The sequence below is a fragment of the Cherax quadricarinatus genome, chromosome 38 (assembly GCF_038502225.1).
Source record: "Cherax quadricarinatus isolate ZL_2023a chromosome 38, ASM3850222v1, whole genome shotgun sequence".
Lineage (NCBI taxonomy): Eukaryota > Metazoa > Arthropoda > Malacostraca > Decapoda > Parastacidae > Cherax > Cherax quadricarinatus.
This window is the reverse complement of record NC_091329.1, coordinates 6,123,476-6,252,501: the sequence shown is the minus strand read 5'-3', so window position 1 is coordinate 6,252,501 and position 129,026 is coordinate 6,123,476. Positions and strand designations below refer to the sequence as shown.

At 38.9% G+C, this 129,026-nt stretch overlaps 2 protein-coding genes and 1 long non-coding RNA gene across 7 annotated transcripts; 2 read left to right on the top strand and 1 right to left on the bottom strand.

Annotated features, from left to right (window-relative positions):
• Positions 1-9,529: 9,529 nt before the first annotated feature.
• On the top strand, positions 9,530-77,696 carry Aldh-III (Aldehyde dehydrogenase type III). Of its 5 annotated transcripts, none has more exons than XM_053782321.2 (15): positions 9,530-9,642; positions 11,662-11,701; positions 16,225-16,368; positions 17,192-17,287; positions 17,440-17,560; positions 23,907-24,007; positions 27,576-27,739; positions 28,209-28,439; positions 28,774-28,885; positions 29,628-29,713; positions 45,689-45,804; positions 61,190-61,325; positions 64,606-64,756; positions 73,710-73,830; positions 75,354-77,696. In XM_053782321.2, the coding sequence occupies exons 2-14, from the start codon at positions 11,672-11,674 to the stop codon at positions 73,779-73,781; spliced, it is 1,560 nt and encodes a 519-aa protein (XP_053638296.1). In that variant the 5' UTR covers positions 9,530-9,642; positions 11,662-11,671; the 3' UTR covers positions 73,782-73,830; positions 75,354-77,696. The 5 variants fall into 5 exon arrangements, with proteins under 5 accessions (XP_053638296.1, XP_053638298.1, XP_053638297.1 ...); XM_053782323.2 differs by lacking the exon at positions 45,689-45,804 and adding an exon at positions 35,460-35,575; XM_053782322.2 differs by lacking the exon at positions 45,689-45,804 and adding an exon at positions 32,530-32,645.
• A 5,909-nt stretch (positions 77,697-83,605) lies between these two features.
• Positions 83,606-120,188, top strand: Sec10 (Exocyst complex component Sec10). Its single transcript, XM_053782319.2, has 16 exons — positions 83,606-83,757; positions 91,216-91,346; positions 92,435-92,552; positions 93,805-94,002; positions 95,707-95,771; positions 98,074-98,257; positions 100,074-100,214; positions 100,440-100,627; positions 102,357-102,452; positions 103,524-103,686; positions 105,187-105,280; positions 105,754-105,892; positions 106,756-106,951; positions 109,736-109,892; positions 110,683-110,843; positions 113,382-120,188. The coding sequence occupies exons 1-16, from the start codon at positions 83,725-83,727 to the stop codon at positions 113,466-113,468; spliced, it is 2,151 nt and encodes a 716-aa protein (XP_053638294.1). The 5' UTR covers positions 83,606-83,724; the 3' UTR covers positions 113,469-120,188.
• On the bottom strand, positions 113,337-123,526 carry LOC128692946 (uncharacterized). Its single transcript, XR_008407643.2, has 4 exons — positions 123,270-123,526; positions 122,401-122,581; positions 122,082-122,178; positions 113,337-113,472 (listed from the first exon to the last, which is right to left on the bottom strand). It is a non-coding gene; the product is annotated as an uncharacterized lncRNA (long non-coding RNA).
• Positions 123,527-129,026: the final 5,500 nt, after the last annotated feature.

Genomic DNA, 129,026 nt, shown 5'->3' with positions numbered 1-129,026 from the left:
GTAGCAGAAAGTGAGCAGGAATGTTTGGGTGACGTAATATATTTTAGGATGCTCACTGTTTTGATTTTTTTTATGAAATACTTAGGATGTGTGTGGCGTACAAAGGATAGAAAGTGTAGACCAAATCCTATAAATCTGAGTTTTTGGTAAACGGTACTAAGGAAGGTATCATTAATATTTTTAACATTAACATCAAGATATGATAGTCTAGGAAGGGAAGACGAGGGAAAAAAGGGTGGAATAAACTACTGATATCAGAGAAAGAATAGGGTCGGGGAGTCAGCATTATAACAAATATAACACGAGAGGTGCACATGAACCAGGTAACATTAACAAGTGCTCTCTGCATGCTAGATCCAGCATGGAAACCCCCAGCTCATCAGATCCACAAGCTAAAACAGATCCAAAGTTTTGCAGAAAAACAAACTTGCCTTGAATCTGAAATGAGTATTATGTAAAGGATACTTAAGAAGCAGAGTAATTATTTGTGGTAGAGGAGACAAAAAGGCACTGACAAGGCAGACAAAAACATGTTCGAGAGTGGACCAGGACCAGGAACCCGCACATGATACTGAACATACAGATAGGTCCTAGTTCTGTTAGTTTTTAGACCTCCAGGTGGTAAAAAAAAATTGGAATGACTTCGATGAGGAGGTGATTGAAGAACGTATGACAGAGCCTGAGAGGCAAGAATTCAGTAAGTATCGGGCTCAGGAGCAGTGCCTCAACCCCCTAACTAACAAAACTTTCCCTCACCGTGTCCACGATAAAAACAAGAGATAATATAACTTTTACAATGGAATTAATATAATAAATTATGTAGAAATGAATCTAGTAAAACCAAATAAAGCAAACAATGTGACGTGTTTCTTTTGAGGTTGACCAGTTTTGTGGGAACATTACGTAGATGAGTGAAAGTCGTCGACACAGTGATAATGACAAATATTTTTTTATTATACATGGTTAGTAAGTCAGACAGTATCCTCCTGCGATGTGACCTTTAAAGCAGACAGAGGCAAAAAGGAGACAAATTGAGTGCAAAAAAGTAACGTTCAGTAGCCAACATAAAAAAAAAATGTTTTTACTATCATTAAGAATGGAACCTGTATTTCCAAGGAAGGGGAGGAGGAGGACGGAAGGAGGACTGGGGAAGGAGAGGGAGGAGAAGGACTGGGAAAGGAGGGGAAGTAAAAGGACTGAGAAAAGAGAAGAAGGAAGACTGTGAGGTGGTTGGGGTTAGTGAAGGGAAACAGGTTACCAGCAGTAAGGAGCAGAATGACAGCCATTACAAGTGGGTGGATGTTTCCAGTAAAGGAAGAAGCATCAAAGTGAGGAAAGTTAAAAGAGCTGATTTAAAGGTAGAAAATAACTTCTCTGTTCTCCAATGGTCAGTGAGGATAAATGTACCACTAACGTCTCTACTAATAAAGGTATGAATATTCTTGTGATAGGTGACTCGCAAGTAAAATATATTTACTGTGGAAAATTACATTTATCTGAATGTATCATTATGTACATAACAGTAAATGAACAAAGATAATTATTATTTATCAGTTAGACAAGTAGGAATTTGGGACACCTAGGTCGCAAAAATGTCCCCCTTCGATACCTACCACTGTCATATCCACAAGTTGCTCTGGACCTATTAATTACAAATGAAATATACATCACCAGGAATGGTGGTAAATATATAAATTTGTGGACTGTATATTAAAATTAAAAAAGGATTATATATATATACACATACACATAACAGGAGAATATCTTAATATCACTCACCAATTTGACTGGAGATTAAGGTGTATCATACTCAGAAAACCTCATTGTCTAAATTTATGAGAATACTGGCCAGAATTAAACATAAACAGACTTATCTGAGGTTCCTGGAGCTGTCTTGTCCAGTTGCCTGATATCTCAAGTTATGCAGGAATGCACATCCAACAATTTCGCCTCCTATTTGAGAGGTGTCAGCCTAAATTTAACCTCTAGAGCACGAAAAATTTTTCCCATTACTAATGTCTGTTACTCAATTCAAAAACCAAAATGGCAAGTGTCTTCTGTGCAGACACAGGCTCAGTTTCCCATTTTCTATGACATAAATATTATTAAATACAGCATGGCCATCTATTTACATATAACTACTGTATTTCTGGAAAATATATACAGTATTTTTCACATTTACTGTGCTTTCTGTAACAGAGATAGAAAGGTGACACAGAGGATGTGTTTCCCAGGAGCTGGTTGGTGATATAGTCAACAGGTTGGATAATATCATAAACCACAGTATGAGTGGGGTTTGAACCCATGGTGAGTAAATCATAAAACTCCAGGCCAGTGCGTAAGCCACTCGGCTAGCTAGCCGTGTGGCTTATGCACTGGCCTGGAGTTTTACAATTCACTCGCCATGAGTTCGATCCCCACCCGTGCTGTGGTTTCTCTGCAATCGTGTGATTGCAGTAGTGGATAATATAATGTCAGGTAATGGGAACGAGTCCATTATCTGCTTCAATGCTTGTGTGGAAAATTGCATTTACTTGGATGTATCATTATTTACATAACAGTAAATGAACAAAGATAATTATTATTTATCAGTTAGACAAGTAAGAATTTGGGACACCTAGGTCGCAAAAATGTCCCCCTTCGATACCTACCACTGTCATATCCACAAGTTGCTCTCGACCTATTAATTAAACGAATTATACATCTCCAGGAATACTGGTAAATATATAAATTTGTGGACTGTATATTAAATTAATAAAGAATTATATATATACACATATACATAACAGAAAGAGAATATCTTAAAATCACTCACCAATTTGACTGGAAATCAAGGTGTATCATACTCAGAAACCTCTGTCTATACATGAAAATAACAACTGGCCAGAGTTATAGCATAACAGACTTATCTGAGGTTCCTGGAGCTGTCTTGTCCAGTCACCTGATATATCAAGTTATGCAGGGATGCACATCCAACAATTTCGCCTCCTATTTGAGAGGTGTCAACCCAATTTTAACCTCTAGTGCACGAAAATTCTTCACAATATTAATTAAAGTCTTACTCAATTCAAACAACAATGGCAACTGTCCCTTCTCCCCAGGCTCAGTTTCCCATTTTCTATGACAAATGTTATTAAATACAGTATGGCCATCTATATACATATAAATACTGAATTTCTGGAAAATGTATACAGTATTTTCCACACTGCGGCCGGGTGGAGTTTGTTGCTAAACGACTCAAATTGCTCCTTCCTTTAGGAGACGATTCCAGCCGATTTTGGCTTGAGTGGCTATTCTCCTAGTAGGTCTTACTATGATTTCATCTTCCGGCATCACTTGGTCTGCGTTATCTTCCATATCACTTGTGTCACTTTCCCTCAGATTCTCATTTACGTTTGATTGAATACCTAATTCCAAGGGAATCAATTTATTAATTGTGCGTAAACTTTCCTGGCCACGACACAACACTTTGACATTCCTGACAACACCTTGTGCATCTGGGTACAATGTCAATACTTTGCCCAGAGGCCACAATGTTCGATGTTGTTCAGTGTCAATTAACACAATGTCACCTGGTTGAATGGTCTGTCGATTTACTGCCTCTGTTGCACCATAAAAGTGTTCACGTAGTGTAAGAAGATATTCCTTATGCCACACATTAGACCAATGATCAATTACTTTATTTAACATTTTAAATTTATTACACAACGCTGCCGCATCATTGTAATCTTCATCACTTTCTTCCGGATTATCTCTATAGACGGGCAGCTTATAATTTCCTTCCACATATTAGGTGAGAAGGTGTTAATACATCTGCATCAGGTGTATCACTCATGTACGAGAGAGGCCTATTATTTATACGATTCTCCGCCTCCACTAACACTGCACGGAATTCTTCCAAATTAATTCTCTTCCGGTGTAGTACTTTACGGAGACACCTCTTCACTGTGCCTATCAGTCTTTCGTACAGCCCTCCCTGCCGAGGGGCTCTAGGAGTAATAAATTTCCAGGTACACCCTCATTGGGTTAACAGAGATTGAACATCGTTACTATTATTTAATTCTATCAAATGTTGAGCACCTGCTACAAAATTTGTGGCATTATCCGAAATCATCAATCTCAGACAGGATCTCCTAGCTGCAAATTTTCGAAACAGCTGTATAAACTGTTCTGCAGACAAGTCCTGTGCCACTTCTAAATGAACTGCCCTAGTAGCAGTACAGGTGAGCAAACAAACATACACTTTCAGTGGAACACCATCTGAAGTACCTGTTAAAATTATTGGACCACTATAGTCTACACCTGTTACATCAAATCGTTTCACTAATTGTACACGCTCGCATATAGGATCTGGCATCCACACTGCGACATATTACACAAGATTTAATCACCCTTTTTACACTTTGCCGTCCTTGTGGAATCCAGAAAGTTTCCCTAATACAATTTAAGGTATCTTGTACCCCACCATGCATTACATTTTTATGGGCATTTAGAACAATTAAATTTGTTAGATGATGAGTTTTGGGCAGCAAGATAGGGTGTTTAGTATAATCACCCAATTCAGCATTTTGTAACCTACCTCTGCACCTAATTACATTGTTCTCTAAATACAGCCTAAATTTCTCTATTATGGAACTTTTCACAATTTTTCTTTCCATCATCAGTTTAATCTCATTTCCATAGATTTCTTCCTGTACCCTCTTTATACAATATTCAAGAGGATGTGAAAACTTATATGAAATATTCATCTTGTTTAGAAATTTAAACACCAACTTAGTTACATTGATTAGTTTGGGTAAAGAAGAATACCTATTTATATCAATGGCTAAGGAAGGACAAACTATTGGAGTGGTGGTCACTGTAATTTCAACAGGAGCAATATACGCCTTTTGTATAGGCCAATTAGCTTTATTTACCAACCAGCTTGGTCCTTTAAACCATGATACAGCATTTACAAATTTAGCATAAGGTAAACCTCAAGACAAGAAATCAGCTGGATTCTCCTCACCAGGTATATGATTAAATGTTAACACATGCTGACCCAAACTATTATACTTCTCTTGCATCTGATTAATTTCAGCGACTCTGTTTTGTACGTACACAATTTTACTGTTTCCATTACGAATCCATTGTAAGGATACCTCATTATCAGACCGAATTACAGTGTCGCTAATATTTATCTCCTGCAACTTATTTCTTATATAATTAGCTAATTTGACACCTACATGAATGGCTGTTAATTCCAATTGAGGCAAAGTACGTGATTTAATTGGAGACACTTTAGCCTTAGACATAACAAGAGAAATAACACTATTACATTGAAGGTAAGCAACTGTTCCATATGCCAATTTTGAAGCATCAAAAAAAATGTGGAGTACATTTTTCCCATTTGGATTGGCCACCTGGCATGGGAACTCCAACATTGGAATTTTTTCATAATCACCAATTAATTGATCCCACTCGTTAATGAATTCCTCAGGTAGAATTTCATCCCAAGCACATTTAAGTTTCCATGCTTCCTGAATTAATAATTTCCCTCTTATAGTAAGGGGTGACACTAAACCTAGTGGATCAAAACATTCGGAAACTTCAGCAAGCAAAACTCTCTTAGTTAATTTATTGGGCATACTGTAATTATTAGGTTTTAACATTAACAAATCTCTCTCAGTATCCCAAGTTAAACCCAATACATTACTACATTTTGGCATTTCATCTCCAGGGAAATCTTTACTTATTTTGTCCTTTAATTTGGACGAATTACTATTCCATTCCCTCAGAGGCATATTTGCACTTTGCATTATTTTATTAGCCTCTCCATAAGTCATTAACAGTTCCTCTTCAGTTGACGTCACACCCAGGAAATTGTCCACATAAAATTGTTTGCTCATTACTTTACTCAATGGACTTCCCATACGTTTAAGGTGTGCATTTATCGTTGCTTGAAGTAGGAACGGACTGGATGTAGCACCAAATAATACGCTCCGCTCCTAAAGCGAAAGGTTTTCAGAGTGCTAAGTGGGTCACTAGGATTCTCAGGCCATAAGAAGCGGGTACAATCCCGGTCAGCCTCTTGTAAACCCACTCTTAGGAAAGCTTTACTTATATCACACGTAAAGGCATAATTCTTCATCCTGAAATTTAATATCTCCTAATTTTTCCGTCATCAAACAGTCATTTAAACTAGGTACATTTTTGTTACTCCTGGCACTACAATTAAACACAATTCTCAGAGGAGTGGTCTTAGAATCCTTCTTCACTCCATGATGTGGCAAATAGTGACCATAAATTTTGGCTTGCTCAGGAGGTATCTCTTCTATAAATTTATTAATTAACTGCTCAGCATTTATATCATTATAGGCAGTTAACAATTCTGGTGTCTTACTCAGTTCGCGGAGCTGAGCCTTTAATTGTCCATATGCCATTCTGTAATTAGTGGGCAATTCTGGATGGTTCAGTCTCCACGGAAGTTGCACCCAGTATTGTCCAGATTCAAATTTTACATCTCTCAGGTATTGTTCCTGAGTAAAAGAATCGTCTGGACTTTCTTCATTTACATTTATTCCAATGCTGTCTAATTCCCACAATTTATGCACTGGCTCAACACCATCCTCTATGGAAGAATTATACTGGGGCACGATTTCATGAGTAAGACACACAGTTATGGTATTTGTAGTTTCCTCTAGTCATGAATTATTATTACGAGGAATCCTACCATACATTACATGGCCTCCTGCAGTCTTCAAAAGGGTGACACCACATTTCTTTACCATACCCTTTACAAAGGAGGCATAATAGTCACTACCTATCAAAATATTTATTGGGCCTACAGAATCATCACTTATCCCAGATGGTGCTAAATTTACATTATGTGAAAGTCATTCTGTAGCTTTACTACGCCCTACTGTTTACCTGGAGTTTACCTGGAGAGAGTTCCGGAGGTCAACGCCCCCGCGGCCCGGTCTGTGACCAGGCCTCCTGGTGGATCAGAGCCTGATCAACCAGACTGTTACTGTTGGCTGCACGCAAACCAACGTACGAGCCACAGCCCGGCTGGTCAGGAACCGACTTTAGGTGCTTGTCCAGTGCCAGCTTGAAGACTGCCAGGGGTCTGTTGGCAATCCCCCTTATGTATGCTGGGAGGCAGTTGAACAGTCTCGGGCCCCTGACACTTATTGTATGGTCTCTTAACGTGCTAGTGACACCCCTGCTTTTCGTTGGGGGGATGTTGCATCGTCTGCCAAGTCTTTTGCTTTCGTAGTGAGTGATTTTCGTGTGCAAGTTCGGTACTAGTCCCTCTAGGATTTTCCAGGTGTGTATAATCATGTATCTCTCCCTCCTGTGTTCCAGGGAATACAGGTTTAGGAACCTCAAGCGCTCCCAGTAATTGAGGTGTTTTATCTCCGTTATGCGCGCCGTGAAGGTCGATTTTGTTTCCAGGATGCGACCCACACCAGTCGACTGACACCCAGGTACCTATTTTACTGACTGACAGGTGAACAGAAACAGCAGGTGTCTTAAAGGAAACGCCTTCTCATGTTTTCACCCTTGCCGGGGATCGAACCACGGACACTCAGTGTGTGAAGGGAGAGTGTTGCCTGCCAGGCCACGGGCCCTTAGTTGTTCACAATATACATAAACGACATAGATAAGGGAATTAAAAGCGACATAATGAAGTTTGCCGATGACACCAAAAGAGGGCGTCGGATTCATTCTGACAGGAAGATCTGAATAGACTGATGGAGTGATCAGAGAAGTGGCAGATGCAGTTTGATACAGACAAATGCTCTAAGCTTGGAAAGGAAAATAACCATGGCTCTTATAAACTTAATAATATATTTCTTAATACCACTGATTGCGAAAAAGAGTTAGGAGCTCTGGTTAGCATTAATCTAAAATCAAGACAGCAGTGCATAATGTTTGCAATAAAACTAAAAGAATTCTTGGCTTCATATCAAGAAGTATAAATAACAGGAGTCCTCAGATTATTCAACTATATATCGTTGGTAAGGCCTCACTCAGATTGTGCTGCACAGTTCTGGACATAAATGCTTTTGAAAACGTACATAGAAGGATGACAAAGTTGATCCCATATATCAGAAATCGTTCCTACGAGGATATAGACTGAGGGCCCTGAATCTGCACTCTCTAGAAAGGAGGATATACCTGGAGGGTGTTACAGGGGTTACCGCCCTCACGGATATGATTGAGGTGTATAAATGGAATGAATAAAGGGGATGTAAATAACGTGCTAAAAATATGTAACCACGACAGGACTCTCAGCAATGGATTCAAGCTGGAAAAAGAATACATTTAGAAAGGATTTTGGAAAACATTGGGTTGGTAACAAGAGTTGTGGATTAGTAGGACAAACTCCCGAATAGTGTCATTGAAGCTAAATAAAGCCTTGTGTAGCTTGCAAACTAGGTTAGAAAATTACATGAGTGGGTGTGAGTTGGACCTGGTACCTGCTTAGTTTGGGCAGGTAGATCTGCACAGTACTCACCTATTTTTTGGCTGAAGGGGTCGAGTTATAGGTTCTGGCCCCGCCTTTTCACTGGTTGTAACTAGGTCCACTCTCTCCCTGCTCCACGAGCTTTATCATACCTCTTCTTAAAACTATGTATGGGTCCTGCCCTCATCTACATAACTCTCCAGATTGTTTCACTTCCTGACAACTCTATGACTGAAGAAGTACTTCCTAACATCCTTGTGACTCATTGAGTCTTTGACTTCCAGTTGTGGCCCCTTGTTACTGTGATGCTGGTGAGGGGCTCTTGATCTAGGGAATTGGATCTGTGCTCCAGTTCCCTGAATCGAGTCTGAATACCTTCCATTCCCCCCCACACATGCGCTGTATAATCTTACGGGTTTAGCGCTCCCTATGATTATAATAACGTGTTACTGTGTGCCATCTCTGAAACATCCTGTTCTTATCCATACTGTCAATTCCTCTCAGTATTTTATGTCGTTTTCATGTGCCCCCCTATCCCTTCTGTCCTCCAGTATTGTCAGGTTGATTTCCTTTAACATCTCTTGTCTGCAACTAGACTGGGCCCTTAGTCCCGGGACTAGTCTTGTTGCAAACCTTTTATCTCTAATCTCTTGACGTGCTTGACTAGGTGTTGATTCCACAAGGATACTCTTTCACAAGTGTGAATGTGACTTGAACCTGTCTAGCAAGGGCCAGTAGGCCTGCCGGAGACAGGTCCAAGTCACATTCTAGGTGGCCTGGTGGCTAAAGCTCCCGCTTCACACACGGAGGGCCCGGGTTCGATTCCCGGCGGGTGGAAACATGCCGACACGTTTCCTAACGCCTGCTCACCTAACAGCTAATAGGTACCTGGGTGTTAGTCGTCTGGTGTGGGTGGCATCCTGGGGGACAAGATTGAGGACCACAATGGAAATAAGTTAGACAGTCCTCGATGACGCACTGACATTCTTGGGTTATCCTGGGTGGCTAACCCTCCGGGGTTAAAAATCCGAACGAAATCTTATGTTTTGATGGAGTTCTGGGGAGGAAGAGGTCTGGGGGTGGAGGATGATAGTGGAGGGAGCCTGGTAGAGCCTGGAAGAGCCTGGTAGAGCCCGGGGTGCCTGGGGAAGGTCCGGAGTGAAGAAGCAGTGATACAGCAGCTGTTGAAGGTGAGGGTCATGCTGTTTTACTCTGCATTATTGTGGCTTTTGAAAGTTAATTTTGAGGTAATGAACTTATTTATTGTTATGTGGATTACTGAAACTTTGATGACATGTGTGTGTGTGTATCAAACAATTAATGACACAAAAAAAGCGACTTTCCATCAACAAAAAAATAAGCAACTTTCTAGTTGCTATGAGGCTGGCATCATGTTGTATGTAATACTAATGATGGGAAATATATCTGGACTTTTGGGATTATATTGTCTTGTCATCTTCACCTCGTCCCTTATAACTATATTTTATGCTCCGAAAAAATGAAAACAGATTTTTGGAGAATATGTTTTCCCTGTGATAGACTGGGAATAGCTTGTTAATATACTCCTGAAGGGGGAGGTGTCATGATACCCCTACGGGTCTAGTGCTAGTCCCTCAAAAGGGGGGATCTTGTCTTCCAGGGACCAGTCCTCCACTTCCCTGGATCAAAAATGATTGCCTCTCGTTCCCCGGGTGATGTATATCCCATATAGGTCTAACACTTCCCCCTGACTAGTAAATCTAATATTAATATGTTATCAATAAGTGGCTTTGGCATGCTGCTCTTATCTGTATTTTTTTTGTACCTCTGTATGTGTGCTCAAATTATAAATAAATAAATAAATAAATAAATAAATAAATAAATAAGTGTTGAATGACTGTATAATTGTATTTTTTTTTAATTTCATGTCGCTGTCTATATGACCCATACGGGTAAGTAAGTTTATTCAGGTATACACAAATACAGTTACATAGATTATCATACATAGTAATATATGTGTGAAGAACCTGGGATAAACCAAAAAAGTCAAAGTGACTTATTTCCATTGCAGTCCTTATAGCACTTATTTTTAAAATACATTATTTTTAAAATATATGTGGTGGCCCGGTGGCCTGGTGGCTAAAGCTCCCGCTTCACACACGGAGGGCCCGGGTTCGATTCCCGGCGGGTGGAAACATTTCGACACGTTTCCTTACACCTGTTGTCCTGTTCACCTAGCAGCAAATAGGTACCTGGGTGTTAGTCGACTGGTGTGGGTCGCATCCTGGGGGACAAGATTAAGGACCCCAATGGAAATAAGTTAGACAGTCCTCGATGACACACTGACTTTCTTGGGTTATCCTGGGTGGCTAACCCTCCGGGGTTAAAAATCCGAACGAAATCTTATCTTATCTTATCTTGTGGATGGTAAGTAGTAAGTGTAGGCACAGGTACACAATTACATTTATCATACTTATTGTAAATTATCTAGGATAACCCATAAAAGTCAAAGTGACTTATTTCCATTGGGGTCCATGAGAGAGGAGGGATCGTTTCTTAACATGGATGAAATGTTTGGCATATTTCCTTACATTTGTTGCTCCTGTTCACCTAGCAGCAAGTAGCCACCTGAGATATTGGTTTACTGTTGTGGATTGCATCCTGGGGAAAAGGATTAAAGGCCCCTAATGGATATAAGACTCAAAGTCAGCAGGGATGTTTGGGTTGATCAGGCTCTGATCCACCAGGAGGCCTGGTCACAGACCGGGCAGCGGGGGCGTTGACCCCCGGAACTCTCTCCAGGTAAACTCCAGGTAAACTAATTTTTTTTTAGTAATGTTCTGGAGGTATGTTGAATTTTAGTTTGCTGTCTAGATGTATTCCCAAGAATTTACCCTTGCCCTACCTGTGGATCATCCAAATGAACATTTTTAAGCTTTGTTTAGAAACATTATGTAGGTTTTGTTAGTTGTAGTTCAAGTAGTATTTTTGCAAGTTTGGCATTTACCTTTATATACTGTTAATAGAAAGGACCCCAATAGAAATAAGTTACCGACTTTTTTGGGTTATCTTAGGTAATTTAACCTGTGTATGATAATTGTACTTGTATGTACCTGTACCTAAATAAACTTACTAAGATGGAACGAATAAGAAATATAAAAGAGAATACGTAAATTTGTTTAAAACATTTTATTAAAAAAACTGGCTTAACTCTTTTTCCTCTTTTTCAGTTTCAGCATAATGGCAGAGAAGATGACACATTATGAGCAGGTGACTATTTTCCATATTGTTGAGAAATGTAGCTTTTCAAATTAGTAGAAATATTTAGTATGCTATTCAGGGTCATAGTGGAACTTCGTAACCTACCGGTGTTCTCAAACCCACGTTCAGTATTCTGTTGCAAGAACTCTCTTGTTAGATGAAAGTAGGTGTTTTCCATATATCAACTTAATAACAATAAAATAGTATACTGTAGAGTACAGTACTAGTGTTGAGATGTCACCTGCTTGTACCTCTTCTCCTAGGAGTATACCTGGAGGGTGTTCGGGGGATCAACTCCCCCATGGCCCAGTCCATGACCTGTATGTAATGTATACAGTAAACCCTCTAGTTAATGGATCAAAAGGAGGAATGGGGTGGCAGATATTGCAGTTGTGGTGGATAAATAAAAGAGATTATTTTGATGAGTGAGACATGTGCAGCAGCTTGGCATCTTTATTATTGAAATGTTTCGCCTACATGGTAGGCTTCTTAAATCAAATACAAAGGTAGCAGATGTAGTAGCGAAGTGAAGATGATGCAATCAGTCCATTGTAAGGTGAGTCAGAGACGGATGTCAAAGAGTTTTGTGTTGTGTTATGTTCAGGGATTGGTCTATGTTGGAGTTTAAAGTTCTCTATACTTAATGGGCACAGTAATATAGCTTAAGTTATATGAAGACATTTATATAATCTTCCTTTTCAGTAAACTATTTTAACCTATGTTTATGGCCTTTACCATATACGATAAGCCTGTATGTGTACAAATATCATCCGACTTACGACCGAGCTTGGTTCCGACCAATCGGTCGTAAGTCAAAATGGACGCAAGTCAAACCTTATGCTTTTAGTACTGTATTTTATACTGTAAGGTTTAGGAGAAACCCTGGGTACAACACAAACAATTATTCGTATGCATGAAAACATGCGGAAACATTCGTATGCATGAACAGAAAGTACAAAATAACCTAAGCTAAGCAATAAACAGTACAGTCATAAGTACGAGTGGTCGTATGTCGAGCAAGTCATACGTCAGATGGTAGGTGTATAATGTAATACAATGTATTGGAAAGTAAAATTTAACAGCAATCTTAGAGCCTTCCAGAGTATACCATATATAAATAAATAAATAATATAATATTAACAGCAAATAAAATTCCATTTGTTTATACATCATCCCACTGAAAAAGTAGATTACACTATTAGTTTTATGGTATACATTTTTCTCTATAGATTGAACAGTTTTAAAACAAGTGTTCTTTTAGATTAAAAGTGTGTTCTTGGAAACAGTATGTAATTAAGTTACCGTTCTGTACACTCTTCCTCAAGTGAATTTATCTACAGTAGGCATCATAAGTATGCACGCTTATAAGCATCACAGAAAAATCAGGCCTCTCACCATAACCTATTGTTTTGAAAATAAAATACTGAAATATGTTTGAGTTCCTGACCTAAACTGTATACAATCGGGTCCCACTTTACAGTGCTTTGCTAATGCAGTGGTTTTCAATTTTACCCATTCTTCATTTATTCAGATTTCTACAATAAATATATTGACCATTCACTATGAGCCAGGGATGAAAACATTTTAAGGTAAGTAATGTGTTTATCGTATATGCATTTTTTTAGGCCTAGCTCTGTTGCTCACTTAATATATGATAATGGAAACATATTATCAGGATTTTATATGCATTTGAAAGTGAAAAAAGGCTGTTTCACTTTCAAGCAATTTTCGTTTCACATCAGTAGCCCAAAACCCAAGATGGTGCATAAGCGGGGCCTGCCTGTACATTGCAGGATTTCTCTCCCTCTTGATGCACTCCTTTAGTCACCTAGGCACTAATAATGCTAACTTATGGAGGGTAGAGGAGTCGATACCCTCCCACACCTTACTAGCATTTGGAATTTTGGGGTTAGAGGACACGTCCATGCTTGTATTTAGTATCATATGTTTTCAATCAGATTAAAGTCACTTGAAATTCCAGGCTAGTCATTAAAATATGGTAAATCACAATCATTTAGCCATTTCTTTATGTCTGGCAGTATGGCAAGGCATAAACATAAAATTCAAAAGCTGCCCTGGCACTTCTCAAAATTGTCAGGCAAATAATTCGGTAAAAGCTTACTTATGCACAAGTATATTTATGACACCTACTGTATAAGATCAGCAGCGTGAGAACAAAAGGTTTAAAGCTATATGTCTTGTGATAACAATAAGAGTTTTTAAACATTCAGGTATTGTAATATTGGGTTAAGATCTTTACCTAGATTTTATTTACCTAACAATACAATCAAGAGTTTTTAAATACTGTATCAGTAATAGTGTTATAAATGTAGCATTCCTTGTTTCTAGCCAAGAAATCATCCTTATCAGTTCAGGTGTTATCATATCTTATGGCTCAAGGTCACAAAACATGGAATTTCTATCTAGGTGAAGAGACTTATCACTTAGTTGTACGGTAATTCTTTTTAACCCTTTGAGGGTTGGGGGTCCTTGCTCTCAAACTTGCTGTCAGGGTCGGAAATTTTAAAAAACAAAAAGTAGAGAATCTTTTTACTGAAGGTAATAATACATATAAAACAAAAAGTAGCAAATTTGACAGAAAATTTATGAAACTATGCTTTTGTGAATTTTGCTGTGTCAGCAATATTTATTGATTAGCAATTTTGCCCAATTGGAGTCCAATTTTAGGCCGATTACATTATTCCAGTTGACCAAATTCTTAGCTATTTCTCTAGTATTCCTTTTATTCTGTCAAGTGAGTACAAGAAACTGCCCATTTAAGCTATTTCAACTACCCAATAAAGTCATCAGAAAATGGTAATTTGGCCAATTTCACACAAAATTCAAGAAATGCCAATTTCAAAGCAGGGTCCAGAATAAATAATACACACATTCCTGGCACTAAAATAATACTTGCTCTGTTCATTAGTTACTTTCCAAGGCCTCTCCAAAATTGCACATGAATTCCATTTAGAATTTTTATTCACACACAAAATAGAAAATTTACTGTTATGCAGACTAATGCATTATTGTAATAATTGTATAAATAATGTGAAAAAATTAGGTAATGGAAGATTGGATATCAGATTGGAGGGAGAGAGTATGGAGGAGGTGAATATGTTCAGATATTTGGGAGCGGACGTGTCAGCAGATGAGTCTATGAAGGATGAGGTGGATCATAGAATTGACAAGGGGAAAAAGGTGAATGGTGCACTGAGGAGTCTGTGGAGACAAAGAACTTTATCCATGAAATCAAAGAGGGGAATGTATGAGAGTATAGTTATACCATCGCTCTTGTATGGGTGTGAGGCATGGGTTGTGAATGTTGCAACAAGAAGGCTGGAGGCAGTGGAGATGTCATGTCTGAGGGCAATGTGTGGTGTGAATATAATGCAGAGAAACAGTAGTTTGGAGATTAGGAGGAGGTGCGGGATTACCAAAACTATCATCCCGAGGGTTGAGGAGGGGTTATTGAGATGGCTTGGATATGTAGAGAGGATGAACGAAATAGAATGATGTAGAGAGTGTAAATCTTTAGTGGAGGGAAGGCAGGGTAGGGGTTGGCCTAGGAAAGGTTGGAGGGAAGGGGTAAAGGAAGTTTTGTGTGCGAGGGGCTTGGACTTCCAGCAAGCATGCGTGAGCGTGTTAAATTGGAGCGAATGGAGAAAAATGTTTTTTAGGACTTGATGTGCTGTTGAAATATAAGCAAGGTAACATTTGTGAAGGGATTCAGGAGAACCAGGAGGCCGGACTTGATTCCTGGAGACGGGAAGTACAGTGCCAGCACTCTGAAGGAGGGGTGTTAATGTTGCAGTTTTATAACTGGAGTGTAAGCATGCCTCTGGCAAGACAGTGATGGCATGAATGATGAAAGTTTTTCTTTTTCAGGCCACCCTGCCTTGGTGGGAATTATTCAATTTGTTAATAAAAAAAATAAAATAAAAATGACATTGCAAGTGTATTAGACTGGACAGACTGACACGCATTGGATGAGTGCTGTCTTTCATGCTGTGGAATATCGGCAAAAATCGAACATTTCCACTATTTTGAGCTTAATTTCAAGCGTCTTTCAGTCCTGAAATCTCAGAATCATCTCTATTTCTTTAATGTATCTTCCATTCTTATCAAATGAGACCAAGACATCAATAAGACAACCATAGAAACAATATGAAAATACACTGCAAAGTCACCAATTTAAGCCAAAAACACAGTTGCAGTGTTTTTCTCCCATTATGCACTGCTTGTTGCAGAATTTTTTTATATGGTACACACTTACTGCATAGACCCATTCTCTCATATCTAGGCTCAAATTTATCACTCATAGCTTACCTGAGTGAGCTGAGCTCATGGCGTAACACTAAGGGACCAACCTGGGCTTCAAAGCCATAGAACAACAGGATCCACCCTCAAATGTTTAACTGTCATGACCTCTAATACAGTGGTAAGCATGCATATTTTTTTAAATTATTATATGCCATTCATTTTGCTTTTTTTTATCATTCTCACTCGACCATTTTTTTTTTTAACGACAGGTTGTTCATAAGGCTCGTGAGGCCTTTATGTCTGGTAAGACAAAAGATGTTTCATTTCGGAAACAGCAGTTAAAGGCCCTCAAACTCATGTATGAGGAGAATGAGGCTGCATTTTGCAAAGCATTGGCTAAAGACCTCAATAAGGTAAGAATATTTTTCTATCATTTATTGAATATATGTACACAATATTTAGAAACTTGGGCTTGACTATATTTCCCTTGTAGTTTATATACTACATAAAAGATACACTATATTATCACAAGTAAGGCTGCTAAAATGATAAGCCATTTGATTATAATACCTTTAAATTGAATTCCTAATTAATGTGCAGTACCGGATTAAATGTGGCAACTAAAGGACAAACCCTAGAGGCCCCAACAAAAGAGGGACCCCAGCAAAATAAGTTCTGAATCTTGGCACAAATGTATAATGCTTTTCTAATACTGTACTGTAATTAAGTTTCAAATACTTTGTCAAAAATTCATATCTGTAGAAAAAAAAATAGAGCAAAACTAGTTGACACAATGTATGATAAAACGAAATGGCAGGGCTCTCTACAAGTTCCTTGTCTTGAGTCTGTCACAACTCTTAATCCACTCCTCTCATTGTGCATATCAGTAACACGTATTTGCAATTTTGGTTGGTGAATGGAAAGGAGGATAAATTATATGAACATAAAGGAAACTGGCAATTTAATGAACTCCAAGCTGTTTTGATGTGCAGTCTTTCTTGTAGAGCAACAGCTCTTAGCTTGCCAATAAAGTTAGGAATCCTTAACCTGTAAATAGCTTGTCAATAAAGCTAGGGATCCTTAACCTTGTCAAACCCTGTGTAAAAAAAAAAAATGGTTTATTTGATTGTAGTTACATGATACACTTGAAAGAATGTGTATCAGGTTCTCGACATTATTAACAAAATAATCATAAGAAGAATGGTTGTACTGTACTTATATTTTTTCTCTTAACAGCCAAAACAAGAGTCCATTTTGCTTGAATTGAATCTTCTGATAGATGATCTAAGGCATAGTCTTGCCCGTATTGATGAGTGGGTGAAACCAGAGACAGTAAGTGAAATTAAAATGGCATTGATATATTTTGACTAAGTTACTTAAAGCTTTTTATGTAGAAAGTTATGATATATTGCATGAAGATATGTAGAAAAATATACAAATTATTTGATAAATACCTTAATGTAACAAACCATTTTCTTCAACAGACACCAACCAACATTGTAACCATATTTGACAAGACTTTGATTTTTCATGACCCATATGGTGTTGTACTTATTATGGGAGCATGGAACTACCCAGTTCAGCTTTGTCTCCTGCCATTATCAGGTAAACGAACATTTTTCTATTGGAATGTCTTCATGTAACTGGTGTTTAGTAATGCCACTATACGTATAGTGTTTTTTTCTCCTAGACGATTTTATTACAGGCATACTACTTGTGAGAGGGGTTGACTTGATGGTAGTGAAGGGCTCACCATGATTATTTTTATTTCAACACACTGGCCGTATCCCGCCGAGGCAGGGTGACCTAAAAAGAAGAGAAAAATGAAAGTTTTTGTATTTAAATTTAGTTATGTATATAGAAGAATGGGTTACTAGCCCCTTTATCCAAGCATTTTAGTCACCTCTTATGACACACATGGCTTACAGAGGAAGAATTCTGTTTCACTTTTCCATGAAGATAAGAGGAAATAAAGAAGAGCAAGAACTGTTAAGAAAATAGAAGAAAATCCAGGTAAGTGTGTATATACGTACATGTACATCCATTGTAGTTTGACCTAAATGTAATTAGAGGTAGCAAGATATACCTGTTATCCTGTGTGTTTATGAGACAGAAAAGAAAAGACACCAACAATCCTGCCATCATGTACAACAATTACAGGTTTCCATTTTACATTCGGCAGGACGGTAGTACCTCCCTGGGCGGTTGCTGTCTACCAGCCTACTACCTAGGTTCACCATGATTATATATTTTTTTTTTTTATTATCACACTGGCCGATTCCCACCAAGGCAGGGTGGCCCGAAAAAGAAAAACTTTCACCATCATTCACTCCATCACTGTCTTGCCAGAAGGGTGCTTTACACTACAGTTTTTAAACTGCAACATTAACACCCCTCCTTCAGAGTGCAGGCACTGTACTTTCCCATCTCCAGGACTCAAGTCCAGCCTGCCGGTTTCCCTGAACCCCTTCATAAATGTTACTTTGCTCACACTCCAACAGCACGTCAAGTATTAAAAACCATTTGTCTCCATTCACTCTATCAAACACGCTCACGCATGCCTGCTGGAAGTCCAAGCCCCTCGCACACAAAACCTCCTTTACCCCCTCCCTCCAACCTTTCCTAGGCCGACCCCTACCCCGCCTTCCTTCCACTACAGACTGATACACTCTTGAAGTCACTCTGTTTCGCTCCATTCTCTCTACATGTCCGAACCACCTCAACAACTCTTCCTCAGCCCTCTGGACAACAGTTTTGGTAATCCCGCACCTCCTCCTAACTTCCAAACTACGAATTCTCTGCATTATATTCACACCACACATTGCCCTCAGACATGACATCTCCACTGCCTCCAGCCTTCTCCTCGCTGCAACATTCATCACCCATGCTTCACACCCATATAAGAGCGTTGGTAAAACTATACTCTCATACATTTCCCTCTTTGCCTCCAAGGACAAAGTTCTTTGTCTCCACAGACTCCTAAGTGCACCACTCACCCTTTTCCCCTCATCAATTCTATGATTCACCTCATCTTTCATAGACCCATCCGCTGACACGTCCACTCCCAAATATCTGAATATATTCACCTCCTCCATACTCTCTCCCTCCAATCTGATATCCAATCTTTCATCACCTAATCTTTTTGTTATCCTCATAACCTTACTCTTTCCTGTATTCACTTTTAATTTTCTTTTGCACACCCTACCAAATTCATCCACCAATCTCTGCAACTTCTCTTCAGAATCTCCCAAGAGCACAGTGTCATCAGCAAAGAGCAACTGTGACAACTCCCACTTTATGTGTGATTCTTTATCTTTTAACTCCATGCCTTTTGCCAAGACCCTCGCATTTACTTCTCTTACAACCCCATCTATAAATATATTAAACAACCATGGTGACATCACACATCCTTGTCTAAGGCCTACTTTTACTGGGAAATAATTTCCCTCTTTCCTACATACTCTAACTTGAGCCTCACTATCCTCGTAAAAACTCTTCACTGCTTTCAGTAACCTACCTCCTACACCATACACCTGCAACATCTGCCACATTGCCCCCCTATCCACCCTGTCATACGCCTTTTCCAAATCCATAAATGCCACAAAGACCTCTTTAGCCTTATCTAAATACTGTTCACTTATATGTTTCACTGTAAACACCTGGTCCACACACCCCCTACCTTTCCTAAAGCCTCCTTGTTCATTTGCTGTCCTATTCTCCGTCTTACTCTTAATTCTTTCAATAATAACTCTACCATACACTTTACCAGGTATACTCGACAGACTTATCCCCCTATAATTTTTGCGCACTCTTTTGTCCCCTTTGCCTTTATACAAAGGAACTATGCATGCTCTCTACCAATCCCTAGGTACCTTACCCTCTTCCATACATATATTAAATAATTGCACCAACCACTCCAAAACTATATCCCCACCTGCTTTTAACATTTCTATCTTTATCCCATCAATCCCGGCTGCCTTACCCCCTTTCATTTTACCTACTGCCTCACGAAATTCCCCCACACTCACAACTGGCTCTTCCTCATTCCTACAAGATGTTATTCCTCCTTGCCCTATACACGAAATCACAGCTTCCCTATCTTCATCAACATTTAACAATTCCTCAAAATATTCCCTCCATCTTCCCAATACCTCTAACTCTCCATTTAATAACTCTCCTCTTCTATTTTTAACTGACAAATCCATTTGTTCTCTAGGCTTCGTTAACTTGTTAATCTCACTCCAAAACTTTTTCTTATTTTCAACAAAATTTGTTGATAACATCTCACCCACTCTCTCATTTGCTCTCTTTTTACATTGCTTCACCACTCTCTTAACCTCTCTCTTTTTCTCCATATACTCTTCCCTCCTTGCATCACTTCTACTTTGTAAAAGCTTCTCATATGCTAACTTTTTCTCCCTTACTGCTCTCTTTACATCATCATTCCACCAATCGCTCCTCTTCCCTCCCGCACCCACTTTCCTGTAACCACAAACTTCTGCTGAACACTAACACTACATTTTTAAACCTACCCCATACCTCTTCGACCCCATTGCCTATGCTCTCATTAGCCCATCTATCCTCCAATAGCTGTTTATATCTTACCCTAACTGCCTCCTCTTTTAGTTTATAAACCTTCACCTCTCTCTTCCCTGATGCTTCTATTCTCCTTGTACCCCATCTACCTTTTACTCTCAGTGTAGCTACAACTAGAAAGTGATCTGATATATCTGTGGCCCCTCTATAAACATGTACATCCTGAAGTCTACTCAACAGTCTTTTATCTACCAATACATAATCCAACAAACTACTGTCATTTCGCCCTACATCATATCTTGTATACTTATTTATCCTCTTTTTCTTAAAATATGTATTACCTATAACTAAACCCCTTTCTATACAAAGTTCAATCAAAGGGCTCCCATTATCATTTACACCTGGCACCCCAAACTTACATACCACACCCTCTCTAAAAGTTTCTCCTACTTTAGCATTCAGATCCCCTACCACAATTACTCTCTCACTTGGTTCAAAGGCTCCTATACATTCACTTAACATCTCCCAAAATCTCTCTCTCTCTCCTCTACATTCCTCTCTTCTCCAGGTGCATACACACTTATTATGACCCACTTTTCACATCCAACCTTTACTTTAATCCACATAATTCTTGAATTTACACATTCATATTCTCTTTTCTCCTTCCATAACTGATCCTTCAACATTACTGCTACCCCTTCCTTTGCTCTAACTCTCTCAGATACTCCAGATTTAATCCCATTTATTTCCCCCCACCGAAACTCCCCTACCCCCTTCTGCTTTGTTTCGCTTAGGGCCAGGACATCCAACTTCTTTTCATTCATAACATCAGCAATCATCTGTTTCTTGTCATCCGCACTACATCCACGCACATTCAAGCATCCCAGTTTTATAAAGTTTTTCTTCTTCTCTTTTGTAGTAAATGTTGTACTACAGGAGAAGGGGTTACTAGCCCATTGCTCCTGGCATTTTAGTCGCCTCATACGACACTCATGGCTTACGGAGGAAAGATTCTTTTCCACTTCCCCATGGACAATAGAAGAAATAAAGAAGAACAAGAGCTATTTAGAAAAAGGGGAAAAACCTAGATGTATGTATATATATATATGCATGTGCGTGTCTGTGAAGTGTGACCAAAGTGTAAGTAGGAGTAGCAAGATATCCCTGTTATCTAGCGTGTTTATGAGACAGAAAAAGAAACCAGCAATCCTACCATCATGCAAAACAGTTACAGGTTTCTGTTTCACAGTCATCTGGCAGGACGGTAGTACTTCCCTGGGTGGTTGCTGTCTATCAACTTACTACCTACCATGATTATACAGTAATAATAATTACCTTGCTGTTAATGTTCAATAAATTACTGAAGATTGTGTATAGTCATTGGTAAAGATTTTTTTTTTTTTTTTTTCAACAAGTCGGCCGTCTCCCACCGAGGCAGGGTAAAGATATTTGGGATAAAATGGTGTTTTGCAAGTTATTAAACTTATTTATATGAAAAACAGATTTTTTTTTTTTTCAGAGGAATGATTATTGTGGGAATTCAATCAGTCTGCTTTTTGTGATGTCTTTAACCCTCAAAGGGTTAAAGCACTAAGTTACTGAAATGTTACCTTCCCATGATGATCTAAACTACCCATTGTAACTCGTCATATTTTGTACAGAAAATACTTGTGCTGCATTATCACTTAAAACTTAGATTGCATACTATGGTTCTTATCTGAACACCTGTGGTATATATATCCTATATTAACCCTTTCAGGGTCCAGAGGCCAAATTTCAAAGGATGCACCAGTGTCCAAGAATTTAAAAAAAAAAAAAATTATTTTTTCTTATGAAATGGTAGAGAATCTTTTTCTGAAGGTAATAAAACAAAAAGTACGAAATTTGATGGAAAATTTATGAAATTATGCTCTCGTGAATTTTGACGTGTCGGCGATATTTACGAATCGGCAATTTTGCTGACTTTGACTCCCATTTTAGGCCAATTACATTATTCCAGTCGACCAAATTCTTAGCTATTTCACTAGCATTACCTCTATTCTATCAATTGAGCACAAGAAATCGCCCAGTCAACTGTTTCAACTACAAAATAAAGTGATCGGAAATTGGTAATTTGGCCAATTTAAGACAAAGTTCAAAATATTCCAATTTCAAAATAGGGTCCAGAATAAACAATGCAGGCATTCCTGGCACTAAACTAACATTTCCTCTGCTCATTAGTTTATGTTTTCAGGCTTTACAAATGAATTCCATTTTGATTTTTTATTCACATAATGAATTTTTATTCAAACCAAAAAATAGAAGATTTACTGTTATGCAATATTGTAGTAATTGTATAAATATCATCAACACATTTGTGAATGTAAATTAGACCCACCAGCTGGCATGTATTAGACATGCGAGGTCGTTTGTTTACTCTTGAACATCGACAAAAATTTAACATTTCCGTTACTTAGAGCTCAGTTTCAAACCATTTCCAGTACCAAAACCAATCAAAATCATCTCCATTTCTGTAATATGTCTTCCATTCTATCAAATGAGACCAAGAAATCGCAAATACGTACAGCTATAAAAAACATATGAAAAAACACTGCAAAGTCGCTGTTTTAATCGAAAATCATGGTCTCAGTTTTTTTTTCTCTCATTATACACTGTGCTGCAGGATTTATTTTATGTGGTGCACACATACCACATAGATGTATTTTCTCGTATCTAGGCCCAGATTTACCACTCACAGCTTATCAGAGTGAGCTGAGCTCATGGCGTAGATCTACGGTTTGGACCCTGAACGTAAAGCCGTAGATCTATGGGACGGACCCTGAAAGGGTTAATACCTGCGCTAGTATTAGATAATTTATAAGTACACTACTTGTTTCAGTCTGCCTGAGCATGCAAAATTGTAATTCTAGAGCTGTTCCAAATCTGTACACAAGCAAACTATTAACCCAGTTACTGTAATATCCATGCATGTTTTAAAAAATAAAATTTTATCATTGTTATTATTATTATTTTTTAACATGCTGGTCGTCTTCCACTATTGTCTTGCCAGAGGTGTGCAGATACAACAGTTTAGATATCCCTCCAAACAGCAAATATCCCAAACCCCTCCTTGAGTGCAGGACTCAAGTCTGACTAACTGGTTTCCCTGAAATCTCTTCACAAAGTATTACCTTGCTCACACTCCAACAGTTCGTCAGGTCCCACAAACCACTTGTCTCCACTCCTGTCTAACATGCTCACACATGCCAGCTGCATGTCCAAGCCCCTTGCACACAAAACCTCCTTTACCCCCTCCTTCCATCCTTTCCTAGGATGACCCCCAGTTGTTATTTATTATTATTGAAAAAGTTATATGGGGAGTGTTTACTGTTAAGTGTTACTTTAATATCAAATATCCATTTTCATTTGATCTCAGGTGCTATAGCTGCTGGTAACTGTGCCATCATCAAGCCGTCAGAAGTTTCATCTGCAACAGCAGAAACAATTGCTGAGCTCATCCCCAAGTATCTGGATAACGTATGTTAAAATTTGTGTTGCCTCCAAATTGCATGTTTTTTTTTTAATCACGTCGGCCATTTCCCATCAAAGCAGGGTGACCCAAAAAGAAAGAAACACTCTCACCATCATTCAACGCTTTTAACCCTTTGAGGGTCGACAGGCCCTCTCCGAAACTTGTTCTCAGGGTCGGCCAAATTTAAAAAAAAAAAAAAAATATTTTTTCTTATGAAAAAAGTTTTTTTTTCTAAACATTATAGGCTAAACAAAAAATTTTTACCTTCAATACTTACCAAGATATGGAGGCGTCAACATGACTTAAGTCATGTTGAGGGCAGTGAAGGGACTTGAGCTAGAGTTCGTCACGGCCACGCTAGCTGGAGATTCGTCTGTAAAAACTTGCATTTGTGGTCACAGAGGTGCCTGTGCTAACCTTCCTATGGTGTAGAAATATACCTAGTTGGATGAATCTTATTGTGGCTAGCTGGTCTAGTGGCTAACGCGACGGGCTGGAGTTTTGAGACTCTGTGACCGCGGGTTCAATCCCGGCCGGGGGTATGGTTTGTTTGCAATCGTGTCATTACGATTTCTTAAGTCATGTTGACGGCAGTGAAGGCATGTCACATTTGTCCACTGAACGCATGTTGAAGGTGTAATCAATCACAGCTGCAGGTTTTAGAATGGGTTCATTGCTCTCTCTATGCTGCCTGCCACTGTCTGCCATTTCATTAGGGTGAACTGATGACAACAGTGTGACATCTCGTTTGTCATGCCACCGAAATGCCATGATGTCACTGGCAGCAAATGCCTGCACCTCACCTCTACGAGTGCCAGTGTCAAACCTGGGCATATGTTTCTGATTTGCACGCACTGTGCCACACACATCTGTCATGTTCACTCGCAAAAAATCACTGAGTGAGGGGCTTGTGTACCAGTTATCTGTATATAATATATGCCCCATACCAAGGTATGGTTCTATCATTGTTCTAACCACATCACCTGAGATGCCCAATAACTTCCTGGTATTTTGCAATGTATAACTTCCAGTGTACACAACAATATCCAATACCAGACCACTGTAACAATCACAAAGCACAAACAACTTTATACCAAAGCATTTCCTCTTGCTTGGTATGTACTGCTTGAAAGAGTCTTCCTTTGAACAGAATCAAAGACTCGTCAATTACAAGCTTCCTGAAGGGATAAAAATGCATACTGAATTTCTCTTTCAGATACACAAACACATTCCTAATCTTATATAACCTGTCAGTTCTGTCAGGCCTGGTTTTGTCTGAGAAGTGAAGCATACGTAACATTAGCACAAATTGATTCACTGGCATTATATCACTGAAACCTGGGGTTGCAATCAGGCTGTCTGTTGACCAGTATGATTTCACTTTGTGCTTATACACATGTGGCATAAGCATTATTGTGGCAAAGAAAAGATACATCTCAGCCACAGTTGCCTCCTTCCACTGGTGTAGACGTGATTTTGGTGAAAGTAATGTGTTTGCCAAGGTGTACTCGTAGTATGTGTTGCTTTCCATGACAATACTTTCCATCAGTGGTTCGTCAAAGAATAACTCGAAACATTCCAGTTCAGTGGCATTGTTCCCAAGTGTACAAGATGGCCGTATTCCACTTTGGCTGTCATCAAACTGGTGGGCATTTGGAACAAAATTGACAGCTTCCTGCCAATCCCAGGTGCGGTCTGCTGGTGGGTACTGGACAATGACAGGTGGTTGTGGTTGTGGAGGCTGGTGTGGTGGGTGGGTGGGGGATGGTGGCCTTTGTTGTAGATCAGCTGAGGCAGCGGCGTGGGTGGCAGCATGGCCCACTGCTGGTGCCTCACCGCCGGCACCACTACCACCACGCACATTTTCCATCCCAATTGCAACAGTATCATCGTCATTTTCACTCTCTGTTCCTGTTGTACAGCCACGGGATGTACTCCAAGATGCACTCCTTCCCCTTGGAATAGCATATGGCACACTACCAGAGTGCATATATCGTCGTATATACTGACGCTTCACTGGGGAATATTGTACTTCACTATCACTACTGGAACTAGTTTGAAGAGCTTGTAGTTCATATTCACTATCACTATCATCACCCATGCTCTCATCTGAGTCTGGGATTTGGGAAAATAGAAGTTTCCTCTTGGATTCTGGTACAACTGAACGTGAACAAGACGGCCCAGCACCAGAGGTGGAAGGCTGAGGGTCGTCTGGGTTTTCCTCACCATTACCGATATTATGGTTATTAGTTTCGGTCAAAACCTCACCGAAACCTTGAAACTCGTCTTCACTGGTACTTCCATCTGTATTAGAACTGTCAATGGGGAACAAAAGTGTCCCAATTCGCTGAGGAGTGAGGAGCTTCATCCCGCGAGCCATGGTGGATATTGTTTACTAAGATGGCGTTCCCACAATGCACCACTGGGTCCCAGATTTTTTTTCTACCACGCACACCGACCACACAGACCCATTCTCTCACATGTAGGCCTACCAGCCTTTTCCCGCGAGATTTGACGGCGCTAGAATTTGTGCGTACTAGTACGTCAAAAACCCCTTCGCGTAAGACGTACTAGTACGTCCGAAACCTTCAAAGGGTTAAGTACGTACTTGTAGATTATTTATTGCAGAAGTTGGTGAATTAAATATGCACAGGGCTGCAGATAATATTCTGAACATGGATCAATTAGGTGAACTGATAGCATTTGAATGCATATTGTACAAGAAACTTACTTATTGCAGCAATATTTGGAAAAAATCTTCACTCTTCTTTTAAGAGAAATAAAAAGAAAGATTTACTAAGTAATTTAAATACTGCATGAGCTGAAAAACATACTGCACATGGCTTAAGACTGCTGTGAGGAATTTGTTTGGGACGAGTCCATAGAAAATTGTAATTAAAACAGATTGATATATGAATTGTAATTTTTTTTTTTTACAATGCTTTGCTTTAGGAGTTGTACAGGTATGTATGTAAATACAGCCTCTCCTCACTTAGCGATGTGCTCATTTATCGACGATTCGGACTTATGACAGGCTCTCTGACCAGTATGCAGCATCAAAGATGGTTGACACAAACCCACTGCCATTATATTATGCTCTTCACATAGCGACGAATTTGTTTACCGATGTAGTCTTAGGAACGGAACTCCGTCGTTAAGTGAGGAGAGGCTGTATTGAAAGGAATAATAATACTGTACTTTGTATAAATGTTAAGAGATGTGAAGTACTGAATCAGGTTGAATTGTGTGTAATCTATAATGTGTAAAGTTTAAAGTACTGTTTTAAGAGGAATCAAATTCAGGTTGTTCTAACCAATACGTCTTTAGGAGATGGGATATTTAACATGACTTGCCAAGGGAGAATATGTGGCTTCATGTGTGTGTGTGCGCACGTGCACGTGTGTTTGCATGTGCATGTGTGCGCATGTGTGTGTGTGCCTGTGCACATGCATGTGTGTGTGTGTGTGTGTGTGTGCATGAGTGACATGTGCAGTGAACAAGGTATGTACAAGTCTAAATTTTTCTCTTATTCTTGGCAGTATTTAGCATTACTAAATGTACTGTGTATTACAGGAATGCTTTCAAGTTGTGTGTGGAGGAGTTTCAGAGACCACAGAGTTGCTGAAGCAACGTTTTGACTACATTTTTTACACGGGATCACCTCAGGTTGGCAAAATTGTGAGAGATGCTGCCAATAAGTATCTTACTCCTACTACTCTTGAGTTAGGTGGTAAAAGGTAAGTAATTACGTTTATATTTACTACTTTATAATCTTTTATAAAATGTGTGACCTCTTGCCAGCTTTGGATTATCTTCGTGATCTTACTTAAATTAAAATGTCAGTAAAGGTTCTCCTCGACTTATGATGGTTCGCCTTACAATATTTTGACTTTACGATGGTACAAAAGCAATTACTTTGGAAATGAAACTTAAGATAATTACCCAGCATTAAGGGCGGCAAGTCCGTAACTTTTATTTACTTTTCAGCACTGGTATTTAGTTATAGTAATTATTTGTTTATTTACTTATTCAGTGACAGAAGTTATTTATTTACTTATTTATTTAGCATGTCATATTCATATTTGACTTGCAATATTTTCAACGTACAACAGGTTCATTGGAATGTAACCTCATTGTAAGTCAAGGAGCACCTGTACTTTCATTAAATTACTTTTTTAATCCTACAAATGACTGTTTTTCTTTCAGTCCACTCTACATTGATGAGAGCGTTGACATGGATATTGCAGTTCGACGCATTTTGTGGGGAAAGTGTATTAATGCTGGCCAAACTTGTATTGCACCTGATTACGTTCTGTGTTCTAAGCAAGTACAAAACAAGTTTGTGGACAAGGCACGGGAGGTTCTCCAAGAGTGGTATGGGGATGATCCTAAGAGTTCTCCTGATCTTTGCAGGATTGTGTCTGAAAAGCATGTGGAGTGAGTAAATTTTAAAATTTTAGACACTAAATAAACTTTCAGACATTATGAAAGTATTCATGTTATGACATGAATAGAGAAACTTGTGTTCAGGGTAGTTCTAAAATTCATAGATGGTCAATGTACAAATGACATCAGTAATTAGTGATGGAACAAGGATGCAACGTTATACAGACAGCTTAAGTAAATTATTGATTAGTGTATAATAAATTAAGATGTCAGCCTTGTTCCTTTTATTAATGTGGTTAATACAAAATATTTTTTTTTAACACAACAGTCATCCCACCAAGAGACGACAAAATATACTGAAATTAATTTCCAAATGTATTTACAGGCGACTAGCAGAGTATCTTAAGGATGGCAAAGTTGTAATTGGTGGGGATGTGAATAAAGAAGAAAAATGGGTATCTCCTACCATTTTAGTGGATGTCTCTCCCAAAAGCAAGGTAATGAACTATAGAACAGTATATGTTCGATTAGATTATATTAATATTTTGACACAAATTTCCTGTAACTTTTAAAAGATTAGAAGGTTTTTAAGTACTGGCTAAGGAGCCAGTGATCTATTCAGTCTGTCAGTGTTGCAAAACCATAAAACTGGAAGGTGAAAATAAAATAAGTAGTAATTGATGTAACACACCTGTGTTGAGAAGAGAGAAGTAATTAATGAAAATGCACTTCTACACTTGGATTATACCTGGAGAGGGTTTCGGGGCTCAATGCCCCCGCGGCCTGGTCTGTAACTAATATTTTTTAAGTGATGTGAGTAACCTGTACTCACATAATTTTTTTTTTTAAAGACACTGGTTGTCTCCTACCTAGGTAGGATGACCCAAAAAGAATCACTTTCACCATCATTCACTCCTTCATTGTCTTACCAGAGGCATGCCAGTACTACAGTTCAGATGCTACTCTAAACTGCAGATATCCCCACCCTTCCTTCAGAGTGTTGGCACTGCACTTCCCGCCTCCAGGACTCAAGTCCAGCTAACCAGTTTCCCTGAATCCCCTCGCTTTTCTTTTTCAGGGTCACCCTATCTCAGGTCTGTCCTGAACCAGTATAAAATCCCAGCTGTGACTTGATAGTGGTACATGACAGACTTAAACATTGTTGAAAGTTTACTAAGTGTGGCTAATTTCTCAGTATGAAGAACCCTTATCATACTACACAGCACTGTCAATTTCCAGGTGATGACTGAAGAAATATTTGGACCCATTCTGCCCATTATGAATGTTGATTCTCCATATGATGCTATCAAGTTTATCAATGACAGGTGAGGTACCATTACATGTGATGATGATGATTATAATAATAATTCATTTTTAGTTACAATGATACTGTTTATAGATATATGATGAGTAAATTATGTTTCTGTACTTTTTTTTTTTTTTCAACAGGTTGGCCGTCTCCCACATGTATAACTTTTGTAATAGTTATCTTAATTCCTTACATATTACCTAGAATAAAGAAAGTTATAAAAAAAGTTCAGGTTCTGACCTGAAACTCTAAAATACACCTGTTAATTCCCTGACTCTTGCCCATTTCATATGGGCTTTATTGATTTTACATTATTTTATTTTACCAGATTTTTGATAAATGCTTATTTTTTCCTTTAGTTTTGCGTCTTCAGTTTCATGCTCCCTGTTTTGTTAGGGCATTAATGTATTTGCTTTCTTTTTGGGTTTTTCTTTCGTTTTGGGTCACCCTGCCTTAGTGGGAAATGGCCGATGTGTTAAAAAAAAAAATTTGCTTTAGGAATTCCCTTTGTTTAAAAAAATTGTGAATATGCTTTTAGTTCTGTTGTCATGACTTATGAAAATTTTAAGTGTTAGTCTGCTCAGTCAGTGCCTTAACAGCCATTATTTCTAAACTAAAAAATTCTAGTACGCTATTTCAAATGCTCTTTTGCAAAGCTAGGTTATTTACTGCTGCTCATACGGTAATTAATTTATTACTATCTCGCAAATTAACAATGATGTGAGAGTATTTTGATTCATTCTCGACCACTAATTATCCTGTCTTGATGATGCCCCAGGACTGATTGAAACATCCTCTGGTTTCATTTCTATTTTGAATTTGTGAGTTGTGAATTATTCCCATTATGACTGATAATTTTCACCTCCCCCCTTTTTTTTTTTTGATAATGAAGTGTGTGCATTTTTCAAACTCATTAACTGACAGTGTTCATTGAATTAAAGTCTTTGAGCTTCGGTATTGATATTGTGTGATTATAGGTTAAGTACTGTATTTTGTGGCATATAAGACGCACCGGCACATAGGATGCACTCTAATTTAGCACGAAAAATGTTGGAAAACTAAAATTGAGGGAAATTTTTCTATAGCCAGTGAACAGCTGAAGGCTATGCTGGTTCCAGTGTTTTGATTGTGACATTTGTTGTCTGCTGGTATTGACAATACCACTTTAATGTTTGTTAATGCTTTTTTGTGTTTTTACATTTTATTTTACTGCATATTTCACATTACCAGTAATATTGTACTTCCTGTGTATTTTATCAGTATAACAGTGTTGGCTGTGCTTCCACTGCAAGTGTCTGCAGTGAATGCTAGCTAATGCTTGTGTCTCAACTCTGTGCTATGACCGTGGCCTCAGCTACGAGATTCATTATTACCTTTTTTTTTCTACTGATATTTATTGTATTTCCTAGGTAGTAGGTTGGTAGACAGCAACCGCCCAGAGAGGTGCTACTGTCTTGTGAAGTGAATGTAAAATGAAAGCCTGTAATTGTTTTACATGATGGTAGGATTACTGGTGTACATTTTTCTGCCTCTTAAACATGCACGGTTTCAGGTACGTCTTGCTACTTCTACTTACACTTAGGTCACACTACACATACGTGTACAAGCATATGTATACACACACCCCTTTGGGTTTTCTTCTATTTTCTTACTAGTTCTTGTTCTTGTTTCCTCTTATCTCCATGGGGAAGTGGAACAGAATTCTTCCTCCATAAGCCATGCGTGTTGTAAGAGGCGACTAAAATGCCAGGAGCAATGGGCTAGTAACCCCTTCTCCTGTATAAATTACTAAATTTAAAAAGAGAAACTTTCGTTTTTCTTTTTGGGCCACCCTGCCTCGGTGGGATACGGCTGGTTTGTTGAAAGAAGAAACTTGCAAGATTTCAGGTATGTCTTGCTACTTCTACTTACACTTAGGTCACACTTCACATGCATGTACAAGCATATATATACACAGCCCTCTGGGTTTACTTCTATTTTCTTGCTAGTTCTTGTTCTTGTTTATTTCTTATTTCCTTGGGGAAGTGGAACAGAATTCTTCCTCTTCAAACCATGCGTGTCGTAAGAAGTGACTAAGATGCCAGGAGCAAGGGGCTAGTAACCCCTTCTCCTGTATACATTACTAAAGTTAAAAAGAGAAACTTCTGTTTTTCTTTTTGGGCCACCCTGCTTTGGTGGGATACAGCCGGTTTGTTGAAAGAAAAGATACAGTAGAACCCCAGTATCCGCAGGGCATATGTTCCGAGGACCTGCCGTGGATACCAAAACTGCAGATAGTAACAAACCTTGTATATAAGTCCTGTACATCCCTATCATAAAGTTTAACTGATAAATTATGCACAATAAGTGGAGAATTATTGCTTTTTCACTGATGGGAAGCACTTCATGGCTTCTCTTCAGCTTTGAAAAACTACCAGCTTTACTTTTGTGCTTTGGGGCCATTATTATTCAAAATTAAGAGTTACTTTTGGGCTACAGTTAAACATGGATAGCTGAAACCATGGATACTGAACAAGTGGATACAGGGGTTCACTGTATATTTTTTCAACATGCTGGCCATCTCCCACTGAAACAAGATGACCCGTAAAAGAAACATTTTCAATGTCATTTACACTCACTATCTTGCAGGAGGTGTGTGGATACAGTGTACTTCCGTCTGCACTGTACTTCCCACCTCTAGGACTCAAGTTTCGTGATTGACTTTCACTGTGTAGGAAGCAGGGTGATTTTGAGGGTCAGATTTTGAAGAATAAAAATGCGTTTTATATGCCGCAAAATATGGTAATTGTGGCCCAGTATTACAAAATATATGACAATTATCTGACCTTACAGAGACCACCCCCTGTGTTTATACCTATGCACTTCCAACTCAGAGATCCAGCAAGCCTTTATTGAAAATATTTCCACTGGCAGTATATGTATTAATGATTGTATTGTTCATTTTTCAAGTGAGTTTTGTCATAAGATTTTGTTTACAGGTGGTGGTAAGCATGTTACTTGCCGGTAGATCTAACCTTAGCATGATGGCATGAACATATTGGTTAAGTTTTTTGAGCATTACGGTATTGGGTTTAATGCTTCTATTATAATAGCAAGATGAATACTGTATATATAGATGATAATTTTTATTTTATGTTTATACAGTAATATCCTTTTTTTAAAGGACTCTGAATCAGTTGGTTACATTTTCTTAATAAATGTCTAATTTACTTTTTTTTATTTATGCATTATCTTGGTTATTTAGGCTTTTACTACATTATTTTATACTATAATTTTCATACTGCTATGTTTATCCATATTCATTATAATCCAAGCTATTCACTTTATCCATACTATTCATTATAATTCATATTATTCATTTTATCCACACTATTCATTATACCTCATACTATTCACTTCATAGTACCATTCATTTTATCCACACTATTCCTTTTAATTGCGAAGGGTGACCCACACGACTTTTTTTTCTTTGTCTATGGATTAAATTTATTTCCGTAAATGCATTCCGTAAATGCAATTGATGCGGTGAAACTGTTAGTCGTACATTACAGTAATAAACTTTAATACTGTACATGAATTTTCAAAATGTAATCCAGCAACTGTCTGATAGATGTACTTGGTAATGTTTATTTATGAAGAAGAAAAAGGCACATTACCGTGACTGGAACAATACACAACCCACGCGTAGGAGAAAGAAACTCATGATGCCATATCGGCTGTGTCGGGTTATTTGTGTTTTTTTGTGAAATTGCATTAAAACACAGTACATGCAGCATAAAATGGACTTGTGTTTGGGAAGGGAGGAAACTTGCAATATTTCAATGTATCATATTATTATTACAGATCTGGGATCACTGGAGTGAACCGTCATGTGGCCTTGGCAACATTTTCTCCTGTATTTCATTTTTTTTTTTTTTTAAGTTTTTACAGTAAATGTTTTCTATTATTGTATAGAAAAAATGAGAAGAGGAGCAGGTAGTGAACGTTTGTCTGGAACCATCTTAATTTTTCCCTTAAGAATTAGAGAAGTAAAGTAAAAGGACACAAGTGCAACTAATGTGACATTTTATTGTGGCAACGTTTCTCTCTCCAGGAGCTTTATAAAGCTGTTACAAACAGTACATGGACACAGAGGGTACTGTTTGTAACGGCTTGACAAAGCTCTTAGAGAGCGAAACGTTGCCACAATAAAATGTCACATTAGTTGCACTTGTGTCCTTTTACTTTACATATTGTCGGTAATTCTACCAACTTTATTACAATTAGAGAAGTGGTCAGTAAGATAAATATCACTACAGTTTGGTGACTGGGCATGGGTACAGATTCGTTGGTCATGGGTAGTTCCTCGTGTTCCATTATTCACAGTATTTGCTGATTGCATTATTGCAGCTTGATATTCATTGAAAATTTAAAAAACTTCAGTAAAGGCTTTGAAAGTATTTTCTACAAAAAAAAAAGGCTAACTTCCCTTAAGGTTCAAGGTAAAAATAGTTTTTTTTGTATTAGCTTATGACAGAGGCTTAGCATTGTTAAGAATATTTTTTGTTTAACCCTTAATCGGTCCAAACAGATCGACGTTCAAATTCGTAGTGCTACAAAAGTAGATCTACTTTTTTTTACATATTTTCAAATATAACAAAAAAAAAATGTAGATAAAAGTTTTTTTACACGTTTTCAAATATAAAACAAAAAAGAAGATCTACATTTTTTTTACATACTTTCAGATGTTGAAAAAACGTATATATACGTTTGGACCATTTAAGGGTTAAACTGTCCAAACGTAGATCTACGTTTTTTCAACATTTGAAAGTATGTAAAAAAAGTAGATTTTTTTTTTTTCACTTGAAAACGTGTAAAAAAACTTTGATCTACGTTTTTTTTTTTTGTTATATTTGAAAATATGTAAATAAAAAATTGATTTACTTTTGGAGCACTACGCATGTGAACATAGATCTGCTTGGACAGTTTAAGGGTTAATATACTGGTCATCTCCTATTGAGGTAGGGTGACAAAAAAGAAACTTTCACCATCATTCACTCCATCACTGTCTTACCAGAAACATGCTGATACAACAGTTTAGATGCACCTCCAAACTGCAAAATATCCCCACCCCTCCTTCACAGTGCAGGCACTGTACTTCTCACCTCCAGAACTCAGGTTTGGCTAACTGGTTTCCCTGAATCCCTTCACAAAATGTTACCTTGCTCGTACTCCAATAGCTCGTTATGTCTCAAAAGCCACTTGCCTCCACTTACTCCTATCTAATACTCTCACACATGCTAAGAATATATGTGCATTTATTATATTACTCTTAAAGTAAAGCATTGTATGATAAATATCTGTCAAATTTTGCTTACACAATGCTGCTGCAAAATTATCAAGTGAAAGTATATCGGATAATAAGACAAAATGTTTTAGTTTAATTTTAGCCAAACAATATTTTGTACTCTTGATTACTCTTAATTTATCACCACATTTATATTTTATTATTTGTGCACCATTGATACAAAATATCAAGCTCTGAATAGTAAGTTTTTCATGTTTTTTTTTTTTAGCTGTCTTTAAATGTGCTAGTTACAAGATAAAATATGGTGTGTATGCAGTGGTACTATTTGGAAATATTGAAATTTATAGCTGAGGACTATTTATCTCTTAGGACACAAAAGTAAATGGGATTGCTAGGCATTTATGATTTTTTTTGTGTGAATATTGTCTGAAAGTTTTACTAATGCTAATTTTATTTGTAACTCACTCTTGCTCAGGGAGAAGCCATTAACATTGTATATCTTCAGTACACAAAAAAGTATTCATGAACTTCTGCTCAAAAAAACCAGCAGTGGTGGCTGCTGTGTAAATGACACTATGGTTCAATTATCAGGTAGTAAACGCCTTTTTTTCACACACACATTTGTTCTTGTGCTGTATTTTGTACATAGTTTGTGTATTAATTATTAATAACCTTGTATTAGAGGCTAGCATGTGCCTTAATGTATTTTGCTTGTCTCATATACATAAATAAATTTTATGTAGGTGTTGAGCAATTCCATGAAAATACTTGGCCTGTTGAACTGGGTTTTACTCTGTTGTCTAAAATTATTTCTGCAGCTTAGCTCTCAGATATTATCTATACGTTTAAGTCTTTAATTTCAATAATACAGTCAACATCATTTAATGACCTAGGTAGGGACCAGTCAAAACATTTGTTGAATGAAAAATACGTTAAGTGTATTTCGTTTTTCTATAGACACCCATGTTATAGCTTGAGATGTTGATGTGGGCAGTAATATTCCATATTTAATTCCTTCTTTATCTAATTAGTAATTAAATGTAAAAGAAGGGGTACTAACCCACTATTCCCACTATTTTTCTCATAGCTCTGAAAGTTGTTTTGTTGCTTGTCGTAGGGCTGTTGTTTTGCTAACATGTTTTCTCAGATGTGGACACCATTCCACTTGCATAATAGAGCCTTGCATTTATTTTTATGCTTGAATATGAATGCACTTTGCACTGAATTATAACAATTAACAAAGAAGGTACATTAAATAAGTATGCTAGATATGATGCAGTGTGCAGTTACAGTAGTTTTCTAAACTTTGTATCAGTAAATAAAAGGTTGAAGGGATGTGCATGTTAGAGGAGTAGGTGGTAAGTTAGATCATTATTTAATGTGCAGCAGCAAACCTGTGAAGGTTCAATCCTCTTGTCTGCTTAGTAGGAGATAGATGTGTTTTTGGTATCTACTGAGAAATGAAGGACATAGAGAATGGTGTCAGTGGGTAAGATTTAATACATTGGGCTGGGAGAAAAAATCTCGTAGAAGTAAAAAAGAGCCGGCAGTAAATGTGGGAGAAGTGTGTGAGGCAGTGGGTAATAGACAAAATTGGGTAAAGCAGCTAGGACAGGTGGGATTAAGATGGACCTTAACCCTTTCAGGGTTTCCGACGTACTAGTACGGCTTACGCACCAGGGTTTTTGACGTACTAGTACGCCTAAATTCTAGCGCCCTCAGATCTAGTGAGAGAAAGCTGGTAGGCCTACATATGAAAGAATGGGTCTATGTGGTCAGTGTGCGCAGTATAAAAAAAATCCTGCAGCACACAGTGCGTAATGAGAAAAAAAAACTTTGACAGTGTTTTTGGTTTAAAACAGCGACTTTGCACTGTATTTTCGTATGGTATTTATGATGGTATTCTAGTTTTCCTGGTCTCATTTTATAGAATGGAAGACATATTACAGAAATTGAGACAATTTTGATTGGTTTTACAATGAAAAGCACCTTGAAATTGAGCTCAAAGTAGCAGAAATCTTTGATTTTTGCCAAAGTTCAAAAGTAAACAAATCATGCTATGCGTCCAATACACATCAACTGGTGAGTCTAATATTCTTTCACAAGTGCGCTGATATTATTTATACCATTTCTACACTAATGCAGTAGTCTGCATAACAGTAAATCTTCTATTTTTTGTGAGAAAAATTCAAAGTGGAAAGCAAAAGAATGTAAGAGGGGCGTGGAGACGTGACTAATGAACAGAGGAAATGTTATTTTAGTGCCAGGAATGTTTTTCTTGTTTATTCTGGACCCTATTTGGAAATTGGGATCTTTTGAAATTTGTGTGAAATTGGCAAAATTGCTAAATTCTGGCCACATTATTGGATAGTTGAAATCGGTAAATGGGTGGTTTCTTGTACTCATTCGATAGAAAAAATGGAGTTCTAGCAATAGTTATGATATTTGTCGACTAGTAAACTGGAATTGGCCGAAAATAGGGCTCAAAGTGGGCAAAATCGCCAATGTGTAAGCATTGTCGAGACCGCTAACTTCGCGAGAGGATAATTCCGTAAGTTTTCCATCAAATTTCATACTTTGGGTGTCATTATGATCGGGAAAAGATTCTCTGTCTTTTCATAAGGAAAAATTTTTTTTTTTTTAAATTTGTCGACCCTGAGAACAAGTCTGGGAGAGGGCCTGTCGACCCTGAAAGGGTTAAAAACTGGGGGGAATATAATGGAATGATTGGTGTATTTGTTCATTATGTGCATGAATAGTTATCTATGGGCTGGTAGAGAACCTGAATAGTTCCTTTGTATAAAGAAAAAGGGAATATCCAACAGATTTGCATGATTGCATTAAATCAGAGTGGAGATTTTTTCTTTGTGCTTTTGGAGGGTGAGCAAGTTAACATTTATGAAGGTATTAACCCTTAAGCTGTCCAAACGTAGATCTACGTTCGCTTGCGTAGCACTCTGAATGTAGATCTACATTTTTCTTAAATGCTTTCGAATGGAGAAAATCAAGGTCAGAGCGCTATGCACGTAAACGTAGATCTAGTTTGGACAGTTTAAGGGTTAAGGGAAACCAGTTAGCCAAAATTGAGTTCTGAGGTTGGAAGAACATTGCCTGCACTGAAGGAGGGGCAGTTCAGAAAGTCATTTGCTTTGTGATGTTTGAATTCCTCTAACAAGACAGCCATTAAATGAATGATGGTGAACATATTTCCTTTTTTGGGTAACCCTACTTGGGTGGAGATGACAGTATAATAAACTGTTTAATGGTAACTTAACAGCCTGGGACATAGTCAGATTTTGTTTGCATTCAGAAAGTAAAGGGGAGTCAGCAGCAAGTTTAAGAATATTGCTTTTATCTTTTAGTATCTTAGTTTTTAATGTTTTGTACTATACAGTGGACCCCCGCCCAACGGCGGCATCAAGTAACGGAAAATTTGTCTAACGGCTCTCTTTGGCATAAAAAATATGGCTCTACCAATAGCGAAAAACTCGTCTAATGGCGTTCGGCCCGAGCAGGCCCAGCCACTCCAAGACTCGGTGTGCCATTGTTTACAAGCCGTTGTGGTCGATTCCATGTGTACCTGTGATATATTTTGTGTTATTCCAGTGTTTTTAGTGCTCTTAATTGCTAAATAAGCCACCATGGACTCCAAGAAAGCTTCTAGTGCCAAGCCTGTGGTAGAAAGGGTGAGAATTATGATGGAAATGAAGAAAGAGATCATTGAAAAATGCGAAAATGGAGTGCGTATATCCGAGTTAGAAAGACTATACAACAAATCCCATTCAACCATCAGTACTATCTTGGACCTGCAAGAGCCTCAGGTGCAACAGCAACGGATCACATCTCAGGAATGTTTTTCAGAGCAGGAGGAAGAGAGACGGTGGAAGATGACTTCATCGAGGATTAGGGAAATGTGTACAATGTTTACAATGGGACACTCTTGTGTCCCATTTTAGGGAAATCCTAAGGGCATGTGAGAAATAGAGCTCTCTGGACAGATTTTTGGTGCGACAGGGGTCCAGTGACTCTCAAGCTGGTCCTAGTGGCATTAAAAAACCAACAAGGGAGGTAGCCCCACCAAAGGACATAGTACCTGAAGTTTTTATGGAAGGGGATTCCCCTTCCAAACAATAGAACACCTGCATCATCTGCCCTCCTACCATCTCATCACTCATCAACAACTCCACAATAAAGGTAAGTGGCATTTAAGTATTGTTTATTTTGCATGCCCCATTCATTTTTGTGTAGGGAAATGTATATTTCATGTAAAAAATATTTATTTATTTTTTTTTATTATCACACCGGCCGATTCCCACCAAGGCAGGGTGGCCCGAAAAAGAAAAACTTTCACCATCATTCACTCCATCACTGTCTTGTCAGAAGGGTGCTTTACACTACAGTTTTTAAACTGCAACATTAACACCCCTCCTTCAGAGTGCAGGCACTGTACTTCCCATCTCCAGGACTCAAGTCCGGCCTGCCGGTTTCCCTGAATCCCTTCATAAATGTTACTTTGCTCACACTCCAACAGCACGTCAAGTATTAAAAAACCATTTGTCTCCATTCACTCCTATCAAACACGCTCACGCATGCCTGCTGGAAGTCCAAGCCCCTCGCACACAAAACCTCCTTTACCCCCTCCCTCCAACCCTTCCTAGGCCGACCCCTACCCCGCCTTCCTTCCACTACAGACTGATACACTCTTGAAGTCATTCTGTTTCGCTCCATTCTCTCTACATGTCCGAACCACCTCAACAACCCTTCCTCAGCCCTCTGGACAACAGTTTTGGTAATCCCGCACCTCCTCCTAACTTCCAAACTACGAATTCTCTGCATTATATTCACACCACACATTGCCCTCAGACATGACATCTCCACTGCCTCCAGCCTTCTCCTCGCTGCAACATTCATCACCCACGCTTCACACCCATATAAGAGCGTTGGTAAAACTATACTCTCATACATTCCCCTCTTTGCCTCCAAGGAGGGTTTAGGTGTCTGGAACGGATTCATTCTATTTCCATTATTTCTTATGGGGAAAATTAATTCGACTAACGGCAAATTCGACTAACGGCTAGCTCTCTGGAACAGATTAATGCCTTTGGTCGAGGGTCCACTGTATATGGAAAGCCTAATTTCACATTTAGTTTAATTTAGTCTTACACTGTTGATTGTAAATGGTGTAGCAAGTTCCAGATAGCTTTCTAAATCTCATCAGCCTGTGATACACTATCTGCAGACTTGTGTGATTGTATTAATTAGAAGTAAGTGGAGGTACATGGCTTTTATGACAATGTGTTATTGAAGTGTGAGGAAGCTAACATTTATGAAGGGATTCAGGGAAACAGATTAAGGGGATTTGAGTCCTGGAGGTGGGGAGTAGTGTCTGCACTCTATAGGATTGCAGTTCAGAGAATCATCTGAAGTTTGATGCCAGAATGCTTCTGGTAAAACAATGGTTGAATGAGTGATGGTGTAAGTATTTAGTATACTTTTATGGGCCACCCTACGTCAGTGGGAGATGGCTGGTATTAAAATAAAAAGAATCACATTCCAGTTTATCATGGTGATGCCTACTCGAGATCATAATTTATGTATGTTCTGCATGTTAGTGGCAGTAATACTTTAAGGGTAAGAATGAACAGGAAGGGAAAGAGAAGACATAGCAGTGAAGGAGTTTTTAGAGTAACAGTGTGTTACCTCCTGGAAGATGACAAAGCCACTGCTGTATCTTTACTCTCATTCACTTACAATGAAAAATGAGGTTGTAGAAAGCACCAGGGTGAGTGTGAGCAAGAGAAACCTAGTAACATTTTGATGGAGCAGTACACTATGGACTGGACCAAGATGTACAGATGACACATTGGCTGAAACAGCAGATGGTTGCAACATCTGCTTACCTTTTTTATAAGTTGTTTCATAATTTCTATTTGTTTGTAGATGCTGAATGACTGTTGTGAATATTGTATGCAGTTTACGTATGCAGAAAGTAGACTAGTCAATTTTGGGGTATAATGGCACATAATGCAGAGCAAGTTTTAATTCTAGACCATAGCTACTCAACTACCATGAGCAAAGGTCCACTTGGACAAGTACCAATGCATGCAGAGGTCTGGATACATTTTTTACACGCAATTATGAAAAGCAACAAATCCTAGTATAGGGCAGTGTATACATAATTTTCTATGAACTTCATTTTCAGTCTTCATCTTACAAAAATTTACAAAATATGAAGATAAATAGTGGGGAAAAATAATTTTTACATTATATCGAACAAATTTTGGATTTTTTTTACTCAAACATTGATGTGAAGAATTTGATCACAACACGATTCAGTACTAACATAACAGAGGTTGGCACAGCAAATTAAAATCAAACTTGCTAAAAAGAAAATGAGAAAACCCGAAATCATGCTTTGCACAAACACAAATGCACAACTTTTCCCGAAATTAAAAGCTGCACCAGGGTCACCAGACTTCCCAGACCATATGCCGCTAAACTCTCTTTCCAAAATGCCAAAAAGTCAACATACCAATATGAATTACCATTGAATGGAAGAAAATATCACTGTTTAGTTGTTCAATTATGCTAGAATACCACTGTATTCCATTCAATATATGCATTCCATTCAGATAGAATAATGTATTAATCCTCATCTTGTGTACCACCTGATCGTGAATGTAGCAACAGCTGTTATTTAATGAAGCTTTCTCCTAAAGTCCACGGTCCATCTAGAATATTTAGAAGGTCCAGATTCAGACCGCAGACCACCAATTGAATAGCCCTATTCTAGACAATACTTTGCTTGGGATAGAGATATATCAAGGAGCTGGATAATCAAAAGCTCAATACTTAGCGAAATGTCAGAAATAAATTATTGCTCGGCCTTGTGTGTCTTATACCTACTTGTCAGGTTGTTACTCCAGTCACCACCAATTGACTTTGTCATTCTCTTTAATTTTTCCCACAAATACACACTGCAACACTAGTTGGTTATCTGTTTCATTCTCTCTGCCTCCAGACTTTGTATGAAAACAAGATTGTTTTCCATTTGGTTTTTTCCTTGTGTGTGCCTTTGTCATTCCTTTGCTTCATTCCTTTGCCATGCCTTTGTCATTCCTTTGTTTCATTCCTTCTAGTTTTTCTACTTATAGCTGCTTCTTGAGGTCATCTTCATTCTTTACAGAAATTTCTCAAGTGTAAAAAATTTGTGACTATAATTTAATAATACTTGAGTACATGTTTTTGTGGTGTTACAAATCTTGAACACAGTGAGAAAGCTTTCAGGCAACTCTTTCTAAACATGTTATATTAAGATTTTTCTCTTCAAGGGTTTTGCTGTGATGCTGGTGAAGGGCACTCTATCCAAGGGTAAAGGATCTGATTACTTCTCATTCCATAGGTGTTGTTTGACTAAACAGTTTACATGAATATAACAATAATATCCTTTGGGAGTGAGGAACAGCCATTTGTGAGTGTGTTGGAGGTGCATGAGGCAGTGGGTTAAGTAGGTGGGGATATAGTTTTGGATTGGTTGGTATTTTTGTTCAGTAAATGTATGAAAGAAGGGAAGGTACCTTGGGATTGGCAGTGTGTGTGCATAGTTCCTTTGGATAAAGGAAAGGGGGACTAAACAGAGTGTAAAAATTATAGGGGAATAAGCCTTTTGAGTTCTCCATGGAGAAGTGGAACAGAATTCTTCCTCCGTAATCCATGCATGTGGTAAGAGGCAATTAAAATGCTGGGAGCAAGGGGCTAGTAACCCCTTCTGTATATACAATGGAACCCCGAATATCAGCCATAATCCATTCCAGAAGGTTGGCCTAAATTTGAAGCAGCCTGAATTCGAAGCAGTATTTCCCATAAGAATTAATGTAAATACAATTGATCCATTCCAGGAGAAGGAGAGTGTGTTTGGAGGCAGGAGAAGATACTCCTTCAATATGACGCTAATATCAACTCTTCGGCTTATTTATCTATCACAATTGATCTAATATGACATAATAAATAATATAAATAACATAGAAACCTGATATACACTCTAGAATGAATAAAATATGCCATTATGTATGTGAGGAATGGTGGTGGTGGGGTGGTATTGGGTTATCAGAGCCATTGGCAGCATAAGCCGCACATATAGTGGTGATGGTGACGACGGCAGTGTTGTCAGTGACCCCTATATACCTCCAATAACATTGGAGGAGTTACTTTCATGTCCATTTTTTATCGCTTAACTTACTTGCTACACTGTTAACCCTTAAATGGCCCAAACGTATGTATACGTTTTTTCAACATCTGAAAGTATGTAAAAAAATGTAGATCTTCTTTTTTGTTTTACATTTGAAAGCGTGTAAAAAACTTTTATCTACATTTTTTTTTTTTTGGTTATATTTGAAAATATGTAAAAAAAGTAGATCTACTTTTGTAGCAATACGAATTTGAACGTCGATCTGTTTGGACGGTTTAAGGGCTAATGCTATACTTTATCAATGGCTGGCGCTATAGCCTTTATCGACTCCTGCTGCTTTAGTATCAGTACGTAGAATCACTGAAGAAGGCACGTTCTTCCCTCTCTCTTCCTCCTCCACTTTCGTAATTTGCTACAATTTCTTTCTTCAATTCTATCGTGTTTCTCACTTTCTTTCCCAAAGGGCTGGCACTAAGAAGTTTCTTTGGGCCCATGGTGGCTTATTTCACAGTCGCACTTTATAAACAAGCACAAAAATGGCTGATTTGTGAGGCACCGGCCGAAATACAGAGCAAAAGTTCCGCCCAAAAACTGGCCTAAATACAAATCAGCCAATATCCGGGGTTCCACTGTATTACTAAATTTAAAAAGAGAAGCTTTTGTTTTTCTTTTTAGGTCACCCTACCATGGTGGGATATGGCCAGTTCGTTGAAAGAAGAAAGAAAGAAGCCTTTTGAGTATACCTGGTAAAGTGTATGGTATTCTTATTATTGAAAGAATTAAGGGTAAAACAGAGAGCAGGATCACAGATAAACAAGGAGGCTTTAAGAAGGGTAGGGATGTGTAGACCAAGTGTTTTCATTGAAGCATATAATGAATAATATTTAAAGGTAAGGAAGCTTTCATTGCTTTCATGGATTTAGAAAAGGCATATGATAGGGTGGATAGGGGAGCAATATGACAGATGTTGCAAATGTATGGAAGAGGTGGTAGGTTACTGAATGCAAATTAAGTTTTTATGAAGATAGACTCAGGTTAGGGTATGCAGGAGAGGGAGATTATTTTCCAGTAAAAGTAGGCCTTAGTGATGTGTGCCACCATGGCTATTTAGCATATATTTATAGATGGGGTTGTAAATGATGTGAATGCTAGGGTGTTGGTGAGAAGTGTGAGATTAATGTATGCAGAAATTAACACAAAATAGGAGTTGTCACAGTTGCTTTTTGCTGATGATGCTGCTTTTGGGAGACTGGAGAGAAGTCGCAAAAGTTGGTAAATGAGTTTGGGAGGTTATGTAAAGAAAGGAAATTAAAAGTGGACATAGGGAAGAGCAAAGTGATGATGGTAACAAACAAATTAGGTAATGAAACATTGGATAGCAGATTGGAAGGATGAAGTATGGAAGAAGTGAATGTGCTCAGATATATGGGAGTGGACGTGTTGGCAGATGGCTATATGAAGGACAAGGTGACCCATAGAATTGATGAAGGGAAGGTGGGTGATGCATCAAGGTATCTGTGGGGATAAATAATGTTATCCATGGAGGCAAAGATGGGAATGTATGAGTATAGTAATACCAACACTTTTATGGGTGTGAGGCATGGGTTGTGAATATTGCAGTGAGGAGGAGGCTGGAGGCAGTGGAGATGTGTCTGAGGGCAATGTATGGTGTAAATGTTATGCAGAGAATTAGTAGTTTGGAGATTAGGAGGAAGTGTGGAGTTATAAAAAGTATTATCCAGAGAGCTGAAGAGGGGTCAGTGACTTGGTTTCAACATTAGAGAGGATGCAGCAAAATAGGATGAGTTGGAGGATGTATAAATCTGTGGTGGAGGGAAGGCAGGGTAGGAGTCACCCTAGGGAAGTTTGAAGGGAGGGGATAAAGGAGGTTTTTTTGTGCAAGGGGATTGGAAATTCAGCAGGCATATGTGAGCATGTTAGACAGTGCCTGCACTCTAAAGGAGCATGGATATTTGCAGCTGGTGGAGAGGGGGGTGGTGAATTATAGTATTGGCACACTTATGGCAAGACAGTGATAGTGTGAATGATGGTGAAATTATTTCTTTTTTGGGTCACCCTACCTCACTGGGAGACAGCAAGTGTTAAAAAAATAATTAGTATAATAATACTGATGATGACATAATAAAGAGGGGTTGTTAAGTTGTTTTGGGCATAGAGGATGGAAAGGGATATAATGATGAAGAGGACTATAAATCTGGGAATGGTTGGAGGGAGGGGGTACAAGAAGTTTTGAGCTTTAGGTGGGTTGTGCATCCAATAGTCTTGACGTGACTCATCCTAGAACGTATCTATAGATTTCCTTCCTTGGACATATTCACTGATATTTTTCATGTGAAATATATTGTGTGTATTCTAAATGAATAAGTATATTAAACACCATTACCAATTTTGGCAGCTAACTTTATTTCTCAGTATTTAATTAAGTGAATTATTTACCATCAGTGATATTCTGTATGTTACTGATTTTTTGCCTCTATACTTCTCTTTTCTTATAGAGAGAGACCCCTGGCTCTGTACATATTTACGAACCATTATGACCTAGTTGATATTTTTATGGAGCAAGTTCCCTATGGTGGTTGTACAGTTAATGATGTGATTTTCCATGCAGCAGGTATTGTTCAGACAAATTTTGGGTTATTAATGTTGTGCATTTCTCTGATGTTGTTTTGGATGTCTTCATGCTATGCTGTGTATTCAGTGTTTCATCCAGAGCTATTTGAAACTAGGAAATTTTATGTAGCACAAAGATCCTAGCACAGTATAATTGGAATAGTGTTCAGTGTTACTTGGGTAATAAAAAAACTGGGTCCTTATTTTAATTCCTCTTTCCCTATTTTGTCATTGCAGTTATAAAAAAAACCATGATAATATCATTTTTTATAGAATCTTCCATGTGTTGAAGATTTTGACTTTTAGAAATGTCAAAAATAACCTCAATTAGATATGCATTGTACTTTCTAACTTTCAATAAAGAATCTTTCTGCAAAGCCTCTAGTTCCAGTATTCTGCTTCATTCACTTGATCTAGTTGCTCGTGTATATGCTGCTGGATCGTCACCTAGAATGATAAGAATGTAGATGCTGAATGATTTTAAATATTGCTAAAATTTTAGTAATGATTCTTGAATGATCAGGCAAAACAGATAATTTAGTTTTAACTTAAAAACTAAAATAGGCTTTTAAAAAATGACATTATGATTTCAGTGAAAAAATACACTAACAAAAGAATGAAGGAATTAGCATAAGTAATAGTAATAGCAATGATGATAACTTTAACTGAGGTGCATTAATATCCAATTAAGATTTTTATTGAAATACATTCCATTTGGCTTTTTTAACAGATAGCAAGTGATCTGCATCTCTCACCATTTTAGCATGTAGATACTATTAGCATCCAGTGTATGCTGGCAAACACATAAGCTCATGATGGATATTCCTGTCATAGTTACTCTTGAAGTCCTGTGTCACTTGTTTAAATCATTCTGTCATTCTGGTAGAGCCAAAATGGAGCAGTGTTTCAAATTAGCTGTTGTATTTAACTTCATTCAACAGGTGGGTAGGGCAGGTTATAGATAAAAAGATCACAGTTGATAAACAGATGGATGAATTATTGTGTACAGAGCTCTGAAATATTGCTTAATGTGCCCAGTGTGTTCTATGTTGTCCAGATTATTTTGTGCATTAAGCATGCTGTCTGCAATACATATTCTACCCAAGTAACTTTATTGCTTGCTTATAATTGTATATGAAATGTTTATTGTGTCATGATCCCACTGTAATGCTGTTCATTGTTAAATGCTTTTTTTTTCCTTTTTTGCTCCAAACCACTGTTTATCAGATTATTGATGCTATGCTGTATTATTTTCTTGTCATAGTGTGTTTAATGTCTTGATTAAGCTTAGATTTGTGTAGTACTTCTGAACATTGACTGACATTTATGAGAATTAATGCATATTGAATAGGATAAAAAAAATCGGGTTTCATCTTCTAAACCCATTGTTAGTGGCATGCAGAAAACTAGACATGTATTCATTGTATAATGTATATTGATATGTGAATGAATTTATGTACAACATGTAAATAACTTTCACATAATTGATATGTAAAGTTAAGAGTTGAATACCCAGAGCACTGTAATGGGTTACTCAAATTATTTTATTCTTCTGCAACAAACTTTCCTATATTTTCTTGCATGATATTTAGCCTAAAGCACACACTGCATTTTGTGTATTTTGCTTTCTGTGCTGTGGTAGTTGTCTTAACGTTGAACTTAAATCTTTAGAAATTATTCATTGTGTATTTCAATATTTATTGTTTTACATTATAAATGCATCCTTTTATTTTAATGTACAGCATATGTATAATGAATATACACTAATATAAAATTTAAGAACTGAGTATATTGAAATATGAAAAGGCAGTGGAAAATACACTGCTTGCACTTCAAAAGTGGGATGGGGATTTTGCAGTATAGATGACCAATGTAGCTCTATTTGCACCTTTGTGGAAAGGCATCTAGAGAGCAAGTGATGAATGTTTTCTTCTTTAGGTCACCCTGTTTTGAAGACAAAGGAATTTGTATTGCAGTGTTTAATATTCTAAATGAGTACCAGGGTAAGAAAAATTAGTCTGATTAGGGAGGTACTACCGTCCAGCCATGTGAGTGTAAAACGGAAGCCTGTAATTTGTTTTACATGATGGTAGGATTGCTAGTGTCTTTTTTTTTCTGTCTCATAAACATGCAAGATTCCAGGTACGTCTTGCTACTTCTACTTACACTTAGGTCAAACTGCACATACATGTACAAGCACATATATATACACACCCCTCTGGGTTTTCTTCTATTTTCTTTCTAGTTCTTGTTCTTGTTTATTTCCTCTTATCTCCATGGGAAAGTGGAACAGGATTCTTCCTCCGTCAGCCATGCGTGTCGTAAGAGGCGACTAAAATGCCGGGAGCAAGGGGTTAGTAACCCCTTCTCCTGTATATATTACTAAATGTAAAAGGAGAAACTTTCTTTTTTCCTTTTGGGCCACCCCGCCTCGGTGGGATACGGCCAGTGTGTTGAAAGAAGAAGAATATATTTTTATTATTATTATTATTATTATCACACTGGCCGATTCCCACCAGGGCAGAGCGGCCCGAAAAAGAAAAACTTTCACCATCATTCACTCCATCACTGTCTTGCCAGAAGGGTGCTTTACACTACAGTTTTTAAACTGCAACATTAACACCCCTCCTTCAGAGTGCAGGCACTGTACTTCCCATCTCCAGGACTCAAGTCCGGCTTGCCGGTTTCCCTGAATCCCTTCATAAATGTTACTTTGCTCACATTCCAACAGCACGTCAAGTATTAAAAACCATTTGTCTCCATTCACTCCTATCAAACACGCTCACGCATGCCTGCTGGAGGTCCAAGCCCCTTGCACACAAAACCTCCTTTACCCCCTCCCTCCAACCTTTCCTAGGCCGACCCCTACCCCGCCTTCCTTCCACTACAGACTGATACACTCTTGAAGTCACTCTGTTTCGCTCCATTCTCTCTACATGTCCGAACCACCTCAACAACCCTTCCTCAGCCCTCTGGACAACAGTTTTGGTAATCCCGCACCTCCTCCTAACTTCCAAACTACGAATTCTCTGCATTATATTCACACCACACATTGCCCTCAGACATGACATCTCCACTGCCTCCAGCCTTCTCCTCGCTGCAACATTCATCACCCATGCTTCGCACCCATATAAGAGCATTGGTAAAACTATACTCTCATACATTCCCCTCTTTGCCTCCAAGGACAAAGTTCTTTGTCTCCACAGACTCCTAAGTGCACCACTCACCCTTTTCCCCTCATCAATTCTATGATTCACCTCATCTTTCATAGACCCATCCGCTGACACGTCCACTAACAAATATCTGAATACATTCACCTCCTCCATACTCTCTCCCTCCAATCTGATATCCAATCTTTCATCACCTAATCTTTTTGTTATCCTCATTACCTTACTCTTTCCTGTATTCACTTTTAATTTTCTTCTTTTGCACACCCTACCAAATTCATCCACCGATCTCTGCAGCTTCTCTTCAGAATCTCCCAAGAGCACAGTGTCATCAGCAAAGAGCAACTGTGACAACTCCCACTTTGTGTGATTGTTTATCTTTTAACTCCACGCCTCTTGCCAAGACCCTCGCATTTACTTCTCTTACAACCCCATCTATAAATATATTAAACAACCACGGTGACATCACACATCCTTGTCTAAGGCCTACTTTTACTGGGAAAAAATTTCCCTCTTTCCTACATACTCTAACTTGAGCCTCACTATCCTCGTAAAAACTCTTCACTGCTTTCAGTAACCTACCTCCCACACCATACACATGCAACATCTGCCACATTGCCCCCCTATCCACCCTGTCATATGCCTTTTCCAAATCCATAAATGCCACAAAGACCTCTTTATCCTTATCTAAATACTGTTCACTTATATGTTTCACTGTAAACACCTGGTCCACACACCCCCTACCTTTCCTAAAGCCTCCTTGTTCATCTGCTATCCTATTCTCCGTCTTACTCTTAATTCTTTCAATAATAACTCTACCATACACTTTACCAGGTATACTCAACAGACTTATCCCCCTATAATTTTTGCACTCTCTTTTGTCCCCTTTGCCTTTATACAAAGGAACTATGCATGCTCTCTGCCAATCCCTAGGTACCTTACCCTCTTCCATACATTTATTAAATAATTGCACCAACCACTCCAAAACTATATCCCCACCTGCTTTTAACATTTCTATCTTTATCCCATCAATCCCGGCTGCCTTACCCCCTTTCATTTTACCTACTGCCTCACGAACTTCCCCCACACTCACAACTGGCTCTTCCTCACTCCTACAAGATGTTATTCCTCCTTGCCCTATACACAAAATCACAGCTTCCCTATCTTCATCAACATTTAACAATTCCTCAAAATATTCCCTCCATCTTCCCAATACCTCTAACTCTCCATTTAATAACTCTCCTCTCCTATTTTTAACTGACAAATCCATTTGTTCTTTAGGCTTCGTTAACTTGTTTATCTCACTCCAAAACTTTTTCTTATTTTCAACAAAATTTGTTGATAACATCTCAACCACTCTCTCATTTGCTCTCTTTTTACATTGCTTCACCACTCTCTTAATCTCTCTCTTTTTCTCCATATACAGTGGACCCCCGCATAACGATGGCATCACATAGCGATTTTTCCGCATACCGCTTACTTTTATCGCAAAATTTTTGCCGCGCATACCGATTAAAAACCCGCTCACCGATTTTCGTCCGAGACGCGTCCAATGTGCCCTCACATGTGCCGCCCGTCCCATTGTTTACCAGCCAGCCTCCGCGGTAACATCCAAGCATACACTCGGAATATTTCGTATTATTACAGTGTTTTCGGTGCTGTTTCTGGAAAATAAGTGACCATGGGCCCCAAGAAAGCTTCTAGTGCCAACCCTGTGGTAAAAAGGGTGAGAATTAGTATGGAAATTAAGAAAGATTTTGAAGGGTTTGGGGCTAACCCTGAGAAGCCTATGCCAGTTGTGGAATCCATTGTGCCTACTTCAAAGATTAAGGAAATGTGTGCACAGTGGGTTGAACTGCAAACCTTTATAGATGAAAATCACCCTGACACAGCTGTTGCAAGCCGTGCTGGTGACTATTTCAATGACAATGTTGTGGCCCATTTTAGACAAATCGTAAAGGAACGGGAGGTACAGAGCTCTATGGACAGATTTGTTGTGCGACAGAGGTCCAGTGACTCTCAAGCTGGTCCTAGTGGCATTAAAAGAAGAAGGGAAGTAACCCCGGAAAAGGACTTGCTACCTCAAGTCGTAATGGAAGGGGATTCCCCTTCTAAACAGTAAGAAGATAATGCTCTCCCCTCCTCCCATCCCATCAATCATCACCAGATCTTCAATAAAAGTAAGTGTCATGTAATTGTGCATGCCTTTTTCAGTTTGTGTGTATTAAAATTAACATTTCATGTGGTAAAAAAAAATTTTTTTCATACTTTTGGGCGTCTTGCACGGATTAATTTTATTTCCATTATTTCTTATGGGGAAAATTCATTCGCATAACGATTATTTCGCATAACAATTATCCCTCTTGCACGGATTAAAATCGTTAACCGGGGGTCCACTGTACTCTTCCCTCCTTGCATCACTTCTACTTTGTAAAAACTTCTCATATGCTAACTTTTTCTCCCTTACTGCTCTCTTTACATCATCATTCCACCAATCGCTCCTCTTCCCTCCCACACCCACTTTCCTGTAACCACAAACTTCTGCTGAACACTCTAACACTACATTTTTAAACCTACCCCATACCTCTTCGACCCCATTGCCTATGCTCTCATTAGCCCATCTATCCTCCAATAGCTGTTTATATCTTATCCTAACTGCCTCTTCTTTTAGTTTATAAACCTTCACCTCTCTCTTCCCTGATGCTTCTATTCTCCTTGTATCCCATCTACCTTTTACTCTCAGTGTAGCTACAACTAGAAAGTGATCTGATATATCTGTGGCCCCTCTATAAACATGTACATCCTGAAGTCTACTCAACAGTCTTTTATCTACCAATACATAATCCAACAAACTACTATCATTTCGCCCTACATCATATCTTGTATACCTATTTATCCTCTTTTTCTTAAAATATGTATTACCTATAACTAAACCCCTTTCTATACAAAGTTCAATCAAAGGGCTCCCATTTTCATTTACACCTGGCACCCGAAACTTAACTACCACACCCTCTCTAAAAGTTTTTCCTACTTTAGCATTCAGGTCCCCTACCACAATTACTCTCTCACTTGGTTCAAAGGCTCCTATACATTCACTTAACATCTCCCAAAATCTCTCTCTCTCCTCTACATTCCTCTCTTCTCCAGGTGCATACACACTTATTATGACCCACTTTTCGCATCCAACCTTTACTTTAATCCACATAATTCTTGAATTTACACATTCATATTCTCTTTTTTCCTTCCATAACTGATCCTTCAATATTACTGCTACCCCTTCCTTTGCTCTAACTCTCTCAGATACTCCAGATTTAATCCCATTTATTTCCCCCCACCGAAACTCCCCTACCCCTTTCTGCTTTGTTTCGCTTAGGGCCAGGACATCCAACTTCTTTTCATTCATAACATCAGCAATCATCTGTTTCTTGTCATCCGCACTACATCCACGCACATTCAAGCATCCCAGTTTTATAAAGTTATTCTTCTTCTCTTTTTTAGTAAATGTCTACAGGAGAAGGGGTTACTAGCCCATTGCTCCCGGCATTTTGGTCTCCTCATACGACACGCATGGCTTATGGAGGAAAGATTCTTTTCCACTTCCCCATGGACAATAGAAGAAATAAAGAAGAACAAGAGCTATTTAGAAAAAGGAGAAAAACCTAGATGTATGTATATATATATGCATGTGCGTGTCTGTGAAGTGTGACCAAAGTGTAAGTAGGAGTAGCAAGATATCCCTGTTATCTAGCGTGTTTATGAGACAGAAAAAGAAACCAGCAATCCTACCATCATGCAAAACAGTTACAGGTTTCTGTTTCACAGTCATCTGGCAGGACGGTAGTACTTCCCTGGGTGGTTGCTGTCTAATATATATATATATAATAATATATATATATATATATATAATAATATATATATATATATATAATAATATATATATATATATATATAATAATAATATATATATATATATAATAATATATATATATATATATATATATATTCTTCTTCTTTCAACGTACCAGCCGTATCCCACTGAGGTGGGGTGGCCCAAAAGAAAAAACTGAAGTTTCTCCTTTTAAATTTAGTAATATATACAGGAGAAGGGGTTACTAGCCCCTTGCTCCCGGCATTTTAGTCGCCTCTTACAACACGCATGGCTTACAGAGGAAGAATTCTGTTCCACTTCCCCATGGAGATAAGAGGAAATAAACAAGAACAAGAATTAGAAAGAAAATAGAAGAAAACCCAGAGGGGTGTGTATATATATGCTTGTACATGTATGTTTAGTGTGACCTAAGTGTAAGTAGAAGTAGCAAGACTTACCTGTAATCTTGCATATTTATGAGACAGACAAAAGACACCAGCAATCCTACCATCATGTAAAACAATTACAGGCTTTCGTTTTACACTCACTTGGCAGGACGGTAGTACCTCCCTGGGCGGTTGCTGTCTACCAACCTACTACCTAGGATATATATATATATATTTATATATATATATATATATTATATATTATATATATATATATATATATATATATATATATATATATATATATATATATTTTTTTTTTTTTTTTTTTTTTTTTTTTTTTTTTCAACAAGTCGGCCGTCTCCCACCGAGGCAGGGTGACCCAAAAAAGAAAGAAAATCCCCAAAAAGAAAATACTTTCATCATCATTCAACACTTTCACCACACTCGCACATTATCACTGTTTTTGCAGAGGTGCTCAGAATACAACAGTCTAGAAGCATAAACATATAAAGATACACAACATATCCCTCCAAACTGCCAATATCCCAAACCCCTCCTTTAAAGTGCAGGCATTGTACTTCCCATTTCCAGGACTCAAGTCCGACTATATGAAAATAACCGGTTTCCCTGAATCCCTTCACTAAATATTACCCTGCTCACACTCCAACAGATCGTCAGGTCCCAAGTACCATTCGTCTCCATTCACTCCTATCTAACACGCTCACGCACGCTTGCTGGAAGTCCAAGCCCCTTACCCACAAAACCTCCTTTACCCCCTCTCTCCAACCCTTTCGAGGACGACCCCTACCCCGCCTTCCTTCCCCTATAGATTTATATGCTTTCCATGTCATTCTACTGTGATCCATTCTCTCTAAATGACCAAACCACCTCAACAACCCCTCTTCTGCCCTCTGACTAATACTTTTATTAACTCCACACCTTCTCCTAATTTCCACACTCCGAATTTTCTGCATAATATTTACACCACACATTGCCCTTAAACAGGACATCTCCGCTGCCTCCAACCGTCTCCTCGCTGCTGCATTTACCACCCAAGCTTCACACCCATATAAGAGTGTTGGTACTACTATACTTTCATACATTCCCTTCTTTGCCTCCATAGATAACGTTTTTTGACTCCACATATACCTCAACGCACCACTCACCTTTTTTCCCTCATCAATTCTATGATTAACCTCATCCTTCATAAATCCATCCGCCGACACGTCAACTCCCAAGTATCTGAAAACATTCACTTCTTCCATACTCCTCCTCCCCAATTTGATATCCAATTTTTCTTTATCTAAATCATTTGACACCCTCATCACCTTACTCTTTTCTATGTTCACTTTCAACTTTCTACCTTTACACACATTCCCAAACTCATCCACTAACCTTTGCAATTTTTCTTTAGAATCTCCCATAAGCACAGTATCATCAGCAAAAAGTAACTGTGTCAATTCCCATTTTGAATTTGATTCCCCATAATTTAATCCCACCCCTCTCCCAAACACCCTAGCATTTACTTCCTTTACAACCCCATCTATAAATATATTAAACAACCATGGTGACATTACACATCCCTGTCTAAGACCTACTTTTACCGGGAAGTAGTCTCCCTCTCTTCTACACACCCTAACCTGAGCCTCACTATCCTCATAAAAACTCTTTACAGCATTTAATAACTTACCACCTATTCCATATACTTGCAACATCTGCCACATTGCTCCTCTATCCACTCTATCATATGCCTTTTCTAAATCCATAAATGCAATAAAAACTTCCCTATCTTTATCTAAATACTGTTCACATATATGCTTCAATGTAAACACCTGATCTACACATCCCCTACCCACTCTAAAACCTCCTTGCTCATCCGCAATCCTACATTCTGTCTTACCTCTAATTCTTTCAATTATAACCCTACCGTACACTTTTCCTGGTATACTCAGTAAGCTTATTCCTCTATAATTTTTACAGTCTCTTTTGTCCCCTTTCCCTTTATATAAAGGGACTATACATGCTCTCTGCCAATCCCTAGGTACCTTCCCCTCTTTCATACATTTATTAAACAAAAGTACCAACCACTCCAACACTATATCCCCCCCTGCTTTTAACATTTCTGTCATGATCCCATCAGTTCCAGCTGCTTTACCCCCTTTCATTTTACGTAATGCCTCACGTACCTCCCCCACACTTACATTCTGCTCTTCTTCACTCCTAAAAGATGGTATACCTCCCTGACCAGTGCATGAAATTACTGCCTCTGTTTCTTCCTTAACATTTAAAAGTTCCTCAAAATATTCTCGCCATCTACCCAATACCTCCATCTCCCCATCTACTAACTCCCCTACTCTGTTTTTAACTGACAAATCCATATTTTCCCTAGGCTTTCTTAACTTGTTTAACTCACTCCAAAATTTTTTCTTATTTTCATTAAAATTTCTTGACAGTGCCTCTCCCACTCTATCATCTGCTCTCCTTTTGCACTCTCTCACCACTCTCTTTACCTTTCTTTTACTCTCCATATACTCTGCTCTTCTTATAACACTTCTGCTTTGTAAAAACCTCTCATAAGCTACCTTTTTCTCTTTTATCACACCCTTTACTTCATCATTCCACCAATCACTCCTCTTTCCTCCTGCCCCCACCCTCCTATAACCACAAACTTCTGCCCCACATTCTAATACTGCATTTTTAAAACTATTCCAACCCTCTTCAACCCCCCCACTACTCATCTTTGCACTAGCCCACCTTTCTGCCAATAGTCGCTTATATCTCACCCGAACTTCCTCCTCCCTTAGTTTATACACTTTCACCTCCCTCTTACTTGTTGTTGCCACCTTCCTCTTTTCCCATCTACCTCTTACTCTAACTGTAGCTACAACTAAATAATGATCCGATATATCAGTTGCCCCTCTATAAACATATATATATATATATATATATATCTTTCTTTCAACGTACCAGCCGTATCCCACTGGGGTGGGGTGGCCCAAAAGAAAAAACTGAAGTTTCTCCTTTTAAATTTAGTAATATATACAGGAGAAGGGGTTACTAGCCCCTTGCTCCCGGCATTTTAGTCGCCTCTTACGACATGCATGGCTTACAGAGGAAGAATTCTGTTCCACTTCCCCATGGAGATATATATATATATATATATTACAATTAGGTCACACTACACATACATGTACACATTTATTTATACACACTCATCTGAGTTTTCTTTGATTTTTATCTTAATAGTTCTTGGTCTTATTAATTTTATTTTTATATCCATGGGGAAGTGGAATAAGAATCTTTCCTCCGTAAGCCATGCGTGTTGTAAAAGTCAACTAAAATGCCGGGAACAATGGGCTAGTAACCCCTTTTCCTGTAAAGATTACTAAAAAGAATAAGAAGAAGAAAATTGTCAAAGTGGGAAGTCTGAATGTGCGTGGATGTTGTGCAGATGATAAGAAAGAGATGATTGTGGATGTTATGAATGAGAAGAAGCTGGATGTCCTGGCTTTAAGTGAAACAAAGCTGAAGGGGGTGGGAGAGTTTCAGTGGAGAGGAATAAATGGGATTAGGTCAGGGGTTTCAAATAGAGTTAGAGCTAAAGAAGGAGTAGCAATAATGTTGAAGGATAAGCTATGGCAGGAAAAGAGGGACTATAAATGTATTAATTCAAGGATTATGTGGAGTAAAATAAAGATTGGATGTGAAAAGTGGGTTATAATAAGCGTGTATGCACCTGGAGAAGAGAGAAGTGTAGAGGAGAGAGAGAGATTTTGGGAAATGTTGAGTGAATGCGTGGGGAGTTTTGAATCAAGTGTGAGAGTAATGGTGGTTGGGGATTTCAATGCTAAAGTGGGTAAAAATGTTATGGAGGGAGTAGTAGGTAAATTTGGGGTGCCAGGGGTAAATGTAAATGGGGAGCCTTTAATTGAGCTATGTGTAGAAAGAAATTTGGTAATAAGTAATACATATTTTATGAAAAAGAGGATAAATAAATATACAAGGTATGATGTAGCACGTAATGAAAGTAGTTTATTAGATTATGTATTGGTGGATAAAAGGTTGATGGGTAGGCTCCAGGATGTACATGTTTATAGAGGGGCAACTGATATATCGGATCATTATTTAGTTGTAGCTACAGTTAGAGTAAGAGGTAGATGGGAAAAGAGGAAGGTGGCAACAACAAGTAAGAGGGAGGTGAAAGTGTATAAACTAAGGGAGGAGGAAGTTCGGGTGAGATATAAGCGACTATTGGCAGAAAGGTGGGCTAGTGCAAAGATGAGTAGTGGGGGGGTTGAAGAGGGTTGGAATAGTTTTAAAAATGCAGTATTAGAATGTGGGGCAGAAGTTTGTGGTTATAGGAGGGTGGGGGCAGGAGGAAAGAGGAGTGATTGGTGGAATGATGAAGTAAAGGGTGTGATAAAAGAGAAAAAGGTAGCTTATGAGAGGTTTTTACAAAGCAGAAGTGTTATAAGAAGAGCAGAGTATATGGAGAGTAAAAGAAAGGTAAAGAGAGTGGTGAGAGAGTGCAAAAGGAGAGCAGATGATAGAGTGGGAGAGGCACTGTCAAGAAATTTTAATGAAAATAAGAAAAATTTTTGGAGTGAGTTAAACAAGTTAAGAAAGCCTAGGGAAAATATGGATTTGTCAGTTAAAAACAGAGTAGGGGAGTTAGTAGATGGGAAGATGGAGGTATTGGGTAGATGGCGAGAATATTTTGAGGAACTTTTAAATGTTAAGGAAGAAACAGAGGCAGTAATTTCATGCACTGGTCAGGGAGGTATACCATCTTTTAGGAGTGAAGAAGAGCAGAATGTAAGTGTGGGGGAGGTACGTGAGGCATTACGTAAAATGAAAGGGGGTAAAGCAGCTGGAACTGATGGGATCATGACAGAAATGTTAAAAGCAGGGGGGGATATAGTGTTGGAGTGGTTGGTACTTTTGTTTAATAAATGTATGAAAGAGGGGAAGGTACCTAGGGATTGGCGGAGAGCATGTATAGTCCCTTTATATAAAGGGAAAGGGGACAAAAGAGACTGTAAAAATTATAGAGGAATAAGCTTACTGAGTATACCAGGAAAAGTGTACGGTAGGGTTATAATTGAAAGAATTAGAGGTAAGACAGAATGTAGGATTGCGGATGAGCAAGGAGGTTTCAGAGTGGGTAGGGGATGTGTAGATCAGGTGTTTACATTGAAGCATATATGTGAACAGTATTTAGATAAAGATAGGGAAGTTTTTATTGCATTTATGGATTTAGAAAAGGCATATGATAGAGTGGATAGAGGAGCAATGTGGCAGATGTTGCAAGTATATGGAATAGGTGGTAAGTTATTAAATGCTGTAAAGAGTTTTTATGAGGATAGTGAGGCTCAGGTTAGGGTGTGTAGAAGAGAGGGAGACTACTTCCCGGTAAAAGTAGGTCTTAGACAGGGATGTGTAATGTCACCATGGTTGTTTAATATATTTATAGATGGGGTTGTAAAGGAAGTAAATGCTAGGGTGTTTGGGAGAGGGGTGGGATTAAATTATGGGGAATCAAATTCAAAATGGGAATTGACACAGTTACTTTTTGCTGATGATACTGTGCTTATGGGAGATTCTAAAGAAAAATTGCAAAGGTTAGTGGATGAGTTTGGGAATGTGTGTAAAGGTAGAAAGTTGAAAGTGAACATAGAAAAGAGTAAGGTGATGAGGGTATCAAATGATTTAGATAAAGAAAAATTGGATATCAAATTGGGGAGGAGGAGTATGGAAGAAGTGAATGTTTTCAGATACTTGGGAGTTGACGTGTCGGCGGATGGATTTATGAAGGATGAGGTTAATCATAGAATTGATGAGGGAAAAAAGGTGAGTGGTGCGTTGAGGTGTATGTGGAGTCAAAAAACGTTATCTATGGAGGCAAAGAAGGGAATGTATGAAAGTATAGTAGTACCAACACTCTTATATGGGTGTGAAGCTTGGGTGGTAAATGCAGCAGCGAGGAGACGGTTGGAGGCAGTGGAGATGTCCTGTTTAAGGGCAATGTGTGGTGTAAATATGCAGAAAATTCGGAGTGTGGAAATTAGGAGAAGGTGTGGAGTTAATAAAAGTATTAGTCAGAGGGCAGAAGAGGGGTTGTTGAGGTGGTTTGGTCATTTAGAGAGAATGGATCAAAGTAGAATGACATGGAAAGCATATAAATCTATAGGGGAAGGAAGGCGGGGTAGGGGTCGTCCTCGAAAGGGTTGGAGAGAGGGGGTAAAGGAGGTTTTGTGGGCAAGGGGCTTGGACTTCCAGCAAGCGTGCGTGAGCGTGTTAGATAGGAGTGAATGGAGACGAATGGTACTTGGGACCTGACGATCTGTTGGAGTGTGAGCAGGGTAATATTTAGTGAAGGGATTCAGGGAAACCGGTTATTTTCATATAGTCGGACTTGAGTCCTGGAAATGGGAAGTACAATGCCTGCACTTTAAAGGAGGGGTTTGGGATATTGGCAGTTTGGAGGGATATGTTGTGTATCTTTATATGTGTATGCTTCGAGACTGTTGTATTTCTGAGCACCTCTGCAAAAACAGTGATAATGTGCGAGTGTGGTGAAAGTGTTGAATGATAGATATATATATATATATATATATATATATATATAGATATAGATATAGATATAGATATATATATATATATATATATATATATATATATATATATATATATATCCATCCATCCATCCATCCATCCATCCATCCATCCATCCATCCATCCATCCATCCATCCATCCATCCATCCATCCATCCATCCATCCATCCATCCATCCATCTCCCTATCCCTATCCCTATCCCTCTGGGTTTTCTTCTTTTTTCTTACTAGTTCTAGTTCTTGTTTATTTCCTCTTATTTCCATGGGGAAGTGGAACAGAATTCTTCCTCCATAAGCCATGCGTGTCGTAAGAGGCAACTAAAATGCCAGGAGCAAGGGACTAGTAACTCCTGTATACATTACTAAAGTTAACAAGAGAAACTTTCGTTTTGCTTTCTGGGCCACCCTGCTTCAGTGGGATATGGCTGGTTGGTTGAAAGAAAAAGAACTATTTTGTAATATTAAAACTTTTAAAAACAAAGAAACATTAAAGATCTGGTAAATACTTTGCTTGTACAACTGAATGAATAAATAGGTTACGTATAATGATAGGTTGTTTGACAGGGCAAGGCCATTTAATGATTTGGTGATGAAATTTGCATGTGAGACCACATTAGATCCTATCTTCCATTGCGTTCTGTGCCAACTATTTACCGTATTTGTAAACACAGATGAGCTTGTCACATGTTGCCACTTGTAGTATGAATCAGGTACTATTTGTAAAATTTTATTGAAGCAAAATGAAGATTTTATTGTGGAGAAAGTTCTGAATACATGCCTGTATTTGCCAGTTACATTAGCTTGACATAGAGCAGAATGAGGGGAAACTGGTAACAGTGCACTGAGTTTGCATTGTTTTTACACATGGGTATGAGGCATTGAATTTTGTTGAAAATATTTGGAGATGCCTTCAAGCTGACAGTGTTTAATATAAATGAAACAGGTTGCTTTTCATAATATAAGAGGAACCCTTAGAGCACAACCCTACTAGGTATTACTGGCTACTATCAAGATGCATATGATTGGTAAATACATGAAACTATGGAATGCTTTCCCCTCTAGCAAAAAGATAGAAAAATGTAGTTAAATATGTAGCAAATAGATTTTTGTAAAACTTATATATTTATTGGAACACTTGGTGTTTTCCACCAAGACGGAACGACCCAAAGAAGAAAATACATTCACCATAACTTATGCCCTAGCTGCTTTTCCAGAATGGCACAGATCACAATCCAATGATGACCCACTAAAGCACTTTCAGTGTGCAGGCACTGTGCATTTTATATCTAACCAATTTTCCCTGAATCTCTTCATAGATATTACTGTAAGTTATACCACTATTTACAGTTCATGATTTGCCGTTTGGTGGTGTTGGCAACAGTGGAATGGGTTGTTACCATGGAAAAGCTTCATATGATACATTTACCCATCGCAAATCTTGCCTTGTTCGAAACTACAACAAGATTGCTGATGCCATTGGAAAGTGAGTACTGAACCTTGAATAATTTGATTCATATTTTCAATTGTCTTATTTTCTATATTATACATTACAGTGGTCTGTTGTATTTTTTTTTTTTTTTTTTTTTTTTTTTATCACACTGGCCGATTCCCACCAAGGCAGGGTGGCCCGAAAAAGAAAAACTTTCACCATCATTCACTCCATCACTGTCTTGCCAGAAGGGTGCTTCACACTACAGTTTTTAAACTGCAACATTAACACCCCTCCTTCAGAGTGCAGGCACTGTACTTCCCATCTCCAGGACTCAAGTCCGGCCTGCCGGTTTCCCTGAACCCCTTCATAAATGTTACTTTGCTCACACTCCAACAGCACGTCAAGTGTTAAAAACCATTTGTCTCCATTCACTCCTATCAAACACGCTCACGCATGCCTGCTGGAAGTCCAAGCCCCTCGCACACAAAACCTCCTTTACCCCCTCCCTCCAACCCTTCCTAGGCCGACCCCTACCCCGCCTTCCTTCCACTACAGACTGATACACTCTTGAAGTCATTCTGTTTCGCTCCATTCTCTCTACATGTCCGAACCACCTCAACAACCCTTCCTCAGCCCTCTGGACAACAGTTTTGGTAATCCCGCACCTCCTCCTAACTTCCAAAGTACGAATTCTCTGCATTATATTCACACCACACATTGCCCTCAGACATGACATCTCCACTGCCTCCAGCCTTCTCCTCGCTGCAACATTCATCACCCACGCTTCACACCCATATAAGAGCGTTGGTAAAACTATACTCTCATACATTCCCCTCTTTGCCTCCAAGGACAAAGTTCTTTGTCTCCACAGACTCCTAAGTGCACCACTCACTCTTTTTCCCTCATCAATTCTATGATTCACCTCATCTTTCATAGACCCATCCGCTGACACGTCCACTCCCAAATATCTGAATACATTCACCTCCTCCATACTCTCTCCCTCCAATCTGATATTCAATCTTTCATCACCTAATCTTTTTGTTATCCTCATAACCTTACTCTTTCCTGTATTCACCTTTAATTTTCTTCTTTTGCACACCCTACCAAATTCATCCACCAATCTCTGCAGCTTCTCTTCAGAATCTCCCAAGAGCACAGTGTCATCAGCAAAGAGCAGCTGTGACAACTCCCACTTTGTGTGTGATTCTTTATCTTTTAACTCCACGCCTCTTGCCAAGACCCTCGCATTTACTTCTCTTACAACCCCATCTATAAATATATTAAACAACCACGGTGACATCACACATCCTTGTCTAAGGCCTACTTTTACTGGGAAAAAATTTCCCTCTTTCCTACATACTCTAACTTGAGCCTCACTATCCTCGTAAAAACTCTTCACTGCTTTCAGTAACCTACCTCCTACACCATACACTTGCAACATCTGCCACATTGCCCCCCTATCCACCCTGTCATACGCCTTTTCCAAATCCATAAATGCCACAAAGACCTCTTTAGCCTTATCTAAATACTGTTCACTTATATGTTTCACTGTAAACACCTGGTCCACACACCCCCTACCTTTCCTAAAGCCTCCTTGTTCATCTGCTATCCTATTCTCCGTCTTACTCTTAATTCTTTCAATTATAACTCTACCATACACTTTACCAGGTACACTCAACAGACTTATCCCCCTATAATTTTTGCACTCTCTTTTATCCCCTTTGCCTTTATACAAAGGAACTATGCATGCTCTCTGCCAATCCCTAGGTACCTTACCCTCTTCCATACATTTATTAAATAATTGCACCAACCACTCCAAAACTATATCCCCACCTGCTTTTAACATTTCTATCTTTATCCCATCAATCCCGGCTGCCTTACCCCCTTTCATTTTACCTACTGCCTCGCGAACTTTCCCCACACTCACAACTGGCTCTGTTGAATTGTGATTATTAATTCATTCCAGAAGATGTGTCATACCTCAAATAATTTTTTCCTTGATAACAAAGATAGTCAATTGTGGAAAGCCATACTCATGTACTAATTCTTACTCAGTCATGTTTTTCACACTACTTTTTCACAATTTATTGTTTATTCTAAAGAGAAATAGCCTGTTTACTGCACATGTTAGGGGCAATGATGACATGGTAAGTAAACCTGGCATAATTAAATCACAAATGTGTATTGCTTCTCAAGTTTTTCATCACAAGTCAAAACTAAATTTTTTTACAAGTGTAAACTGTAACTCAATATTATCATAACTCAAGATTATCACACCTCAAAGGACCACTGTATTTATTATATAGGTAGTTCATCAGTTTTTTAGCTGTACAGCACTGTCCTACTCTAATGTCATATTGCTATCATATTGATAGCAATAATAGATCATTTGCATGTAGGTTTGGATTTTTAAAGGTAACTTGATCATAATGAGTAACTTTGTAAAATGCAGCACTGTAATTAACTTTATTTACCAATTATATTATTGTTTAAAAACCAAGCCATACCACGGGTGGGGCTTGAACCCCCAGTCAGAGAGTCGTAAAACTCCAGACCGACGTGTTATCCACTGGTATGGTTTATTTGCAATTGTGTCACTACAGTTTTGTGAGTCATATTATATTTAAAGCCTTATTAAAAGGCATGGAGTGTGTAGGAGAAGCTTTAAAATATTAAATAACATTACTTTAAACTGTTGATAATCTTCTTTCATCCCCGAAGATCTAGATTCAGTACTTGCACATTTAATGTTAAATTTGTGCAGTTAATTAATTTCAAGTGCTTGGAAATATCTAAAGCCAGTATATTAACCTTAAACGGTCCGAACGTACATATACGTTCTCTCGCATAGCGCCCCAAACGTATATATACGTTTCCTTTGTCATTCATTCAACATTGGCACAATAGCCCTGCGTCACCTAGACATGAGAGAATGGGTGTGCGCACTCAGTGTGTGCCATATGAAAGAAATTAGGGATGCCTGGGTACCAAATGCTCTTTTTTTCCTATAAAAAAAAAAATTCTCAAAATATTCGGGGCGCCATGCACGTGAACGTATATATACATTTGGACCGTTTAAGGGTTAAAAAAAAAAACACACAAACCAGTATATGATGCAGATAAAAGAGAGGGCAATATTAGCTCACAGTTTGGAGAGGACACTTTAGATGGGCCAAAATATTGTTTAAAGGTTCCTCTCTAAATTGGGGGTTAATAGTTAACTGTTCCAACCATGATGTGACTTTTTTTTCATATTTGTAGTGAGAATCTCTCTACAGATTGTTATTTGGCAGTTAATCACTGTCATGTAATTTATTCATTTGTCTTCCAGGAAGCGTTATCCACCATACTCTGAAAAGAATATGAACTTTCTTGCTAGTATGTTGAAAGAGCATTCATTACCCAGCTTCAGGATGCTGCCATATGTCATTGCCTTTGGTCTTGGTGTTGTTTCAGTATTTGCAGTCAGCAAAATTGCTAAGGTGAGTTCTCTTTATTGTACAAATTTTCAGACGAGGATTTATATCCATGGGGCTACATTTTCCTGGTTGAAAAAAATTGACAAGTAGGTATCTTCTACAGTGCATATGTATGGGTGTGTGTTGGAAGCCAAGCAGTAGAATCTTTATATTGAACCTTCAGAATACAGTAGGCCTTTTCCTTAGAAAGGTAAGTAGAGCATTATGACATTTAATATTACAGTTGTCCATCAGTAAACACGCAATATGTTAACACATTTTCACATTAACAGTTGCAAAATTGCAGCATGTATTCAGTGAACACACCGTATTAATCAGTCATCTGACTCTGTCAGTCAGTCGCTGCCTCACATCTGCAGCATCAATAAGGGGACAGGGCCTGCTTTGCTCTTCTGGTTTGTCTGCAGCTTCTGTACCTGTTCAGGAGTTTAGGTCCATGAGGGGCTTGAGATCCAGGAGGGATGTGGGCATGGTGGCAGGTGGCAGTGTGAGGGGCATGAATGTGTGATTGAGGGAGATAGAAGGGTGAAGGTGTGTGGGTTAGGGCAGGGGCTGAAGACGAGTTGTTGGTATGGCTACCAGCTGCCAATGTTCGGGTGAAAGCATACAGGTGAGAAGGCACAGTTGAGTGTGGGTGAGGACATATGGGTGAGGGCTTGTGAGCTAGTGGGTGGGAGCAAACAAGTTAGTGAGTGAGAATGAGTTACTGGGTGAAAAAAAATTAAAAGACGTTCTGAGCAAAGGAGTGAGAGTGGCCCATGGGGACATGTTGTCACTGCTGTCCCATATTTCTTTCACCTGTTGTGCAGACATTACAATTCAGATTATCCTGCAACTGCAACATCTCCAACCCTCCTTCAGAGTGCAGGCATTGCTTTTCCCACCTCCAAAATTCAAGTTTGGCTAACCAGTTTTCCTGAATCCCTTTATAAAAGTTGCACTTCTCATACTCCAACAGCATGTCCATTAAAAACCATGTCTTAAAGCCTCATTTTACCCCCCTCCCTCCATTCAGTCCTGGGATGGCCACTACTACCTTCCATCCTAAATTTATTCACCCTTTTTTGTCATTCTATCCTGTCCTCCATCCTCTCTACATGTCCCAACCACTTGAAGAACCATTTCTCAGCTCTTTTGGTATTGACATAGGGTGAAAGTCTTCCTTGCTTAGTAGAACACACCATCAGCTTTAAAATCATGATAAGATATTGAATACAATAAATCCTGATTTATACCAAAATTTTGTTGAGGAATAAATGTTCAAACTAATTCATAATACAGTGGATCCCCGGTTAACGATATTTTTTCATTCCAGAAGTATGTTCAGGTGCCAGTACTGACCGAACTTGTTCCCATAAGGAATATTGTGAAGTAGATTAGTCCATTTCAGACCCCCAAACATGCACGTACAAACGTACTTACATAAATACACTTACATAATTGGTCGCATTGGGAGGTGATCGTTAAGCGGGGGTCCACTGTATTTGACAGTTGCAGGGGAAAGTGTGAGGGAGGGTGAGGGGATGTAAGTGAACAGCCTTTTTTTCATTACCCAATCTCATCTCTGAATATTTATTGTGGTTTCCAAATGCTTGTAAAGTGAGGGAGAAGATGAAGCATGAAACTATGCCTATTATGAAAAAACTGGAAATAATTGACATGCTGTGGTGTTATGCTCGCATCATGGAAATGGCTCGTGTGTTTGGCAATAGAGAATCAACAATTCCATCAATTCAAGACAATAATGTGAAGATAAGGGCTTGTGCAATAAGTAATCCCCAGTGTGATTCAGTAAAAGGAATGAGGAATAGGTCAATACAGTTAAGTTTACCAAATGTGTGGAGCGAAAAACAAACAAAAAAAAAAAAGGTGTTCCATTGATAGCCGTATTATTAGGGGGGGAAAAGCCTTATCATACTGTAAAACTGTGTGTGAGGAGGAAGGACAGTCCAAAAATGAATGCACATTTAGTTCTGGATAGTTTAACAGATTTAGAATGCTCATTGGTTTGCAGTGGGGAGAGGGCCTCTGCCAACTATGCTGCCACAGAAATTCCCAGCTGAGCTAGCTAGCATTATCTCTGTGGGTGGCTACAAACTTAAGTAGGTATTTAATGTTGACAAGACAGGTTTATTCTGGAAGATGCCATCTAGAAAATACATCAATAAACAGAAAACTGCTCCTGGATTCAAAGCTGCAAAAGATCACTTCATCTTGCTCCTTTGCAGTAATTGCTCCAAGAAACTCCATGACTAAAGTTCAAAGATGAAAGCACATTCCCTGTTATTTGGAAGTTCAGTGCCATGGCATGGGTGACTGAGGTTTTCTTCACCTTATAAGTGGTTCAAGCATCTTGAAGTAAGGATGTACCTGTCCCTGAAAAATCTTGCATTCAGGGATCTCCTTGTCCTTGATAATTGTCATAGTCATCCTTGACTCCTTGAGGATGTGGATCCAGTCATATTTAACAGTAAATATGACATCCTTAATACATCCACTGGATTGAGGAGTTTTTTTTATTAACGCATAGGCCGTCTCCCACCAAAGCAGGGTGGCCCAAAAAAGAAAAACTTTCATCATCATTCACTCCATCACTGTCTTGCTAGAGTTGTCTTTCAGAGTGTTTCCATCTGTACTTCCCATCTCCAGGACTCAAGTCCGGCCTGCTGGTTTCCCTGAATCCCTTCATAAATGGGATTCAGGGAAGTTATCAGGGCATTTAACCCTTTGACTGTTTCAGGCCCCTCTTTGAAACTGTCATTCTATGTCGCCAAATATTCGAAAAAAAAAAATTATTTTTTCTTGTGAAAATGTTAGGAATATTTTTCTGAGTGTTTTAAGCCTAAAAAAAATTTTTTGCCATCAGTACTTACCGAGATATAGAGCCGCAAAGTTTGCAGAAAGTGACGTGCGTACGGCAACAGTGGTGACTGCCGCCCACCCGGTATTCTTTTATTTACTCTAATTCAAAGATTTCTTGCATTTTTCAATATTTTTCTGTTCCAGGTAACTTATGTGGCCTGTGAGACCAATGTAAAGTGCATTCTTCAAATATACACTCATTGTTTACAACACAATAACAGAACAAATTTTATCACTATTAGTTTGTGTATACACTTTGTTTACACAAACAAACAATACAAAACAATGTTTATTACTATTGTTCCATAATATACAGTGGACCCCCGCATAACGATGGCATCGCATAGCGATTTTTCCGCATAACGATTACTTTTATCGCAAAATTTTTGCCCCGCATACCGATTAAAAACCCGCATACCGATTTTCGTCCGAGACGCGTCCAATGTGCCCTCACATGTGCCGGCCGTCCCATTGTTTACCAGCCAGCCTCCGCGGTAACATCCAAGCATACACTCGGAATATTTCGTATTATTACAGTGTTTTCGGTGGTGTTTCTGGAAAATAAGTGACCATGGGCCCCAAGAAAGCTTCTAGTGCCAACCCTGTGGTAAAAAGGGTGAGAATTAGTATGGAAATTAAGAAAGATTTTGAAGGGTTTGGGGCTAACCCTGAGAAGCCTATGCCAGTTGTGGAATCCATTGTGCCTACTTCAAAGATTAAGGAAATGTGTGCAGAGTGGTTTGAACTGCAAACCTTTATAGATGAAAATCACCCTGACACAGCTGTTGCAAGCCGTGCTTGTGACTATTTCAATGACAATGTTATGGCCCATTTTAGGAAAGTCTTGAAGAAACGGGAGGTACAGAGCTCTATGGACAGATTTGTTGTGCGACAGAGGTCCAGTGACTCTGAAGCTGGTCCTAGTGGCATTAAAAGAAGAAGGGAAGTAACCCCAGAAAAGGACTTGCTACCTCAAGTCCTAATGGAAGGGGATTCCCCTTCTAAACAGTAAGAAGATAATGCTCTCCCCTCCTCCCATCCCATCAATCATCACCAGATCTTCAATAAAAGTAAGTGTCATGTAATTGTGCATGCCTTTTTCAGTTTGTGTGTATTAAAATTAACATTTCATGTGGTAAAAAAAATTTTTTTTCATACTTTTGGGCGTCTTGCACGGATTAATTTTATTTCCATTATTTCTTATGGGGAAAATTAATTCGCATAACGATTATATACATATGTACAGTCACTGAACACGTTCCTAGAACTGCTGCAGCTTGTGGAACTCTTTGAAACATGGGTATATGCAGAGGGGCACTTGACACTCCTCACACATAAAACGAGTGTCTCTGCGTGTTTGTGGGCGTTTTGTGGTATGTGTACATACATAACACCTCTTCTGAACTTTTTTTCTTGGCAGTAGTAGGAGGCAGTTGCATGGGGTAGTGATCACCAGGCCTGAAACGAGATGTTATTTTTTTTATTATCACACTGGCCGATTCCCACCAAGGCAGGGTGGCCCGAAAAAGAAAAACTTTCACCATCATTCACTCCATCACTGTCTTGCCAGAATGGTGCTTTACACTATAGTTTTTAAACTGCAATTTCGTGGGTGCTGGTCTATTGCAGGTGTTGCTCATTGGTACTTTGCAATTATTTGTCTGATTACTGACAAGCAGAATTCACCATATTTTGGTGTTTTGTTGGTCTTCAACTTGTATATGTTATAAGGATTCAGCATAGTGATATCAACAAGATGGAAAAAAAGTTTTATATACCACTTATAACTCTTGCGTACACAGTCTGCAAACCCAATCTGCATGTCACATTTGTCCACTAAGCGCATATTGAGGTTGTAGTCCATGACAGCTGCAGGCTTTAGAATGGGTTCATTGGTCTCTCTGTTGTGCCTGCCACTGTGTACTATTTCGTTTCGGTGAACTGATGTCAATAATGTGACATCACGTTTGTCATGCCACCGAAATGCCATGATGTCTTTGGCAGCAAAGGCTTGCACCTCACCTCTGCGAGTGCCAGCGTCGAACCTTGGCATATGTTTACGATTACGACGCACTGTGCCACACATTTGTCAAGTTCACTCACAAGAAATCACTGAGTAAGGGGCTTGTGTACCAGTTATCAGTAAATAACATATGCCCCTTACCAAGATATGGTTCCATCATTGTTCGAACCACATCACCAGAGATACCCAATAACTTCATGGTATCTCTCAAAGTATTACTGCCAGTGTACACAATGATATCCAAAACTAGACCACTTCTGCAATCACACAGTACAAATAGCTTTATACCAAAGCGTTTCCTCTTGCTTGGTATATATTGCTTGAATGAGAGTCTTCCTTTGAATAAAATCAAGGACTCATCAATAACAAGCTTCCTGAAGGGATAAAAATACATGCAGTACTTTTGTTTCAGGTACATAAACACATTTCTTATCTTATATAACCTGTCGCTTCTGTCAGGCCTGGTTTTGTCTGAAAAGTTTAACATACGTAACAGTATCAGGAAACGATTGACACCTATAATGTCACTAAAACCTGGAGTTGAAATCAGGCGTTCTGTTGCCCAGTATGTGGTGACAGTGTGCTTATACACATGTGGCATAAGCATTATTGTGGCAAAAAACAGGTACATCTCTGCCACAGTTGTCTCCTTCCACTTGTGTAGCCGTGATTTTGGTGAGAGAATTGTATTTGCCATGGTGTAATCACAGTATGTGTTTGTTTCCCTGACAATGGTGTCCATCAGGGGTTCATCGAAGAATAACTCAAAGCAGTCCAGTTCACTGGCTTTGTTCCCAAGTGGACATGATGGCTTTATTCCACTTTGTGTTTCATCAAAGTCATGGGGACTGGGAACAAACCCGTCACCGCCAATCCCAGATGCGGTCTGCTGGTGGGGTCTGGATATTGTACCGTGGTTGTGGTTGTGCAGGTTGTGGGAGTGCAGGTTGTGGGAGTGTGGGGTCGGGTGAGGCTGGTTGTTGTACAGAGTCAGCAGCGTGGGTAGTAGCGTGGCCCGCTGATGGTGCCACATGGGCCGTGCCACCCTCACTATCACCACCACTGCCTGCTCCCTCACTCACATCATTCATACCCATCGTTACAATATCGTCATCTTCACTATCAGGTCGTGGTGTAGGGCCACGGGATGTGCTCCCAGAGTTTCTCCTTCCCCTTGGAACAACATATGAAACACTACCAGACCACATGCTACGTCGTACATACTGCCGCTTCATTGGGGAATATTCACCCTCACTGTCACTAGAACTGCTTTCAGTGACCTTGAAATCACTATCACTATCACATTCACTGCTATCATCTGGGTGTTGTACACGACCAAATAGTTTCTTCTTTCGTCCTGGTACAGGGTTGTGGGTCATCTGGGTTTTCATCACTAATTACGTTATCCTGGGCACTTTTTCCGGTAACACTCGCTTCAAAACCCTGGAATTCACTGTCACTGACATTTTCATCGCTGTTAGAGCTATCACTTGGGAACAAAAGACCTCCAATCCGCTGAGGAGTGAGGAACTTCTTACCGAGAGGCATGGTGAAAATGGACTAACAAGATGGCGTTCCCACAATGCACCACTGGGTCCCAGATTTTTTTCACAGGGTGCACACCGACCACTGAGACCCATTCTCTCTCATGTAGGCCTACCAGGCCTTTCCCGCTTGATTTGAAGCCGCTAGAATTTGTGCGTATAAATACGTCAGAAACATTGGCTCGTAAGACGTAAGACAGACAGTGGAGTTCCTGAGTTTTGGTGCAAATTTATCATTACAGATAAAATATGGGATCATGTACCAAAATCAACAGTAAATCTTGGTTGAGAAAAATATGGCCTAGTTTTGTGAATAATTTTGCTGGTTTTCCAACAGTGAAAAGTCAAGTTCAGGAAAATGTTTTCTGGCAAGGAGAGTGCCAGGTGAGGGATTGGAAGATATGCCTCCAGATGACATCAATGAACTCTTGGAAGTTGATGAGGAACCAGCTTTAGAGGAAATGTTGCAGGATTTAAATTCCCAGCTGCAGAGAATAGAAGACAAGGATGAAGAACTTGAGCCTGATGGAGTGATGCTGACACTGAGAGATACTCAAATCATTGAATACTGTTGGCAAAGTTGAAGACTTGTTTATTGAAATGGACCATGACTTACCTTGAAGCATTACTTAAACGCTTGTTCCGTAGCAGGTGCTTGGGTCTCACCATCTGCTGTATAAAGACCTGCAGGGTAAAACAAACCAGTTGATTATGAGTACCTGAGGACTCCACTGTAACAATCAGCTGATAAAGTTGCATTATCACAAGAGCCGAGTAGGGTCACAGCCACTCACTCCGCTCACTTCAAGACAATTAGCATCCTGAACTTGATTGGAATTTAAGTAATAAATAATGTACAGTATTAATGTAACCACAGTTTTAGCTAATATACTATTACTCTTAACTGTTTGAGCCTCATTAAAATTCACATATTTCACAGAGCATCAACATTAACAATGTTAGGCAAGAAAAACTATTATTTTCATGACATATAGTTTGTTGCAGTTTTCTAAGAGGTGTAAGGAATGCATCCTTATTTTTCCTATATATTTTCAGCTCATAAGCTGCAGAAATCATAAGTAGTGCAGTTTTCACGAACATAACTCTTATTTTTTTTTTTTTTTTTTTTTTTTCAACAAGTCGGCCGTCTCCCACCGAGGCAGGGTGACCCAAAAAAGAAAGAAAATCCCCAAAAAGAAAATACTTTCATCATCATTCAACACTTTCACCACACTCGCACATTATCACTGTTTTTGCAGAGGTGCTCAGAATACAACAGTCTAGAAGCATAAACATATAAAGATACACAACATATCCCTCCAAACTGCCAATATCCCAAACCCCTCCTTTAAAGTGCAGGCATTGTACTTCCCATTTCCAGGACTCAAGTCCGACTATATGAAAATAACCGGTTTCCCTGAATCCCTTCACTAAATATTACCCTGCTCACACTCCAACAGATCGTCAGGTCCCAAGTACCATTCGTCTCCATTCACTCCTATCTAACACGCTCATGCACGCTTGCTGGAAGTCCAAGCCCCTCGCCCACAAAACCTCCTTTACCCCCTCTTTCCAACCCTTTCGAGGACGACCCCTACCCCTCTTTCCTTCCCCTATAGATTTATATGCTTTCCATGTCATTCTACTTTGATCCATTCTCTCTAAATGACCAAACCACCTCAACAACCCCTCTTCTGCCCTCTGACTAATGCTTTTATTAACTCCACACCTTCTCCTAATTTCCACACTCCGAATTTTCTGCATAATATTTACACCACACATTGCCCTTAAACAGGACATCTCCGCTGCCTCCAACCGTCTCCTCGCTGCTGCATTTACCACCCAAGCTTCACATCCATATAAGAGTGTTGGTACTACTATACTTTCATACATTTCCTTCTTTGCCTCCATACATAACGTTTTTTGACTCCACAATGAATCTATTCTGTGAAAATACGTAGAAATTTTTAGTGGGATATTTAATTTAACATAAATTTAAATATCTTCTACAGGAGTGCTTGCCTTATAGTCTGTGCCTCAGCATTTTGTTGGTAAAGCATATTTTTCATCCTAATACTTTCCTTCATTATGTCTTGTACTCTAGTATACATAGGACCCCCATATCTGTGGGGAATACGTTCCATGGACCTGCCGTGGATACTGAAACCGTGGATAGTAGCAGACTTTAGATATAAGTCCTATACATACCTATTGTAAAGTTTAATTGATAAATAACGCACAATAAATGAAGAATTGTCACTTTTACACTGATGGGAAGCATTTCACGGCTTCTCCTAGGCACTGAAGAACTTGCACCATCACTACTTTTGCACTCTGAGGCCATTATTAAGCAAAATTAAGGGTTATTTTTGGGCCACAGTAAACTGTGGAAAACTGACACTGCAGATACCAGACCTGCAGATATGGGGATCCTACTGTACATTTTCTTGTATCCTAAAGCCATTGTATACTTGTAGCCACATTCTTTCTGCCAAAGTTTGATGCTATTAGAACTGTCTTTCTTCAGGGTGATTTGCGTGAATGGATGAATCGTAGAGTGGGCGCAGCTATTGAGTTAATTCGTAAACCTCAGACTTAGGTCACACTCACAAATTACCTTGCATTACATATTTTTACAGCCTTTCCAAGTAAGTGAGATATGATAATATATTTTTGGCATGAGAATCATAGTTGATCTCTTGCGTGACTGACATGTAGTTTTCTTTCTTCCTCTACTGTATTGAAATGTCATTATATTAATTTACTTTTTTCTTTGAGTACCCAATACTTTAATATTTATCTGTGACTATAAGGATGAATTTTCACCAAAAGAATAATTAACTTCAAATTTAAAATATAGTGAAAATGAATTCATGTTATATGATTAAAATGGTTTAAAATTTTTAATATTAGGAAGTGTTGTAGAAGCAATTTCAAAAGATACTCTTTTTGTTGTTATGGTTGATTTATTTTTGGCCATGTCTTGACGAAGGTTGATGCCAGTTAGCTGGTGCCTAGCACAGTACTTGCAGCACATTCATTCTAATTACAAAAGTCCTTAGCATTGTTTCACTCCATACTTGCTGTTTTTTCATAACCTCATATGCTGGGCAAAAATGTTAGTGTGTTGAAGTATCCTAGAAATGGTTTACTCTTCTCTTTAAACCAATTTAGCTCTAGATTTTTGTGTACTGCAAAGATATTTGGGTATTCCTTTTGCATGTTTAAAAGTGTCATTTATGATCTGTCAGTGGGGTTGCTAAATAATTCTTGATTTTACTCGCACGTGTACTCGCCTAATTGTGGCTGAAGGGGTTGGTTCACGACTCCTTGTCCCACCTTTTCACTGGTTGCTACTGTGTGTGTGCATACATGTGTATATGTGCTTGCATACTCACCTATTTGTGGTTGCAGGGGTCAAGTTGTGTATGCTTGTGCATACATACATACATGAATATGAATGTTTAATCTTTTTCTTTTTTTAGTGGGGATCACCATGCCTTGACAGGAGATGGCTGGTGTATTAAAAATACATGTTCTTATACTGTATGTTTGCATGCATGTATAGGTGATGAGTAGACAGTGTTTACAGTGAAGCATACAAGTGAGCAGTTCTTAGACAAGGGTAAAGAGCTGTTTTTTGCATTTGTGGTTTTAAAAAAGGCACATGATAGGGTGGATAGAGGAGTTATGCGGCAGATGTTTGCAGTGGGTGGGATAGGTGGTAGGTTACCAGAAGCAATAAAAGAATTTTTATGCAGTAAGTGAGGTTCAGGTTATATGTAGAAAGGAAGGGGACTCTATTTCAAAGTAGGACTTGGACAGGGATGTTATATGTAAGGTAACATTTTGTGAAGGGATTCAGGGAAACTGGTTAGCTGGACTTTAAGAGTCCAGGAGGTGGGAAGTACAGTGCTTGCACTCTGAAGGATGGGTGGGGATATTTGCAGTTTAAAAGTGCATCAGAACTGTAATGTCAGCATGCCTCTGGCAAGACATTGATGGAGTGAATGATGGTGAAAATAGTTCTTTTTCCAGTCACCCTAAATTAGTGGGAGGCATCTAATGTATTAAAAAATGTATACATATATATATAAAAGAGATATAAAATTATTTATTCATTTTTGTTACATGCACTTCATATTTACACTTACCTTTTTCTTTGTTATAGGCTGTTGCTGGTGAAGATGACACAGACATCTAAGGAGTTTTTTAAAAGAAAGTACTCCATATTTTTAGTAAATTTTTCTGTTAAATGAAAGGGCATAGCTAGCTTGCTTTAGAGACTTTTGATACAAGTCGTTCAATAAGAACAATAACTGAAGTGTTTATAGATAAAATAAGTTTGGATTTATTGAACAATAATGCATTTGCTTACTTTTGTGCAAAACTAACAATATCTCATACTTACAGCTGTAATAGCCAATTACATAAAAAGCCTTAACAATGTATGTAAATGTTAGATTGTTTTGAGTTTTCAAGTGCATGATTGTCTTAGACGTTTATTTTCTTTTTCTTATAGAAGTCTTGCATTCCCAATACCACTAAAATTTTAATTTTTACACTTCGGAATAGTTAAGGAAAGTTTATCAATACAAAACTAGAGGAGAGTATATTATAATATATGATAGTGAATTGTTGGAGATGCTATGGGAAGGTTGAATAAAATTAAGATTGCCTTTTTTATACTATAGTGTAATCCCTCCATCTCTGCCACTTTTCTAACCACAAATTGACCTTTCCAAAAGTTTTATTATTCAGCCATCTGCAAGATGGACTTTCTGAGATATGATGAGCTAATATTAGCTCATTCACATTGCCTGAAATTGTGGATCTGCAACTTGTGTATGTTCAGCCACAGCTCATGTATACTATGGTATGTCATCACATCATGCAAGGTGCTAATATAGACAGACCATGCTGTACCATAACATAAAGATCTTTAAAAAAAAAAAAATTCTGGGGCAGCATTATTTTTTTTTCCAAATTATGATTTTTTCAGCACTTTTTGGTTTCATCATTTTTGGGCAGCCATTATACTCTAGTGGCCATCCATTCTACCTCTTACTGATCCAAACTGTATTGACAGTGTTTAGGAGTAAATGTGTGACTTTTGATTTGCACTTAATCAATTTTCAGCTTACTTGCAGTGGGTTTTTCTCTTGATGTAAATTCTGCAATGGTTGTGTATACTGGTGACTAAGCAAGATGAATATATTAGTGTGAAAAGAGTATTCCTACTTAATAGTATAGGTGTGGGCAGTGTAGGACCTTCACTGGTGTGAGCAATAAAATTAACTAGAATTGCAAAGAAAATTGGAGCATGGAGTTAGTATTTCTTATGTCATGGTAGTATGTTGATGGAAGAGCAACTGTTTATGGTGTGAAGGCTAAGAGAAATAAACTTCTTCACTTTAATGCTTGAAGTTAGTGTTAAAGCTCTCTGGGAAGGAGGTTTACAGGGGGCACCTTTAAACCAAGAATACTAATGATACTTCATATGAATGGTTATATCAGTGGCACAGTAGAAGTGTGCATCTTTTGAGAAAGGTTTCTAATAGTCAAGAGCTGGTTTTTTTACAAAGAACTGAAGATAAAAATTGATCATAGCTTCGGCTGGATGTACAAGTTTAATTATATGGTCTACATCCTTTGTACTGTACATAAATAAATAGGAAGTTGGAAGACAATAACTGATAGGTAATGATGAGTTTTTTGTTTCATAAAATTTGTGCACATCTAATTGTACAGTGCATTACTGAAACTTTGGTTGTTCCTGAAAGCTCCTAGACTGATGACAGTAAATTCTCTTTGACCTATAACTATTATTTTTCAAGTCGTAAATAGCAGTATATTATTTTTCAACACATGGCAATCTCCCACCTATTAATTATTCATTTGTACTACAACTGATCCAAAATAGGACAAATGAGCTTAACAGTACTCTGGGTACATAGGTGTGAAAGTGCATTACCTCTGTTCTTTTCAATCTGTATACATATGTTCCATTCCTTGGAATTCACCCTCCCATAATTTTTCTTGTAATGCATTCCTTGTGAATACTGAGGGGACTACAGTACTGTATATCCCAGTGTAATAAGTTGTGGAAAGGTTGCAATATTTCCATTTGTTAAGTTATATACATAAACAGAGAAACTATTATTCAAGAAATGTTATATAGTTTAGTGTACTGTACTGTAGTAACTATATTTTATATACCAATTTATGGAGCTATAGATTAGGACACTTCTCATAATTAGTCACTAGATACATGATTTTATTTCATGGATGTGTTGTATAAACTTGCTTACAAGTCAGGAAGAAATTTTTGATTTTGTAAAGTGGTTTTTGAACTAAAGGTGAGACACATTTGTGAAAACAAGATGTGTATTCATAAAAGCAAGTTTGTCAAATATGAGTGAAATGTTTTTCTCATTAACCTTTATCTTGGTGACTGATAAAACACATTTTTTTGTATTACACATGTATTAAAAATAAAGTATAATGCAAAATATTGATGTTGTGTTATCAATATGGTGGCCATGAAGTTTCATAGCAACCAAATTAAATTTCCTAAACCAGTGTTTTTTTTTTTTTCCACTGCAATGATCATTCCCCTTTTTGCCCAGCAGACTAGCTGTATACCTGGAGAGGGTTTCGGGGATCAACACCCCCGCGGTCTGGCACTGTGTTTACCTACCTTTCCTACAACAGCCACTTGGGCTTTGTAGAGGGAAGAGCTAATGTATCTATGCATCAGAGACCAGGCAAACCAGGTCTAATGCAGGGACAGACAAAAGGCTCTTTAACTAAATAATGAATTTAACCAGATGACATCTCAGAGGAAGGTTCTTTGATACCAGTGAGGGGCCCTTGACCCACTGAACTGGACTAGACCTCTTCTTTCTTGGATCAAACCAGATTGCCTCCCATTCCCGAAGGCACTATGACCTATATGGGTGTAATGCTTCCCCCATGAATAATCTCCTCTCCCTATTTATTAAGGTGTCAATGCCAATAAAAATTTCATAATCCAAGAAAATGGAGCCTTCCACTTTTTCCATGGATATAATCTGCTTGCTTGCTATCAAAACTTTGCCATTAATGAAATAAAAAACTCTCCCTTGTTAAATTATTTTGTGTGACTTGCACTCTACCATCTACGTATCAGCCACACATGACCCACTCATGGATGCCTCATGGAAAAATACCTGGCACTGCTCTGCAAGGACTGCCGTGTTGCACTGTCAGTTCAGTATACCTTATCAGATTGTCCAGCCTATTAGCCAGTATGCAGAATTCACTTCTGTTGTCTCTGCTACCCCAACCCTCAAACTGCACTGGCCTTGTTGAAATTTCCACTTTTGGCACAAAGTCACTGAAATTTTAACAGAACCCATGTAACTGTATAGGTGAGTATATCCCTCCATGCAGCACTGTATGATCCTCTTGGGTTCACTTAATTTGATTACAGTATATCATTATTATTACATATGATTTGCAGCTCAGTGGTATAACTATCGATCCCCACCCTTGAAGGGTGGGGATCAACAGTGAAGGCCTCTTGATCCAAGGAACTGAACCTGTCCTCCTCTTCCTTGGACCCTTCAAGGGAGGTTCCTTGATGCTGGTGAGGGGGCTCTTGACCTAGGAAATTAGATCTGTGATACAATTCCCTGAATAAGGCCTGCCCCTCAAGGGAGGTTCCTTGATGTTGGTGAGGGGCTCTTGATCTAGGGAATTGGACCTGTGCTCCAATTCCCTGGATTGAGCCTGAATACCTTTCATCTTCCCTACATGTGCTGTATAATCCTATGGGTTTAGTAGTCCCACATGATTATAATTACAATAAATTAATTATGCCTGAATACCTCCCATCCCCCCCCCCTCAAGCACTGTACAATCCCTGTGGGTTTAACACAAACCATAATAATCCTCTTTCTTGGATCGAACCTAATTACTTCCCACTTCCCAAGGCACTGTATGACCCCTATAAGATTTCACCCCTACCACCCACCCCAGCATGATTTTTTTTTTTTTTTCAACAAGTCGGCCGTCTCCCACCGAGGCAGGGTGACCCAAAAAAGAAAGAAAATCCCCAAAAAGAAAATGCTTTCATCATCACTCAACACTTTCACTACACTCACACATTATCACTGTTTTTGCAGAGGTGCTCAGAATACAACAGTTTAGAAGCATATACATATAAAGATACACAACATATCCCTCCAAACTGCCAATATCCCAAACCCCTCCTTTAAAGTGCAGGCATTGTACTTCCCATTTCTAGGACTCAAGTCCGACTATATGAAAATAACCAGTTTCCCTGAATCCCTTCACTAAATATTACCCTGCTCACACTCCAACAGATCGTCAGGTCCCAAGTACCATTCGTCTCCATTCACTCCTATCTAACACGCTCACGCACGCTTGCTGGAAGTCTAAGCCCCTCGCCCACAAAACCTCCTTTACCCCCTCTCTCCAACCCCGGCAAGTGGCAAAATATATCCAATGAAGTTTCTCATTAGCTTCATGTGCAGTGTTTTGTGGTACAGTAATGTTTCATGGTACTGTTTAGTGGTACAGTGCTGTTTCATGATACAGTACTGTGTTATGGTACAGTGTTGTATTTCATGATGCTTCTGTTTCATGGTACAGTAGTTTCATGTTACAGTGCTGTTTCATTCAAATTCAAAGTTTATTTCTACATGATACATTCCTTGTACAGAAATGAGTGACACTGTAATGTATGCAGAAAACCCATGGTTATGTAGAGCACTGTGGGCAAGCTTTAGTGTAACTTAAGACTACAAGGGCAATAAACATTATACATATGTATATAAGGACATTAAGTTATACACAATAAAATTGATTCAGTGAATATGTAATGAATGTATATGTACAGTGTACATACATACGATAGTGTTGTTTCATGGTGCAGTACTGTTTCATGGTGCAGCACTGTTTCATGGTACAGCACTGTTTCATAGTACAGCTCTGTTTCATGGTACAGAACTGTTTCATGGTACATTACTGTTTCATGGTACAGCACTTTCATGGTACAGAACTGTTTCATGGTAGTGCTGTTTCATGGCACAGTGCTGTTTTATGGTACAGTGCTGTTTCATGGTACAGTACTGTTTCATGGTACAGTATTGTTTCATGGTACAGCCCTGTTTCATGGCAGAGCACTGTTTCATGGTACATAACTAAGTTTCATAGTACGGTAAACTCCTGAAGGGAGGTTCCTTGATGCTGGTGAGGGGCTCTAGATTTAGGGAATTGCATGTTCGCCAATTCCCTGAATTAAGCCTGAATACCTTTCTTTCCCCCTTCCCACACACAGGTGCAGTATAATCTCTACGGGTTTAGCGCTACCCATAATAATAATAATAACAATAATAATAATAGTACGGTACTGAGATTCATGGTACTGTGTTATTTCATGCAGTGATGTATGACCCTTGAGGGTTTAGCACTTAGTTATGATCATAAATGTTGTTGTAATAAAGTTGGTAGAATTACCGACAATATGTAAAGTTACAGTACTGTGTCCTTTTACTTTACATAAATGTTGTTGCATAGTGCAGTACCATTTCATGGTACAGTACCATTTCATGGTGCAGTATTGTTTCATGGTACAACATTGTTTCATGGTACATTACTGTTTCATAGTGCATGGAACAAAATGCGCGCTAAAGGAATAACAGGAAAAGTCGGTCGATGGATCTATAATTTCCTCACTAACAGAACACAGAGAGTAGTCGTCAACAGAGTAAAGTCCGAGGCAGCTACGGTGAAAAGCTCTGTCCCACAAGGCACAGTACTAGCTCCCATCTTGTTCCTCATCCTCATATCCGACATAGACAAGGATGTCAGCCACAGCACCGTGTCTTCCTTTGCAGATGACACCCGAATCTGCATGACAGTGTCTTCCATTGCAGACACTGAAAGGCTCCAGGCGGACATCAACCAAATCTTTCAGTGGGCTGCAGAAAACAATATGAAGTTCAACGATGAGAAATTTCAATTACTCAGATATGGTAAACATGAGGAAATTAAATCTTCATCAGAGTACAAAACAAATTCTGGCCACAAAATAGAGCGAAACACCAACGTCAAGGACCTAGGAGTGATTATGTCGGAGGATCTCACCTTCAAGGACCATAACATTGTATCAATCGCATCTGCTAGAAAAATGACAGGATGGATAATGAGAACCTTCAAAACTAGGGAGGCCAAGCCCATGATGACACTCTTCAGGTCACTTGTTCTATCTAGGCTGGAATATTGCTGCACTCTAACAGCACCTTTCAAGGCAGGTGAAATTGCCGACCTAGAAAATGTACAGAGAACTTTCACGGCGCGCATAACGGAGATAAAACACCTCAATTACTGGGAGCGCTTGAGGTTTCTAAACCTGTATTCCCTGGAACGCAGGAGGGAGAGATACATGATTATATACACCTGGAAAATCCTAGAGGGACTAGTACCAAACTTGCACACGAAAATCACTCTCTACGAAAGCAAAAGACTTGGCAGACGATGCACCATCCCCCCAATGAAAAGCAGGGGTGTCACTAGCACGTTAAGAGACCATACAATAAGTGTCAGGGGCCCGAGACTGTTCAACTGCCTCCCAGCACACATAAGGGGGATTACCAACAGACCCCTGGCAGTCTTCAATACTGTTTCATGGTACAGGACTATTTCATGGTACAGTACTATTTCATGGTACAGTAACGTTTCATGGTACAGTGCTGTTTCATGGTACAGTGCTGTTTTATGGTACAGTACTGTTTCATGCCACAGTGCTGTTTCATGGCACAGTGCTGTTTCATGGCACAGTGCTGTTTCATGGTACAGTACTGTTTCATGGTACAGTACTGTTTCATGGTACAGTGCTGTTTCATGGTACAGCACTGTTTCATGGTACAGTACTGTTTCGTGGTGCAGTAGTTTAATGTTACAGTACTACTCACCTAGTACAATACTGTTTGATGGTACAGTACTGTTTCATGGTACAGTGGTTTCATGGTACAGTGCTGTTTTTATGGTACAATATTGTTTCATGGTACAATACTGTTTCATGGTACAGTGCTGTTTTGTGGTACAATATTGTTTCATGGTACATTACTGTTTCATGGTACAGTGCTGTTTCATGGTACAGTGGTTTCTTGGTGCAGTGCTGTTTCATGGTACAATATTGTTTCATGGTACAGTGCTGTTTCATGGTACAGTACTGTTTCATGGCACAGTAGTTTCATGGTACAGAACTTTCATGGTACAATACTTTTTCATGGTACAATACTGTTTCATGGCACAGCACTGTTTCATGGTACAGCACTGTTTTATGGTACAGTGGTGTTTCATGGCACAGAACTGTTTCATGGTACAATACTTTTCATGGTATAATACTGTTTCATGGTACAGTGCTGCTTCATGGTACAGCACTTCCATGGTACAGTGTTTCATGATACAGTACTGTTTTATGGTACAGTGCTGTTCCATGGTACAGTAGTTTTATGATACAGTAGTTTTAATGTACAGTACAATTTATTAGTACAATACTATATCATGGTACAATACTGTCCCGTGGCCTGGCAGGCAACGCACTCGCCTCACACGCTGTGGTGTTCGATCCCCGGCTGGGTGGAAACATTAAGCATTTCCTGACACTTGCTGTCCTTGTTCACCTGGCAGTAAATGGGAACCTGGGTGTTAGTTAACTGTTGTGGGTGGCATCCTGGGGGAGGGGGCAAGACTGAAGGACCACACCTCTCAAGTGAGGTTCCTTGACGTTAGTGAGAGGCTCTTGATCTAGGAAATTGAATCTGTGCTCCAGTTCCCTGAATTCAACCTGAATACTTTCCCTTTCCCCCCCTACTCCACGGGAGCTGTACTCACCTAGTTGTGGTTGCAGGGGTCGAGTCATAGCTCTTGGTCCCGCCTCTTCACTGGCCGCTACTGGAGCTAAATAATCCCTACGGGTTTAGCGGTCCCCCTTGATTATAATAACAATAATGCCTTGCAGCAATATATGACCCTAAGGGGATTAGCGTTTAATTAAATAGTGACTATAGTCGATAGATTTTAAAACCCTTTGGAAATAATTCATTTTTAACTTTTTTTAGGTTATCTTTGATTTGATAATTGTATTTATGTGTACCTCTGGCTAAATAAACTTACTTGCAACTGATCAAAAGAAATAAACTTACTCTCCCTCCTTGGATTGAACTCGAGTGTCTCCCATACCCCAGATGCTACATAACCCCTACGGTTTTAGTGCTTCCCCCACCTGACTGAGATCAATCTAGTCTGATAGAAATCACCAGCTGACTGATGCAACCTTTGATTAATTAATTTACACGAATAAATAAAGAGTGTAACAAACAGAGGAGTTAGAGACGTGAGGTTTTCTGTAGTGAGAGAGACAGTAGTATTGTAAAGTGTGTTAAGTGACCACTACAGTAGTGTTGTGTAGTGTGTTAAGTGACCACTACAGTAGTGTGAGGGGGAGGATCCCTGGCTGCTGCTCTACAATGCTCAACCAATATATCCAGGAGCTGGAGCAGGTAATTAATGTAGTGATCTAGCACTACTAGTGAAGTGAAGCTGTCTGACTCACGGGGCTTAATTAAGTGCAAGCAACATCCTCTTTACAAAAGTATGTTACAGTGTAGGTTATAATTATAACCATAATTTTTAAAGGGGGTGGAGGGATAAGCCAGTGGAAGGCCTCGGTCAGATGACCAAAAGCTCCAGCTGCGGGTCATGACTAAGACCAGCGTCAGGAAACACTTATCCTGTTTCCTGACAAACCTTACCTAACCTGACCTATATAACACCGACTGGCTATGACTAAGACACATGTGCAACATCTGGGTAGCTTTATAAAGCCTCAGATGGGTAATATATCTCAAAGATGCCCAGATGTTACACATGGCTGTAAGAATGAGTCTAGACAGCATGCCAGTAACTTTATTTTGTGCCTGACAGTATTTTATTACATGTAAACAACATTACCTATATACTGCAGAAAAGAAATAAATTTATTGTTTTTATTTTTATTATTTCTAGATTTTCCCAATGGAAATAAGTCACTTTGATTTTCTTGGGTTATCCTATGTAAGTTACATATACATTGAACTATGTATGATAATTGTATTTGTGTGTAGAAACATTGGGCACGTTTATTTACACCTGTTGTTGATGTTCATCCATCAGTAAAATGGGTACCTGGGTGTTAGTGGACTGGTGTGGGTCGCATCCTGGGACAAAACTGACTTAATTTGCCTCAAATGCTCTGCATAACAAGCAGCTTGTTATATAGTAGTATGTCATTGATGTCAGCTACGACTGTATACAGGGTACATGTAGTAAATAAAGATACGTATTATTATTATAATTATTATTATTATTATTATTATTATTATTATTATTATTATTATTATTAAATTATAAACTTAAAAAAGATTGCATTGTGTGATGGCTTAACCTAGATCAGTGGTACCTCATCTGTCTTTATAAGTGAGCCACATTAGATGGTCAAATGTATGGTGAGGACTGTACCTTAAAACAGAAGGTGAACTAATGTAATAACTAATATGGCTTAATTGTTAATAGCATTAATACCCTTCAAAGGAGGTGCCTTTATACTGACGAAAGGCACTTGTTCAAAAGAATTGGAGCTACCCTCCCTTTTCTGCCCTGGTGGGCACTACAGATGAGAGGCAAGTTATACAAGGTTCAGCAGAATGTGACCCACATGGGTTTAGCGCTTAACATGAATTAAAAAAATCGACAACATAAGCATTTGGCTTTCCTCCTCCAACAGGAATTTCCATTTTCAGAGGAATATCTTTTAGTGCCCTGTGGCCTGGTGGCTAAAGCTCTCGCTTCACACAGTGATGTGCGGGTTCGATTCCCGGCGAGGGTAGAAACATTGGGCATGTTTCCTTACACTTGTTGTCTATGTTCCTCATCAGTAAAATGGGTACCTGGGTGTTAGTCGACTGGTGTGGGTCACATCCTGGGACAAAACTGATCTAATTTGCCCAAAATGCTCTGTGAGCATAACAAGCAGTTTTCCGTATACATACTAGTATGTCAGCTAGGCCTGTATACATTGTACATGTACTTGTAGAAATAATGTTATTATTATATTATTATTGCAGTGGAACCCCGAGTTTTGTCCTTAATCTGTTCCAGGAGCTAGGACTAAAGTCGAAATGTCTTAAAGTCGAAGTAATATATCCCATAAGAAATAATGTAAATCCAATTAATCCATTCCAGACCCACAGAAATATTCACAAAAAATACATTTTTTAAAGAATAAATATACTTTTACATACACACAACACACATAAATACATATAATATTTAAATTAATAATACAATAGATAAATTAACATTTAAATAAACATTTAAAATAACATTTACTATTTACGTTTTTGAGGACTGTTGCTGGCATCTGGAAGATAGGGAGGAATGAGGGAGCACTTATTATTGGGATAAGATAAGATAAGATTTCGTTTGGATTTTTAACCCCGGAGGGTTAGCCACCCAGGATAACCCAAGAAAGTCAGTGCGTCATCGAGGATTGTCTAACTTATTTCCATTGGGGTCCTCAATCTTGTCCCCCAGGATGCGACCCACACCAGTCGACTAATACCCAGGTACCTATTTGCTGCTAGGTGAACAGGACAACAGGTGTAAGGAAACGTGTTGAAATGTTTCCACCCGCCGGGAATCAAACCCGGGCCCACCGTGTGTGAAGCGGGAGCTTTAGCCACCAGGCCACCGGGCCACCTGGAAGCGGAATCCCCTTCCATAAAGACTTTAAGTAACAAGCCCTTATCTGGGGTTACTTCCTTTCTTTGTCTTTTAATGCCACTAGGACCAGCTTGAGTCACTGGACCCCTGTCGCACAAAATAACTGTCCAGAGTCCTCTGTGTCTGGCGCCTCTTTAACATTTCCCTAAAATGGGACATGGTTCTGTCACTGAACTTGTTGCAGAGATGGCTTGTTTCAGCTTGCTCAGGGTGGTATTTTTCCACAAAACTTTGCAACCTATTCCATATTCCACACATGTCCTTAGTTACTGAAGAAGGCACCTCCTCCACTCCCTCTTCCTCCTCCTCCTCCTCCTCCTCCTCTGAAGCAAGTTCCTCAGCTGTGGTCTGATGCTGTTCCAGATGAAGCTCTTGCAGCTCTTCAGTGGTTAGCTCTTCCCTATAGTCCTTCACCAATTCTTCCACATCCTCGCCACTCACCTCCAACCCCATGGACCTTCCCAATGCCACAGTACCTTCCACAACAGGCAGCTGGTCGGCACACCACTCGTATTTTTGTACTACGTATTTCTTTCTTCACTTATATGGTGTTTCTTGCTTTACCAAAGGGGTGCCACTAGGAAGTTTCTTTGGGCCCATGGTGACTTATTTCACAGTTGCACTCAATAAACAAGCACCAAACACAATGAATTAATTGTGAAATGTTTGGATGAGCGTGCAGGGTAATGTTCACTCAAAGATAAACAAGCAGCCAAACTGACTCATGACACCTGCGCGGGGAGGCGCGCGGCCAGGTGGACAGGTCTGGTAAGTGGGATGAAACATGGGACACAGTGTGAAACTCGGGACAAAATTTAGCCGAAAAAACAGTTCTAAACTCGAAGCGTACGATACTCAGGGTGGATGAAACTCGGGATTCCCCTGTACCTCTAAGAATCTTGGAGAAATTTTAGGAGCCTTTTCACATTAAGCATTTATTGAGATTTTAAAATTGATGCTGGTTATTTTATTCTGGTGTGATAATACAGTATTTATTTGTGTTGTGTTTTTTATTCATGCTAGTAATTTTTTGCCGGGTCACCATCTGGAAAAGACACGGGCTGGGACAATACCGGCAAACCTACTACAGTGGACCCCCGGTATTCGATATTAATCCGTTCCTGAGAGCTCATCGAATACCGATAATATCGAAAACCGAATCAATTTTCCTCATAAGAAAAATGAAAATCAAATTAATCCGTGCAAGACACCCAAAAGTATGAAAAAAAAAATTTTACTACATGAAATATTAAGTTTAATGCAATAGAATAATTACAATAACAATAAAATAATTGACACTTACCTTTAATGAAGATCTGTTGATGATTGATGGGATGGAAGAAGGGGAGAGGTGTTAGTGTTTAGAAGGGGAATCCCCTTCCATTAGGACTTGAGGTAGCAAATCCTTTTCCAGGGTTACTTCCCTTCTTCTTTTAATGCCACTAGGACCAGCTTGAGAGTCACTGGACCTCTGTCGCACAACAAATCTGTCCATAGAGCTCTGTACCTCCCGTTCCTTTACGATTTGTCTAAAATGGGCCACAACATTGTCATTGTAATAGCTGTGTTAGGGTGATTTTCATCCATAAAGGTTTACACTTCAACCCACTGTGCACACATTTCCTTAATTTTTGAAGTAGGCATAAACCCTTCAAAATCTTTCTTAATTTCCATGCTAATTCTCACCCTTTTTACCACAGGGTTGGCACTAGAAGCTTTCTTGGGGCCCATGGTGACTTATTTTGCAGAAACGAACACCAAACACAGTGATAATATGGATAATATGGAATGTACCGAATGTATCCTTAGATGCGCGCACACTGGCTGGCTTGTAAACACTCGCACACAAGGGGCAGTTCAAGCCACATGTGGACAGGTCTCGTACGAATCTTATCGAATACCGAGGAAAATTTTTTGCGATATAATGCATCGAATACCGATGCCATCGAATACCGGGGGTCCACTGTACACTACTTACTTGTAGTTTTTTATTGTTTGTTAATAATACATATCTTTATTTTTCTTCTGTGTTCCATTTATTGTTCATATCCAAGTGTGCTGATTGATCTACACAATTTAGGCAATCTTCAAATTTCAAAACTATTTACCTATTCTCTCTTTCTGTGGATTAAATTTGATTTCCTTCCATTACCCTGCAGTGTATGACCTTTATGGTCATGAAAGTTATTCTTCCTTCAGACTGGAATCTTTTAGTTTTTTGCAGTTTGCCCAAAATCTGCCTCCACTTTTTTATTTCTCTCATCCATGCTTTCCTGGCCTGTTGCCCTTTGTGTACAAGTCAATGAACAGTTTGCACCCGTATAATAATCCATATTTTTCAAACATATCTTGCTAAACTGAGGGAAATAGTTTGCAGACCTGTCATTCTTTAGTAAACAGTTTTTAGTACAATACTGCATTGCTGTTTATTACTGGACACATAAGTACTCACCTAATTGTGGTTGCAGGGGTCTGGTCATAGCTCCTGGCCCCAAGTGTTGAGATGGGTAATAAATAATTGTTTATTGTGCTAAGTCATTTTTACATGCTGTTACCTGTTAAAGGCTTATCATATACAGTGGAGTTTCAATGCTCGAACAGCTCCCTACTCAAACAGTTTGGTATTCAAGTGCTCTGTTCGGTAAAAAAAATGCTCGGTAGTCAACTGTTTGCTTGGTACTTGACCAAACAAACACAACTTGCCAGAACTTTGCTGTGAACTATTTCATGTTTAGTCACATTTTTTGGTGTTTTTTTTTTAATATTATTTGTATAAATAAGTCACCATGGGGGCCTAAGAAGATTAGTGATAACAGCCAGCAAGAAGTAAATCGGTTGGGAAAAATTTGTTCGGTACTCGAACAGAACGGCACTCAAACAGCCTTCTGGAACGAATTAAGTTTGAATACCAAGGTTCCACTGTACATACTCTGTGGAGCTGAATAGGACCTCAGCACATTTAACAAGCTGTGTGTGGCAAGGCCTGAAAAGGGTTTTATGATAGACAGAGGGCAAAAGTTATATTTCTGATCCCAAAATTAAAATCTTTTTCTAGGCAGGATTGATACCTCTGTTAATTTGGTAATTGTTGGGTAAAACCAAAGACACTAAATTAAAAATGAGAATGCTTCAATTTTGCACATTCACTAGAGTGCAACCGTTGATTCAAATTCAAATTCAAAGTTTATTCTCTATAAGGATTACAATGCTGAGCTTACAGAATTTGGTTATTGTGTGGTTTACATGTAGTAAAATAATGATTACGGAGTGTACCACTAGAACACCTAGCATGGTTAGGCATTTCGGGCAGACTTAGTTTAAATCTTAATTTTAAAATATTACAAATTATGAGGTAAGTTGGTATTATGGCTAAGTGACTAAATACTAGTTTGTGAGTTTAGCAATGTGAATGCTTTTGTTTTGGCACAGTACATAGTTTCAGTATTGGAGTATCACAGGATTCATTATTTTAAGATTGAGATTAATATTTCTGTTTATGGTCAAATGGGTGAGTGAGTGTGAACCACCAGGTGGTATTCGTGTAGTTAGTTGACGGGCTGTATCAGGGAGATAAGATGTTTTCTAATGGTAGTTTTGAAGGTGATGAATGTGTCTGCAGTTCTAGAGTTCTCAGGTAGGGTGTTCCAGATTTTAGGGCCTTTGACATACATTGAATTTTTGATGGTAAAATGCGATGTTAGTTACAGTATATCATTTATTGCCTTTTATCCCTTCAAGGTATGGGAGTACCTTGATGCTGATGAAGGGCTCTTGATCTAGAAAGTCATAGATACCATGCCTAGTTGACCAGGTGAGCACCAGACAAACCTGGCCCAGGGCCTGGCTGCAGAAGGAAAACTTTCAAAACTGGTCAAAGGTGTATCAGAGGTATTCCTCAGATCAAACCTGATTACCATCCACCCTTCCCATTCCTCAGGCACTGTATTACCCTTGCAGGTTTAGTGCTTCCTCATGAATGTACTGTGATTATAAATAGTAATAATAATCATTGATGTACATAGCAGTAGCTTTATTTTTTAAGAGATGCTGAAGGTGTTTTAGCAAGTATTAAAAGCAAGCAAAAGTAATACAGGTTGGCCATCACTAACCTAGTAGTCAGTAATCTGGTTCCATCAGTAATCTGGTACTAATTTCGGCTAGCATAATTTCAAATTTCCAGGGTCACCCCACCAACCTCCCCCTACTGTTTGGTGGCGTTACTTGCTGCATAAGTCATTCCAATTTGCTTTTTTTCCATTTATTGTTATAACCTGCTCACTTTTAGCCCTAGCCATAGTTCCAACGAATAAAATAAATACTGTACTTCTCATTGTGTAAAGAACATACTCTGTATATTGTCCATAAAAGATAAGGAGGCTTTGAAGCCACTGTTGGTCGCCATAAACTCAGCTCACTTAGATAAGCTGTGACTGGTAAATTGGGCCTATATGTGAGAGAATAGGTCTTGTGTGGTAAGTGTGCACTATATAAAAAAAGTCCTGCAGCATGCAGTACATAATGAGAAAAAATGCAACTGTGTTTAGGTGTAAAACAGCAAATTTGTGGTACATTTTTGTATGGTTTTTATGGTTGTGTTCTCATATTTTTGGTCTCATTTGATAGAATGGAAGATATATTACAGAATTAGATATTATTTTGACTGGTTTCACGAAGGAAAGTACCTTGAAATTGAGCTCAAAGTAGCAAAAATGTTCAATTTTTGCCGATGTTCAAGAGTAAAATGACATCACTGTCCAATATGTGTCCAAGTGGCTGGTTTAATATGTAGTCATGAATGGATTGACATCATTGACATTATTTATAATGCAGTAGTCTGCATAACAGTCAATCTTCTATTTTTTGTGTGAATAAAAATTCAATATGGAAAGCAAGTGCAATATAAGAAGGGCCTGGAGACATGACTAATGAACAGAGAAAATGTTATGTTGGTAGTTGGTAGACTGGAACAATGGAATGGGCCAAAATTAGGGCGTAAAGTGGGCAAAATCATAAAATATCACAAAATAACGCCATTGGGTTAAGTGTATTCTAACTTAACCACTCTGTAATCCGGCACCCTACAGGTCCTAATGGTTCCGGATTAGTGATGGTCAACCTGTACTTTATTTTAATTAGCCCCATAATTCTGGCCATATGAGCATCATCCTGCTGAGATTATTGTTTTCATTTCTTGACAGGATCCCTTTGATGGGGAGGAGTTCGTTGAGCGGTTAGCTTGGCGGGTCAATGCCAGTGTATCACCTCCTGGCAGTACAGATACTGGCTTTAATCCAGACTTACTTCATGAAGCCTTCACACAAGCCATCAAGTTAGTATAACCTACTGAAAGGTGAAACGAAGGCTGTAAAGCAGTCTTACACTAGACTTTATATATACATAAATATAGTATGTATATAAAATTTTTGTATAAATACAGTATGTACTAATTATTTTACCACATCATCCATTTCCCACCACAGTAAGGTGATACTGTATAAAGCAGAAATTGCATTTACTATCATTCATTCAATAACTGTCTTGGCAGAAGTGCATAGACATCACAGTTTGCATGATTCTGAACCGCAGCTGCTATAGTTCCCACCTCCAAGATTCACAGTCTGGATAATCAATTTCTTTCAGTCCATTCATAAATGTTACCTTGCTCACACTTCAGCAGCATGTCAAACCATTAAAAATCACTTGCCACAATTTTGCATAGACATGCCTGCTGGATGCTCAACCCCCCTTCCTCTCAGCCACCAATAAAAAACTCTATTACCCTTGCAGCCTTTCCTGGGATAACCCCTGCCTGTCCTTCTGCCTTGAATTTCTACAGTATATTAGTCACCCCATTCTGCTATGTTTTTTAAATTCCTTCTTTTACAAACCCTCTCAAGCTCCTACACCAATCTTTGCAACTTCTCTTCAGACTATCACAAAAGTATCAAGTCATCAGCAAAAGGCAACTGTAACAAATCCCACTTCATATCACATTCATTGCCTCTTTACTTCCACGTCTCTCTCTGACACCCTAGCATTCACTTCTTTTACAGTCACATCTATAAATATATTAATCAACCATGGTGACATCACATATCCCTATGTAAGGTTTACTTTTAATGGAAATTAGTTTCATTCTCTCCTACATACTTTGTTGTTATTATTATGATGACAATTGGTAATGATGAATAATAATGATGATTGATGATGATAATGATGATGCATCCCTGAAGGGGTACCTTCAAGTGGTTGCTAGAACTTTTTTTTCTATTCTCCTCTTTTTTCTTTCTTCTTCCTCCAAACTTTTGTTTGTAACTTGAGAATGCCGTATGTGATTGGCTTCAATTTTTTGACAATCGTTGGCTTACTGTACCAGGAAAAGGGTTCAACTGTTAGACCACTTCCTTTATATCACAGGGACCTACAGTTGCTAGATGAGAGAACAGCTAAAAAGTGTGAGCGTGTCGAGGCAGCAGTAAAAGAAGAGGAAGTGCGTCATTGGCATAATGTAGCACAACTCTTGGACAACAATAGGGTAAGCTTATTATGTATCTGTGTATGTAAAGGTAGAAAGTTGAAAGTGAACATAGAAAAGAGTAAGGTGATGAGGGTATCAAATGATTTAGATAAAGAAAAATTGGATATCAAATTGGGGAGGAGTATGGAAGAAGTGAATGATATTTGGGAGTTGACGTGTCAGCAGATGGATTTATGAAGGATGAGGTTAATCATAGAATTGATGAAGGAAAAAAGGTGAGTGGTGCATTGAGGTATATGTGGAGGCAAAAAATGTTATCTATGGAGGCAAAGAAGAGAATGTATGAAAGTATAGTAGTACCAACACTCTTATATGGGTGTGAAGCTTGGGTTCTAAATGCTGCAGCGAGGAGACGGTTGGAGGCAATGGAGATGTCCTGTCTAAGGGTAATGTGTGGTGTAAATATTATGCAGAAAATTCGGAGTGTGGAAATTAGGAAAAGGTGTGGAGTTAATAAAAGTATTAGTCAGAGGGCTGAAGAGGGGTTGTTGAGGTGGTTTGGTCATTTAGAGAGAATGGATCAAAGTAGAATGACATGGAGAGCGTATAAATTTGTAGGGAAAGGAAGGCGGGGTAAGGGTCATCCTTTGTATACTGTGTACGTCAGACCCATACTGGAGTATGCAGCACCAGTTTGGAACCCACACCTGGTCAAGCATGTCAAGAAATTAGAGAAAGTACAAAGGTTTGCAACGAGGCTAGTTCCAGAGCTAAGGGAAATGTCCTATGAAGAAAGGTTGAGGGAAATCGGACTGACGACACTGGAAGGTCGGGGAGACATGATAACATCATACAAAATAATGCATGGAATAGACAAGGTGAACAGAGACAGGATGTTCCTGAGAGGGGACACAGTAACAAGGGATCACAATTGGAAGCTGAAGACTCAGACGAGTCACAGAGGTGTTAGGAAGTACGTACTTCTTTAGTCACAGAGTCATCAGGAAGTGGAATAGCCTAGCAAGTGATGTAGTGGAGGCAGGAACCATACATAACTTTAAGACGAGGTATGACAAAGCTCAGGAAGCAGAGAGAGAGAGGACCTAGTAGCGATCAGTGAAGAGGCGGGACCAGGAGCTGAGTCTCGACCCCTGTAACCACAATTAGGTGAGTACAGACATATACATATGTCATATATTGCAAACTCGTTATATATTGCGCCATGATAATTGTTAGTAAAATTCTGTTTGTAAGGAAAATGAGGTTTAACACTGAAACCTGAAAATTATTTAAGAGTTGTATATTTCAGGAAGCCTTCCAGAGCTTCCAGGATCTAGACAGTCACATAAATAGTGTGGCAACAAAGGTTGTTCATCTGGGTGACCAGTTGGAGAGTGTCAATACTCCAAGATCTCGTGCTGTCGAGGCACAGCGTCTCATGAATCATTTCAGAGAATTTCTCCTGCCAGGTCCCCTTGTCTCGGAAGTTTTCACTGACAAGACAAAGGTAAGACAACTGATGTGTTATGTTTTAAAAAGTCTAGCAACAGAGCCTGGGTGTTGTTACAACTTTTGTGCTTTGATTCTCTTATTTGTTATTGGGTGATAAAATCAGTACTGAATGTACATAGGAGACTATATTGCATAGTGTATATGTTGGTTAGTAAAACAGAGAATTTAATTTTAGTGTGCTGTATGTAGATATAGTGCCTGTCATTAAAATATGTTGGACTTCTCTCTAAAATCATGACCACAATTATTATTATTATAATCAAAGGGGAAGCGCTAAACCCGTAGGATTATACAGCGCCCGGGGGGGGGATGTGGAAGGCATTCAGGCTTAATTCGGGGAACTGGAGCACAGTTCCAATTGGTGGTGAGGGGCTCCCTCACCAACATCAAGGAACCTTCCATGAGGGGTCATGACCACAAATAGGTCATCCCTGCACTTCAGGACATCCTTCAACTCTCTAGGAAGTGATTAACATATTTTTCAACTATTCAAGGGTAAATTTTCCCATGACTCACAGATGAGATAAGATAAGATTTCGTTCGGATTTTTAACCCCTGAGGGTTAGCCACCCAGGATAACCCAAGAAAGTCAGTGCGTCATCGAGGACTGTCTAACTTATTTCCATTGGGGTCCTCAATCTTGTCCCCCAGGATGCGACCCACACCAGTCGACTAACACCCAGGTACCTATTTGCTGCTAGGTGAACAGGACAACAGGTGTAAGGAAACGTGTCGAAATGTTTTCCACCCGCCGGGAATCGAACCCGGGCCCTCCGTGTGTGAAGCGGGAGCTTTAGCCACATCCTAAAGCCATGGGAGTTGGCTGATATCCTTCCCTAGTAGATTTCTCTATCTCAGTCCAGAAGTTTTCAGTGAGGTTGAAGCTGGGGAGTTTCCTGACCAATCATCAAAGAAAGTTACCTCACAGTCATTAAGCCATTGAACAACAGATTTTTACAGCATGGCAGGCACTGTTTTGCAAAAAAAAAAAAATGCACTTCACTTATTGAGTTTGGCAAATGATACCAGATCATTTATTACAGTATATTTATTACAGTTAACATTAGTGGGGATGTTTTTCTAAGCTTCCCTGAACTTGCTTTTGGTATGGGCATGTCATGAACACTGTCCTCAGGGAACTGATGTAACCAGACAGCCAGATTCCACTACTTCCTTAATTTAATGTCCTGTCTTATGTAATCCTTGATCTCTGCAATTATCTCTTGTGTCAGTGATTTACTTTTGCCCATATTAATTCATCAGTAGCCATAAATGCCAAACAAACATGGCCCTCAAGATCACACAGTACAGGGGTCACCACAGACACAAAACTGTCCATCACACAAGCACAGGATGAAGCCAATCAACATAGGGAATCCTGAGACATCCCACTTCTAGTTGCCAGGGTAGGATAATCTTTTGTCTCAGTGACACATGCCAGGGTAGGGTATTACTTTGGACATTAAATTACATTGGGTGCCTTCCACACAACACACTTTAATGACAAGCAGTACTGTGTGTCTATTGTTAGCACTGTACAGTACTGATGACTTACTGGTTAATGTTATTTGATAAATTCCATTGTCAGACAGTATTATGTCATTTATTTCCATACACAAATAACCCGCACATAGAGGAGAGGAGCTTGCGACGACGTTTCAGTCCGATTTGGACCATTTACAAAGTTATTTATTTCCAGATTTATGAGGCAGCCGATGTTATTCAAAAATTACATCTAATAGCACAGGAGTTACCATCTGGCAAGTAGGTCTTTCTTAAATTTTTTTTTTGTTTCAAGGGTTACATATAATACCATTTTCCTCATCGGTGCTTCTCCTATTTGGTACAATTAAAAAATAAGAAAATGTTATTTTAGGGTCATTTTATTAGTCTGTCATTGCTACAAACATGATAAAAATGAAACAAATAAAAATTTAAGTAGTGATCCATTGTTTCCATAGGAGGAAGGACAGGCATGTACTGTGTGCATGTGTGTATGTAATAGGCTACAGGAACAGAACTATGCTAGTGGTGTCCTGTCGTCAGTGATTAATCTTCATACTTTGATGAATTTTTAATGGATGTAGCATTTACTGCTGTTCTTTGGATCCCATTTCACTGTTCTGACTCACTATTTGTAAGGAAAATCTTTTTGGTTTAATAATATGCCTCATTTTTTTTTTTTTTTTTTTTGTGTTTAATAATATGCCTCATTTTTTGTGTTTGCATTTATGGTATCTTATTCTTCCTGTGAAGAGCACTGTGAAATTATCTTTATCTTTGAGCTTATACTTTTATGGTCTTGTTTGTGGTTATCATCAAAGAAGGCATTTTTGATGTACAGTATATGTAACCCATTGTTCAGCTCTGGGAGCCATTTTACAGAATGTCTTTAAACTTTCTTGTTTATCCATATAGTATTTTATTTTTAGGTAAACATTATGTATCTAACATACATTGTAAACAGTTTACCAGTGTAGTTTATGAATTTGTGAATTTGTGGGAGTGATCATGTCGGAGGATCTCACCTTCAAGGACCATAACATTGTATCAATCGCATCTGCTAGAAAAATGACAGGATGGATAATGAGAACCTTCAAAACTAGGGAGGCCAAGCCCATGATGACACTCTTCAGGTCACTTGTTCTATCTAGGCTGGAATATTGCTGCACACTAACAGCACCTTTCAAGGCAGGTGAAATTGCCGACCTAGAAAATGTACAGAGAACTTTCACGGCACGCATAACGGAGATAAAACACCTCAATTACTGGGAGCGCTTGAGGTTCCTAAACCTGTATTCCCTGGAACGCAGGAGGGAGAGATACATGATTATATACACCTGGAAAATCCTAGAGGGACTAGTACCGAACTTGCACACGAAAATCACTCATTACGAAAGCAAAAGACTTGGCAGACGATGCACCATCCCCCCAATGAAAAGCAGGGGTGTCACTAGCACGTTAAGAGACCATACAATAAGTGTCAGGGGCCCGAGACTGTTCAACTGCCTCCCAGCACACATAAGGGGGATTACCAACAGACCCCTGGCAGTCTTCAAGCTGGCACTGGACAAGCACCTAAAGTCAGTTCCGGATCAGCCGGGCTGTGGCTCGTATGTTGGTTTGCGTGCAGCCAGCAGCAACAGCCTGGTTGATCAGGCTCTGATCCACCAGGAGGCCTGGTCTCAGACCGGGCCGCGGGGGCGTTGACCCCCGGAACTCTCTCCAGGTAAACTCCAGGATCTTTGGTCTACTTTTACTCTTACAGTCCTCCCTCTGTAGGACAATTATGATGTCTATGGTGTATTTTTGCTTCATCTCATTTTTCATTCCATGACATGTAAAGCACTGTAAAATAGTAAATTCTATAGTCCTTCATTCAAGTCACAGACTCGATTTCTTGCTGTAGTGAATTTGTATTTCCAATCACTTTTACTGCTTTGTACTGTATTTTTGCATCTTCAAATATTGTCAAATATTTTTTAATTCTTATAACTAGTTATTTCTATACAAAAATTATTTATCAGTTCATTGTGTGCTATTTTTTCTTTTGATCAAGCAGTTAGCATTTGTTAGTCTTCCTATCATTTGTGAAGTTCATTTAAGTAAATTTTAAGTTTTGTTCCAGCCACTTTGTGACCATTTTTTATGACTCTTGTTTGTCAGAAAATATATTACAAATGGTTTTTATTAAATATGTTTCTATATTAGATATTGGCAGTTTGGAAGGATATGTTGTGTATATACGTATATGCTTCTAAACTGTTGTATTCTGAGCACCTCTGCAAAAACAGTGATTATGTGTGAGTGAGGTGAAAGTGTTGAATGATGATGAAAGTATTTTCTTTTTGGGGATTTTCTTTCTTTTTTGGGTCACCCTGCCTCGGTGGGAGACGGCCGACTTGTTGAAAAAAAAAAATTAGTTAAAGTGTTATTACATACAATTATCTCATAATGAAAATTACACAGATACCAAAAGATCAAGACCTGTGTCAGAAGTCTGTCGAATATTATTTACTTCTCATTCTTTTGCTGAATTTCACTGTAGTTCTAGAAATGTTTTCAGGTTTGAAAATGCCAAACATAAGATTGCTGAGAAGTATGATGAGATTGAACGTTCCCTCATCATGGAGTTCATTAAGGCTCACCGGGCAGGAGATAAGGACCGAATGAAAGAAATAGCTTCCACTTTGTCGCACTTCAAAGGTTATTCACAGTGCATTGATGCCTTCATAGAAGAAGCACAGCATGTAAGTTTTCTTCATGGTCACACTTATTTTGTATCTTGAGTGATTCAATTAAATTGTACCTAGCTCTATCCTTAATTTTTTTTTTTCAATGAACCAGCTGTATCCCACCGAAATGAAAGTTATCCTTAATGCATCACAAATTATAATTTATTTGTTGAATTACTAAATACCTCCAGTATTTGAAAAAACGTATGTATTAAAGAACAAAAAAAGCACAATACTGTGAATGGAACAATGCACAAATAACTCACACAGGAGAGGAACTTATGACAACGTTTCGGTTCAACTTGGACCATTTACAAAGCGAGACTTCATAAATGGACCAAGTCGAACCAAAACGTTGTAAGCTCCTCTCTCCTATGTGTGGGTTATTTGTGTAACTACATATTCTTATTCTCATGTACTTGTAATCACAATTTAGTTTTAAGGATGCCTGAAATGCTTTGCATAATAAGGGGCTTTCTATAAAGTAGTTATGTAAGTCTGTCACTGCAATTGTATAATATACTGTACCCCACTTCATAGAAATAAAGTTTAATTGTTAATGTAACTTTCAGCATATATTACAACTATATGGCCAATTTATAATTTGCTGTGTATAGTTTGAGAAATCCTAGGTAGTAGGTTGGTAGACAGCAATCGCCCAGGGAAGTACTACCGTCCTGCCAAGTGAGTGTGAAACAAAAGCCTGTAATTGTTTTACATGATGGTAGGATTGCTGGTGTCTTTTGTCTGTCCCATAAATATGCAAGATTACAGGTACGTCTTGCTACTTCTTCTTACACTTACGTCACACTACACATACATGTACAAGCATATATACACACACCCCTCTGGGTTTTCTTCTATTTTCTTTCTAGTTCTTCTTCCTGTTTATTTCCTCTTACCTCCATGGGGAAGTGGAACAGAATTCTTGCTCCGTAAGCTATGCATGTCGTAAGAGGTGACTAAAATGCCGGGAGCAAGGGACTAGTAACCCCTTCTCCTGTATAAATTACTAAATTTAAAAAGAGAAACTTTTGTTTTTCTTTTTGGGCCACCCTGCCTCGGTGGGATATGGCCGGTTTGTTAATAGAAAGAAAAAGAACTTTCAGCATATGTTACAAATATATGGCCAATTTATAATTTGCTGTGTATAGTTTGAGAAATCCTAGGTAGTAGGTTGGTAGACAGCAACTGCCCAGGGAGGTACTACCATCCTGCCAAGTGAGTGTAAAACAAAAGCCTGTAATTGTTTTACATGATGGTAGGATTGCTGGTGTCTTTTTATTCTGTCTCATACACATGCAAGATTTCAGGTACATCTTGCTACTTCTACTTACACTTGGGTCACACAACACATACATGTACAAACATATATATACACACCCCTCTGGGTTTTCTTCTATTTTCTTTCTAGTTCTTGTTCTTATTTATTTCCTCTTACCTCCATGGGGAAGTGGAACAGAATTCTTCCTCCGTAAGCCATGCGTGTTGTAAGAGGCGACTAAAATGCCAGGAGCAAGGCGCTAGTAACCTCTTCTCCTGTATGTATTACTAAATGTAAAAGGAGAAACTTTCGTTTTTCCTTTTGGGCCAACCCGCCTCGGTGGGATCCGGCCGGTGTGTCGAAAGAAAGTAAGTTTGAGAAATGTACATACATGTATATTTAATGGAGCATTTTATATTCAGCTAATGCTCCATCTTTTAGATTTTCCTATACAAAAGAAATTGTATCTCATATATGAAAAAATAATTGTGTAAGAGACTTGAATATAATTAATTTTTATGTAACAGATTTCAAAACGATCTTACTAACTTGAGCTTACTTACACAGGGTGCATTACGGTCTCGAGACCTCTACATAGAGGTGGTTCCTCTCTGTCATCGATCGGAGGTCCTCATACGAGAAGTGTTCACAAATCCAGAGCAAGTCATGGGGAAGTTTGTTCTTAATATATTCCAAGGACAGTTACAAGTAAGCTTGCACTTTGGGTTCTGAAATTTATTTTTTATTTCTAATGTGTACTATATGTATACTTTTGATATGCATGCCAGTGTAAGTGATAGAGTACTTGTACTTAATTTGGATGTGACACACATGTTCCTGTGTTTTGCTGTCTCATGTCTTCAGGTCTTTAACTTTTAGAATATTTTATTAATACAGTACAAGGCATTCTAATAATTGCAATGTATCCTCTAGGAATATATCCAGGTGAGGCTTGACAATAAGAGTGTACCAGAAATGTACCTGAAGAATTTGCATGAGTTATATTGCCAGACCCTTAAGCTATGCACGGATCTGCAGCGCTTCAACTTGGGCAATGATTCACAATTTCTGGCCAAGCTTACAAAGTCTATCTTTCAGCGTCACCTTCATTCATATATCAGGTGGGCTGTGGTATTTCGTAAAATGATATCTGTAAATTAAAAATATCCCAGAAATAAATGAATAGTTTTTTTTGAAAGTGATAGTGGGGAAAATTATAAATTTAATCAAAGCAAAATTAAGGACAACAATTGGTAGGTAATTTATTTTAAGTTTGCAGTGGGAGAAATGAGAGAGTGTAGGGGGAAAAAAATGATTAGTTATATGGAAAGGATTATGAAAAATAGAAATATTGGTGATGTGATGGTTGTTTAATATATTTATAGATGGGGTTGTAAAGGAAGTAAATGCTAGGGTGTTCGGGAGAGGGGTGGGATTAAATTTTGGGGAATCAAATTCAAAATGGGAATTGACACAGTTACTTTTTGCTGATGATACTGTGCTTATGGGAGATTCTAAAGAAAAATTGCAAAGGTTAGTGGATGAGTTTGGGAATGTGTGTAAAGGTAGAAAGTTGAAAGTGAACATAGAAAAGAGTAAGGTAATGAGGGTATCAAATGATTTGGATAAAGAAAAATTGGATATCAAATTGGGGAGGAGGAGTATGGAAGAAGTGAATGTTTTCAGATACTTGGGAGTTGACGTGTCGGCGGATGGATTTATGAAGGATGAGGTTAATCATAGAATTGATGAGGGAAAAAAGGTGAGTGGTGCGTTGAGGTATATGTGGAGTCAAAAAACGTTATCTATGGAGGCAAAGAAGGGAATGTATGAAAGTATAGTAGTACCAACACTTATATGGGTGTGAAGCTTGGGCGGTAAATGCAGCAGCGAGGAGACGGTTGGAGGCAGTGGAGATGTCCTGTTTAAGGGCAATGTGTGGTGTAAATATTATGCAGAAAATTCGGAGTGTGGAAATTAGGAAAAGGTGTGGAGTTAATAAAAGTATTAGTCAGAGGGCAGAAGAGGGGTTGTTGAGGTGGTTTGGTCATTTAGAGAGAATGGATCAAAGTAGAATGACATGGTAAGCATATAAATCTATAGGGTAAGGAAGGAGGGGTAGGGGTCTTCCTCGAAAGGGTTGGAGAGAGGGGGTAAAGGAGGTTTTGTGGGCAAGGGGCTTGGACTTCCAGCAAGCGTGCGTGAGCGTGTTAGATAGGAGTGAATGGAGACAAATGGTACTTGGGACCTGACGATCTGTTGGAGTGTGAGCAGGGTAATATTTAGTGAAGGGATTCAGGGAAACCGGTTATTTTCATATAGTCGGACTTGAGTCCTGGAAATGGGAAGTATAATACCTGCACTTTAAAGGAGGGGTTTGGGATATTGGCAGTTTGGAGGGATATGTTGTGTATCTTTATATGTGTATGCTTCTAAACTGTTGTATTCTGAGCACCTCTGCAAAAATAGTGATAATGTGAGAGTGTGGTGGAAGTGTTGAATGATGATGAAAGTATTTTCTTTTTGGGGATTTTCTTTCTTTTTTGGGTCGCCCTGCCTCGGTGGGGGACGGCCGACTTGTTGAAAAAAAAAAAATGTGATGGAAGGATAATATGACAGTGTTCCTTGTCCCTGACCTTTGGAAGGAAAACATGTTGTAGAATGAGAACAAAAATGAGATTAGTTCCAATGGTGGCATAAGGGGTAAGGAGATGTATAGATGATTATGTAAGTAGAGCTGCCAGGAGACTTGTTGTCAACTCTTTGATTGGAGGTTTGAAGGGGAAAATAAGAGAGCATCAGATACTGATACATTGCAAAATATATATATATATATATTTTTTTTTCCAGTGTGGAGACAAGATACTTAAGAGAGAAATTCAATTTAATTTTAAATCGCTACTATGAAGGCAAAGGACATCAGAAAAAAAATATACAGTCTGGAGGGTAAGTTAAAATACAGTTTATACACACATGCAATGGCAGACAGTGGCACAGCCACAGGAGGATGGAGGCCCAAATATTTTTTAGTTTTTTCAATTACTGGCTAATTTTCACTGTACTATATTGATCAGTGACCACAAAGCACAATAGTTGAAGATATTTCACATATATACTGAAAATAATATTTTTTAAAGGTGATTTCCTTGATTGTTTTGGCATGTTGTGATTTTTAAGCTCTCACCAGATTGAGATACTGAATTAAGCAGCCTACCCCATATCCCCCCCCAAGATGAAATCCTGGCTGTGCTACTGATGACAGACCTGTTTGCTAATTAGGTGTTCTTTTGTAGGATGTTCTGTATATATTAGGCTGCCTCTCATTTCCCTGCAATAAGTTGAGAATTCTCTTTATATTGGCCTGAAACTTTTATCAGATGTGTATCTTAGTAAAATGAAAGCTCATGTTGTTAGTGGGCACCGCAGCTCCCAATTCACCATTTTTTTGGGGGGGGGGGGAGGGATATCTTACCCGGCCTTCAGAAAGTAATATTGTACTGTGTAGATTCATAGCCCTCTGGCCAACATTTATGTTCAACACAAAGAACACTCTGAGTTTAGAGAACTAAAACAAATAAGTCTGTGTCTTCCAATTTAAAAGTTTTTTTGGCCTCTTTCAAGATTCCAGTTTATTGGATGCATCAGAAAATTCAAATTTAGGGGCAGTTTCAGTTATTTCAAGTTTGATTTTTTTAGTAGTATATACTGTATGTTGAGGAAGTGGAACAGAATTCTTCCTCCATAAGTCATGCATGTCGTAAGAGGCGACTAAAATGCAGGGAGCAAGGGGCTAGTAACCCCTTCTCCTGTACACATTACTAAATTTAAAAAGAGAAACTTTTGTTTTTCTTTTTAGGCCACCCTGCCTCAGTGGAATATGGCTAGTTTGTTAAAAAAGAATACTGTATGTCTGGTATCCCCAGGCTACACTGATTTATTGCAAGGTCATTGTAATGATCTAAATACTGTACGAACAACACAAGCTTTATAATGTTTTAACTGCCTTTTTCTTTTTAGTATTAATGATATTCGACGAAATATCCAGGATGTGATCGGTACCAAAGCTAACATCAACATTGGACCTGCTGTTGAAAATTATGGTGGGGAGACATTTTTGTCTGAGGAGGTTGCTATTTCTTTACTTCAGGAGACCAAGCAAGCCTTTAAGAGGTGTCAAATGGTAAGTAGGATCCAGTAAAACTTGTTTTTTTTTTGCCAATTTTCACATGTTATACAGAATTGCATGCTCCAAACCTTAAAAAATATAAAATGTAAAAACTTCAATGTTGCAGTGAAAATCATCTGAGAAAAATGCAAGGGTGGACTGTCAAGTTAAAAACTAACAAATTTTCAAATGAGACATGACAGGGCTGATCTCTCAGACACGAAATATATGGAATAATTTTTTTTTATTGTTGGTCATTTCCCATAGAAGTAGGGTGATCCCCCCCCCCCCCCAAAAAAAGCAGGAAATGAATTCACTATAATTCATTCAGAAGTGCACTGACATCACAGTTCAGATGAACCTCCAAACTGCAACATCCTCACCCCTCCTTTCCAGTGAAGGCACTGTACTTACCACCTCCAGAACTCATCTGGCTAACCAGTTTCCTTGAATTCCTCCATATATGCTACATGCTCACACCCTACAAGCACAGCTAATCATGAAAACTACTTGTTTCCACTCCCATATTGTCTTACCCAGCCTGTGAGCGGATTTGATTTAAGCACTGTTTACAGGTGCATTCTCTCTCTTGATTATAAATTTCGTAAGTTACTCACCTTTCATAACATTAAAAATATAAGGGCTATTAAAAATGATCAAGTCCTGAAGCTGGAAACTTTGTATCATCTTGAGATAAGACATGCTGATCTTGAAATAAGTGTGTAAAAAAAAAAAAAAAAAATTTGAGTAACGAGGACTCATCACAGATGCCACCTACTGATCTTAAAAGCTGTTTATCTTTAAGCATTTAAATCATATCCTCTCAAGGTCTGATACAGAAAAATCTCATCCTGGGATTTGACAAATTTTAATGTAAAACCAGTGCAGCCCATCAGAAAATTTTAATTTATGATAATATATTTCTTAGTAGCTCTAGATGTTGTAGTTTTGCAACTAATCATATTGAAAGGACTGTATTTAGTGGCTTATTAGACACATGTTTTTTCCATAAAATGTCTCCAAAAACCACCCTGCATCCTATAAACTGAAGGTTAGTGATGGGAGTTATAAGTTTGGGGTGGGCTGTAACTCTCCCAGTTACACCTGATGCCGAGCCATTGAAACTAAAACAAGTCTAATAAGCCGCGTCTTATAGGCCACGAAATATGGTATACACCAAACTAGTGTATATTATTATATTTTTTTGCAGTTTGGCAACCAAATTTTAAATTCAAATTGCTGTACTGTGTATTCAAAATCATTGTATGCTGTATCACATTAATTTTTGTAGGGTTATTTTTTCTGCCTTTGAGTGTAATGTAGATTTTCTTTTATTTAACTGAGTTCATGATATACTACTAGAAAGATCATCTCAGGATTCTAGTGCATTCCTCCTTTAGATTCAGATTAGGTATCGCTGAATTGTAAATACAGCAGTCCTGTGCAAGACTTTTTGTACAGTGATATCCTCAAGATAATGTAGATATTAATTGTATGTGCATTTGCGCATTTCAGTTGTCCACACAGTCGGATGTTCACAACAATGCTGTTCAAATATTTGATCTTCTTACAAAAGCCTTATTAATTGAACACGTTGACTATGCAATTGGTATGTATTTCAAGTATTATTCTAGAAATTGCTTTTGAACTTTCATAACTAAAGTGGATAATATTTAGAAGGGAAATAATGGGACTAAAGCTTAAATTACAAAGCAACTTGTATAAGGAAAACAGTAGAAACCAGGTCAAATTATGCAAATGAAGGTTGAAGGTGTTGACTTACTTTATAAGTGATGCTTTAGTAAAATAGAAAATAGCCACAGAAGTCTGAAAATTTCATTACAGTACTTTATAAAAGACTAAAGAAATAGAAATGTTTACAAGTAAAAAAATTAATGCTAGAAATGTTCAATGTTCACGATGATGTTAGGTTGTTATGTAGTCATATTAAGATATATATGCAGTAATTATGAGTGTACAATATTCTCTCCAGTAGTATTTAAATATGCACATGCTAAGTTTGAGAAGATAACAGGCTTTAAGTTTCTTCAAATGTTTTAAATATTTATTATCTGTCTTCAGAGCTTGGTCTTCAAGTCATCCCTGGAGGTGAGGTGCGCACACATCCAGAAATAAGTTTCTTTGAGGTGTTGCACCAGAGCAGTTCTATGATGAATCTCCTTGATAAATTATTCAGTGACACACTTGTTCCACTGGTAATGTGAGTTACATAATAATTTCACTTGTACATATGTATTAATTTTAATGTCTTTTATTATGAGCAAGGGGCTAGTAACCACTTCTTCTGTATACATTACTAAATTTTAAAGGAGAAACTTTCGTTTTTCCTTTTGGGCTGCCTCGGTGGGATACGGCCAGTGTGTTGAAAGAAATCTCTTATTATTTTGTTATAGTAAAGCATACCAGTACAGACACTAAAGAATGTAGTATTAGGTAGCATCTAGAATAGTAAGGTAAGAGATTACAGACATGTTTTTTCTTTGTTGCATAGAGGTGGTCTACTGGTTGGACATCTTTCAGTGCTCTTCACTCTGATGCTATTAACCTTATATGTTTTTAGTTTCATTAAATGAATATTATATTTGCAGGGAGCCTCTAAACCTGCAGGAGTCATATAATGTGGGGAATAGGAGGCAATCAGGTTAGATCCAGGAATAGGAGGATAGCTCTTACTTGTCTGATAAAGAACTCATCACCAGAAAAAAACATCACAATTAAAGATTGTTCTATAACTCGTGTTATTGTCTTCACTCTTGTCAGCAGTGCACCATTTCAGTCGCCTCTTTATAGCAGTCATGATGTTGTAAGTTGAATATTTGAGATAAAGGTTACAAATATTTTGAGTGTAGTTCTAATCTGTACTATTTTTATAACTGATCAGCTTTTTAAATCAGCGAATTGCCGAGTGAATGCATTATAAAAAGTATCACAATAGTTGAATAGTGCTTGAAAATGTTGAAGTACAATTTTAAGTAGGGTAATGACTCATCTTTAGATATGAAATAGGTTATAATTTCAGTCTGGTTATAGCTTCAGAAAATTAAACACTTTTTTTTTCCACAGTTCTACACCAAAGCATGGAGATTGCTTGCAGAAAAAAAAGCAGCTAGGAACAAGTCTGGAACAAAAGCTGGACTTGGGGCTGGACCGTACATTGTCTGCCATTGTCAGTTATATTCGACATGTGCTTACAGTTGAGCAAAAAAGAACTGATTTCAAGCCAGAAAATGATGACATTCTCATTACCAATGTCACTGTGGTATGTTTTAATTTTATCATTATTTTCCTGAATGACTTGAAATTAGTAAATATAAATAAATATCTATACAGTGGACCCTCGACTAATGATATTAATTGGTACCCGAGAACGAATATCGTTAGTCGAGTTTTTTTATCGTTAGTCGAGGCAACATGTTAGCGTTAACATGTATCGTTAGTCGAATTTAATGTTAGACAATGCCATCGTTGGTCGAGGGTCCACTGTATATATATTTTTTTAACAAGCTGGCCATCTCCCACTGAAGCAGGGTGACCTGAAAAAGAAACACTTTCATCACCATTCACACTATACATGTATATATATGCATGCCTTGGTGGGAGATAGCAAAGATTAGTGGATGAGTTTGGGAGTGTGTGCAAAGGAAGAAAGTTGAAAGCGAACATACCAAAGAGTAAGGTGATGAGGGTATCAAACGCGTAAGGTAAAATAAAATTGAATATCAGATTGGAGGGAGGTAGTATGGAAGAAGTGAATGTGCTCAGATATTTGAGAGTAAACTTGCTGGCAGATGGGTTCATGAAGGATGAGGTATAACATAGAATTGATGAGGAAAAAGGTGGGTGGTGCATTGAGGTATCTGTGAAGACAAAGAATATTATCCAAGGAAGCAAAGAAGGGAATGTATGAGAGTATAGTGGTACCAACACTCGTACATGGGTGTGAAGCATGGGTTGTTAATGTTGCAGTGGGAAGGAGGCTGGAGACAGTGGAGATGTTGTGTCTAAGGGCAGTGTGTGGCATAAACATTATGCAGAGAATTTGTAGTGTAGAAATTAGGAGGAGATGTAGAGTTACTAAAAGTATTATTCAGAGGGCTGAAGAGGGGTTGTTGAGATGGTTAGGTCATTTAGACAGGCTGGAGCAAAATAGGATGACTTGGAGGGTGTGTAAATCTGTAGTGGAGGGGTAGGGGTTGTCCTAGGAAAGGATGGAGGGAGGGGGTAAAAGAAGTTTTGTGTGCAAGGGGCTTTGATATACAGCAGGCATGTGTGAACATGTTAAATAGTATTGGAAACTGAATGTTTTATGGGACTTTACGAGCTTTTGGAGTGTGAATATAGTAATGTTTTGTGAAGGGATTCAGCGAAACCAGTTAGCTTGACTTAAGAGTCCTGGAGGTGGGAAGTACAATGCCTACACTTTAAAGGAGGGGTTTGGGATATGCTGTTTGGAGTCACTTCTGAACTGTTTTATCTGTGTGCCTCTGCAAAGACAGTGTGAATGATAGTGAAAGTATTTTTTGGGGGGATCACCCTGCCTCAGTGGGATATGGCCAGTTCATTTAACCCCTTCAGGGTCCAAGGCCCAAATCTGAAGTGGTGCCCCAGTGTCCAAGAATTTAAAAAAAAAAATTTGTTATTTTTTCTTATGAAATGGTAGAGAATCTTTTTGTGAAGGTAATGAAACAAAAAGTACGAAATTTGATGGAAAATTGAGGAAATTATGCTCTCGCGAATTTTGATGTGTCAGCGATATTTACGAATCGGCGATTTTGCCAACTTTGACTCCCATTTTAGACAAATTACTTTATTCCAGTCAACCAAATTCTTAGCTATTTCACTAGTATTACTTCTATTCTATCAATTGAGCACAAGAAATCACCAAGTCAACTGTTTCAACTACAAAATAAAGTGATCGGAAATTAGTAATTTGGCCAATTTAACACAAAGTTCAAAATATTCCAATTTCAAAATAGGGTCCAGAATAGACAATGTAGGTATTCCTGGAACTAAACTAACATTTCCTCTGTTTATTAGTTACGTTTTGAGGCTTTACAAATAAATTCCATTTTGATTTTTTATTCACATAATGAATTTTTATTCACACCAAAAAATAGAAGATTTACTGTTATGCAATACTGTAATAATTGTATAAATATCATCACCATATTTGTGAATGCATATTAGACCCACCAGCTGGCATGTATTAGACGTGTGAGGTCGTTTGTTTACTCTTGAATATCGGCAAAAATTTAACGTTTCTGCTACTTTGAGCTCAGTTTCAAGCCACTTCCAGTGCGAAAACCAATCAAAATCATCTCCATTTCTGTAATATGTCTTCCATTCTATCAAATGAGACCAAGAAATCGCAAATAGAACTATAAAAAACATACGAAAAAACACTGCAAAGTCGCTGTTTTAATCGAAAAATCATGATTTCAGTTTTTTTCTCTCATACACAGCGTGCTGCAGGATCTGTTTTATGTGGTGCACACATACCACATAGATATATTCTCTCATATCTAGGCCCAAATGTACCACTCACAGTTTATCAGAGTGAGCTGAGCTCATGACGTAGATCTACGGTTTGGACCCTGAACGTAAAGCCGTAGATCTACGGGATGGACCCTCAAAGGGTTAAAAAATAGTCACACATTCATGCATGCATATACATAACTATACTTACACAGTAAACCCTCCTTTATTTTCAATGTGTTTTGCAGTATTTCTGTAAATTGTATGTTCTTTACTATATTAGGAATATAGTAGAGTACTTTAGTGTATTGTTTTGTTATTTTTTCATCATTTAGATTTAATGGACACTTGGAAAATCCCCCTTACTAGTCTGTTATATTGAAAGTTTACTGTATACATTATGGAGGCATACATGGTAAAATATGTATACACAACTATATGCACTCACTCATTGTCTCTCACTTGAATTGAGGGGATGTAGATGTGGTGTAGTAAAAACTATTAAATTATTATTATTATAATCAAAACTAAGAGCTAAACCCAGAAAACTTAAAATCCTAACTTCCAGGCTTGTCAAAAAGTTGTACGTTACGTGAGTGGAATAGCTGAACGTATACGCGACTCTTTAGATGGTCACAATTTGGAAAGTGTGCTTCTAGAGCTTGGCCTTAGATTTCATCGCATTGTTCTTGACCACCTCATGAAATATGAATACAGTGCAACAGGTAGGTCATACCCAGTCATATCTGTTTTAATAAAGAATGTAGAAAAGTTTTCTCTGATAAATTTTTCAGCTGATATCACTGCAGTTTCTATTTATAAACTTAAAAAACAATTGTGTACCAGCAAAATTTCTTTTAAATTTGTCTAAATTTTTGTTAAGCAGGACTAAAGTTGCTTACATAACCAGCCAAGACATATCTGTGTATATGCAGATGGAGGAAGGCTTTACAAAGCTTGTGGTGGGTGTGTCCTGTTTTTTGGTAATTATGCACATCAGTTATCTATTGTGACCCTATTTAAGTATTATTAATGATATTTCAGTCATAATTATTAAGTGAAGGACTTGGAGCTAGTATATAGTTCTTACAAAGAAATGATAATTTTATTTGTGCTTGTTATCAGGAGTTATCACTTTTTCTGTTCACATTTGTATAATATCTGGTAGGTGCCTTTTTAATTGTAAAAACTGAGGTAAGAGGAACTATTTTGACCAGGTACTTGTATAGAGCTAATATGGAGGCACACTATAAATGTTGAATTCTTTGGCATATATTACAAGTGATTCTTTAAATTTTAAAGCTGTGAAGGCCTTTGCATTACTGTATGTGGCGAAGTATTTTATTAATGAAAAATCGCCAAACCCAAACAGGTCATTCGGTGCTATTGTATTTAGTTAAGCTTTGCTGTTGAGCCACTATCAGTAATGGGCATTTCCTAAATTAATAGTTTATGATAAATGTAAAATGCAGAACTAACTGTGACCATGATATTGACACCTATATATGTTTTCAGGAGCAATGGCTGTAATCTGTGATGTAAATGAATATAGAAAGTGTGTTGCCAGTTTTAAGGTGCCTCAAGTTAATTCTCTCTTTGACACACTTCACACACTTTGTAAACTTCTCCAGGTATCTCCAGAAAACCTGAAAATGGTGTGCTCAGGAGACCAGTTGGTAAGCAGTTTAATATTGCTAATGAAACATTTCACTAAAGCTGAATTTATTTTATTTTTGTATTTTAATTTATTGTACAACTTAAAAGGTAATCCACAGAAGGCTGTTTTAATACAGTTTGCTTGGAAATTTTGACTGAGAAAATATCTTCACTGTTTAAATAAAAAATGACAGGCTTTGTCTATGGACTATTCTTGGAAGATAGCAGCCATACAAGCACAATTTATGGAAATCTCCTATCATATTAAGGTGACCCAGTTAAGACCCATTTCATAAGCTTTTATTGGGACATTTTTTGTTATATAGAGTGAAACAATGATTTAGACATGTGCAACATCTGGGTATCTCTAATTGTAGATGTTTTGCCATCCAGGTGCTTTATCAATACAATACATGGACATACATGTAATAGAAATATATAGTAGGACCCCCACTTATACGGCAGGTTAGGTTCCAGGCTGCTGCCAGAAAGCAGACATCGCCGGAGAGTAGAATGCCATTTTTTCCACTTATAAATGCCAGATAACTAGTTTACACTAACATATATTAAGTAGCAATAGAACTAGGCATTAAAAAACAATAAAAAGTAAAATACACACGCAATACACTCATTATTTACCTCAAAATACATGACTATTGGACCACTTACCTTGACGAAGACATACGCAGACCTGCAAACCCAAACAATCTATTTTACTCTCTAGTAACTTCTGCCCCAAATCCCCTAAACAAGTAAAATCCACCTGCAATCTACTAAAACCATCCTGTCTTAACAGGTGTGGACCTTAAACAATGTCCTTTGTGAATATATGCTCCCACTGGTACCTTGCAGTCATGCATTGGCGCCCCCCCCCTGCCCGCAAGCCTACCAGCACTCCTTGCCACGTCCATAACTCATGAACCACTATCTGCTTAGCGACGGGGTTAAACCCTGGTACTATCTCTTCCACTCACAAACCTTCCTCTCATCAGCCTACTTTTCCACTGTCCCCACTTCCCTGCTCACCCCACAAGGGTCTTACCTATTCTCTCTTGATCTTAATTGTAAGAAATTGGGTGTGGGTAGGTATGGTAGCCCTCTCGGCCACCCCACCCATACATAATATACTATGAAGCTTAAAGTGCCCTAGTGATAAAATGCATATAGAGTACACTCATTATTTACCTTAAAATGTTTCTAGTTTTAATGTAGGGTAAGAGGTGAAAAGTATTTGTAGAAAGGCAGGTGTGGTAGGTAGGGTAACCTGCCTGGCCACCCCACCCATGCAGAGTACTATGTAAACAAACAGACAGAGTGTCTGGTTATGGTTCATACACGTTCACACAAACACCTTAGATTGTGTACAAGTTGTCTCCACAGTGGTACACTAGAATAAATAAAGACCAACACTTCCATTCTCATGTAACATCATTTTTAGAAGGAGTGATGCTCTGACAAGTTAGAATAAATAAACAGCAACACTCCCATTCTCATACAACACACCATTTTTAGAGTGAATGATATTATTATTATAATCATAAAAAAGAAGTGCTAAACCCATAAGGGTCATGAATAGCTATAGAGTGAAGAGTGAAGTCAAACTGGTGTTTGACTAGAGAAAACTTAATTCTTCTGACACTCCTACAATCTGCTTGGTAAGCAAATCTCATATTTCTCAATTTTTTATACTGTGGGTGTATAATAATAATATCTTTATTTACTACAAGTACATATACATGGTATACAGGCCTAGCTGATATCAGTAACATACTACTATATAGAAAGCCCCCTGTTATGCTGAGCATTTGGGGCAAATTAGGTCAGTGTCCCGGGATGGGACCCACACCAGTCAACTAACACCCAGGTACCCATTTTACTGATGGATGAACATAAACAACAGGTGTAAAGAAACATGACCAATGTTTCTACCCTGGCTGGGAATTGAACCCAGACCCTCGCCGTGTGAAACGAGAGCTTTAACCACCAGGCTTTAGCCACGTAGTATGTTTATTACGTAATTTTGAAAAGAATATCATTGATGGATTAAGGGAAATGTCCATTATTAACTTAATATATGACATTTAATTCACCCAAGAGATTATTATATGGCATCAAGAGTAGAGAGAGACTTAGTGAATTTAATGTGTACCTGCATGCCAGCACAGTGTGTAAGTATATTTAGGTACAGGTACACATAAGTATAATTATCAGTGTACATATAAAATAACTTTAAAACTTGAAATTTTGGAAAAATTTCCAGACATAATAGAGATGTGCTCACGGAGAATGTAAACAAACTGGGCGGGGCATGCTGTATTAGAAAGACTGCTCGCCTTATAACAAGTTTTGGTCATTATTTGAAATCGCCGTATTAGTGGAATGCCGTAAGGCGGGGCCCTACTGTATACAGCAAATAGTGGAAGATGAGTGAAACTTTGTCCCAATAAAAACATGTTCTGCAATGTATTCCAAGGTGTTCTTTTTGTATTGTAGTTTAAAATAATGATGCAACTATATATACTTTAGTGCAGTTAGTTACCCACTTTTTAAAATTTCAGAGTGGTCTTGACCGTACTGTTCTGGCAAGTTTTATCCAGTTGCGCTCTGACTATAAGACAGCAAAACTTGGCCATCAGCTGAAGTAGTTGGCTGGAAAAGGAACATTATTGTGAGAATAAGAGGGTTTTGACGTTGAGAATCAAATAAGTTTTATCAATAACTTCACCCATTCAAGGTCACACTTGTACTAATAATCTGTAAGCTTTTTAAAGCAGGTGCTACTTGGTTACTGAAGTACATTGATCACATTCCATATAACTGATATTATTACTTACTTTATATAACTATTATATAGTTTGTGCACTAAGAGCACGAGAATTTTGGTATTAGAGGATTTGCAGATATGCCTGGTGTGATATTTTTTTTTTTTTTTTCCTTTGGGTTCATAGCTGAACAATATTCATTTATGTAACAGCAATATAGAAAATTTGGCAGGCTTCCTCAAGATATGTCACAAGTTATAGTTAAGAGATACAGTATTTTGATATTGTATATAATAGCACACTATATTAATTTTGCTAAATAGTTCTACAATACTTTGAATGAGGTGGAACTACTGTGTGTGCATGTCTCTTCATAGGAAGTGCCTCGATGCCACCGAAGAGCTCCTACCTTAGGGAATTGGAGTAACCTTTCACTTTGTGGGATCAAACCCAACTTATCCCCTTTTTTCCTCATTCCCTGGGTGCTGCACATTTAGTATTTTCCCATAAATACAGTGAATGTATAATAACATAAGAAGGAACACTACAACAGGCCTACTGGCTTAAGCCAATGCCCTAACCTGGTCAGGTCACATTCACTTAAGGAAGGAGCATGGCATCTGACCTAGTAGCACAAGCTAGTCAGGTCCTCTTGCCTTTTAACTGACAACTTCATTGAACACTTACAGAATTGCCCTCTCTATATCTGTGCCAGGCCATTCCACTTTTATCATTCGTGTTAACTCGCACCCCTCGAGGGGATTTTGATTCAAGGAATTGGGCCTGACTGCCTCCTGTTCCCCCAGGTGCTGTATGACCTATGCAAATCATACAGCACCTGAATGTACTGTAATAATAATTGTTGATATTCAAGTTCTCAATTTCTAGCAAGATTTCTGTACTCAAATTTAATATGTAATAATTAGATCTAGTTTTGATTGCAAGCTCCTCTAAATATTTCATCTATTATTTTTTTTTTCCAACATATCGGCCATCTCCCACCGAGGCCATTATTTCTTTAATACTGCATTTTTGCCAAAAATTGCCTTTTTTTTTATTTCCCCCACCTGGAAACACTGTTACATAGCAAGAACAAAGCCTATCATATAGAATAGGATAGCAGCACACTGCTGATGTATCCAGTTTTTTCTTAAAAAAAAAAAAAAAAAAAAATGCTACCATATTATTCTTCCTAACTCCCAACATTAGTACTAGCTTTTCTCTCTGCAGGTGAGATGCCTTGATATATTTAGCAGGAAGCACTAAACCCATAGGGATTGGGAGGCAAATCAGGCTCCATCTAAGGCAGGAAAGGACAGGTCCAATTTCTTGAATCAAAAACCCCTCATGGGGCTTCTGATTAAAAGATCAACTTTTTCTTCTAAGATATACAAATAACCCGGACATAAAAGAGAAGCAGCTTACGACGACGTTTCGGTCCGACTTGGACCATTTACAAAGTCACACTAACCAGAAGTGGAGCAGGACGGCTATATATAGGCAGGTAGTAGTAGTAGTAGTACAAGAATGGTATATAATACCGACAAGATGAAATTAAGACGCATGCTCAACACCCGGGCATCTCTATCGTAGACGTTTCGCCAGCCAGCCACTGGATGGCGAAACGTCCACAACAAAGACACCCAGACGCCGCACGTGTGTCTTAATTTCATCAGTAGTAGTAGTAGAAGAGGTAGAAGTGGTAGTGGTAGAAGTGGGGAATAAGGAGGACGAGCCAGTCAAATACAAAGGAAGGGGAGCACTGCAAGGGAGCTAGGTGCCCACAGAGGGAGAGCAAGCGCACAGAGGTGCGTGAAAGGGGAAGTGGTGAAATAAATGAAGAAGGAACAGAAACACGAGACAGAAGAGAGAAAGACAACCCAGAGGAGAAAAAGGAAAGAGGGAGAAGAAGAAAAAGAAAAAGAAAAAAGGAGTCAGGTTAAGTCACGGGTGTTCTGAAGTTTGGAGCATTTTACAATGTGGTGGGAGAGGAAGGCATCTACAGAGACGAAGCCAGGGCTAAGATTCATACAAGGAAAGTTGTGTATTAGAGAGGATTCAACTAGATGGCGACTGTTCGAGTTGGAAGTAGGGAAGACAGTTTTAGCAGAAGACCAGTCAATAGGATGGCTATGATCTCTGACGTGACAGAAAAGAGCATTGTTAGAGTCGGCAAGCCTAACACTATTTTTGTGCTCCCTAAGTCTGTCAGAAAGAGAACGACCAGTTTCTCCGAAGTACTGAAGAGGACAGGAGGAGCAAGAAATAGAGTAGACACCAGGAACATCTGTAGAGGGAGGAGAGGTATGAACGAGATTAGTGCGAAGAGTGTTAGTCTGGCGGAAGGTAAGCTTGATGTCTACTCTATTTCTTGCTCCTCCTGTCCTCTTCAATACTTCAGAGAAACTGGTCGTTCTCTTTCTGACAGACTTAGGGAGCACAAAAATAGTGTTAGGCTTGCCGACTCTAACAATGCTCTTTTCTGTCACGTCAGAGATCATAGCCATCCTATTGACTGGTCTTCTGCTAAAACTGTCTTCCCTACTTCCAACTCGAACAGTCGCCGTCTAGTTGAATCCTCTCTAATACACAACTTTCCTTGTATGAATCTTAGCCCTGGCTTCGTCTCTGTAGATGCCTTCCTCTCCCACTACATTGTAAAATGCTCCAAACTTCAGAACACCCGTGACTTAACCTGACTCCTTTTTTCTCTTTCTTTTTCTTCTTCTCCCTCTTCCCCTTTCCTTTTTCTTCTCTGGGTTGTCTCTCTCTCTTCTGTCTCGTGTTTCTGTTCCTTCTTCATTTATTTCACCACTTCCCCTTTCACGCACCTCTGTGTGCTTGCTCTCTCTCTGTGGGCACCTAGCTCCCTTGCAGTGCTCCCCTTCCTTTGTATTTGACTGGCTCGTCCTCCTTATTCCCCACTTCTACCACTACTACTACCTCTTCTACTACTACTGATGAAATTGACACACATGTGCAGCGTCTGGGTGTCTTTGTTGTGGACGTTTCACCATCCAGTGGCTGGCTGGATGGCGAAACGTCTACGATAGAGATGCCCAGGTGTTGCACATGTGTCTTAATTTCATCTTGTCAGTATTATATACCATTCTTGTACTACTACTACCACCACCTCTTCCTGCCTATATATAGCCATCCTGCTCCACTTCTGGTTAGTGTGACTTTGTAAATGGTCCAAGTCGGACCGAAACGTCGTCGTAAGCTTCTCTTTTATGTGCGGGTTATTTGTGTATCGTTCCAGTCACGGTATTGTGCCTTTTTTTTTATTTCTTCTAAGACACTGGAGCTATCCTCCCATTTTCTGGATTAAAGTTTGATGCCCCTCATGCCTCCTATGGATTCAGTGTTTTCCCCATAATAATACCCTTCATCAAACACAGAGGTGATAATACTAGAGATAGAAGTGGAGAGGCAGTTACCATGTCACGTCTACTGTCTCTAATATTGTAATAACCTCTTTGATAAAGTCTGTTGTGCAGGTGAAATGTTTCAACAATAAAGATATTTAAATGATGCACATACCTCGGTTATAGAGGGGCAACGGATATATTGGATCATTATCCAGTTGTGGGAAGGCGGGGGTATGAGTCGGCCTAGGAAAGGTTTTGTGTGCGAGGAGCTTGGACTTCCAGCAAGCATGCGTGAGCATATTTGGTAGGAGTTAATGAAGACAAATGGTTTTTAATACTTGATGTGCTGTTGGAGTGTGAGCAAAGTAACATTTATGAAGGGATTCAGGGAAACCAGCAGGCCAGACTCAAGTCCTGGAGATGGGAAGTACAGTGTATGCACTCTGAAGGAGGGGTGTTAATGTTGCAGTTTTGTAAACTGTAGTGTAAAGCACCCCTCTGGCAAGACAATGATGGAGTGAATGATGAAAGTTTTTCTTTTTCGGGCCACCCTGCGTTGGTGGGACTGGGCTACTGTGTTAATAATATCTAGTTGTAGCTACAGTTAGAGTAAGAGGCAGATGAGACAAAAGGAAAATGGCAGCAGTGAGAGAGAGAGGTGAAAGTTTATAAACTAAGGGAGGAGGAAGTTTGGGTCAGATGTAAGCAACTATTGGCAGTGCAAGTATGGGTAATGGGGGAGTTGAAGAGGGATGGGATAGTTTTAAAAATGCAGTATTAGAATGTGGGGCAGAGGTTTGTGGCTATAGGAGGGTCAGTGCAGGAGGAAAGAGGAGTGATTCGTGGAATGATGAGGTCAGGGGTGTGATAAGAGAGAAAAAGGTAGCTTATGAGAGGTTTTTACAAAGAAGTGATATAAGAAAGGCACAGTATATGGAGAGTAAAAGAAAAGTGGCGAGAGAATGCAAAAGTAGAGCAACTGATAGAGTACTGTCAAGAAATTTTGCTGAGAATAAGAAAAATTTTGGAGCGATATAAACAAGTTAAGAAAGCCTAGGGAATGAATGGATTGTCAGTTAAAAACAAACAGTAGGGGAATTAGATGGAGAGCTGGAGGTATAGGGTAGATGGCGGGAATATTTTGAGGAACTATTATATGTTGATGAAGAAAAGGAGGCAGTAATTTCATGCACTGGCCAGGGAGGTATACCATCTTTTAGGAGTGAAGAGGCATTACATAGAAAGGAGGGGTAAAGCAGCTGGAACTGATGGGATCATGACAGAAATGTTAAAAGCAGGGGAAGATACAGTGTTGGAGTGGTTGGTATTTTTGTTTAATAAATGTATGAAAGAGGGGAAGGTACCTAGGGATTGGCAGAGAGCATGTATAATTCCTTTATATAAAGGGAAGGGAGACAGATGTAAAAATTATAGGGGAATAAGTTTACCGAGTATACCAGGTAAAGTGTACGGTAGGGTTATAATTGAAAGAATTAGAGGTAAGACAGAGAGCAGGACTGCAAATGAGCAAGGCTTCAGAATGGGTAGGGGATGTGTAGATCAGGTGTTTACATTGAGGCATATATGTGAACAGTATTTAGATAAAGGTAGGGAGGTTTTCATTGCATTTATGGATTTAGAAAAGCCATATGATAGAGTGAATAGGAGAGCAATGTGGCAGATCTTGCAAGTGTACAGAATAGGTAGTAAGGCTCAGGTTAGGGTGTGTAGGAGAGAGGGAGATTACTTCCCAGTAAAAGCAGGTCTTACACAGGGATGTGTAATGTCACCATGGTTGTTTAACATATTTATAGATGGAGTTGTAAATGCTAGGGTGTTGGGGAGAGGGGTGGGAATAAATTATGGGGAATCAAATACAAAATGGGAGTTGACACAGTTGCTTTTGGGGGATTCTAAAGAGAAGTTGCAAGGGTTATTAGACGAGTTAGGAAGGGTGTGTGAAGGTAGAAAGTTGAAACTGAACATAAGAGTAAGGTGATGAGGGTATCAAACGATTGGAGAGAGGGAGTATGAGATGTAAACTTTTTCAGATATTTGGTAGACTTGTCAGCGGATGGGTTTATGAAGCAATAAAGGCGAGTGGTGCATTGAGGTATCTGTGGAGACAAAGAATGTTATACATGGAGGCAAAGGGACTGTATGAGAGTATAATGGTACTAACACTTTTATATGGGTGTGAAGCACGAGCTGTAAATGCTGCAGCGAGGAGGCAGCTAGAGGCAGTGATGTCGTGTCTAAGGGCAATGTGTGGTGTAAATATTATACAGAGAATTTGTAGTGTGGAAATATGGAGTTACTAAAAGTATTAGTCAGAGGGCTGTTGAGGGGGTTTGGTCATTTAGAGAGATTGGAACAAAGTAGAATGACTTGGAGAGCATATAAATCTGTAGAGAAAAGAAGGTGGGGTAGGGGTTGTCTCCTAAAAGGTTGAAGGGAGGGGGTAAAGGAAGTTTTGTGGGTAAGGGGCTCGGACTTCTATCAAGCATGCATGAGCGTGTTAGACAGGAGTGGAGATGAATGGTTTTTGGGACCTGACAATCTGCTGGAGTGTAAGCAGGGTAATTTGTGAAGGAATTCTGGGAAATCAGTTAGCCGAACTTGAGTCCTGGAAATGGGAAGTACAATGCCTGCGCTTTAAAGGAGGGACGTCTAATTTTAATTATAATCAAATACAGCACTAAACCAACAAGGGCCATGGAGGGATGTCTAAGCTGGCATATCCAAGTGCTTATGTATGAGTGACAGTGAAAGTATGTAATGATGAAAGTTTTTTCTTTCTTTTAGGGTCACCCTACCTCAGTGGGAAATGGTCGACGTGTTAAAAAAAAAAATCTTGCTTATCAACATGTCAGTACTGTACACCATTTATGAAGGAGGCCTTAAAATAATCTTAGATTTTCAACTTTTGAAAACAAGCTCAGATACAGACTAATTTTAATTTAAAGTACAGCATCTCATTGCCTACCCAGTAAACATGACATCTTTCACAGATCAAGTCCTATTTATCGCTTTCCTGATTGCTAGTGCACAAAGCTCTCACGCTGAGCTTCAGGGGTTGATCCCTGGTACAACTGGAAAACATTAGGATGTGTTTCCATAAGACACCTGCTGTCCACATCCTGGTACAAAATTGACCTAACTTGCCCAAATTGATGTCAGCTAGGCCTGTATACCTTGTACATGTACTTGTAGAAATAAAGAGTATCATTATTACTATAGTTTCTCAGATCTTCCTGTCAATCTGTAACATCATGCAATGCCTGGGGAATGGGAGGCTATTGTGTTCTATACAAGAGGAACAGTCCAATTCCTTAAATTAAGAATCCTTCATCTGGATCAAGGAACATCCTTTGAGGGCTTTCCTAAGGCTAGACTAAACAGTTTCACATTTTAGTTAAAAGTAGCCCAAATCTTAATTATAAAAATTATAAATTTTTCATAGTGTATAGATTGTTTAAAATATGTTATGTAATATGATTTAAATATAATTAGATTATGTGCTTATCCCCTTAGTATTGTCACTGTTAAAAGGTATTTCACTTAAAGGGTCTAACCTTATCGTAAATTCTGAGAGGTATTGATATCAGTCCCTTCAAGGGGATTAATTTGATGCTGAAGGGTTCTTTATCCAAGTAATTGGAAATCCCCTTCTCATTCCTTGTATCAGCCTGATACCCTGCATTATAAATTTAATGCTTCCTATAATAAGACCATTCCAAATAATGCGAGTTTAAGATTCATGGGGAAGGGGGCAAACTGTGGGGGCTATACAGTATCTGGGAAAATAAGCATTGAGGTTTGATCCAAGAGAGCACTGCTCCAAGCAAGAATCCTTTACTGGAATCAAGGAACCTCCCTTGAGAGGAATATGAATTGCAGACACTAGTAACCTACAGTAAATATTGTCTAGTTTGACATACCTACCTGCAAACCATATTACTTTGTCATACATACCTTTCTATATTGTTATTGACATTAGATTACTGTACTGTTATTGACATTAGATTACTGTACTTCAGTTACGTGCAGTTTAAAAAACCTACAAGACTACATATTAAAAACCTGTCTTAGAGAGTTAATATCTGAAATATTTAAAGAAGGGTAAGAGTTGTTGAAATTGCTGTTTGTAGATGGCACTGTGACTGGGAGAACCTGCAGAGGTTAATGGAAGAATTGGCAAGAGCATTATAATTGTTTCAAGTGATTAGAAGAGCGTAATAATGAAAAAAAGCACTAAAAATGGATAATGAAAAAGTATCAGAGGCAAGAAGCAAATTTGATTACTCTACCATTGTCCTCTTCATAGCAAGTGCTAAGCCGATAAATATTACACAGCACCTGAGGCAGAGAAGGTAATCAGGTTTGATCCAAGTTCCCTTCAATGGCAATAAGGCAACCCCCTTTTACCTTGAAGACTGGCGCAGGAGGGCCCCGCTTATACAGCAAGTTAGGTTCAGGCTACTGTTGTAAAGCGAAAATTGTTGTGAAGTGAATCTTAGCCTTTCTTCACTTTCAAATACATATAAAAGCCTGATAACATGTTTATACTATCATATATTAAGTGAGCAATAGAGCTAGGCCTAAAAAGTGCATATACAGTACACACATACCTTAAAATATTTTTGTCATTAGCTTATAGTGAGTGGTGAATATATTTATTGTAGGAAGTCTAAATGAACAATGAGTATAACTGAATACCACTGTATTAGCAAAACACTGTAAAGTGGGGCCCACCTGTACTGTAATTAATGTACTCTAAGTGGAAGTGACTATCAGCAGATGGGTTTGAAAGATATGGTAACTCATATTATTGTCAAGGGTGGGGGATATAACCTGTTATACAGTACCTGAGGATATGGGCATCAAGGAACCTCCCACAAGGGAAGGGTAATTCATATAATACCAGTAGTTTAGAGAGAGGTGAGAGTTGCAGAACTTTGAAAGTGAAAAAAAAAAAACAAGAGTTCATTGACAGACTATAATAACCCCACCTCCCTTCATATACAGGAGGGAGGTGAAGTTATACAGTCTCTGTCAAAACCTTGGGCCACACTTTTCCCAATACATAACCATACCCAGGTACTTGTTTTTGACAGTACACTACCTCCTTAATCTTCATCTGCTGGTCCTTCCAAGGGTTTATATGTCCTCACTTCCATGAAGGTAAAGATGCATCTGTCCTTGTCCTCCATCACTGCTTACTGGAAATATGAGTTTCGTCTGTTAGTCATTACTGGGAGAACAAGGCCTCGTATGATGCTAAAATGATCTGATTTTACATTTTTTTAGAGTATATTCTGAATCAGCATAGAAAAATTGTACCCCTGGTGTGATTTTAAGGAATTTTGAAAATCCGGCAGAAAATAGCAAAAAAACACCAAACTTTTTCTCTCAAAATGGAAAATGGTCATGATGACAGAGACCTCATTCACCAGCAGGTACCATTCACTACTAATCAGAGCATTCCCAGGTGCCAGCTCCAGTACCAACACCTCCTCTCTCTAGCCTCCACATCGTGTAGCACCACCTCATGGTCCCATGTCATCCTAGTTAGACTGGCAGGCTGGTTCACTGGTGCCTTCCACCTCATCTTAACCACTGTCTCTGAAACCGAGAAAAAACTCTGAGGGGAAAGAATCACCATTCTCACCTAGCCAGTGATTTAATAATTCCAGAGTGCTTTTCCACACGGCAATTAAAAGGAGGGGAATACCCTCATCCCAGTCTATCTGGTACTGGATACAACAAACATGCATTGTCCTGAGAGACTGGTGAAACCACTCTACGTTCCTCTGATTCTCAGAGTGATAGACATTGCTCGATTGTTTCTTAATTACATCTCTCAAAACTACATGAAATTTTATAAAATTTGACTTCTGGTTGGCTTGAATTGCTGCAAAGCCTGACAAAAATATTTCACCAAAAATCTCAAAACCACACACACAAAATTATTTAGAAGGGGTATGAACTCTGGTTAAACATTTATTATCCAGCTCTCCCTTCTCAGTACTGAAATATCCTCCACTGGGAATCTGTAAAAAAATCAGAACCTTATTCTCAAATGGCTCTGACAAAGACAGCTTGGTGACATACTTTCTTAAAAAGAATTTTCCTCATTAAACCATCTCTGCAAAATAAACATGTGTTAAATCTGGGAATCACTTCCTCTGTAACAGCTGGCAAGTGAATAGCCTTCACCACATCCATGAACCTCGACCAGCTGCCTCAGAATCAGGGTATTCACTCCCATGCCAGCACCGAGAACCTCCCCCCCCCCCAAACTGGGTTTCACCTGGGCTGGTTCATCAATGGCCGGAGTCTTCTGCAGGTCAGACTCAATGAACAGGCTCCCCAGGCCCAAATTGTCACCACAGTCAGTAGAAAGATCAAGGAGATGCACAGAAGTTCTTGCCTTGCTCACCTGGTTAGACCCACAACATTGTTGCCTAGTAGAAGGTCAACACCTGCAAAAGGTAAATCTTCTGTAATACCTACAGGCAGGTACCCAGACTAGTAAACAGACTCTACCCACAACCTATGAACTGGAGTCCTAACAGTGGATCCTGAGATTCCTTTTAAAAATATCACTTGTTCGCAGGTACAATAATATAAAATACTGCTCGTTGGGCTAGTACACCAAATAGGGAGCAGAATGAAATTAGCTCAGAAGCATCCACATCACTGTATGTCCTCGGATGATGGGTACAACACCCAGCTTTGCTGGGTGCATCATTCTTGAGGATTGTGTGGTTCCGTGGACTAGAGCATCATGAGTTTTCACTCACCATGAGGCAGGCCAAAGCAGCATGAGTTCGACTCCTGGCTAGTCGCAGTGTTGTTAACATATACAACCTACCCACTACATACAAAATCACCATACACCATTACTCACTCACATATAATATTTTACCTGCCGGCTACTTAGCCTGCAGGTAAATCGTTATATGTACTCTCAAAAACACAGGCCCTCGCACACATTAGGACCTTTAATGAAAATCGTGAGAGCATAACAACAATTTTATAATCAATGGCCTAGACTAGGCCAAAAATCCCACCCACATACTTAAACACCAAACCATGATGTGGAAAATACTGTATATATTTTCCAGAAATTCAGTATTTATATGTAAATAGATGGCCATACCGTATTTAATAATATTTATGTCATAGAAAACGGAAAGCCTGCATCTGCCCAGACGGGACTCGCCATCTTGGTTTTGAATTGTACAAACGTTGGTGTAATGGGAAGAATTTTTCGTGCTCTAGAGGTTAAAATTGTGTTGACACCTCTCAAATAGGAGGCGAAATTGGTGGATGTGCATTCCTGCATAACTTGAGATATCAGACGACTGGACAAGACAGCTCCAGGAACCTCAGATAAGCTCTCTAGATTTGTGTGTAATTCTGGCCAACATTATTTTCATAGATTTAGTTAGAGTGAGGTTTTCTGAGTATGATACACATTAATCTCCAGTCAAATTGGTGAGTGATATTAAGATATATTTTCCTTCTGTTATGTAATTGTGTACATATATAACCATTTATTATTTTTAATATACAGTCCACAAAATTTATATATTTACCAGTATTCCTGGTGTATGTATATTTCATTTAATTAATAGGTCCAGAGCAACTTGTGGTTATGACAGTGGTAGGTATCGAAGGGGGACATTTTTGTGACCTAGGTGTCCCAAATTCCTACTTGTCTATGTAACATTGATAAATAATAATTATCTTTGTTATCATTTACTGTTATGTACATAATTAGTTACATTCAGATAAATGCAATTTTCCACACATGACGTCTTATGAAGTCTTCCTCCAGCAAAAGCTCTCCTCATACTGACTCATAAACACACCTCACCTGCTCCTGTCCTGGCTACTCTGGCTGACCAAGAATACACATCTGGTTTCAGAACAAATCCCATAAACTGACATTATATATGGAGCATTTAATATAATACACTGCATAATACACATGTAAAGTGGTGGGGCTGTCAGAGCCTTGTACAACACAGCACATGTAGTGTGCAAGTTGACTGTTCTACATGTATTACTACTACTGTACAACTATTACTACTACTACTACCACTAGTATTACATCTCACTCTAAGCCTATATATACCCTCTGTGTCCATATATTGTTTGTAATGGCTTGATAAAGCTCCTGGAGAGCGAAACGTTGCCACAATAAAATGTCACATTAGTTACACTTGTGTCATTTTACCAAACAACACATGTAAAGTGGTGGGGCTGTCAGCGTCTTGTACAACACATGTAAAGCCTATCTCAAACTTCTGCTTAGATTACATCAAGGGCCCGGCACACTTTTGAAGTGATAGATGTACATATTGCCTTGTAATTACAGAGAGGGAATTGTTAATCTAATCTTGAAGTTTGTGAAAACAGCGATAGAGAGAGAGAGAGAGTTGAACTAGTGTTCACGAAGGCTGAGGGATTCCAAATATACGAAAAATATCACTTCAGGCACTGTACGATCCGTGTGGGTTTAGCGGTTTGTAATGCATATAATAATAAGAAGAAGCAAGAACAACAACAATTTCCAAATTTCACGCATGGATCTTCAAACGTTTCAGTAATTTATATAAAAGGGGAAAAACTTTATAAATAAAATCTCACATGAAAATAATAATATTGTAGTGTGTAGAACTCATCTGGGTCAGGCTGTGTGTGGTAGGTTGGTATAAGGTTCGGTAGGAAACAAGACAAGTGTTTCCTGACGCGGGTCTTAGTCATATGATAACCCACAGCTGGAGGATTTAATCATCTGACCAGGGCCTTCCGCTGGTTTACTGGTCCACCCCTTTAAAAAATCATCGTTATGATTGTAACCATTTATATCTGTAGGGTGTGTGGTGCCGGGTGCAGAGTTAATGTACTCGTACACTCAGCTGAGATGTTCAATGTCATGTACTATACCCGTCATTTTTCCCTCTTTGGATATTATATACATAAAGGTTATAGTCATAACCATAATTTTTAAAGGGGTGGAGGGGTAAGTCAGCGGAAGGCTTCGGTCAGATGACCACAAGCTCCTGCTTCGGGCCATCATATGACTTAAGATCCGCATCAGGCAACACCTGTCCTATTTCCTGGCAAACCTTACCTAACCTCTTCCGATAACTGGAGCTCTTCTAAATTCCAGTCTATACTCTGTCTCAGGTTTTTACTCGCCCTCCCTCATTAATCAGAAAAATCTTGTCCTTTTGAGGGGATGAATTCTTTTAGCCTTCCACGTAACTATTCTTGCAGCTCGTACGTGTCTCCCTTTAGCTTGTTCTGTTCTCCATCGTTCACATTCCTCTCGGTAACGTCACATCTGCAATGAAACGTAGAAGTTAATCCCCTTTGAGAGGTCGTCACCTGTATCAGAATTAGTAATGGTTTTCGTCAGTTTTACCCAAACTGATGTACGTTACCGCACCCCTCACTCTCTACTGATCAAACCTGGTTACTTCACATTTCCCCAGGCGCTGTATGAGCCCTAATAGGTTTAGCGCTTCCCCATGTATATAATAATCATTCTTCTGTTCTTTATTGGATAACCTGTAATCCACTTAGGAGCTTTCTCTTTTACCCTGAATGATTGTATAGTTTGTAGAACAGACTGTGTGTGTGTGTGTGTGTGTGTGTGTGTGTGTGTGTGTGTGTGTGTGTGTGTGTGTGTGTGTGTGTGTGTGTGTGTGTGTGTGTGTGTGTGTGTGTGTGTGGTGTGTGTGGTGTGTGTGGTGTGTGTGTGTTACACTGCACGTGTCACTGTGTACGCACGTTTTTCCATGTACACACCGCATATAATGACAGTCATTTTGCGAACACGTGACAAACCGACACCTGATCGTAATATATATCATAAAAGAGACAGGAAAAAAAGGCAAAAGGGAGTGAGAGAAGGAGGGAGGGAGGGAGGGAGTGAGAGAAGGAAGGAGGGAGGGAGGGAGGGGGTAGGAAGGAAGAAGAACCAGAGGGAGGTGTGAGAGTAGACATTTGGGAACCGTCTCGCTCCATTGGGTTGAAGGGAGAGGTTAGTGATAAAGAGGGAGGGAGAGGTTAGTGATGAAGTGGGAGGGAGAGGTTAGTGATGAAGTGGGAGGGAGAGGTTAGTGATGAAGAGGGAGGGAGAGGTTAGTGAAGAGGGAGGGAGAGGTTAGTGATGAAGAGGGAGGGAGAGGTTAGTGATGAAGAGGGAGAGGTTAGTGATGAAGAGGGAGGGAGAGGTTAGTGAAGAGGGAGGGAGAGGTTAGTGATGAAGAGGGAGATAAGTAGAAAGGAGTTAAATGGTGAGGGAGGGGTGGGGTGAACGCGGACGAGAAGGGAGACATAGGATAAAGTGGATGAAGGGCAAGGAAGGGAAAGCAGACGTGACGTCAGTCATTTGAGGTCACATTTGTAAACAAATTTCAAATACGCTAAATAGCAATCAAATTTTCGAAATCAGATAAACAACAAACTCGAATCCAATGTCGCTCAGTGTTTATTAATTTTCCACCTCCCTTCAAACGCACCATCTCTCGGTGGGGGAGAGAAAGCATCTCTCGGGGGTGAGGGGGATGAAGTCATATATCTCGAGGGTGGGGAGGACAGGAGGGAGCGACGTCGAGCAGGGGTTGGAGAGGGGAGAGACACTATATCTCCAGGATCAGGGGGAGAGAAGATAGACATCACATCTCCAGGATCAGGGGAAGGGGAGAGAAATCATATCTCTAGGGTCAGGAGGAGAGACAAGAGAGAAACTTACATCTCCAGGGTCAGGGGGAGAGACAAGAGAGAAACTTACATCTCCAGGGTCAGGGGGAGAGACAAGAGAGAAACTTACATCTCCAGGGTCAGGGGGAGAGACAAGAGAGAAACTTACATCTCCAGGGTCAGGGGGAGAGACAAGAGAGAAACTTACATCTCCAGGGTCAGGGGGACACACAAGCCTAGCAGCTTCATTAACATACAACTCCTGATAATTTCACGCTGGTTAAGGCGATATTTTTCGCCATCTGTCTATGAGTTCACGCTCCTTGACTTCCACTTGTTATCGATCTGTGGCTTCCACTCTTTTTTTGGTTGGTTATTTTGTCTTTAACTTAATAACATTCCTTAAGACAGACTCTTTTGCCTTCGTTCGATCTGGGCTCTTATATTTACTGTTTAGGGTACATTCCAGCTGCTCTTACACGCACTTGGTATTCCTCTTTCAATTCCATCAACACAAACTCTTGACTTCTGCTTGATATCCCTCTTCAAAACTATATGAAGTCTACCTGGAGGGTGCTCCGGGGGTCAACGCCCCCGCGGCCCAGTCCTTGACCAGGCCTCCTGGTGGATCAGGGCTTGATCAAAAAGGCTGTTATTGTTGGCCGTACGTAGTCCAACGTATGAACCACAGCCCGGCTGATCGGGTACTGGCTTTAGGTATCTGTCCTGCTCCCTCTTGAAGGCAGCCAGAGGTCTATTAGTAATTCCCTTTATGCCTGGTGGGAGGCTGTTGAACAGTCTCGGACCCCGGACACTTATTGTATTTGAGTGTCTAGAAGAGGCTAAAACCGTTGGGGGTCATACTTCTGGGGGAATGTTAGGCAATCAGTCCCCTCAAGGCAGGATTGATCCAACTCCTCGCATCAAGAGCCCTCTCACCGGCATTAAGACATATTTACCCTAAGGGAAAAAGATAAATGAAGAAATAAAAGAAGAAACAGGACTACATATTTGCCACGGTCACCTTTAAGGTCATAATATTGAGTCAAATTACACACATTGACATAATCTCCTAATAAACAGAGTATTATACTGGCAACACTGCTAGCTGTAAATGGTGCAGTCCACAGTCTGGTGCACGCAGCAACACACACACACACAAACACACACGCAGCAACACATACACACACGCAGCAACACACACAAAAACACACGCAGCAACACACACACACACACAAACACACGCAGCAACACACATACACACACAAACACACGCAGCAACACACATACACACAAACACACAAATAGACTGTCTATCGACAAGTGCCTTGCACAAGTAGCTACT

Excerpts from the sequence above, each read along its gene's own strand:
- Aldh-III (XM_053782321.2), top strand. The coding sequence starts at position 11,672 with ATGGCAGAGAAGATGACACATTATGAGCAG. Across the intron at positions 28,886-29,627 it reads ATGTCTCTCCCAAAAGCAAG|GTGATGACTGAAGAAATATT; the intron begins GTAATGAACTAT and ends GTCAATTTCCAG. Across the intron at positions 45,805-61,189 it reads TGTGATTTTCCATGCAGCAG|TTCATGATTTGCCGTTTGGT; the intron begins GTATTGTTCAGA and ends CACTATTTACAG.
- Sec10 (XM_053782319.2), top strand. The coding sequence starts at position 83,725 with ATGCTCAACCAATATATCCAGGAGCTGGAGCAG. Across the intron at positions 98,258-100,073 it reads TCATAGAAGAAGCACAGCAT|GGTGCATTACGGTCTCGAGA; the intron begins GTAAGTTTTCTT and ends TTACTTACACAG. Across the intron at positions 109,893-110,682 it reads ATATGAATACAGTGCAACAG|GAGCAATGGCTGTAATCTGT; the intron begins GTAGGTCATACC and ends ATATGTTTTCAG.